Source organism: Thunnus thynnus, chromosome 3 (assembly GCF_963924715.1).
Source record: "Thunnus thynnus chromosome 3, fThuThy2.1, whole genome shotgun sequence".
NCBI classification, from domain to species: domain Eukaryota; kingdom Metazoa; phylum Chordata; class Actinopteri; order Scombriformes; family Scombridae; genus Thunnus; species Thunnus thynnus.
The window spans coordinates 20106505-20250683 of NC_089519.1; the positions used below are offsets into that span (position 1 = coordinate 20106505).

The 144179-nt window shown below is 39.4% G+C and overlaps 7 protein-coding genes and 1 long non-coding RNA gene across 12 annotated transcripts; 5 read left to right on the forward strand and 3 right to left on the reverse strand.

The window, feature by feature from the left end:
- The first annotated feature begins 272 nt into the window (after positions 1-272).
- zfp91 (ZFP91 zinc finger protein, atypical E3 ubiquitin ligase) lies at positions 273-8479 on the forward strand. Of its 2 annotated transcripts, XM_067584654.1 has the most exons (13): positions 274-505; positions 773-1203; positions 1508-1545; positions 2050-2166; positions 2842-2881; positions 3472-3582; positions 3681-3773; positions 4730-4915; positions 5178-5228; positions 5423-5501; positions 5924-6038; positions 6155-6254; positions 6374-8479. In XM_067584654.1, exons 2-13 carry the CDS (start codon positions 797-799, stop codon positions 7365-7367), a joined length of 2331 nt encoding a protein of 776 aa, XP_067440755.1. In that variant the 5' UTR covers positions 274-505; positions 773-796; the 3' UTR covers positions 7368-8479. The 2 variants fall into 2 exon arrangements, with proteins under 2 accessions (XP_067440756.1, XP_067440755.1); XM_067584655.1 differs by having other exon boundaries at positions 273-1203; positions 2845-2881.
- On the reverse strand, positions 7887-9799 carry si:ch211-113e8.11 (uncharacterized). Its single transcript, XM_067584671.1, has 2 exons — positions 9462-9799; positions 7887-9307 (listed from the first exon to the last, which is right to left on the reverse strand). Exons 1-2 carry the CDS (start codon positions 9542-9544, stop codon positions 8638-8640), a joined length of 753 nt encoding a protein of 250 aa, XP_067440772.1. The 5' UTR covers positions 9545-9799; the 3' UTR covers positions 7887-8637.
- Positions 9800-13789: 3990 nt separating this feature from the next.
- cntf (ciliary neurotrophic factor) lies at positions 13790-22274 on the forward strand. The gene is made up of 3 exons (XM_067584672.1): positions 13790-14219; positions 17130-17444; positions 17554-22274. The coding sequence occupies exons 1-3, from the start codon at positions 14100-14102 to the stop codon at positions 17725-17727; spliced, it is 609 nt and encodes a 202-aa protein (XP_067440773.1). The 5' UTR covers positions 13790-14099; the 3' UTR covers positions 17728-22274.
- A 13412-nt stretch (positions 22275-35686) lies between these two features.
- On the forward strand, positions 35687-56871 carry si:dkey-117m1.4 (uncharacterized). 3 transcript variants are annotated; one of them, XM_067584674.1, is made up of 9 exons: positions 35687-35858; positions 44052-44146; positions 44531-44612; positions 45699-46068; positions 48927-49001; positions 50010-51154; positions 51911-52740; positions 53018-53272; positions 54892-56871. In XM_067584674.1, exons 1-9 carry the CDS (start codon positions 35764-35766, stop codon positions 55143-55145), a joined length of 3201 nt encoding a protein of 1066 aa, XP_067440775.1. In that variant the 5' UTR covers positions 35687-35763; the 3' UTR covers positions 55146-56871. The 3 variants fall into 3 exon arrangements, with proteins under 3 accessions (XP_067440775.1, XP_067440777.1, XP_067440776.1); XM_067584676.1 differs by having other exon boundaries at positions 53018-53257; XM_067584675.1 differs by having other exon boundaries at positions 45702-46068.
- Positions 56872-74591: 17720 nt separating this feature from the next.
- Positions 74592-81870, reverse strand: LOC137179744 (excitatory amino acid transporter 3-like). The gene is made up of 14 exons (XM_067584677.1): positions 81563-81870; positions 81379-81489; positions 79986-80126; positions 79568-79660; positions 77996-78107; positions 77655-77697; positions 77504-77566; positions 77225-77406; positions 76699-76809; positions 76448-76570; positions 76139-76330; positions 75834-75968; positions 75590-75700; positions 74592-75280 (listed from the first exon to the last, which is right to left on the reverse strand). Exons 2-14 carry the CDS (start codon positions 81482-81484, stop codon positions 75133-75135), a joined length of 1560 nt encoding a protein of 519 aa, XP_067440778.1. The 5' UTR covers positions 81485-81489; positions 81563-81870; the 3' UTR covers positions 74592-75132.
- Positions 81871-83019: 1149 nt separating this feature from the next.
- Positions 83020-84949, forward strand: LOC137180559 (uncharacterized). Its single transcript, XR_010927998.1, has 3 exons — positions 83020-83131; positions 83557-83694; positions 84082-84949. It is a non-coding gene; the product is annotated as an uncharacterized lncRNA (long non-coding RNA).
- Positions 84950-96731: 11782 nt separating this feature from the next.
- On the reverse strand, positions 96732-106009 carry ankrd49 (ankyrin repeat domain 49). 2 transcript variants are annotated; one of them, XM_067584683.1, is made up of 3 exons: positions 105880-106009; positions 103337-103562; positions 96732-97574 (listed from the first exon to the last, which is right to left on the reverse strand). In XM_067584683.1, exons 2-3 carry the CDS (start codon positions 103553-103555, stop codon positions 97098-97100), a joined length of 696 nt encoding a protein of 231 aa, XP_067440784.1. In that variant the 5' UTR covers positions 103556-103562; positions 105880-106009; the 3' UTR covers positions 96732-97097. The 2 variants fall into 2 exon arrangements, with proteins under 2 accessions (XP_067440784.1, XP_067440783.1); XM_067584682.1 differs by having other exon boundaries at positions 105893-106007.
- A 7469-nt stretch (positions 106010-113478) lies between these two features.
- gpr83 (G protein-coupled receptor 83) lies at positions 113479-128581 on the forward strand. Its single transcript, XM_067585947.1, has 4 exons — positions 113479-114086; positions 114893-115018; positions 125587-125720; positions 126454-128581. The coding sequence occupies exons 1-4, from the start codon at positions 113649-113651 to the stop codon at positions 127169-127171; spliced, it is 1416 nt and encodes a 471-aa protein (XP_067442048.1). The 5' UTR covers positions 113479-113648; the 3' UTR covers positions 127172-128581.
- Positions 128582-144179: the final 15598 nt, after the last annotated feature.

Sequence of the window (144179 nt, forward strand, 5' to 3'; positions counted from 1 at the left end):
TTTCACCTGCTTTTATGTGTGTTCATGTGTGACGCAGGGGAAAAATTGTACATGCATGGAACATTTTCCCATAATTGCATTGATATTGTATTATTTTATGTTATTCATCATGCAATCGAGATGAATATACATAACAAATCTTACGCATGGATTATCTACCTATTTTATATTCAAAAGAGCTAAACAGACGCGACAAAAAAGAGAAACATATCATTAAAACAAAGTCAAAGTTTTACTGTTATCTCACATGCACTACAATTCCCGTAATGCACCTGCAGCCGTTCCTGTGCGTGTTGCTTTTGCGCGGCTGCTGCTGTCTTTGCAGATTTATAAACAATACACACAGACTGAGCAGGTCTGCTACAAAACACAGAGGGAAATCCAGATGATTTGTGCAGCTGCTAAAACGCGCTGCCGCTCTTGAATGTAACCTCAGTTTATATTTGGCTTAAAGGAGACGCAACAAAGCGCACAAAATGGTTGCGCTCCAGGCCCGGGCGAATAAGTAGGTTTACTATAGCTTTAAGAACGCGAAAATAGTGGCTGCTTCTTTAAAAATATATCGGTTTATTGCTGAATAGATAATTAAGAAAAGTTTTCAATTTCTAATCAATAAATTGATGCATATAATCTGCGGCGAACCCAACGCACTCACAGAAAATGCCCCACTGTTGGATAAAGGCCTCTTGCAATCAAAACGTCTTTAAACCAGATGTGGTGCGTTTCTCCTCAATTTGCAAGTGAACCTGCTTGGCTTTCTGCGGATTTACAGACGGGCTGAAGTGTCCTCAAGGTGATGGAACCGACCGGCGAGCGAACCGGGGATGTAAATAAAGGCGAAGAGCCGGTGGAGGACAAGGCCGCAGAGCAGACCCCGGCCACCAGTACGACCGTTACCCCGCGGAGGGGGCTCAGGGAGCGGGGAGCGGGCCGCCCGAGGTCTGGCGTCTCCTCCGCTTCATTAACGGACGTCAACGGGACTGCGCAGAGCTCGGGACGGGTTTTGAGAGACCGGTCAACGAGGGCAGTACCGGCTTGGCTGAAGGACACCAAAAGCGACGACGACGAAGACGAACCGAGTCCGGACACCGGCGCGACCAAGCGGAGGAAAGTTTCCAACTCCCGGCGGAAGAAACACTCAGAGTCTGCGGGTTCGGCTGAGCCTGGAGGGGGGGTCGCAGGTGACAGCCGTCAAGCCACAGAGTAAGTTTTGAACTGAGCAGTTCTAACTGTTAGACAGCTGCATTTGTTTATAATGGGCCTGTCTCAACTTCTAACGTGTGTGTGTTTATGTCGGTGGGGTCAGTTCCTGTCAAAAAGCACGCCTTCAGCCGAGCGCGTCCCCTTCCTGCAGCTCCGCATAGGGAGGGAGGAGTGAAACTTACCTGGCTTTACAATTTCTTATATTTCGACTTCATGCAGCAACTTAAGGATGATAATTGAGGGCATGTCTTTCTGTAAAGAGAGAAAGAAACAGATCTCAGTATGTATTTTTCTCCTTCTGCAGGTCAGAGGACCCCAAGAAACCTGCCACAGATGCTCAAGGTAATTAGTGAAATGCTAGATAGAGACCTTTTGGTGTGTCTGGTGCCGAATTGAAATTAAATCTCATGATGTAAATGGACTGCATGTATATAGCACCTTTCTAGTCTTCTGACCGGCTTTATACTGCATGTCAACATTCACCCATTCACACACATATTCATGCACTGATGACAGAGGCTGCCATGCAAGGTGCCAACCTGCTCATCAGGAGATCTAATCTAATACTCATTCACACACACATACATACACACACACACAGATGGCACAGCTCCGGGAGCAATTTGGGGTTCAGTATCTTGCCCAAGGACACTTCAACATGCGGACTGGAGAAGCCGGGGATTGAACCATCGATCTTTCAATTAGTAGATGATCCATTCTACCTCCTGAGCCACAGCCGTACCTAAAATGCTTTTGTATATGCGCAGTTGGATCATGTGTGTATGTGTGGTTGTGTCTCTGCTCATACAATATGTTTAATGGCATCCTCCTGCTCCCTCTCTACAGCTCTGCCCTCCAGACGCCCCCCAGCCCAGGCCGGAGCCAAGCCCCCGTCTGGCAGGGCCGTCCGCGGCTCTGCCAAGCCTGTGTGTAAGACAGAACCTGGAATGGAGATTCAATCTGGTGAGCAACCTGTTGACAATGAGCGGCTATGGTTCAACATGTTGGCCTCTGATTGATAAATCAAATCATACACAGAAGCACTAAAACACGGTGCTAACTGCTGTTCTTCAGGATATTATTCACGCTGTAGAAAACCTTCACTAACATCTTGTGTAGACCTGGTTATGGATTAGTTGTGATCATGAATTGCTTCCAATATTTTCACATACGGCAGAATGCAGTAGAGTGGTTGAGCTGTGGCAATTAGTCAATTAACTTATTAGTGGATTGACAGAAAATTAATGGGAAATCATCTTCTTGTCTCATATATGAGGATTTTATGTTTTTTCTTTCTCATTTATGATGGTGAACTGAATATCTTTGTATCTTTGAATGCACATCACTGGGTTGTGGGAAATTATAACAAGCAGTTTTCACTCTTTTCTGACATTTTATATATCAAACAATAAGATTAATTGAGGAAACGATTGCCCAGTAAATTGACACTTATAAATTGTTTGTTGCAGCCATGATTGCAGTAAAATGATTTTGTGTTATGCAGTCATGCGTTTTCACATTGCATCATTTATACAAAATCGTACATGTATCTAAAAACGGAGGTTGTGGTGACTAAGGGTTCTCTTTTGTTGCCTTTCTCATTGTCATGATGTCTTTCTTCCTCTGTTTGTTGTGCAGCAGCAGAAGGGGAGCTGAACAATAAAGAGAAGTACGAAATGTGAGTATATTTTTGGCCCTGAGGGTAAAGCATTAAATCAACGTGACAAGTGTTATGGGTTTTACCGAAGTGTATTGTTTTACAAAATGGCAAAATATATATGGTTTAAGTCTAAAATTAAGAGAGTCAGTGCATCTAAAATGCAAAACAATCCAGTTTATTCCCAGTGGTATCCAGCCATGCAAATTGTTTCAGTTTTATTAAGTAAGTAACTGGGAAAATATGTTTGTGTGTGTGTGTGTGTGTGTGTGTGTGTGTGTGTGTGTGTGTGTGTAAGTAATTTGGGTGAACTGACCCTTTAAAGATGTGATTTTTTTTTTTTTTTTTTTTTTTTAAACAGTCTATCTTTGATACGCTCACATCTTGGAGAGACTGTGTGGTTATGCAGTGTCATTTTGAAATATGGATAATAATGGAGGCTGCATAGCATATATTACAAAATATAATTTGTTTTGATATTTATGGCCCACTGAGCTCATAGCTTTTTAAGTATACTCTCTTTTTTATATATGTATTGCGCAAGTGTGTGAGAGTGAGAGATTTGTGCTGTGTTTTGATGACTGCTGTGTTTCACACTTCTGCTGTCTCAGTAAAAAGAAAGAGGAGGAAAGTGAGGATGTTGCTGAACCAGTCCTGGAAGACAAAGACCCTCCCTTTCAGGACGACCCACATGACTTCAACTATCAGCCGCAGAGTCAGAGGTAAAGGTGACTCAAGCGCATCACTTGACCCCTTGCAAGTGAAAGTGTAAAATCCTTTTTTTTTTTTTTTTTTTTTAAGTGTTTTTTTTTCTTTTCAGTGGTGCAGAGGAAGAAGAGGGCCTCAGCAGTGATGATGATGTTCCTTTTAGAGATGATTTAAACGATCAGAGCTATGACCCCAAGGCTGAAAGGTTTGTGTGTATGTGTAGGGGAGCGTGGCAGAGTCACACCTCTGGCCCTGTTTACACCTGGCATTAACATGCGTCTCCACATACGTCTTGAGTGACGACTTCTGATCGCATTTCACTTTCCTGCTCTATATGCAAATAAGCACGTACATCAATTCCCTTTGCAAAGACCAAATTCATTGTTGTTTTTAACTGACGGGAGGACCGCTGTGTTCAACTTGTTTGATAACAGGATAAACAAATATACAATGCATTGTGTGCCCCCTCACAAACATTAAATGCCTGTCCTATAGCTCCATTATGTCGAGCAGCGCAGCAAATCTAAGATCTGTAGTTCTTTTAATTCACATGAAAATCAGAAAAACAAAATAATGCCTTTCTTTATCCTGTTATTAAACAAGTTGAACAAAGGAGGCAGCAATTCAGATCCTGTGCCTAGTCTGCCGGAAAATTGAGGACGTCAGTTGAGTAGGAGGTCCTTCAGTGTGGCCCAGGACACAATGCGTTTACACTGCTAAATGAATGTGGCCACATGTGGCCCAGACCACCTCCGAATGTGGTCTTATATATATACACACATAGACGGAGCGCTCGAGCGAATCAATAGGACGGCATTTGATTTTCGTGAGGGGACACAATGCATTGTATATTTGTTTATCCTGTTATCAAACAAGTTGAACACAGCTTTGGACGGAGCAGACCCCGGTCCGGTCCTCCCACTGGTTAATAAAAAACAAATTTTGTCTTTGCAAACTGAAATGATGTCTGTGTTTATTTGCATATAGAGCAGAGAAGTGAGATCTGATCACAAGTGGTCACTCAGGATGCATGTGGAGATGCATGTTAATACCAGGTGTAAACAGGTTCTCTGCTTGCATTTGTTGCAATATTCTCCACACTGCGTTATTATACAGATCAGTTTTATTCAGTCCTATGATATCTCTCCCTTGTCCTTTCAGGGATGCCCCTAAACCAAAGCGCAGAGCTCCTCCTAGACAGAAGGAGAAGAAAGAAAAAGAGAAAGCGCCTAAAAAAGAGAAAGAGGTTGCTGAAATAAAGATAGAAGGTTCAGACAACTTGGAGAGAGTGGAAGAGGAAGTGAAGCTGGAGGAAGAAATAGTGGAGGACCCTGACGGACCCAGGAAGTAAGCACATCCCTTGTAAATATGTGACAAATGTGAAATGTTATCAGTAGGACATATTCACATTAAATGTACATCTAATGAGAAGTGCATGTGAAATACTAATTGTCCTGCCTGTGACTGTATTACATTCAGCTTCAATCTGAATGTAACGTGTGTGGTTACAAACCAAACTCTGATTTCATAGTAGCGTTGTGTTCACAGTAGTGTCTGCATTTTCCATTCCCAGTCAGTTATGTAATTTCCTTTGTTCTTTCTGTGTTAGGAGAGGCCGGCGGAAAAAAGATGACAAAACCCCACGGCTGCCAAAAAGAAGGTGAAGTTGATGTTTGTTCTGGGGCGTCATAATATTAACTTTATAATATGACTCCATGTATCATCATGTCACCATTTTATGCAGAAATAACTGATATGATGGTGACTGATGATGAATTTGGATTTGTGGGATATGAATAAAGACTTTGAGGTCTATTTAATTACACTGTATTGACATGTGCTTTGCCCACACAGGAAGAAGCCCCCGGTGCAGTATGTGCGCTGTGAGATAGAGGGATGTGGCACAGTTCTGGCTCATCCTCGCTACCTGCAGGTCTGTCTCTTTGCTGTTGACCATTTCATTTCCAATCATGTTATTTCCAAAAAGCTGCAATTAACAATTATTTTCATTATTGATTCAATTACTGACAGTCAGCTTATCATTTAATCAACAAATCATCTCAGCTCTTAACAAGGTCCAAAGGTACCTCCTGTGGTAGTGTTTCATTATATCTGTAGGTGAAGGGAGGTAAACTTTTTTTAATGAAATGTTCAACACAGAAGGACTAAATGGGGTCTACAGAACATGTTCATATAGTCCAAATAAATAAAATGTTCACTTGATTGACAGTTTAGCCACACACTATTGTCAAGGTTGATCACTTACAACAGTAGCAAATAACTTCTCTATCTTGACCTCCATCCAACTGTTTCTGATATGCTGTTGTTCCATATCTGCTCTGTTTTGCACACCAGCATCACATAAAGTACCAGCACTTGCTCAAGAAGAAGTACGTATGTCCTCATCCTTCTTGTGGAAGGCTTTTCCGATTACAGAAGCAGCTGCTTCGTCATGCGAAACACCATACAGGTACACATATGTACATAAACTATGCATTGGGTTAGATCTGTGTGTGGTCATTTCATGTTATAATCAATAAAGAAAGTATATTTTTTGTGTTGTGTGATTTTTTTTTTTTCTTTTAGACCAGAGAGACTACATCTGTGAGTTCTGTGCTCGTGCCTTCAAGAGCTCCCACAACCTGGCTGTGCACCGCATGATCCACACCGGAGAGAAGCCCCTCCAGTTAGTGCCTCCCTGTTCACACTTTTTGATTGTTTTAGCTTGTAAATGCATTAATTCTATTAAATTTCCCCAGATTACTGTGTATTTCCTCTCAATTTATTTATTTCTTGTATTAATAGGTGTGAAATCTGTGGCTTCACCTGTCGCCAGAAGGCGTCTCTCAACTGGCACATGAAGAAGCATGATGCCGATGCCACCTATCAGTTTTCCTGCTCCATTTGTGGCAAGAAGTTTGAGAAGAAGGACTGTGTGGTGGCCCATAAGGCCAAGAGTCACCCAGAGGTGCTAATTGCTGAGGCACTTGCAGCCAATGCTGGCGCCCTCATCACAACCCCTGCATCCTTGCTGGAGCTGCCAGGAAACCCCATGCAAGCAGAAGTCACCAGCCTGGAAATGAGCCAAATAGGGCAGGAGGGGCAGGTGGAACCGCTGAGCCAGGAAGGTCAAGTTGGGCAGCAAGTGGCTCAGGTGTCTCAGATGGGTCATGTGACCCAACAAGTGAGTCACCAGGTGGTTTTACTGGGACAAGACCAGAGCCTCCATACCATGCAGGTGCCGGTGACAATCGCCCTGTCCCCCATTGACCCCCCTTCGCCAGCTGACAACCAGCAGCAGACTCACCTCCAGCTACAGATGCCCGTCCAGTTCGTGCAACCACAGCAACCCCAAATCCAACAACTGACCCTCCATTCTGGCGCGGTGGTGACCCAGCACCAACCCCAGCTTCATCCCCTTCAGTCCTATTCCTCCCAGCAGCACAGTCACGGGCAGACACAAATCCTACAAATGACCTTCCAGCCGGTCAGCCAGTCCCAGACCCATATTCAGCAGATCCCCATCCTAGCGACCTCTCAGCAGCTTCAGACCCTGCAGACAGCCGCCCCGAGCCCTCCTCTCCTGTCCCCGTCCCAACCCCAGTCCCAGGATCCAGCCTGCACCAATGGGGACAGCTTTATTCTGGACAATCCGGTGCTCTCTTCCTCCTCTCCATCAGTCAACTCCCTTCAGCAGACAGAGGCGGTGGGGGAAGACAGCGTGGTCTGGGAGCAGACAGGACAAGGGGACGTTCTGTCTGACAGCACTGAGAGACATGTGCAGCAGGCCCTCATGTAAAACAAGGATGGTGCACTCAAAGCAGAAAAAATAGTGGCAAATTATGTCATCAGTGAGCTAATATACTGTATTGCAACGTTTGAGGTAAATGTAGGATCACAAATATAATATGTACTGTTCACTCATAGTCATCTTTGGTAGCTTTTTAGAATATCTGTATCAGGGAAAGATATGTATGTGTCTATATGTGTAAGTTGTTGCCTTTGTACATAAGTCCTGTAAACTTCACTAGCCTTTTATTTGAGTGTGTGTGTGTGTGTGTGTGTGTGTGTGTGTGTGTGTGTGTACTGATGCAGAAAATGACTTCTAAAAGATGTTGCAAAGCTATTGCTGTTATGCAATAATATAGCATACCTCTAAGTAATAGACAGCACTTCAAATGCCTTGTGTGTGGCATTATCAAGGTTCCTACTGGATTAAAGCAACGTTATTTATATACTGAATTAAACACAAAACACACATTAGAAAGCTACAAACCTCCTCAATATGTGTGCGTTCAACAAATTCAGTTTAAATGAATTGTCAGCCAGTTGTTCATTTATTGTCCAGAGCTACACAAAACTTTTACTCGACCAGGTTAAAAGAAAAATGTAACATAAATCTAAATAAACTCACAAAGAGAGAAATATCTTAAAACCTGGAAGGACATAGACAGAAAGGTGTTACACAGGGCTGTAAAAAGTCACAAAATATACATATTTAGAAGATTTTTGGCAGTGTCATTAAACCAGTTTAAATGACATTTGTGCAGATTTGTTAAGCTTGGCTGTGGGTAGACTGAAGGAATAATAACCCGTATAATTTATTTACTGCTCACAAACGTCCTTAGTCATTGTAGCCAGCCAGAAGATGACATTGGACACTATTAATCACATTATGAATCCTGCAAGCACAGTCACTGAATTAAACTATTAAAACTAATACTGTCACTGAATAGTGTTTGAAACATCATGTAAATTCATAACCAGAACTATGTAGAAACCTTTGAACACGTGTCGATACTAAAGTTGCACCAGTCTGATGCAAATTTAGTATGTGTGACATAGGATGTGTGGTAGAGCAGGCACAACAGCTGTTCATTTATATGATGTAAATAAATGTCTTAACATTTAGCCTAAGTGTATTCATTGACACTATTTCCAACATTTTTAACACAGAGTATGCCTGAGTTATTATTTGTACACTAACATTATAGACAAAGATACACACAGGCATCCGCTGCATACTATTGCTTGGTGACAGCAAACTGTCATTGCTAATAAAACACCCATCAGGACATATTGATCCGTTCTCTGTCCCTCTGCATGGCAAACTGCTTCATAGCCCGTTTAGGAGGAATCAAGGTGTTACTCAGTCCAACCCTCCTCTTCTTCACTTGCTGCCCCTCTGACTCTTCCTCCTCCGTCTCCTGGGAGCCGCTTGCATGGGTCTCAACCTGAGCTGATGCCGGTGCTTCGTCACTCACAGGTGGATGACAGTCAGAGGGTGTAACTGCAGTCTGAAGATCACTATCATGAGCAAACTTGCATTTGATCCCGAACCTGCATCTGCCGTCTTTCCTGTATGACACACACATCCTTTTACCTCCAATCTGGGAGGGTTTGGCCTGCATTGTGAGGGGGACATGTTTCTGCAAGGCGCTGAGCTTCTGGTCTGCCTGAGCCTTGAAGGGGTTGGCAAACACACTGCTGTCAGAGCAGGCGTTTAGAGGAGGAGGAGGCAGTTTGTTAGGGGTGAGGGAGCCCAGGGAAGGTGCAGGCAGGGTGGGCTGGCATGCAGCAGTAGGTGCCTTTGCTGGATGTTGTTGTGGTGGTGGTGATGAAGAGGGCTCTGAGTCCTCTTCCTCTTGTTCTGACTCACTGGAAGCTGAACCAGACTCCAGCAAGAAGTTGCGGGTCTTTTTAACAGCTGTCGTCTCATTTCCGACATCCTTGCCAAAACTTGATAATGAAAAATTAGCAGAGAGAAAAGAGAAGAAAAAAAGTTGCACGGTTCGCTTTATGATAACAACATTGAGACACGAATAAGCTAGCGTCATACACGTTTCTATCACTGTGAAAAATGATGCAAAATATTCAGGAGGGGTTTAATTACCGAGCTCCACCGTTGTTTACATCCTCTACATCTCCATCGCTGTCAGACTCCGAGGACACTCCGTATCCGACGAGAGAGTTCATGCCGCTAATATCAACTGAAGCTAAGCTACTTGGCTTGTTAGCTTGGTCTCAAAGGTGAAGGAGCTAAAAGGGTCCCTGGACAGCTCGTCAGCTACAGTAGATAGTTAAACATGTTAAAATAATACGGTGATAAAATCTTAAATCACTCCCATTTCTTTTTTGAATTAAACACCCAGGTGTCCACTAACGTTAGCTGCGGTCATTTAGCTGCTGCTCTGTTTATATTGCAGCTGCCTGCAGTGACACCCAGAGGAAAGGCGTGGTGCTGCACCCTTAAACCTCAACCCACAAATCACAAACACGGATCCATGTCGCATATGACCCCTTTGACCATTAAAATATTATCTTCTTTGTATAATCATGTAATATATTGTTATTAGAGTTTTTTTTTTTTAAATCATTAGAGTTATTTTCACACCATTAGAGGTAGTTAATTTAACACCGTTTACACACCACTGTATTTTCAGAATTAATTTAGGCCTATATAAACTGAAATTAGTATCATCCTCATAAGTGTAATAAAATTTTGGTAATGCATTGTGGAATAGGCCTATTTCAAACACTGTACTGTGAGATTACATTGCAGAATTTACCAGATCTGGCTGCATATATTGTAAGCATAAAAATGAATGGAATGCTATATAAATTAAAGCTGCAAGCAGCGTTGAACGGGCCCTCACGCCGCCGTGCACGTCGGGCCGCGGCGCAGTCGAAGGGCTTCTGTCACGGGCATGTAGATGACTTCAGACCCGGGCTGTTTTCAGACAGTGCAAGACGGATAAACATCACTTCCTTTGTCCGCTATTTTGCCTGCTGCGGGGGCTGCTTTGCTGCAATTTCGTGGGGGGAGCTATTCAGCCAGTTTGCATCACTGATGGAATATTGTCATGCACACTTGTTCAGGCCAGAATTCTTATCAAACATGTAAAGTTCGGTGCAGACTGGAGCATGTGCAATAAAGTTATACCAACTTCCTCTGTCATGGCGAAACATCAAATCTCAACGGTGTGAGGATGAGAATTTTCTGCAGGGTGAGACATGTCTGTCTTGCTCACACCTGTGTCATCAAAACTATGCAAGTTTTGGGCCCCTTCATTGTAATTTCAATTAATAATTTGAAAACTTTTGATGAGTTTGTGTGTAAAAGAAATTCACTTCCTAATTTTCATCAAGTCTATTTTTAGAAAAGACTTTTAACCCACATGACCTGGTCAAAGTTTGATTGACATGTGTACTGTCAGGTGTGTCGAGACAAAAAGTAACTGCAGCTGGACACAGAAAAATACTCATATATTTGAAGGGAGAGTGTGAGCGAACCGCTGGGTGCTCGGGCCTTAATAAAGGAAAAACTGCAGTACAGAGCTACAAAATTTAGTTATGATTTTATTTTTCTACTGCACTTTATCACTTAACAGTCACTCTCACTCCATTTTTTCCCTTCCCCTCATAGGTCATCCCCACTACTGATTATACATATAAGACCTACAATTATTGTAAAATAAATTATAATAACCCCAAACTTCATACAAACTTTGTATATAGGCTAATGTACTGTAAGTATATAGACCTTTCTGCTATATCCTATAAAACTGAACTATATTCAACTGTCACACCCAACCCCGCCTTTCTTCCCTCCTTCTCCCTGTCAGATTGAATTTCAGAGCAGTCTTCTAGTGGAAATATCTTCATAAGTCCCATGACTTTGGCCAAATCTTACATTAAAAACCACATTTTAGTAGGAATTTTCGTCGCGAATCCATTGATACAGGTTCGAAAGTGGTCTGACTTAAAGTTTAGACGTCAGACGCCTCAGTTCGGCACAAAGTCCATGCCCAGAGATTGCCTCCCCATTGGTGTACATTGTAAGAGTGATGTGGCACTCCAACTTTCGGGACTTATAACATCTAAACCGTTCGAGTTATTACAAAGTTTTTAATAACTTTTGTTCAGCACAGTGTGATAAGTCATGTATTAAAGTTCGAAGCCGATACCATTAACGCCCTAGGAGGAGATAGCGTTTCTTGGGGGTCCAAAATTGGTGCAAAGTCGTACTTTGATGGGCATATTGCGGACTTCCTGTTGGATTTAGGTCAGGGGTGTCAGTGTATGATTTGTAGGTCTTGATGAGACGAATAATTGAGTTTTGGTTCGATCTCTCTACAACATTCCTACGGCCCGTGGCAGCCATATTAGATACATAGGTGGCGCTCTCGAGCACATTTTGGCACTTTGGGGGTTCATTTTTACATTTTATCAAATTTTTCACTAGACCTGATGTGCGTGCCAAATTTGGTGAGTTTCTGAGCATGTTTAGGGGGTCAAATTTAGGGTGGCGCATTAATCAAGAAAGAATAAGAAAGAAACAAACACACGAAATACAATAGGGTCTTCGTCCCTTTGAGGCTCAGGCCATAAATATTAGTATATAAAAGTTTATACCAATATCATGTTGTATCTATGATTGTGGAAAAAAGAAAACAAATAGTACTGTATATTTTACCTTCGAGCTTATTTGTAAATAATAGAAACATAAGTGGTGAATAGTCATCATATTTTGTAACATATTCTCTAGAAATATATCAAACAGTCAATCAAAATATATGTATATTGGCAAGAATCTCTTTAAAAGCACATGTAAAATGTATCTTTTCACATGTCACAAATGTCAGAAAACCATATGTGACTTTGTGGCTTCATCACATATGAAATTCTTTTTCATGTGATATTATGTGTGAAACTGGTGCTTTTGCATGTGTTTTCTCATGTGAATGATCTGAAAATCACATATGTCTACATGATGGGAATTTTTCTAATACAAAATTGTGTTTTAAATATGTGAGATATGTTTCACATGTGATAAATTCACATGCGCTTGTAAATGTATTTCTATAGTTTTAAATATCCAGATTTGGCTGTTACAAGAAGGAATCCTGTGAAGTTAAAATTAAAGCACCCAAATTAATAAATAACTTGTTTGTTTGTGTTTTGTAAAATAGTGATTGTGTAAGATACAGTTGTAACATGTGAAAGTTCACACTACAGAACACTCTAAAAGATGCAACGATGTCTATATAAACTCCCTATTTTAACTCCACTGTGAATAAAAGGCTAATTAAATATATAATTCAATTATTTAATATTTTTTCTGTGTGTTTTTCCTCAAGATTCCCTCACAGATTAGTCGGCTCATTCCATTCATTTTTTCCTACTTTAAATCACAATTATCACCTTGTTGAATTCATTAACTCTGTAAGATCATAAAGTTATCATAAATTGTTTAGTATAAGTTTCAAATCCAAATGAACCTTCTCTAGGATAATATTTCAACAGGTGTAAATACTAACAGCAGCTGGGTCCCAGTATTGTGCATGCTGGCTCACTGACAGGACTTACTGGCAGTCTAAAGGGAACAAAGCCACCATTATTGTCATTAATGTCGTTAGTAATGCACCTGTGTTTTTTTCTGCAATGCCAAGTAAAAATACTGACATAAGACATGACATGATACATTTATTTATTCCAAATTATAGGCCAGATTTCAGACAGATTTCTTATCTTTGCTGAACTGCACAGTGAGACTTATTTTAATTACTTTAAATCACCATAAATACCTCCTTACTTTTACTTGCAGTTTGTTAACAACTGTGGAAGTATTCAGATCATTTTATTAAGAAAAAAGTTGCAATACAACATTATAAAACACAACATTAGAAGTGAAAGCCCTACATTTAAAATTCACAAACACACACACACAGAATGCAGAAGTATTTTTTTTTAATCAAAATGTACGTAAAGGATAAAAAGTACACATTTAGCAGAATGGCCCATGTTATATTATTATATTATTGGATCATTATCATTAAAGCCATTGACACGTGGCTTTACTTTAATGTTATAGTTAATTTGGGATTAAGCTTTGTGCTTTAACTGCTTTATGTGGGAGACTGAATCTACAACAATGCATGATATTTTTTAAACTGAAATGTCATAAAATGTCTAATTGTACAGTATTTTTGCAGCAGCTTTGTGTTTTTGTTGTTGGGATTAACATTTTTTTTCTTAAGGGGGCCACAACAGAACAGAGAAGCAAACTGAAATAGTCCAAGAAACATCCTGCTTAAATTTAGACCATTTTGCTGTTGTCATTACCAGTAAATCAGATAAGCTCCTATGAATAACTTGATGAGCTCCTCCTTCTCCTCCTCCTCTTTGGCGGCTCTCCGCCCCTGCTTGTCCCGTTAAATTCCTCCCGCCTGGCATCGGGTTCCTGGGGGAAAGGGCGGAGAGTTGGCCGCAAACTTTGTAACATAAGTAACAGTAAGCAGACAAGGTCGGACATACGGGGAAACTCGGTTTACCGAAACCTTAGAGAAGGCTGGGTCTAATTAACACGGCGCTGGCTGAGTTTCAGTAGAGGGGAACGGAAGGGCAGCCTGAAGTGAACCATGAACGGGAATCCGGTGTTGTCGGGATGAGGCAGGCGCACACGGGTGTATAATAGCGGACTTCCAAGTGCGCATTAGAGTGTCTTCCCGGCAGAGACAGCTGAGGGCCAATGGCTGACAGGCGGACTAGAGGTATGACCGGGTCGGATCAGAGCAGGAGCACGGCGGCCCGGGCTGCAGCTATAGCCGAGCAGCTGCACTATGAGTGCTCCATCTTACTGGAGCTTTATGTGAGTTGAAGAGCTTGTTTTTTCCACTGGCTGCAACTTGCCAGACAGAGATCATAGTATGATTTCAGAGCCTGGGAGAAAGGTGTGTGTGTATGTGTGTGTGTGTGTGAGAGAGAGAGTGAGGGAGACAGAGAAATAGGCCAAGGTTAAATGGAAAATTAATAGACTTTCTGTGTGTGTGAGTGCATGTGTGTCATGAGTGTCCTCTGTGCATACATGTCTGTAACTTAATGTGTGTGTGTGTGTGTGTGCGCGCGAGAGAGAGAGAGACAGAGAGAAAAAGAAAGACAGAACAAGAAAGAACGATGAAAAGGATGTGTGCAAAAGAGAGATAAGAGGGAGTGTATGTGTTTCCCTCTCTCTCTCTCTCTGTATGTGTGTGTGTGTGTGTGTGTGTGTGTGTGTGTGTGTGTGTGGAGAGAGAGAGAGAAAGACATTATGTCAAGGACAGCAGGGGGTAGGAATGCAGAGTGGAGGGTAAGGAGGGGGGGACTCAGTTGGAATGACAGAGGTGGGCGTTTTTTCTGGCACAAGCTCATCGATGCCTGGGCAAGAAGCCTTCATCTCTTCTCCACAAGCCTGCGTCTCTCTGCCTACAGGTGTGAGAGCTACCAGTTATTAAAACTTCTTGGTCTCCTGCCAGCTCACTACCTCATCCTTCCTTTCATGTGTCTCGCTAGAAGCAAGGTAGCAGCCTGGCTTATTACTTCATCCACTTCACTCCCAGAATTTTGACCGTTCCTCCCTTTATCCTTCATGTCCTCTTCAATTTTTCTTCTTCCTGACATAGTTTTGTGTCATCACTTAATTTGTGGGTATAGTTTGTTTCTTTTTAAACATTGCTGTAGCCCTAAAGCTCAAGCAGATTCCTGTGAGCACACCATGAAGTGATTAGTTATGTCTTAGCCTGTCATACAGAAATTTATGTACATTTGTGTCTCCTGTGCTTTATCTCTTTGACTGTGAGGGATTGTCTCTGAAACAGGATTTAGTTTAGTCTTTGGCTCACAAATCTCAGATAATTTCCATTGCAGACTGAATATTTTTCAGGGAGTGAGCATATTTTTTTCCAGACAGGATGTCCCTTGCCAATTAATTGGGTGGGAAAACAGTCATTTACAACATCCGTTTGATACACTTTAAATCATTTTTACAGCCTACCACGTTATCGCAGTTCTTGATGATCCATGAAAATATTGTTTCTGGCTGCACTATCGCTTCCTGAGGTATCCATAACCACCTGAATCACATTTCCTCTGCAGTCTGAACAGTAAGCATTCTTTCCGCCCCCCCGACTCTCCATAGACCATATAGGTCACATCAGTTCACTTTGTCACACTGGTACTAACTTGCACGCAGGTTTCAACATTAACGCCTCGGTATAATGTCACAAGGAGGCCTCCGGGATTCACAACTCATTTAAGTACCAAAGCTGATGCCAATTACAATCATGCTTGAGAAATGATGTCAGCACACTGCATCATCAGCCAGATCATAATGTTTGTCAAAATGGAGCTCTGAAAGTCTTTTGTTGTATGCTCTTTATTAAAATCAGATAGATGGATTGATATTAAAGGAATATTGTCAACTTTGGAGATACACATAATTCTTTCTTGCCGTAATTGAGCATATTGATACCACTTTCATGTCTGTACGGTAAATATGAATCTACCTCCAGCAGCTGGTTAGCTTAGCTTTGCACAAAGACTGGACACAGCAGGGAAACAGGTAGCCTGGGCTCTGTCCGGAGATAAAATCCACTTCTGAATTTCACTTATTATATATATTATAACTTATTTTGTTTGTTTAACCTGAACAAAAAACAAAGAGTAAAAAAACAAGGTTAGCCAGAGTTTCTGTTTCCAGTCTCTATGCCAAGCTAAGCTAACTGGCTAGCTTCATATATAGCGTCAGTATATAGACATGAGAGTATAGTGGTTCTCTAATCTAGCAAATAAAAGCAAATAAGCGTATTTCCCAAAATGCCAAACCATTTCTTTAATGTCTATATGGTGTGTTAATGATTTTGGGTTTCAGATGTTGACTCTAACAAGAAAGTTGCATCATATTAGAACAGCAAAGATTAGTTGATTGAAAGAAAATGAATCAGCAACTATTTTGATAATAATTGATTATGCAAGTAATTCTTTAAGCAAAAGTGCCAAAAATTTGATGGTCTGGGGTTCTCAAATGTGAGAATTTGTTGCTTTTCTTGGTTTTATATGATATTAAATAGAAGATGTTTGGTTTTTGGACTGTTGGTTGGACAAAACGAGACATTTAATGATGTCACCTTGTGCTCTAGCATATTGTGATGGATATTTTTCACTATTTTCTGATGACTTATAGACCTACAATCAGTCGATTAATCAAGAAAATAATAGGCAGATTAATTGATATTAAAAATAATCGTTAGTTGGAGCTCTGCATCATATCACATCATACAGTATTGTATGGTACAGTATGGTTTCATTTTGTTGTGTATTTGTAGCAAACACACAAAGTACTCCTTCCTTGTTTCTGTCATGCGTTGGCGTTATTATGTTAGCTCAGTTTACCCTTGTTCTTTTTGACTTAATAAATCCTCACTGGAGTTGGGCTGAACACAAATTCCTCCTCAGAGGGAGACCTCTGATGGAAAGTCTATTTTATTGTTAGAAGGAATGTGAATCTGTGTGAACAAATTCCTATTGTGTCAAGAGAAAATCCATCTTGCCTATAGCCAATAGTCTTCAACATGGTGCCAAATTACTGTCAAAAAGTGGCGTCATTGTGGTTAGTACTTAAAAAATAAACACTCTTCAGTCTTCCAACTCCTCCACCTCTTTCTTTTCCTCATTAATGTCTTCCCAAAATCTTGCTTCTGTTCCTAATTTTCACCCTCTTTGTTTTCTACCCTTCCTCCTCAAGAGAAAGAAGGAGACCTTTTCTCCAGATGTTACAGTGGCTGACGGCCGTCTGGTGTCCGTCCCACCTCCTTCCTCCCAGCTGGACACCAGGGACAAGCTCTGGCGTCTCCACTCGGCTCTGCTACAGTGCCGCAGCTTGTTGGAGAGAGCGATTGCCAAAGAGGAAGAGGAACTGGGGGGTCAGAAGAAGGGTGAGTACGAGACCCAGAGGAAGACGGTAAAGGACAGGCTCTCGCTTCTCATAATCAACACTGGAGAACTTCTCAAAGCTGTAGATGGCCCGGCGGTCCTGACACCCAGCTTGGATGGATTGGAGGTAGGCAATGATGTCGACAGAGGTGTTATGATGATGATGATGATGGTGGTGAAAGTGCTGGATAGAAATTGAGGCAGAGCTTGGTGATCTCTCCCCTTCTCATTGGCAGTTAGACGGCCCGACCATGTTTGAGCTGAAGCTTTGGGTATACCGGATCTTCAAAGAGGTAGACTACTGGACCAAGACGGCCATCACCACCTTGCAAGCCCTGCCCTCGGTGACAGCCAAGGAGCGAGCGAGGACCACAAGAAGCGTCAGGAGCACGAGAAGCGTCCGCAGATGAGACGTGTGTGTGTAGGTGAAGAGGAATAATGAGAGAGAGAGAAAAGAGGTTAGGGGCAGAGAGGGAGGAGGGTAAAGGGACGAAAACAATGAGAAGAGTGGAGCGAGGTGTTCGAGGTGGGAAACTGACTGATATGGAGAGGAAAAAGAAAGAGATGTGTGATAATAGCCAGCCGAGAGAGATACACAGATCCCTAGAGACACAGGGAGATGAGTGGGTTGGGCTATTTTTAGGGCATGAAGCCCCATATACATGAACGGAGGCCTCAGACAGAGAGGAATGGGGGACAATAACCATAACCAATATAGCTAATATAGCTAATAACAGCATTTGTTGGAACTAGTTAATTTTATGGCAGACTCTAATACAAACTTAATATTTATTTATATTGTAAGATGAAATCTAACAAAGTATCTATATTCAGAGGTGAGACAGAGTTTCTTTCTTTTTTTCTTTCTTTCACATTTTGATATCAAGGCAACTAAACGTGGTTGACGCCTGTAAACACAACACACAACTCACTGTTGTGGTTTCCCTCGTGCATGCATCACTCCTTGGATACAGCTGAAGTTATTATTTTAGATATACTGCCGGGATCCACTGCAGCTGACAAAGGCAGTAGTCAGCAAGGGGCACATTCTGAGTAAAATGAGACCATTTGAATTCATGCCATCAGCACAATGTAGCTTTGATATGTGTAGTTTTGAACACTGTGGCTATAAATCATTCCATATAGATTATTATCTGGAGGAGGTTCAGTGCATGAAGGAAAAAAATGTAACATCCCCCTCTAGTGTTTATATGTTGTTATTACATAGATTTATTCCTTCTTTCTTTATTTCTTTCTTGATTTTCCTCAATAATGGGAAGAGAGATTATACTATTTTCCAATCATTTCGTTATCTTTTGTGGCACTTTAGTAGCAATGAAATCATGTGCAACCATGACGTAAGACTTGGGAAGCAGGAAGCAACAAGTGTGTTGCAACCATAACATCAGTAGTCCAAACTCATGGGTGTACAGATGAGCACGTACATGACAGCCTGATTTTGTTTTTTGTGATTCTGATTTTGATTATTGTTTAAAATAGCAGAACATTTTTAATGATTTTAACAACAGGTCATGATTTATAGCCCAAAAAGTGAGGCCCCAAAATTATGCTCTTCATCAAAATGGTTAATATGTACAAAAGTATCAAGACACATATCTGATCCCACTTTGACTGGAAAAGAATCAATAATCAACATATAGCTAAACTACAATGGGCTAACAGAGAAATTAATCAAAAATGACCCTGGACACGCTCCACTCTGTCAGTCCAACCTGGGCTGCGTTGCCAATTAAATTAGCATCAGCTGTAGACTCAGATTGTCTTAAATGATGCATGAAGCTTCAGGCAAGAAAAAGAAAAGATACTGTAAATGGGATCGGATCGTACGTGAAGAATCATGATAATGTGGAGCGCACGGCAGACATGGGAGTGTTTGAAGTTAATATTAAGTATATTTAGAGGCTTTTGCAGTAACCTTTGCAGTGTTGCCATCTTTAGGTTTAGGGGACCATTTGATCATTTTACAGTTTAAATTTTGTTTAATTCAAAGGTTGCAGATTGTGTGTAGTTAATGTTTGCCTTGTCACATGCTGTATTTAGTATTTGTGGGCCATTAAACTGTTGGTAGGTGCACTGGGAGTATAATCAAACCTGTGTGATATGTGAATGATACAGGTTACTCCAAAATGTCTTTCAGGCCTCTGAAAACTGAATGTTACTGGAAGGCAACACAGATGTATTTTGTCATTTGATCTAAGTCGGTATGATGCATTTGAAAAAAAGAAATGTGATCCCTATGAAAAGAAGAGCTACTGTACATGGGAAAAGTTATGCCATCTGTCTGGAGGATGAAAATACGAAATACAGCACAATGCATCCTAAATATCCAATAATACTTTGGAGTGCAGTACTTTTTAATGCGATGCACTGCAAATGCAATAATACACATATTGCATTTGCAGTCCTTTTCAATGGATTGGGGATGTATAATCTTTCCTCGTGCTTTACTCTGATGATAAACTATCTGCTGCACTACACAGGACATAAATCTTCTTTGTTTTTTTCCAAAAGGATTTTCTGGCTCAGTTCTGTTTTTAACTGATTGATATGTTGGTCTGGTTGGTCCCAGATCAGGAATCAGGAATGGGCAAAGACTAGAGAAATAAGACTAGACTTGAGATTTTTTTTTGGCCACAGGATTAAAAAATATGCAAGTATGTTGCTACAGGTGCTGCAGCAGAATATTAAATATGAGCTGAGATGTCCAGTCTGAATAACACATCCATGAGTTTAAAGGCGACTGGGTAGCTACAAGTTCAGCCCATCCTCACGTTATAAACGACAGTGCAGGTCTAAAATTCAGGCCGGAAAAAACAACCTATAGTTACGTTTATGCCATCTAGCGTAGTAACTATGACCCGGGGAAGTGACGCAGTTCAGATGACGTCAATATAAGGTGGCATGATAAGATGATTTTGACTTGATTAGGAGGAGGCGGGTTGGGTGAATGGCTAGAAGAATGGCAAAAAGTGGACTTTGCTGCAGGACGCTTCATGCTTCCAACCTTAAGTTGGGACATTTTTTAAAAGCCATAATGTTGTGGTGTTTACTGTTGCCATGATGACGAATGTAACATAACTTTAAGGAAGTATAAACCACATTTCAAGTGATCATTTTAACCCAAACCGCGGTCTTTCCCTCACCCTAACCAAGTGTGTTTTGTGCTTAAACCTAACCAGACCCAGACCTTAACCACAGCGTTGTCACACCATAAAACATAATTATTTCCTTAATAGTGACTTGAAACGGTTTTGGAAAGCTGCATATTATGGTCCTGTGGGTTGTTCTGGAGTGCATTACTATGGCCGCTAGATGGCGTTATCGTAACTATAGGTTGTTTTTTGCCAGCTGAATTTTAGACCTATACTGTCGTTTAATTATGAGGATGTGTTGAAAGGTTCCAATGACTTTATATTGTAGCCTCTCGCTCTTCTGTTTGCGTCACACATATCATCTGGCAGTCATGGACCGACTTATACAACCATTTTTAGTCTGTCCAAGCTCTTCCTACAGACCACAAGAAGTAAAGCACTGTGGTTACATTCCTGCCAAACAAAACTGTTTGTTTGTTTGTGCTAGATTGATTCATTGTCTATATTTCTTGTTACACCATTATTGTGTGTGGTTTTTTTTTTTATGAATGTAACACCACCGAGTGCCCTCTCTTTTGACCGCTGGTGTGGAGGGAGCTAGCTGTAGACAAATGGCTCAAAGCACAAAGAGAGGATTAGGTTACCATCGCATCTGTCTATAAGCAGAAATCATAGGAAACCGGCACATTTATTAGAGTTGTCACGACAGTTGTGGGATTTTCACATTACAAAGACTATGATTAATAGCCTTATCATAAATAATGTTTGATTATGAATTGTTTCAGTGTTATTGCCGTTAATCTTTTTGAGTTTACGTTCATGCAGCAGTAATCCCTGTCCTGCAAATGTGGCTTTATCTGTGCATTGACTGTCTTGCTAGCTGCACTTTTGGCCTCGATAAAATGTTAACACAAGAGAGACCAGACACCAAAGCTAGATTTAATCTTTGGGCTGACAAATTTGTTTTGTATTCCGCTACATCACTGTAGTCCAGAGGTCTCCTCGGTGTCTAAAATTAAATCTATATTTTAAATGAACACAATTTCCTCTGAACTGTTCATGTGAAGGCCCTTTAAGACATAAAATCTGTGACATTGCTGGGTTCAAGTGTCCGTTAAAGTCGTGGGTTTTGGGCTTTTAAACACACATGAACCATTCTTATGGAAAAGTTTTAGGTTGAGTCTGTTCACAGGCGACAGGATAGTTATGTATATAGATATTTGACATCTGGGATGCAATACTAATCAATATAGTAGCACTGCAACTCATTTATTTTTGTTTTTTTTTAATTATTGATTTTCTACCAATTATTGGTCTATAAAATAGTGATACATGCCAACTACATTTTCCAAGAGCCCAAGTTTACATATTTAAATTTGTTTAAATGTAATTTAAATTTGCTTGTTTTGTCCAAATAACAGTTCAAAACCAAAGATTTGCAGTTTATTATCACAGGAGACTAAAAAAACAATAATTATTTACAATTTAGACTTGAACCTGGTTCCTTTAAAGCAACTCAGGTCCTTTTCAAACATGATGCCAACATGTAAAACTGGCGAATTTACACCTAATCTTTTAAAAAATGTTAAAAATATAAAATTATTCTATGTTTTTTTCATTTTTTATTTTTTCATTCAAAAGGACTACTTTACAAAAATGACACAAAATATAAAATGTATCTTAGATCACAGCGAGAGCATTGTTTGCTGCATTGTGAATATAAAATGAAAGTAATGTACAGACTTTTATGTTTGTCTGAAACTTTGGTGTAAAAAACGTATTTATTATTGACTGGATTATTGAGGGTGTATGAACGGGTTGAAATAAATTGATCTTGGCTATAATTTGAGTTGTTTCTCGTATCTGACTTAAAAACAGATTGCAGATGTCGTCGATGCACATGTTGAGTTGTGTGTGTGGAACGATTGGAGGAAGATTTTAGGTGGAAAAAAAACATCTGTTATCTTACATTTAGAGTTTGAATATTAGCAGCGAGATGTGTCTGTGTGTTTATGTTTAACTGTAAGAAAAGACAGGACAGGATGTGTGTTTGAGTGTAAGGGGTGGGGTGTGTGCTTAAAAGGGTGTGTGTGTGTCTGTGTGTGCATGCGTGTTTGTTTATATGTCTTTACACATATGTGTATGTGTGTGTGCATCTTTTCGTTTTGTGTGTGTGGTTGTTAGGGAAGGAGTGGCAGCCAGGATGCCTGTGGAAGAGGGGGGAGGTGTGTGTGTGTGTGTGTGTGTGTGTGTGTGTGTGTGTGTGTGTGTGTGTGTGTGTGTACATATATGTGTGTTTGTGTGAGAGAGAGTGAGAGATAGAGAGAGAGAGTGTGTGTGTGTGCAGCCAGCAAGAGAGAAAATATGTGTGTGTGTTACAGAGGCTGGGAGAAAATGGGTGTGTGTCTCTGTGTGTTTGTGTGTCTCTGTGTGCGCTTGTGCGCATGTGTCAGTGTGTGCTTGCGCATTCGTGTGCATGTGGGTGTATGTGTGTCTGAGAGAGACAGAGATGAAAAAAGAGAAGGGGAGAGAGGGCAGGAAAGAGAGAGAGAGAGTGAGTGTGTGTGTGTGTATGTGTGTGTGAGCGAGAGACAGACAGACAGAGAGAGACAGAGAGAGGGAGGGGAGAAAGAGCAAGCAGGAGACAGAGTGTGTGTGTGTGTGTGTGTGTGTGTGTGTGTGTGCGCCTATGAATGTTTGTGCAGGCGTGTGTGTTTCTGTGTGTGTGTGCGTGTGTGTGTGTGTGTGTGTGCCTATGAATGTTTGTGCAGGCGTGTGTGTTCCTATGTGTGTGAGTGAGTGAGTGAGTGAGTGAGTGAGTGAGAGAGAGAGAGGCAGAGCAAGAGAGGGAATGTGTGTGTATTTATATGTGCGTATGTGTGTGAGTGAACGAGTGAATGAGCAAGCAAAGAAAAGTGAGAGAGAGGACATGTACGTGTGTGTGTGTGTGTGTGTGTGTGTGTGTGTGAGAAAGAGTGGGGGAGGGGTGTACGAGGGAGATGTGTGTGTGTGAAAGGAAAGAGAGGGAATGTGTGTGTGCGTGCGTGCTTCTGTGTGTGAGCGCGCCTGCGTAGGAGGGAATGTGCATGTACTTGTGTGTGTTTGTGTGACTGTGTGTGTGTGTGTGTGTGTGTGTGTATACTTGTGTGTGATGTGTGTGTGTCTGACAGAGATAGAGGGGGAGGGGTGTGTGTGTGGAGAGAGCTAGGAGCAAGCTCTGCAAATGGTGTGTGTGTGTGTGTGTGTGACTGTGTGTGAGTTTGTGTGTGTGTGTGTGTGTGTGTGTGTGTGTGTGTGTGTTACAGCAGCACAATATGTGCCTGTGCTGAATGAAAGGGAAATGAATGCGGTGTGTGTGTGTGTCTGTGTGTGTGTGTGAGTGTGTGTGCTGTGTAAGAGGGTGTGTGTCTTTTATTGGAACTGTGTGTTTGTGTGTGTGTGTGTCTGTGTGTGTGTGTCTGTGTGTGTCTGTGTGTGTGTGTGTGTGTGTGTAGTTTGTGAAGACTGTATAATTGTGTGTTGCTGTATGTGTGCACTGCTTGCACGTGCATGTGAGTGTCTTCAGTAAGAATCGTGTGGCTGTGCGTGAATGTGTGTGCGTGTGTATATTTGCGTGTTTGTGTGTACGTGAATACAGTACAGACACACACACACACATTGGGGGTATTGGTGCGGGTGATGAAGTGTTCATGATACTGTGCACACGTAAACAGAGCAGAATTACAATTAAACCAAACTCATTCAGCAGCTCCCAGATCTCCATACATTTTCTCTCACATCCTTCTTCTTCTGTCTTATCTCAGCCAAGCATCATTTTCAAGCCTCTTGATGACTGTTACATCCTCACGTGTGCATCAGGACCTGTACTTTACTGTTCGTCAAGTGGTTCCATATTCCACCAGTTCAGGACCTTCATTATTATCTGTAAATGAGGAGTTTCAAGAACTTTTAGAGTAGGTCTGGTGAACAACATGCAGCGAGCCAACAGCAGGGGTTGGTAATTAGAATTCAGCCAAAGGGCCCGTTTTTTTTTTTGTTTGTTTTTTTTTGGAGTGTTCACTGGGTTGATCAATGCAGGTTAACAGGTGCATTTGAGACACAGCTGGCCTGCCCTGTATCTTTTAAATTTTCTTATTATTTTTAAAATTTGTTCAAAATACAATAACTATTTGGCCTATGTTAGCTTCGGTGCAAGTGATGGCCTGAGCAGTAGCCCAAGATAGGCCTGTTTCCACTGTGATATAATTGACAGATAGGGACAGGATATCATGTGTTTAAGGGGCACCAACTACTACAGATTAAAGATATCACATCTTTCAAAAAATGGTTAATGAAAACAAGAGTTTTAAAAAATGGCCATGAAGTACACATTTATCTTATCCTTAAAAGAGCACCCCACCCATTCAGCATTTCGCTCCATAGTCAGATTCTCGACAGATGGAAAGGATCAAAATTGATGCAGCAGAACCAAAGATACTGTCTGTTTTATTCTATGTATTCTTCTCCCTCCTCAAAACCTGTTGCCTGCATTACCCACAATGCAATTTGCCATACAGAAGTAGAAGATTCAGGCACCAGTCCTCCCATTCATATGAATGGGGGTAGTGTGTTTAGACTGCAGGCGCTTGGGCTGCAGTGGTGCGGCAGTGGCCTGCGAGGAGACAGTAGAGTCAACTTTTGGAGAAACATAACCTGACATCATGCTGCGGTGGCGAATCACATCCGGCAATCAGACTGATCAGAGCTGTAAAATGCTGCCATGAGGGAGGACAATGATGTTACTAGGAGGAGAGGAGGACATTTGTCTTTATTTGATAACATTAAAAGTAAAGTTAGACTTTGCTGTGGGCTTCCTAACTCATTGTTAAAAAGACGAGAAAGAGAGAGAGAGAGAGAGAGAGCAGCTGTGGTCAAGCTAGCTAGAGAGTGAATGAAGAGAGGGAGTGGTGGTAGCGAGAAAGCCAGTGAATCAGATCAATAAAACGTTATTTTCTGATTGTTTCACAGCGGTTATGTTCTAGATCACAAGCATGCCCTCACCCCCACACACCTCCTCTCAACCCTTCAGCGGTGTGCTGCAATGCCTGATTTGGTGTGAATACGGCTTCATGCTAGTAGCGGCTAATGAAGCCTTGATCTGCTAACTTCCAGCAGAAATTGGGAGCAGACTACAGAGGTCTGGTAACCTAATTTCTTTCTAAGTTCACACCCCAAGAAGAAGATTTTCAAACTTATAGTCTTCAGCCCCAACCAACATGTATTACTTGAGGCAATATATCAGATTTCATGCAGCTCCCTCTGGAGCCACAACAGGCTTAAAGGACCAGTGTGTAGGATTTAGTGGCATCTAGTGGTGAGGTTGAAGATTGCAACCAACTGATAACCGCTCCCCCCACCCTCCTGTTCCAAGAGTGTAGGAGATCCTACAGTGGTGGCAAAAACCTTGCGAAAAACGTGAAAGGCCCTCTCTAGAGCCAGTGTTTGGTTTGTCCATTCTTGGCTACTGTAGAAACACGGTGGAGCAACATGGCGGGCTCCGTGGAAGAGGAACCGCTCCCTATGCAGATAAGAAGGGCTCATCCTAAGGTAACGAAAAGACGATTCTTAGTTTCATGGGATTACACACTAATTAAAACATACATATAAATATTATATTCCATTTCTAAATTCTACACACTGCACCTTTAAGTCCTCAGTGGGCACCACTGTATTTGTAGGTTTTCACCCTCTTCAGTTGGTGTTTTCTAGTTGAAGACTCTGTAAGTCCCAGATGAACCAGCTTGGAGAACAGCCTGGGAATGACAATAGGTTAATTGAAAAGTTAAATTTAATCAATAAACAATAATCTCATGTATGCAGTACGTGTCTCTCATGGATTTGTTGTGGAGACAGCTGACCTGTAATGGGTCAGCCCAAAGCGCACATACAGTTTAATTTGCCAGAGAGGCATCAGCACTTACTGTATTTTCGGTTTTCTATCTATTTAGACACTCTACAACACAGCCTGCCAAAGTCAACCCACAATTATCTCTTTGTTGGCAATGCCATGGATGAATTAGCTTGAGACATGTAATCTCAATTAGCCTGTACTATAGATTATTGACAGTTCTCTCATTTATTTACACATCAACGTACATTTGCTTGACAGGTCATGTGTCTTTGATTTATAATGTGGAAAAATATGGCATGTGTCAAAATTCAAATAAATTCTGTATATATTTGGGGTGAGAAATAGGCAATGAGTTTTCACAATTACTCATCATTCTGTATCTACAGTACCAAGTTTTAATAGATGTTGATGCCATTTGGGAGTTTGGTGGAATAGCATGTCGCGTTATTTATTGAGCTACTGAGCTGAATCAATTCTCAAGTGGTTGTTTCCAGACTTAACTCCCCTATTGTCTTAAAATGACCCATTCATGAGTTTACCAGCAGAGAAAAAGAAATCTGCAAGAAATTTGATGACTTTCCTTGATTGACCTTTCCATAAGGAAAAGTAAATCACTGTTCTTTTTTTTTTTTTTTTTTTTTTTTTTTTACAAAATCTGTATACCATCAGGGCTTTTTGATTCAGTGTTTAAGCAATAATTTACAAATGAACTGAGGTAATTCATAAATGATTTATAGCAACCACAGAATACACACACACACACATACACACACACACACACACACACAAACAAACACAAACATAGACACCCCTAAAGAGAGAATGTATGCATATGCCTGACTAATCAAAAACATCCTTGTGCAAGTGGGGCAGCACCCTTCCCCCACCCCACACCTGACCCTGTTTCCCACAAAATATGAAACAAAATAAAATAATTTATTGCAGTAAAACACTGTTTTTTCGCAGACAAATCAGGGGTGGGGTCATAATATTATAAGGGAACTGCACATCAGTACCTCTCTCTCGGTGCAGTTGAGTGCCCAACAGGTCCTTGACCAGATTTCCTCTGAAGATGTCCAGGAGAACAATGAAATAGAAGAGGTGGAAAAATCCGAAGAAAAGGATGATGAAGAGTACAACCCGGAGCATTATGAGTCATTCTTCAGAGGATGAAGACCATCAAGAGAGACATTTTTGTCTAAACATAACAAGCAATGGTACTCATCACTGAATAGCCATCAGGGCAGAATGGCAGCACAGAATGTGATAAGGACGACCCCGGGGCCGACTAGATTAGCAGTCTGCAACAGCCAGCACATTGCTTCAATCTTCCACCTCTTCATTACGTCAGCCATTGAAAAAATCATCCTGGACACGACCAACATGGAGAGGACTGGCAGAGGATGGATGACATAAACCTACATGCCTACATGGGATTGACTGGTGTATATTGTTCTGCCGAGGCTACATCTATTTTTTTAGACTTTGCTTAAGGTGGAAGGGTAATTTTACATGCAGCAATGACTCTGAAGGTGTTTCACAGTTCCTGAAGGATGATCAGATGTGACAAGAGACCTGCATGATGTCCCACAGAAGTCTGGAATAAGTGGGTGGAGCTTCCCCCTTAATTTTATAACCCTTGTACTGAAGTGGAGGAGCAACTGGTTCCATTCCATAAATACTGTCCATGCTCTTCATTGTTAGTTTTATTATTCAGTACTGTAATATCAATTTATGAGATTATTTACTGTGACTGATAATAAAAAAAAAAAAATCAGTTTTTATTTTTGTCTACCAGAAGGGAGCTGTCCTTTCTGGCAGTATTTGCCCAGTATATTGGCAAAGTATTGAATCAATATCTGGGTGGTGTGTGATGTACAGTCAGCTTTGCTTGGAACATGCAAGAGCAAGAGCAAGAGCCCCAGGGAAGAATCAAGGGATGCGTGTTGTGTTTGACATGACTGAAGGCCTGAGGGGGCGCAATGTTATATGTGACAATTTTTTTCACCTCGTACGAACTCGGCCAGCAGCTCCCAAAGAGGAGGATAGTCATGGTGAACGCAGCAATGAAGAATTATCCTGAGCTCCCCACTGCACTCCTCACAACAAAGGGAGGACAGGTCTTCTAATGAAAGTTTACCTTCACCCCCCACCACCACTGTTGTGTCTTACTGTCCGAAAAAAGAACAAGAATGTGGTCCTCATGAGCACATTGCTGGAGGATGCTGAGATCAGTGATCGTGAGGACAGAGAGCCAGCCATCATCTGAAAGGTGATTGGAACATACTGCTATAAGAGGATGATCATCAACGTGTCTTCATATAACACTGATGTCATGTAGAAAGAGATCAACTCTACCTGGATGCTGGATGAGCAGAACAGAAGGAGGGTGTTTCTGGATCAGCTGGGAAAGGCACTGATAACCCCATCATTAAAGACAGGAGCGCCCTCACCTTACATCAGCCTGAAAATGCAAAAAATAAAATCTGTGAAGCTCATACATGCAGACTTGCATACTGTCTTGCATGTGCCAAGTAAAGATATACAAATCTTCCAACAATAAGAGTTCAACAAAGTTATGTGTGTCTGTGTTTCTCAAAATGTTCAAGAACGCTATGAATTTATTACCTTTCAGTACAATTCAGTATTGAAATCTTCATGGTTGTTGTGCTAATTTCTGCTTCTTCATGTGCAATCAATTTTTAAACTTCTGCAGTAACTTCAGTCATAACAAACAACAATATTGCTACTGCTAAGAATAATATTTATTGTATACATATTCATAATAATGGTACAAAAAATCAATGATAAGTATTTTGTAGTAAAAAAAGAATAAATACAGTCTTTATGCTGTACTGTGAAAAAGGAAAATAGTTATTTTCCAACTTGTTGAGTGGCAGGGTTGTGTCATTATTCAAAATGATTTCAGAGTTAAAATTAAATCAAGCCTAACCAGAGGTTTGTGATGATGGTGGGTCATTTTTGACCCATGTGGAACAGCGGAGTATCAGAATATAAAGACACCGGGAGGGTTAGCTCTATTATCAAAAACTGAGTCTGCGTGAGTCAACTTACACCATGCATCAAGTGTCAAACAGGGATGGGTGTTGGACCTCAATGCCGAACAAAATGTGTCTCTGAAGTTGTGAGAACTATTAAATATCAAAACTTGGCTCTGGTCAGATTCTCAGTCTTGCTTCCTTATTCAGTGATCAAATATTTCCTGATCTAAATCACAACTTTGCCCATCTCTGTATTTAAACAGCTTTTCTATAACTACTCGCCTTTGAAGAACATTAAACACTGATGCTTTGAGAAGTTTGAGATATTTTGTTAAAAAAAAAAAAAAGTTTTTTTTAATTTTATCATTTATACTCCTCAAACTAAGGAATTGAAAATTGAATAATTTAGTTATTTAATTCTGATAAAAGATGGGTATATTTTTAGAGTGGAACATAAGGATAGTTTCACTCTCTAATAGCTAGATTGCAGTAAAATTTGGAATATTTAAGGTGATGATGATTCGTATTGACCCTGTGACCTTTGTCTAGTGCCACTGAATGACTGTGTATCTCTCAAAACGAATGGTCAAATTACTTTTCAGTGCTATCTTTGTGGGAGTTTGTGTCAGTGACTAAACCCAGCAGCTAATTTAGATAAATAAGCCAAATGCAATAACTCTAGTGTTGGTTGGGAGTTAATGAAAAAGGTAACTGTGTAATGAGGATTACCCCAAAATTTCAGATTTCTCTATGATAGAAACAAGTGCACATAGTGATGAAATGGACAACCAAAAATATAGCAAACATGGTATGCAAGAGAAAGGAAAAATGCTAATATGATCAAATATATATAGAATATCAAAATATAGAATCACAAATGTCAAACCCACAAAATAGATGGGGAAAAACTAAAAAACAAATAAATGTTTCCTTGTTGACAGAAAGCACCATTAGAGTATCAGTAAATACCTAAAATAAAGAAAATAACAGGTGCATGAAATAAATCATTAGGATCTTTCAGAGCATTGATGGAAAAATGCATGCATGAACCTTTATTGATCCCTACAGGGGAAATTCGCTTGTTATAGCAGCTAAAAATTAGAAGAAAAAGTAACATAATAAGATAAAAGATAAATAAAAAACTAAAAACTAAAGACTATATATACATACAGTATATATATAAACTATATACACCTGTTACATATACAGATATGACCTGCAGTGGTAATGCACAAATGGTGTGTAGCATTGTACTGAAATATTGCACTGGAAATTGGATAATTGCACAAAAGAAAAAAAAAACTCATTGCACAAGGGTGAAACATAAGATAAATATGATGTTAATGATAAATGAACAAAGCTGTGATGTTATAAGTGGTGGGTGATGGTCACCCACCTCCTCTATGGAATCTAGAGGACAGTCCAGGACAGAGCTAGCCCTCTTAACCAGAAGAGTTTGACCAGTGTACAGTGCAATTGTATCTGGCTGCCACTGAGAAATATGGTAGGTTATTCTGTCTACATTATGGCTTTGCTGCCATTGAGACCACGGTAGTAGTTTATATGAATGTCCCTGAAAATTCACCGTTGTTGTATCTTAAAATAGAGCCATCAGTGTGGTGTTAAGTACACTAGTATTCCTTTTAGAAGGAGGGAAGTGATGCAATTCTCAAATCTGTAAGGGAATCAGTCTAAAATACCTGTAGAAAAGATAAATGGGATTCAAGAAACTCAGCAAAGTATATCCGTCATATTTTTGTCCCATGAAATAAAACACATAAAAGAAAATCACCTTTCTCTAAATTGATTCTAATTTTTTTTTTATTGATTGCGTTTAGTGGTATACTGTATGGTTGGGGAATACATTTTTAGTTATGTGACAGTTTGATACAATAATCTAATAATACTAACAACTATAATTACTGTTCAATGGAACGTGAAAACATTGGTAATTGGGATACAGCCAAGGGCCTGGGACAAATAATATACTTTCTTGAAATATTTTACTGGTACCTAGTTTTGATGTTTACTATCTGGACTGTGGATTTTATGTAGTAATTTGCTATTTGCTGAAGCAGTTTTTAAATACAAATGAATAGATCTGAGTTACCAAGAAGCAGACATTCAGACATTATAACTCTGATCATCTTTTGCTTTCTGAAGACTTTTGCCACTTTATGATTTTACATTTGAATGATGGAACATGTGTACAAGTTGCTGTGTGAATCTGTGAAAAGAAGGCTGTGCACTTGTTACACGTCGTACACTCTCAAATTTCTATAAAATTCCATGAAATTAGAAATACTTAATAAAACAGTGAAACAATATTCATAGCATCATGATTGATTCCTGTTTTTGTCAGAAGAATTTATTGTGAAAATCAAGAAAAAAGAAATGATTTTCTCTCCCACTTCAGTCATTAAGATATCAATCACATGATCAACTTGCAGAATTATTTGACAGAGAATTGCCTTCACTATCCTTATTGTCGGCAGTGTGTTGCAACACTGTCCCTTTGTGAATTACCCTCTGATTTTCATCCCTACAACTTAAGTCCAGAAACCAAGGTCTTGCAACATAAAATGTGTATATATTAGAGCTAAAGGAAGTGTCTAATCAGTGTTACTGTGGATTGCTTTCCCCGGTGATTAGCATTTCATTAGTAATCCCTGCAGTGGGGAGTGTATGTCATGTGTGTCTGTCCAGCACAAACCTCATTTTTTCAGTGTTTTGAAAATCCAATCAATGTTATATATATTATCAATCAAGCTCTATTTGTCACATGTAATCATATAAGTACAATCACTGTGAAATGTCATACTGTTAGTTCCTTCAATTTGTGCATTAACAAGAGTTTAAATAGAATAGGAATAGTAATAAATATATGTGTATGATTGGAGGGAAAACAACAAAAACAAGACTTTTCTTCTTCAAGCCATCTTTCATCTCATACTTGATGTACCATTTACCTCAGGGGCCAGAGGTTACTAGCACATGGCCCCCAGAGGAGGACAGTCTTTACCACTGCCACATTCGGCTTCCTGGAAGAGACAGACCCTGGTGATGGACCTATCTAATGTGCTCATCTTCGTCTTGACCTTGACCTAGTGTACAAGCCCGTTTTTGTCTGGGAGTGCCTGAACAACCTTCTCCATGACCCAGGAGTGCCCTGAGGGTGGAAGCTCTTCCTGAGCTTCTCAGTGCCTGGGGTAACTTCTTCCTGACCACAGCAGGGAGAAAAGGCTGTTATTCGGGTGGTTGGGATCCTTAATGATTCTCCTAGCCTTATTCCTGCAGTGCCTGGTGTAAATATCCTTTAGGCAGAGTAGAGCACCGCCTATTGTGTGTTCAGCTGAACGAACCACTCTTTGCAGGGCATTGCGGTCCTGTTCGGTTTCCGTACCACACATTGATGTTCCCTGTTAGGATGCTCTCGGTGGTACAGAAGTAGAAATTCCTCAGTGTTTGAGGGGATACCTGGAAATTCCTCAAGCATATGAGGTGAAACAGTCTCTGTCTTGCCTTTCTCACCACTGAGTATGCATCGCCCAGGTCAGGCCCTCTGTGATGTGGACACCAAGGTACTTGAAGCTGTCCACCCACTCCACCGAGGACCCGTTGCTATTAAGGAGGGAGTAGTCCTTCCCTGCTTCTTCCCAAAGTCCACTATCAGCTCCTTAGTCTTGCTGACTTTCAGGCATAGGTTATTGTCCTGACACCAGTGGGTCAGGTCCTCTACTTGCTTCAGGTAGGCCTTTTCATTGTTATTTGTGATCAGGCCCACCACAGCTGTGTCGTCAGCAATGTTGATGATGGTGTTGGAGTCGAAAGTGGCTACACAGTCGTGTGTGTACAGGGAGTACAACAGGGGGCTCAAAACCTAGCCCTGGGGTGCTCTGGTTTTAAGGATGAGGGCAGAAGAGGTGTGTCCGCCAACCCTCACCACCTGGGGTCTGCCCGTCAGGAAGTCAAGGATCTACATGCGCATTGAGGTGTTTAATCTCAGGTCTTAGAGCTTTGTAACAAGCCTGGAGGGAACTATGGTGTTAAACACTGAACTGTAGTCAATGATCAGTAATCTCACATAGCTCCCTTTCTTGTCCAGGTGAGATAGGGTGGTGTGGAGGATGTGTGCTATAGGCTTCTTCAGTTGATCGGTCGGGACGGTAGGCAAATTGTAGTGGGTCCAGTGTGCTGGGCAGTGAGAAGCAGATGTAATCATTGACCAGCCATTCAAAGCACTTCATCACTGTAGAGGTGAGTGCCACTGGGCAGTAGTCATTCAGGCAGGCTGGTCTTATTTTCTTGGGGGAATGATGGTGATTCTTGAAGCACATGGGTGTGACAGACTGAGCCAGGGACAGGTTGAATATCATTGTGAACACTGGCGCTAGTTGGTCAGCACATACTTTGAGGATCCACCCACTGATACCGTCTGGTCCTGTTGCTTTCTTGGTGTTCAATGCTTGAAAGCCCTCTGGATGTCATGCTCAGGGTGACAGGTGTGAAAGGTGCGCCCACTCATCCATTAACCTCTGCTTCAGCTGTTTTTTGCTGGCTGGCTGCCGATGGCCACAAAGGGAGCATAAAAGTTGTTTACTGTAGTTCACTTACTAGAGACGCAACAGCACTTGACAAGGGGGGATGGGGGGTGGAGGGGGCTTGTAATCTGTCAGTTCTTAGTCCTTGCCACATGCTTCTGCAGTTGCCCTGCTGGAATTGCAGTTCCACTTTCTTCCTGTAGTCACTTTTTGCCTCCTTTACTATTCTTCTTACATTGTAGGCTGCTGCTTTTTAATTATCCATGTGGTGTGAAGCAGTGATCCAGAATGTTTATTCCCTTGTGGTGCAGTCAATATGTTGATGGAAGTCAGGCATAACCTTCTTAAGGTTAGCTTGATTTAAGTCTCGAGCTAGAATGAGCGCAGCATCAGGATTACCAATCTGTGAGCAGTTCAAGTCTTTGCAAAGATCTGACAGGGCAGCCTCTGTACTCGCCTGTGGTGGGATGTAGACCACTGTGATAATAAATTCCCTTTGGAGAAAGTGCGGTCTGCATTTGATTGATAATAACTACCACTGTCACACCAGTCCTTATTCGCCATAAAGCACATGCTTGCTCCTCTTTTCTTGCCAGAGTCCTCTGTTCTGTCACTAGAGTCACCTGGTTGAATGGCGCTGTCCAGTATTCCAGGATTTAGCCAGGTTTAGGTGAAACAAAGGACATTACAGTTCCTGATATACTGTTGGAAACTGATATGGGCACGGAGGTCATCCAGTTTATTATGCAACACTCCATGTGGCCAGGATTGCAGCTGGTTATTAATCCCTCCACATTTACCTCGGTGTTTCCTCTGATGTTGAGATGGACGAAGAGATGGTCTTCCTTGTCTGTGTGGTCGGGATCGTAGCTGGTGTTTATCCTGTCCACCTTTTCCTCGATGTTTACTCTGATGTTTACTTTTGAAAACCTTGACTGGCCAGGTAGCAGAGTTGGCAGGAGGAGAGTTTACAAAGTGGTGAGTTGACCATTTCCCTGTCTGGATGAGTGACTTGTAGTCAAATGTTATCATTGTCATATATTATTAATTATTATTTAGGGTAATACTATTCAGGTTATATTGATCACATTATTGATTCTGGCAAAAATGGGAGTTTAATGCATCCTAATGTTAATTAGGAGAAATATGCAAGAGCAGTTTGTCTAAATTTGCCAATAGTACCAATATATACAACTTGAATGTTGAAAACTGGTATACTTCATTTGCATTTTCGTCCAATCAATTAGGACATTTATTAAGTATAGGGCTTAGAAGAAACAACATAAGAAACAGTCTACACTCTGTAACAAACCATGATTTGGTACCCAAATCACCCGATTTGTTGATAGGGGAGTAAATGTGTTAACCTGTTGATAAAATGACAACGCACAGTGCGTGTGGGTTTGTAAACGGAACTAGAAAATGTTTCCCAGTTTACCTTAGTGTTTTTCTGCTTGGAACACAAACTTCACCTCAATGTTTAGGTCCTCACTTTTTTATTTTCATAATTTCTTCTTTCAGTGAGCGAGCTAATCACTCTTCTTAGGAACGGTCTACTTTTTTCATCTGCTTGGTGAGCGCGTCCATTCCTCCGCAGGGGTGTCCGTCACCATCCTATTTATTAAAAGTGACACACAGCTTGATATTTATCCCCCACAATTAGCCCGTTTAAACTCGGTGTTTTAAAATCATACTTTCGCTCAGTCTTTGGCACACTGAGAATGACGCGATAGCCTACATTATAGACTATTTTGTGGCCTGCCGCGCGCCGCGCACCCCTCCGCTCCGCCGCGTTGGGAGCGGCTGGAATAACCTTGGTGTGAGCCAGTTGAGCGGCTGGAGAGGGGAGAGAGAGGCTGAACTGTGCGGCGGTGGAAGATCAGCGATCGCTGGCGTGAACATGGCGGAGACCGTACGCTCGCTCTTCGACTACCGGGAGACACACAGCCTGGACAGCGACGGAGAAGGCGTCAAACCGGCACCACCACTGCGGGGGTGAGGGAGTCAATTAACCATGACTTAATATAGAATAGTGAAAAACTGTTTCATGATAGTGTTTTCCTCCCCGATGACAGCGAGACTCGGGTGGGTGTGTGCGCGCATGTTATGTGTGAGGCTGTTTTTGATGGAGCTAAAGTTGTAAACAAACGTTACTCGTCAATTTTGTCAGTGAGTAAAAGACCAAATGAAAGAAATTGTGTGAGAAAGTCACTTGTTTGTCTCATGCTAGCTTGATTTTTTTTAAAAAAACCCTTAAATCCACCTTACAAAGCAGCTCCAAAGAGGTGTGTGCGCGCGTGCGCTAGTTTGCGTTTGTGTACATGTGCGCACGCGTGCGTGTGTCTGACACTGTATTCACCTATTGAATGTGACTGACAGGGTAAAGTAAATTCAGCATAGACACACTATTTCAACTACAAAAACATGCCATGCACCTTGAATGTGTTACTTTTTTCAGGTGAAAACGAAAACCTGGGGTTTAATAATAATATGTCGTGTCTTAAACTGTAAATAACAAAAGTTTTCAGGAGCATGTCTCACAATACAATTGTTCAATTTCACAAAGTTATAAAAATGTTGGCATAAATATACTGTCAGAGCTTTCCTGTGTGTTTGTCTCCCTCTCTCTCTCTGTAAGTGCGTGCTCGCGCCTGTGTGTAGTGTGCCCGCGCATGTGTGTGTGGTTGTGTGAGAGTGGGAGAGAAAGGCACACACACACACACACACACATACACACACATATACACATAGGGAGGGGGAGAGAGCATGAGAGAGAAAGGAGCAGCTCTGTGTGTGTGTGTGTGTGTATGTGTGTGTGTGTGTGAGGGAGAGAGGGGAGGGTGGTGTGTGTGAGGGGGGAGGGGAGGTGTGTGTGTGTGTGTGTGTGTGTGTGTGTGTGTGCTAGAGCAGAGGAAGGAGGAGGGAGGGTGTGTGTGAGGGATGGAAGGGGAGGGAGTGTGTGTGTGTGTGTGTGTGTGTGTATGTGTGTGTGTGTGTGTGTGTGTGAGAGAGGGATGGGAGGGGGAGAGAGTGTGTGCGTGACCGAGACAGACACTATGAGTGTGTGTGTGTGAGAGAGAGATGGGGAATGGGAGGGGGAGCACAGTGTGTAAGGAGTGTGTGACAAAGAGAACAGGAGTGTGTGTGTCTGTGTGTGTGTGTGTGTGTGTGTGTAGTATTGAGTGAGTGAGTGAGTGAGTGAATGAGTGAGTGAGTGTGAGTTTGTGTGTGGTTGGGAGAATAAGTAAGTGTATGTGTGTGTTGGGAAGACAGGAGTGTGTTTGAGAAAAAGGGAAATGTGTTTTTAAATGTGTTTTTCAGAGTGTGTGTGTGTGTTTGCATGCATGCATTCCTGTTATTGTGTTTGTGTGTGTGTGCGTGAGAGAGACAGATAGAGAGAGAGAGACACACAGTGAAAGAGAAGAAGAGAAACTAGAGTGTGTGTGTGTGTGTGTGTGTGTGTGTGTGTGTGTGTGTGTGTGTGTGGAAAAAGAGAGTGGGGAATAAAGGTGTGTTTACTGTGTGGCAGAAGAGAGAGACAGAGAGAGAAAGGATTGCGAGAGACTGTGAAGGACATGTGTGTGTGTGTACGTGAGAAGGAGCATATAAAAAGTGTATGTGTGTGTTGTGTGTTGTGTATGTGTGTGTGAGAGACAGAGATAGAGGGGAAGTGTGTTAGAGGCACAGGGAAGGGGAGGGGAGAGTGTGTTTGCGCATACGTGTGTGTTAGGAGAGTGGGGGAGGGAATGTGAGTGTTTGTTTGTGTGTGTGTGAGTGTGAGAGACAGCGAGAGAGAGAGAGAGAGAGAGAGAGAGAGTGAGAGAGAGGGATGGGAGGTGTGTGTTTGTGTGACCATGAAGGACTGTGTTTATGTGTAACCAAGGAGTGTGTTGGTTTCGGTGTGTTTTTGAGAAGGGATAATAATCAAATGTATGATTGGTAGAGAGAGAGAGAGATTTTGAAAAATTTCAAATGTGTGTGTGTGTGTTGTGTAAAAACTAAAGAAATATTTTTTGATGCTGCTATAGAAACAATGCAGAAAGTGGTGAAGGAAAGAGTGTGTGTCTGTCTTTAAGAAACTGAGAGATATGTGTGTGTGTGTGTGTGTTTGTGAGGAGCAGAGAAGAGGAGGTTGTGTGTGTGTGTGTGTGTTTGTGTGTGTGTGTGTGTGTAACAGTGTGTGTGTGTCTCAAAGAGGAGAGAGCAGCAGAAGATGGAGGGTGTGTGTTGCAGAGAGAGAGAGAAGGAGCACAGAGTGAGAGTGTGTATGTGTTTAAGAGAGTGAGAGAGAGGAAAAGAGTAGGGAGGGTGTGTGACAGGGTGTGTGTGTGTGTGTTTGTGTGTGTGTGTGTATGTGCGCATACACTTGCGTGTGTGCAAGCTTTTGAAACAGAAGGGGAGGGTGAGTGTGTGTGTGTGTGTGTGTGTGTGTGTGTGTGTGTGTGTGTGTGTGTGTCTTGGAAACTGAAAAAGAAGGTTTGGTAGCTAGTGCATATGCTGTGTGTGTGTGTGTGTGTCTTTTCTGTGTTTGTGTATTTGTTCTGGAAGGAGAGGTGTGTGTATGTCTGTCTGTGCATGTGTGTATGTGTGTGTGTGTTCTGCAGTCAGTAAGAAAGGGAGGGGTGTGTGTCAAGGGGGAGACAGACACAAGGTTTGTGTGTGTGTGTGTGTATGTGTTTGTGTGTGTGTGTGGCTCCTAGACAAGGGCAGTGTGTTTGTGTGTGTGTCATACAGAGGGAAGGAGAGAGTGTTTATGCATCTACTTTGTTTATGAAAGAGGAAAGGACAGTGTGTGTGTGTGTGTGTGTGTGTGTGTGTCGGTGTGTGTGTGTGTGTGTGTGCATGCTCAAAGGAAAAATATGTTTGTGTGTATGTGCACACTGTGTGTGGGTGGTATGGTATATGTGTGTGTGTGTGTATGTGTGTGTGTGTGGGGGGGGGGGGTTGTGTTTGTATCTGTTTTATTATTGAGGATTCTGTGTGTGTGTGAGAGAGAGAGAGAGAGAGAGAGAGAGAGAGAGAGCGTTCTGCATGAAGGACGGAGTGTACGTGAGGCTTATTGAGTGAGTTTGTGCAAGTGTGCCGTGTGTATGTGTGAGTGATTGTGTTTGTGTGTAATCCAAACGTATGTGGAGTGAGCACAGTAGAAACAGTTGCGTGACAAGAGGTTGCGTGTGTGTGTTTCACTCCGCAAGTACACGTAATATTTGTTTGTCTGTGGCTGAGGAAGAGTAATGTGTGTGTGATGGAACATGTGTGTGTGTGTGTGAGAGATACAGAGGAGGAGAGAATATATTGTAGCAGATATGCATGAGTCTGAAAATCTGTAATGTGCAGATTGTATGTGTGCGTGCTTGCCTTTTGTGTGTGTGAGAGAGGAAAAAAGTGTGTGTGTGTCAGAGATGGAACATGAGACTGTGGGTTTGGTTATTTGAGAGAGAGAGAGAGAGAGAAACTGAGTGCTGGAGAGAGAGAGAGAGAGAGAGAGAGAGAGAGAGAGAGAGAGAGAGAGAGAGAGAGAGTGTGTGTGTGTTTGAGTGAGCTTTCCTATGTGTGTGTGCGCATGTGAGCTTTAGAGAGGGGTGGGGGGGGTGGGGTGTGTGTGTGCGTGCATGTGAGCTTGGCTAGAGAGAGGATATTTGTGTGTACTTTGTGTGTGTACTTTGTGTGTGTGTGTGTGTGAGTGTGTTTGCGTGCCTGTAAGCCTGAGAGGGAGGGGTGTGCGTGTGTGAGCGCCTGTTTGCGTGCCTATGTGTACGAGTGTGTGGGTGTGTGTGTTTGTGCATGCATGTGGGCCAGAGAGGGGGAGGGGTGTGTGTGTGTGTGTGTGTGTGTGTGTGTGTGTGTGTGTGTGTGTGTGTGTGTGTTTGTGTGTGTTTGTGTGTGCACATGTGGACTCTATGAGCTGTGTGTGTCTGTATGTGTGCTCACGCATATGTGGGTCTTGAGTATGGACTTGTTTGTGTATTTGTGCATGCATGTGGGTTGGAGGGGGGGGTTGTCTGTGTGTGTGTGTGTGTGTGTGTGTGTGTTTGTGTGTGTGTGTGTGTGTGTGTGTTTTAGTTGGAGTGAAGAAGGGAGAGAAATGTGCAGGGAAAGAAGAATGAGAGAATCGATCGAGAGGGTGAGACAGAATGAGACAGGAATGGAGGGAGAGATTCAGGGGGTCAGCTCACTGATGGAGGGGAGGTGAGACAGATTTGGTAGGCAAGAAAGTTCCCAGAAACTCATTGAACCAGAACTGAATACAGAGACGCACACTCAGAAGACCCAAAATAATCCAGCAAAATATAAACTCTGAAGGAAACGGGGGTTTTTCTGGGAAAAGCCGGTGACCTGTCAGGATCAAGTGTAGCTCAGGACTGTTAGCTAAGCCTGTCTGTGTGAGCGTGTATGTTAGCGTGAACAACTGGTGCAGCGTTTGTGGTACAAGTCTGACTTTGTAATATTGTTTTTCTACAGGCTTTTTGGAGTAGAGCTGCGCAAAAAAATCAATAATTTTTGGCGTGTCACTGGAATTGTATTGTGATGATGTGACCACGTAATATTAACACATCTGTGTTGTTGTTTTGTGCTTTTAACCAGAGGTAAACACAGTTTGGTTCTGCTGAGCACTTCTCACATGTATGGTCTGGAAATGACAGTAAAGTTTACATTATGGTTTTTGTTTTTACAAAATAATTGTAGTTCAAGGTCCACTTACTAGCTTTTTTCTGGAGCTTTCAACTTCATCTCATGGTTGTTATTAGCAGATAAAGTTTGCTCACTTGTCAAGTTTTCATGATGCATTTACCGTCAAAAGTTTGGACACATTTTCTCATTGAAGTGAATGGGAAGGTTTGTCCAAACTTTTGACTGGTACTGTATGTAGGGTGTGGTTGAAAGCTCCAGAAAAAAGCTGTCAAGTGGACCTTGAGTTTAGATTTTTTTTTATCAAGCTGTTTCCAAGGTCAAGAATGAACTTTTCAACCAGTGTGATTATCTTATATGTAAAGTTGCAAAAATCAGAAAAAAATATTCTGCTGTAATATTTAGAGCCTGACTGATTTATCAGTCGACCAATAAAATTGGCCGATATTGGCCATATATCACAGATATATCGGTATTGATGTACATGTTGTCCAATACATGCTGATATGAAAACTTTTTTTTACACAACATAAAGTAGAAAACGATCTCTGTGGTCATTTAGATATTGTTCTTTGCATTATTTTTCTATTTATAGTTATTTATAATTATTAAATTCCCAGTGAAGTTTACAGTTTCAGTGCACTGATGTCATTTTGGACAATAAAGACTATTGGTAAACTGTAAAATATCCTGCCTCCATTACATATCCTTGTCACAAGTGTTTGATAACCACATTTGAGGGATCATTGCAAAAAAATGTGTTCATATATACTATATATAAAGAATATCGTCCAATATATTGATATCTGAATTTTTTTACTCCCTAATATCAGTATCGGTCGGGCTCTGGTATTATTTATTTTAAGCATAGCCTTACTTTTGAGTGTACACATGTTAAACGGAGCTCATTTTGCAACATAAACAAGCATCATATACGTCAGAGACACAGCAGTGTGTTGTGACATCACCAGTGCATGTTGCTGAGGGATGCTGGTGACCACAGATGATCTTATCGGTGTGTTATCGTGACGGATACCATTATGTGGTCATGTGTGATTTTCTGTTTCTGTGTTATGATAAGTTAAATACCACAAGACAGTGTAGTGGTGTGAAGGAAACTCTGCAATTGATTGAGGAAGCTGTTGCAACATCTATTACAAATACAGTATATGTTACAGCACTGATTCTGAGGTGAAGGGAAAGATTTTTCAGATTTTGAAGGAAACCGTTTTTGTCTTTGTCATATTTATACTTCCTCAATCCTGTCATATTATATAAGTAGATCTTTTCTCATGCTTCATTTAAAATGCTTTCTCATGATTTCTTGGTAATTATCTTGTTTGATTTTTGATTCAATTTTCCAAGCTGAGATTTGTGTGGTCGGTTGTTGCAAAGGAAAGCTTCTCAAGAGGAAAAAAAAAAAAAAAATCTGTACATTTGTGAGCACAAATGCAGACGCACACTCCTCTTGCACACTCTCTTAAACACACACACAGAAACACAGACGCACACAGACACACACAGACACAGACATGCGCGCACAGTATCACGAGTCCAGATGGGAATGGAGTGGATCAATACAAAGACAGTGGGTCTGGTTGATATCTCTGCTGAATGAGTATCTCTCTCTGTGTTCTGTCTCTGTCTGTCTTTTCTCTCTTTTGCTCCCTTTTTCTATTTTTCTCCCTCTGTCTGTTTTCAGCTGCTTCAGTTTTTTTCTGTCCTTTCCCTTTTTTTTTCTTCTTTCCTTTCTTCCTCTCCTCTGTGTTTTTCCCTTTCTCCTCTCTCGTATGCACGCACACACACACACACACACACTAACACAGACAGTAATGAACACTTCAAAATCCAAAGCACGATCTTCCTATGGCCTAGTTTTAAAAGCCTCCAATGTCATGCAAGTAAAAAATAGAGTGACAGAGAGAGGCACACACTCACAGGAAAACAATATATTGAGATCTGTGTTAACTGAACTAGTCGAGAAATCGGCAGAGGAAAGAATCAGTCTGGCTTTTCAAAGCACGGAGGTTTTGGCATGGATTTAGTCTGAAGAAGATAATCTCGCTTGGCCATTCTGGGCTCACACAGGTGGCTCCGTTTGAGCTCTCTGGGGTAAAGGCACACTCCTTAGTGGTGATCCAGGGGTCAGAGCACTCAAGTGTAAACACTAACTAGATCGCAGAATCTTACTGTGGTTAGTGTGGTCATTATTATATAAGACTACTGCTTATATAATCATTCACTTTGTTGATTTGTCTCAAAACTGTAAAAAAAAAAAAACATTTGGAGTTTGTTAATTTGTTAAAAACTGATGAGTCGCAGGGTGTTTGTTGCTTTTTGTCCTTTTCATGGGATGTTTATATCCAATAATGAAACATTACATACTGGCAAATTATAAGTCAGTTTGTGTGGCATTTGTTTTCATTAAACTCTTTCTTTAAGTTTAATATACTTTACATCCCATAATCATTTCATAATGTGATTTAAAGAAACAGGCTGACAAGTTTCCCTGTTCATTGGTTCTTAATTTAAATATGTAGAGCTACTTAAATACTTTTTTGGACACCGCCTGAAATGTGTCTGTGACATCAATTATTGAAAACAATCAAATACCAAAAGTTGACACCAAATGTCTGGTGTGTAATATATATTCATTACTTATTCTTTAAATCATAACTATGCCAAGTTTAGATTCTGTTTCATGTTGGCAGAGTTCATGCACGCTTGCTTGTGTTTAGAAAACGTTTAAGAATGAGAGAAGTTTTGTTTCTTTTCTTAAATGTTAAAAAAGGTTTTGTAGAAAAACATGAGTATTGTCCACTTGGTTCGTTTTGCTATCAGTAGCAAAACTCAGGTAGTGAACTGGTAATATAGAAAAAATTCAAATGATACTCAACTATAGTTGTAGGTTGTTTTGTTTTTGTTGACGATTTTACTTGTTTTGGGTTTTTTTTCTACCACTTTAGGCTGCGTACACAGGTGCTCTGAGATTGAAAAAATGAAATAGTTGCTTCATTTTTTTAGGGTTAAGGGTCAGGAATGCACAAGAAAGATTTAAAGGCTACCATGAATCATCTATGGTGGTCCAGAGGGGACAGTAGTCACATTCTCATATGAATATTTGACTTTTGTTTTTTTTTTTTTAAAAATTAGAGGTTACTCTTAATTACTGGAGGAAACTCTTGTTACTAAATTAATATTTCTCAGGAATTACTTTACATGAATATTCAATTGTGCTTTTGCCCTGAGCTCAGTGTAATTTCTGAACTTGCTGTGTGGTGAAGAAGTCTCAATATCAGGATGTGTTTCATGCTCCAGTCTCACACATTTAAGAGTAGCAGTTAAAATAATCATTGTCTATTTGCTGTGTCTGTCTCACTGTGTTTTTTTTTTTGGTATTTTGTGTGCTTGTATGGAAGGGCAAAACGTAGTTTGTATTGATCCATTAGGTGGCCATCAGCTTATTGATTACTCTTTGACCTGATTGATGTGAAGTTTGGCCAGTAGGCCGATTGATTAAATGATAATTGCGTGTGTGTCTGTGTGTATTCTCTCCAGGCGCGGCTGTGGAAGGAAAAGGAAAGGGACACCCGTGAAAGTCTTTGTTACACACACTGAGGAGGAGAACGTGCCTGAACACAGCTTCAACCCAGGTGTGTATGTGTGTGTGTGTGTGTGTGTTTTATCTGCATGCCATATTCTTAGTGCCATCAACTGTGTGTGTGCGCTGTGTGTGGTGTGTGCATGTGCATCTGTCTGTGTGTCTGTGTGATCGGTGTGGGGGTGGAGCGTGTGCAAGTGAGTGTGACCTACTTTTGTGCATGTGTGCATGTATATATATATTTATATATTTATATATATATATATATGTGTGTGTGTGTGTGTGTGCTTGCCCATGTATGTGCTGCGATGTGCACCTGTGTATGTGCTCTAGGAGAAAGGGGCGATGACCTTCGTGTGTGTGTGTGTGTGCATATGTATGTGTGTCTGCATACTTGCATGTAATCCTTTTATACTGACTGTTGTTGTGCTCTCAGGTGATCGTAAGGAAGCAGCAGAGAATAAACGGCCCACACTGGACGGGCCTTTCTACAACACAGAGCCTGCTCCTCACAACTGGTAAGTGTAAATTTGTGTCGTTAAATTAATTGATGTTAGTAGGTTTTTTTTTTGCTGTTATCTTAATATAATAAATATGTCTTCTACATGTGTACATGAATAAAAATGGTTAAACAGTCCCCGCAGGCTGGTACTTTTGCTCAGCCTTTAGATTTAGAAAATAATGAATGGTTGCTGATCTTAACTCTGCACTTGAGGACAGCTTTGTGTGAGAGCAGCTTCTCTGAATCCTTGTCCTCAGGACTCACACAGCCCTGTTGTTTTTCATTTGAGCCATATAATCAGGCTGATTTATACCTGAAATGTCAGAAGAATGCAGTTGACTAACCGGTAGGATAGAAAATCACCAGCACACATAGGACGATGATTGAGAATCACTGCCCTGAAGCGCTGGCATGAGCTTGTATGTGTGGATTTTTAGTGTTTGCTTCGTACTCATTCAGCTGCTGTGGATCCCCACAGCAAAACACAGGACCCTGTGGCTAGAAGAATGTAAATACAATGAGAAAACATTATTATTACAATTCTATCACAACTGTTCATGTATGATTGAAAAATACCAGTTAGAGCACACACGGCTAAATCATGGACTGGATGCAGGATCAAAGCTGGATTTTAGAACATGTGACCCTTCTACAGATGTTCTCACAGAGAAATGGATTCATTAGAACAGGAAAATACTGCAATTAATGATTGTTGTCATCATTGTTTAATTTGGCAATGATTTTTCTTGATAACTGATAAATAGTTTTACTTGATAAAATGACAAAAGAATTGAAAAAATCTGTCACAATTTTCCCAGAGCCCAAGATGAAGCACCACCAACAGTACAAAACCCTCAAATTAATATATGTTTGGCATTTTTGCTTGATAAATGACAATCAATTATAGAAAGTACTGTTGATTTAATTGACTGTTTCAATATTGAAAAATACACAATAGAGCGACAGCATATCTTTTCAGTCCAACCAAGAAAAAAAAATTAATGGCATGGGAACAGAACAGAAATATACCTACAGCACATGTTTTCTGATGAAGGTAGTGAATTGTACTTCCATTCCCCCCCCCTCCCCCCTCACCTCCCAGCAGTCTATCGGAGCAGGCTCACGACAAAGTCTCCAATGCATCCAAGACCAGCTCCTGCTCAGCCTCCACACCAGCTCCAGCTCCAGCTGCCTCCTCTGCCCCAACCCCAACACCAGTCCCGGCTCCTGCCCCGGCCACAGCGACTTCAGCTCAGGCCCCGTCTCTGACCCCTGCGTCCACAGCTCCGGCTGCCCCAACAGCCTCTGCTCCAGCCCCGACAGCCAGCTCCTTCCCTCCTTCCCCTAACTGTCGCATCAGAGAGGTCCACTGTGGCAGCCAGGTGCGACTGGTTGTAATCGCCATCCGAGACATCACCAAGGGAGAGGAGATCACTGTGGACTACAGCCTGACAGAGTGGGGAGAGAACCTGGTCAGTGCCTGCAAGAGCATGCAAAGACACATGTGTACACCACACAGTTTCTGTTAAGATAGTTATGATTACAATGACATTCATTCCCTCACCACTAACCCCCAAATCCCGTTAAACCAGCTATTTGATGATGTGCATTTAGTTTTTGATACTGCCAGTACAGCTACAGTGTAATTCAGTTGGAGAGAAGATGTTCAGCAAGAAACATTGAAATTTGGTGCTGAATTAAACAGCAAGGGCTTCATGCTGGACTCACCATTTCGCATTCATGCTCAGCTGTCATTCAGGGAGAAATTAGTTGTAACAGAGGAAAAGACATGAGTCTTTCCACCAACAGAAGCCTCAATAGACCAGGGGCCTCATTTATAAAACAGTGCATAGGATCCAAACCAAAAGTGTACGTGTGCACAAAAGCCGAAAATGGCGTGCACCAAAAAAAAAAAATCTGATTTATAAAACTGTGTGCACGCACAAATGCACATATATTATCCTTTTATACATCACAATCAACTTGAAAATGTGTGCACGTGGACGAACTTCATATCCCAACCCTTACACTCCCACAATTAACCTTAAATAGTCAATGCAGAAGCCCTCATGAATACTGATGTATATGTTGTTTGTGTGGAGAACGGCAACAGTAAAAGAAGAAAGTTTGAGAGGCTGACGGCTGCAGCAGCTGTTAATGCAGTCGGTGCAACAAACAAAACAATTCCTGAAATTAAACAAAGTGGTCAGACATGGAGGTGCCAAGAGGCACATTGCTGCACATTGTCAGTGTGTGGACTAGTGGAGGCTCAGGGACGCCGAACCTCACCGCTTGGTATTTTGTTAAGCATCTGCTGCATATAGACACATGGCCGATGAGACCACACACTCAATATCTAAAACACAATAAACACTATTCATTTATAATTAGTCCAAAATCCAGCATACAGGTGTTTCTCTAATTTACACAGTCCATATATGAGTGCAGGTGGTGAAAATGTGCTGGGTGAGGTGACAGGAGAAGGCAGAGTGTGCCACCGTGGTGTCTTCAGCAACAGCCTTGTGTTCACTGCAGCGATTTTACAAACAAAAAATATATGAAAACTAAAATCAAACTTGGTGATATATGCACAGCATTAGAAGATATTATTTTAAATCTGTTAGCACTCTGTTCTGTAATGCTTTAAAGCTATTTGATATAATCTTGGATTTCTACTACCGATGATGATATTTTCATCAGTTAGTTAACATGGTTGAGGTGAAAAGGAATCAGTATATTCACACTTAATATTGGGGAAAAGTATGCCAGACTTTCCAGAATCCCTCCACATCCTGGCATCATCCTGGCATTACAGCAGCTGCGGTGCTGCTCCACAACTGACCACAAGTGTAAGTAGCATACGGTCCAACTCTCTCCTCTGCCCTCCGGGGGTGAGGATGGTGAAATGCGCTGATGAAATATTAAGCAGAATTTGATGTGATATTTGAGTTGGCTTATATCTTTTTAAAGTTGAAAGGTGCTTATGGAAAAGTTATGGCTCATTAGCACATGTAGAAGTAACACTACTGGCTTGAAAGTTTATAATAAAGTGGATCTATAATTAACATTTGATATGAAATGAAATTAAATGTGTGAGAGAGGAATCATTATACAATCTGGCTTCAATTCACCACCTCACCATCTGTGTCGCTAATATCCCCTGTCTCGAAAATGTTTGTACGCGTGGATCAGTGTTTCCATACAGGTGTGCACATTCTCCCGTCAAGTTTGCTTTTATAAATCCCAACGTTTTCATGGGAAGTGGCGTACGCCTCTTTCAGGCCCCATTTTGTGCAAATACAACAAGTAAAAATGAGGCCCCAGAACACTATGCAGCCACAGGACATAATGTTTTGATTGGGTGGAGCCACTCATACTTGTTCCTCTTAGTAGTTTTTATTTTCAACTGCCTAACCATAATCTCCAAACTTAATTTCTAATCCAAAACCAACCATTTCACTAGATTAAGGCACAGAATTTTACTTGTACACTTGGTCCTCACAAGTATATATATATACACTCATACATTGTGCATATCTCTGTTGACTTCAGAGAGGCAACCATATGTGTATTTACACACTGTTGAGCAGCTTCTCACACACACACACACACACACACACACACACACACACATACATACATACATACATACAGTCTGTCACGCACACACACGCACACAGATGTAGAGATTCACACATGTACACATTCTTTCTACATACACACACACACAAAGCTAAGCAAGGCATGGGGTTACCATGGTGATGGCTGAGCTCCAGTTTTCTCTCTACCTATAGTGCTTTAGCAACAGTAACCATGGTTATTACATGACATCTGTTCCTTTAATGGATCTCATTAGATTGGATCAATTTACTCAACAAAATGATGATACCAGGATCCATTTAGGGAAATTAAATTGATGAAAACTGAGAAATTGACATCAGTGGTTCAACTGGGACCACGGATGCTCGCGGTTCTTTCAGAGCCAAATTTTAATGTCTTAAAATTTTCCAAGATAAAGTCTGAAGTACATCTTTCTTGGCTCCAAGAAAAGCAGTTTTTATTACTGGTTGATTTGTGCTGTACATAGTGATCCATTTGATTAACCTTGTTTATTGCTCACAAGAAGTTAACAGTGTTTGAAGGCATATTTCTGCTCACTCCCTTTGTTTGGCTTGTTAGTGAGGATTTGGAGTCTTAATCAACCTCAGTGCCAGCGACCAACTGTGGAGGGGTGTCCTCCTTTCTGAATGACAGCTGAGGCTGATTGTGATGGCAAACGTTAATGAGCAGTGTGCCGGCTGTTTTAATGTGACTGCTCTGTGTTTTACAGGGTTTCCGTGGTACTGTATCTCCAGCGCAACACGAGTGTAACTCTGACACTGAGAATAACAGCAGTATCAAAAAGGTAAAAGACAAATGCCACCTGTTTCCTAAAAGCACACAGTTACACCGACAAAACATCAATTTAAAGTGTGCAGTTCTGTTGTTACTACACATTGTCCACCAATTGCCAAATTTAACACCCAGGTTACTTTTTACTGTAACTTATGTTCCTTAATGACATCTTCTAAGTAGCAACTAGTTACTTTAGTAATTTAACCTTTATAAATAATTGTCTTTAATAAGCATAAAAAACTAAGCACGTCTTTTGATCAATTCTTTAATTAAATGCGATATTGAGTTGTACATATATTGTGTTAATATTTAAGAAAAAAAAATTCTTACACCTTGTAATACTGGCAAAAAATCCACTGTAAGAGGGCCTTTAATTTCAAATCACAATACGTACAGTATTTTGCATAAATATTTACTAGGGGGTGCTTTTCCTAAAAATGTTGCTGCCTAACATCTCTGTACATTAGAAACAGAACATGATGAACAAATGTTGATGTGGCACTGCTGTGCCTGCAAGATGCCACCTGTCTGGATGTGGGTGGACATCACTTATGTTGGAAGCAACATCATTATCATCAGGTCCTCTTCTCCCTGCTCTAGATAATTGTTTTATTATGTGTTGTAATGTCATAAGACCAGTGGTTTACAGTGAATAAGCAGTGTGCTAGTGACCACTGTTTTAAGAAAAGCACATCTTGGCAGCTAGAAGGTTTTTCTCTCCAGATTCTGAGCCTCAGGGTCATTTTTGCAGAATTATCACAAACTTAGCTGCAACAAACCATATACAGGAAAGCAAAGTAATGAAGTGCAACTTTGAGAAAGGAACAGAAAAGCCAATATATATAAAAAAGTAATTTATTAAGTTTTTGTGCCAAAGTTAAGTGCCAAACCTTCAACACAACTTAAACCTACACACTATTGTTTTGTAATCATTGTGATAAGACTGCAAAAAAATGTCTTTGGGACAGCAGGTGACATGATCTCTTTTCCCCTCTCTGTCACTGTCTCTATCTTCCAGGAGGACGAGCCCCTCTCTCTCACAACCCAGCAGCAGCGGCAACAACAGCAGCAACAGCATCAGGAGTACGTCACCCCCTCATGGTCTCTCTCCCCCTCCTCCTCCCCCATCTCCCACTCTGATGCCAGTGACTCAGACGCAGGGGATGAGGACAACTCCAGCCCCCGGGGACGCGCACCACGTCGGCGCAAGAAACGGCGCGGCACTCCTTCAAAGAAAAAGACCCCCCATCGGACCCCACCCGGGCGTCAGCCACCACTCTCCTCCGGCAGTGTTCCTCATCACAACCGTCCACTTCCCTCATCCCACCCTTCACCACAGTCGTCTCCTCCCTGCTCGCCTTCCTCCTCTTCTTCAGCTAAGCCTGTGTTCAAAACTCCAGCTCCGCTGGGCCCCAACAGCACAAGCAACGTCAACACAAATGTCCCCAGAGGAGGAGTGTCCATAGACTCCATGCGCCAAACCTGCGAGTACTGTGGACGTCACTTCCGCTCCTTGGGCCGCCATTTAGACAAACATCATGCCCACCAACCAGACGTGTGCTCCGCCCTAGTGGAGCGCTACACACAGATGCCCCGCCTGCATGCACAGAGCACAAACTCCGCTGCAGTTCACACTCAGCAGCATTCAAAGTCGTCACAGGCTGCGACACAGAGCCGCAGCTCAGAACTTCCACAGAGTGGTGTCCAGGACCTCTCCATGTCTCCACCTACTCTCACAGCGGCCAACCAATCCCCTGCCTCCTCTGGAAGAAACTCCACCCCACCTGTGCTGACTCCTCCGCGAGGACAGAACGCAGTGCCAGTGTCTGTCTTAAAGAGGAGCCCACCCCCTGTGGCTGTGCCCCCGTCCAGGAAGGGGGGAGTGAGGAGGCTAAAGAAAGACAGACAGGAGGAAGAGGATGAGGAGGATGAAGATGAAGAAGATGTAGAGGTAGTGGAGGTAAAGAGGCCCAAAGAAGAGGAGGATGTAGAGGTGGTGTGCCCTCAGTCCTTCAGCAGCAAGTCGGCCAAAGAGATGGACCCACCAAAAGAAGAGGAAGATGAGGAGGATGAAGAGGAAGAGGAGGAGGAGGAGGAGGAGAATGGAGTGATGGAGGTGGAAGATGAAAGTGGGACAGAGGATAAGGAAAAGGACCTGCTGAGGTAAATTGATGTTGTCTTATCTTGCTCTGTGAGCAAATTTGTAAGATTGTGTCTGAACCTCTGCAGGTATTCTTGGCACAAATTTGTTCCCTCCAATTACTCAGTTTGTTCTCTTGATTGCAATTAACAGTTACTCCATAAAATGTTTAAGGATTCCAAAGATAACAGAACATTGTGCTCACAGTCAAAAGCAAAAGCACTGTATATTCATGTTTGTCAGGCCAGATTCTTTACTACCTTACAACTTTATTTTTCAAAGTTGACCGACACACTGCTGAAAAACACCCAGCAAGTAGCATCAAATGTTGATGGGACGATGACAAACGGAATGTATACATAACTTAACACTTTTTATTTAAAGAGAAGAAACTCTGTAGTTTATCTCTCTGTCAAAATACAGGTACTAGCCAGATAACAATCTCTCCCTCCCTAACTGACTGTACCAGCCACAACAACCTGTAATTTCAGTTTTGCTGACATAATGAGCATTATTAGCTTTTAGAAATGAATTAATACAAGGACACAATAAAAAAAAAGATAACCTGTGCTCACACTATATGAATTCAGAGATTAGTTACTAACTCAAAGGACCAGATTACTAATTTGTGCACACAAATCACATAATAGCTGGTATATTAAAAATGTGGTGCTTTTAGACTAAAGGGTATTGCAACAAACTACCCAAAAACTGAATCAGAAACTAATACTATTTAAATGAGTATTTGAACTAATATCTCACTTTCTCTCTTCTTCCAGTGGTTCAGGGCGTCACCACATGCTGCCCCTCCTCTCGTCCTTGTCCTCTCTGGTTCTGTACCTCCGTCGGCTGCAGCACTCAGCCTTCTTGTCCCTATCTCGGCAGCTACAGTCAGCTGAAGCCTGGCGCCTTCTCTGTCACTCCAGCCTGGCGCTCCTCATCCTGTACAATCGACGACGTGAGTGTGAGGTCTCCAAGCTGTCCATCGCTGAATACCGAGCTCGCATTACTCCCCAGTGCCCTGTGCCCGTCCCGCCTGGTGCCCCTCCGGCTCTCACCCCACTGGAGGCTTCCCTGTCCCCCTTTGAGCGCCTGGTGCTTCCCCACCTCCCTCGAGTAGGGGTCCAGGGTAAACGTGGACGCATCCAGCCCCTCATTCTCCCCCCACACTGCGAGCCCTGCCTGGAGCTCCTCCTGCAGACACGGCAAGATGTGGGAGTTGACCCCACAAACCCGTATGTCTTCGCCAGGCCCTACCACTCCCCTGCCACACCACTGCGAGGCACCGACCTCCTCCGCAGCTTGGCCCGCTCCAGCGGTACCCGCAACCCTCGAGCCCTGACACAGACCAGGGTTCGGCGCCAGGTAGCAATTCTGACCCAGTTGCTGCTTCTTGGAGAGGGAGAGGAGCCCGGGCAGCTGGGAGGCAGCGCTGTTGAGAGGCTGGAGCACTTCCTGGAGAGAGAATACCATGTGACGCAGAACTGTGCCGGAATTGGCCAAGACCCAGGCCTGATGGGCAGAGTGGGCCGGGTTGTGCTGTGTGGAGAGAGAGACGGAGTGCTGTTCAGAGGAATGAGCCTGAACCACATCTGCTTGGAACTGGATGGTGAGATGGATGGATGGCTGAACTAATGAGTGCGACTGGTGACTTGTTCTGTTGTCCAAGTCAAGCTGTTTCATCCCTCCCTTTATGGTGCCGGACATACCCTGGCTGGAAAAGGATTACCAGCATCCTTCCAGTTTATGTGGATGTCTGTGTGTGAATGGGAAGTGTTGGAAATGGGAACATATAGACTAGTGAGACATTAGACTAATAAAGTTCTTCTTTTTTCTTTCCTCCCTCCTGTCTTCCTGCAACCTTTCCTTTCCCTCCTCCTCTCCAGTTATGTCAGGAAACTCTGCAGACTCGTACTCAGAGGGAGAGTCCGAAGGTGAACAGATGAAGGAGAAGCCCGAGACGCCCACCCCCGCTCCCGCCCCGACACCGACACCAACACCCACCCTGCTGTATGTCAGGAAGGGCAAGAACAACGGGCGTGTGGGACGACCCAAGAAGCTCAAGAACACCCAGCCACCCCCTCCGCCGCCCCCACCTCCACTTGTCAACCGCAAGAGAGGCTCAGGTCAGCCCAAATCAGGTTTGTTTGGGTTTCAAGTGAAAGTGAACGTAAACAGTTAAATTAAAAGCAGAGAAGTAAAAAAAAAAAGAGGAAAATTGTGCAGGAAAGAATAAAAAACTGTTGCAATAAAACCTAACAAACAAAAGTCAAGATAATGAAGCAACTAAATAACAAATAATAGAGTAATAAAAAAATCAATGAATACAAGAGCAAATCACAAATTATTATGTGAAATGTGAAAAAAAAACAAGAAAACCAGAAGAGAAAAAACATTATAGCATAGACTGTTCAAGCTGTTTGGATCACCAGACAGGCTCTGAGTCAGTATTTGAAGATGAAGCTCAAGGTGTATCAGTGGGTTTTTATTTCAGCAGGAACGTTTCAAAGGTCAAATGAAAGAAAACACTGTTAAGAACACATTCAACAGAAATAAAATAATATTTGCAAGTACAGGATTCCCCATTGGAAAGTAACAAGTGATGTCTTGCAAGGTGCAAATGGTCAATATCTTACGTTAAAGTTGTGTAGAATCAGAGTCAGAGTGGAGGAATGCTTTATGTGGGGATCAGACTGATTTTAAATTATATAGTAAATGACATTTTTGATGAACTGATTTCAATGTCAAATTAATTGTAAATGTAAGTGAGGGACGTGTAATTGATTTTTTTCCTCAATGTTTGAGTTTTTAAATTTGTATGTGATTCACAATTTGTAGCATTTTTAGATTTAGAGACAATTTCCTTTACGTGTTTTACGTGTTTTGTCCTTAAGGGCCACCGTACATTTGAAAGCACCATTTGTGGCAAAACAATGTCAGTCTGTAATAAACTGGAATCTGAAACAGGGCTGCAACCAATTGTTGCTTTCATCATCCATTTAACTGCCAGTTAATTTCTCACTAAATCTATTAATCATTACAGCTATAAATGATGAATAAATGACATTATCCCAACGCCCAAGGTGATGTCTTTGAGTAACAGTCCAAACCTCAGAGGTATTCAATTTACTATCATAGAAGACTATTAAAACTCTGACATATTCACATTTAAACAGCGGAGGCCAGTGAGTTTTTTGCATTCTCACTTTGAAAATTACTTAACTGAATAAATTGTTGCCGATTAAACTAATTGTTTCAGCTCTAATCAGAAAAGCACAAAAACAAGTAGCTTTGAGTACTGTGGTTTACATTATCAAAAGTCATCCAGACTGTGTAGCAGACACACAGTATTGTCAAAGCAACAAAATAAAACAATTCTAATTATTATGGGAACAAAAAACAATGTGCAGAGTCTGTGTGTGGACTTTTTTGCCTTCATCCCCCTGATTGGTCAAACACCTGGTATCAAAAGGTTTTGACTGCCAGTGAAGACGTTTCTTTACATTAGTTACATTTTTACTGTTACTTTCACAGTTTTAAAGATGCAGATGATATTTATTTGAAAGGATAAAATGTCTGAGATGGTATGATGGAGCTTAAATTTGTGTTTTCCTAAAGGCTGGATTATAGTTCAGTGAGCATTCTTAAAATACAGATTTTTTGTTTCTTGTGAAAACAATGACGTTTGTGCAACTATGGTTGGTGAATTTGTTAATAAGCAGGAAAAAACTGACACCATTCCCTCCTCCTGTCTTCTCAGGAAAGCGTGGCGTCCTGAAGCGTCCCTGGTCAGAGGCGGAGCGCGCGGCAGTCGAGGAGCACCTGACCCAAAACATCACCGAGCTCCGTGTCCCCGCAAAGGCTGACTGTGAGCGCTGCCTGCAGCAGTGCCCCTTACTAGTCAGCAACCACCGTGACTGGCGAGCCATCAAGTTCTACTGCCACAACCGCATTCAGCTGCTGAAGAAAAACCAGCGGCGTGAAAGCGAGCCACAGCCCCTCACTGTCTGCTGAGAGGAGAAGCAGTCGGGGGGGCAGGGGGAAAGGAGGGTAGAGCCTAGTAGATGTCTGGTGTGGTGCAGCTGATCAGAGCAGATTCTCAAATGGTACCCTGCTGCCCAGGAAATGCACTAATTTTGAGAGGACGGTCCTAAATTTCACTCCACCATTCTGGTAGCGTGGTTTGTTTTCAACATCTAATTTGATGAGTGATGGCATTTTTATTTTTAGCCACACAAGAACATAAATTCAAGTCACTTTTTTTGCTGCTTTACTTTAAGGTCTTAAAATTACACTAGAGTCTTTATGGTGCTCCTGGTTTGAGGGTTACAGTGCGAGTCTTGTCGAAAGCAGTGCGCTTGGACGGGTGCCGTTTGAGACATGCCTTTGGGGACTTCAGAGACCACGACGCTGGCTGCAGCCTGTGTCGTGTTGTATATGGACTTTTTTTTTTTTTCTCCTTCCAAAACGGATACACTAGACTGAAATGTAAACAAGGGAGGCGAACGAGCCCTACAGTGTTGTTATATGAACGTCGTGAAGTAGCATTAGTGTTTTATGCACTTGGAGACGTTAATAGGACAAGTGGCCTGTGCTTGGGCCACACTTTTCTTAATAGTGGCTTTATAATTAGAGTAGGCCTATCTAACAGCTAACCTAGAAGAATAGCCAGATCTCTGTTGTAACAAGCTACTTCCTTCATGCAGCTGTGCAATTCTTACCTTGGTTTCATTATATGTAGATCCTTAATTTACAGGTAAGGTACTAGGTAATGAATCAGTTACTACTTTTGCGGTTAGTATTAAGTTTTTCTGTACTGAAATGGAACACATTACGATGAAGATGATTTTTTTCGACAAACTCCGCAGCGGGAGTTGTGGGTTTCATGTGAGAGACAATTAAATGGCGTCAGAATGTTGAGATGTTACTTTTGTATACCTAAGATGTTTAGTCAAACTACAAAGCCCAGAAACATTAGAACTGTTCTGAAACCTGTTGGACTTGTGTCCTCTTTCCCAAAAACAGGTACAGAAAATATGTCAGCAGCTACCATTTCCCCCCCCGAGGAACAGTATATTTATGTTTCTTATTGTTTGTTGTTGTTTTTTTTTTTTTTTGCCTGTTGCACATTTGTTATTCAAAGCAGTAAAAAGGTGCTATAGGCCAATAAGCTGGATATCACTTTATATGTGGAAAAGAGATTCCCGTCGGTGGTGTTAGAAGTCTCTTAAAAAGTGGGCATTTATCAGAGAAGTGATTGTTCTGTGTCGCCATGTTTGTTGCATTGTCTGTGTTGTCTTTTCCAACGGCTAGAGCTCCTCCTGTCCTTTCTGTCCTTTCTGTCCTTTCCCAGCCACACTACACAGTTTGCAGCTCAACCAGATTTTTGGTTTCTTTTCAGCGATGCTGGAAATCTGTGTCCATAGGACTAAAACCTCCATGAAACCTCAAGACAGATACTTGAAGTTAATTTAAACCTTTTGCAGAATCCTTATGTTCTTTCTTGCTCTAGCCTTGCCAGTTACACTGTACATAACAAATATATTATCATTATGCTAACTGGTCGTTTGTGCTAGACTATATGTAGCTTTTTTCCATTTCTGAGTTATTGCTATCTGTACATAAGCCTGTTTGTAAATACTCCTCAGAGAAACAAAGAAAAAACACAATGTATGACATGCCTTGGTTATTGTGTTATGTTTTTTCTTTTTTATAAGTCTTATAAAAATTTAAAGCTCTATGTTTGGTGTTGTGGTTATTTATTTCAATGCAACATTTTGCCAAAAAGTGAAATGATTCCTTCTGGTGAAAACATTGCAGCAATTTGTAAATTATTAGTTAAATATTTAGAATTTATGTTATCAGAAAATGTGTTGGAGATAATGGCCAGAGGCTCAGTTTTTACAACTGTGTCCACTGCATGTAATTCACTGTTAAACACACTAGATGGAAGTGTTGGTTCATTAACCATAAACTGTTCTCAGAAATAAGTAGAAGGACAAGTTCCGAGAAAACGATGTAGTTAATGAAGATGCCTGTCTCTCTCCTGGCTATAAAACTGTTAAGCAGGTGCATGTACTGACAGTATGACTCAACTATAGATATCTGAGAAAGCAGCACGAGGTAATTTCTTCATCCTTTTGTCTCTACTGTCTTCTGCTCATGCAACTCCTCGTCTCCAAAGTCAGTCAGGGACTCCTTGATTAACAGCAAGATCCTCTGTCGTCTGCAGCAATTAACAATCTCCATGTTGCTGTAGCAGTTTGTAATTCATTATTTAAATATTCAGAATTTATGTTATCAGAAAATGTGTTTGTGTTAAAGGTGACTGTCGCTGAGTGTGTTAATGATCAAACTGTAGTAACTGTCAGTACTGTGATGGGATATTTTCACCAGTTAAAGGTAAAAGCTTTGTAGGTGGCAAAATAATTAGATCTGAAGGACTTTGGCATTCAAGAGATTTCAGTCTTTCTCTTGATTAAATGTTAGAGCTTTGCGTTGAAAAGAGTTTGAGGGGGAGTTGTTTATACATAGAAACACTGAGTGAATATTGTCAAATAATACTCAGTCATAGGAATATCTATATTGCAGTGATATGTTTGCATTCTTAAGAAGTATGTTAATATTTTAGAAAATGCGAGACATGTTGCGATGTTTCTTTTTGTCCAGAAGATGGTGATAAAGTGACTAAATGAACCATCATTTCATCACAATCAAACTGTTAGAAATTTATAAAAGTGAAGAAAGTGTAGTTTGACATTTAACTACTAAGAGCTGGACTCTGTGGCTGCACAGAACCTTAATACAATACTTTTCATGCAGCACACTGAAAGGTAAAAGCCATTATTCCTATTTGATTCTCCTCATGAAGTCTAAACCAATCACAGGAGGGCATGTAGATGGGATGAATATTGTGCAGAGCAGTGTGAGTTATGTCCAAGATTTGAGATGACTGAGATGTGGATTGTGTAAAAGGGTTTCAACTCATCTGATATTTTCTGCAATAATCTCAGGTTTGGTGGTTTGATTCATCTCCCAACTGTCCGAAGAGCAAGAAACCTCCAAATAAGCATGTCAGTGTGTGGTGAGTGTTCGTTGGTGTGTGAATATATGTGTGAGCAGTGGTGGAAAGTAATTAAGTACATTTACTCAAGTACTGTACTTTTGAGGTACTTGTACTTTCTTTGAGTATTTCCATTTGATACTTCTTTATACTTCCTCTCTCTACATTTCAGAGGGAAATATTGTACTTTCTACTCCACTACATTTATTTAACAGCTTTAGTTACTTTTCAGATAAAGATTTGACACAATTGATAATATAACAAGCTTTTAAAATACAACACATTATTAAAGAAGAAACCAACCATTTTGGCTTTTGACGTCTTACAAAAAGCAGTGTGTAGTCGGGGTCACATTTCAGATGTCTATGAGTTGTTAACAGCTCCACCAAATAGTGATTTTTCCCTCTAAACTTCTCACATGGTTTCATTTCAATAAATGTTCAAATGATCCAATATTTCAGCAAAAACAAAAGATTAGAGAAAAAGTCCAAAAACTGAAAACAGATTTGTGTATCAGAACTTTTTCTTCTTCTCTCTCCCATTAATCATCTCACGACCCCTCAGGTTTATCTGGTGACCCTTCGGAGGGGCCCAACCCCTTGGTTGGGAACCACTGGACTAAACTAGCTAACTGTATATAAAAGTAGTTCAGACTAGCTCCACATCCAGCAGCTAAAACGGTAACATGCTGCTTACACACTGATGCTTCAGTATTAATAATCTAATGATGTCATATATGACGTCGGTGTTTGCCCGCCAGAAGTTGTGTCCCGCCAGAAGCTGTGTCAGAAATCGCCTTTTAGCCAGTTTTTAACCAGTTTTATGCCATATCTATTCAATACTCTTTTAGATATTGGTCGTTTTAATCCTACATTCTAACTGGATAAGGTTTTTCAATCAATGGATGCAGATCTTAAGCGGTTTTAAAGACCTGATTTCTACAGTAAATTCAGCCATAATGGCTGTGTGTGTGGGCTGCAATCATCAGTACTCACAGTTGAAAGAAAATATCTACCACCTAAAGACAGAACTTCAAAAAAGGATCAGCTGATTGACAGCTTTATCTCCATTGCCGCCGCCCAGACAAAGCACATCTCCCATATGCAATCCTCCAGCCTTATCGCCCCGGCGGCCCGGTTGCTCTCCTCTCCCATGTCACAGCTGATCTCGGCCTCTGCTGCCACCCTTCCTTGGCTGCCTTCGGTGCACACCGGCACAGCCCGCCCGGAGAGCCCTGCAGTCGAAGCGGGTGGCCATTCCTCCGAACAAGCGGGAATAGGCGCTGTAGGATGCTGCAGGAGGCCGTCATCAGATGCTAGGGAAATCTTCCTCGGGCTGAGTCTCCTCGCTCCTGCCCACCTGCACAGACTCTCCCATCTGAACAGCTGTCATCGTAGGAGGAGTGCCCGCTGCCCAGTCCAGGTAGATCGCACACTTCACCTCTTCGTCCTCTCATTCCCCCCACTACATTAATCATCGGTGACTCCATAACCAGAGACATCCGTTTCATCAACGCTATTACTCACTGTTTCCCTGGTGCCACAGTTCCCGTGATTCTGGACAAATTACTGTACTTGCTGCCCTCACTCCCAACTTCCATTACACGAATAGTTCTGCATGTAGGGACGAACGACACTTCCTGTCGGGAGTCTGAGCGCACTAAAAACGACTTTAATCTCCTTTTTAACGTTTTAAAGGACACTGGAAAGTCTGTTTTTATCAGCGGGCCTATTCCCTCTTTCGGGCGCAGAGCTGAGCGCTTTAGCCACATTCTCAGCCTGAACACCTGGCTACACTCAGCATGTAGTGCTCAAAACTTGGCTTTTATTGACAATTTTAACCTGTTCTAGGATCGTGAGTCGCTCTTCAAAAGAGATAGGATTCATCCCAACAGGCAGGGTACTCAAATGCTGTTGGCAAACCTACAGCATGCTATCCAGTCTGCTCCACGTGCATGACTATGTACACAGCACACACCCACTCCGAACCCCTCTTCCTCTCCTGTCTCATCCCATCCCACCGCCTCCTGCGCCACCACCCCCTGCTGTCCTCCGCCAACAGTAACTCTTTCACCCATTCCTCTCTCCACTTCAGGTCCTGGCCCACTAATTCTGGGTATAACAATGTTTTTTGTGATAAGGCTGCTAATGGAGTGCCTACTGTCACAGGTGCCGTGCCTGTTACCCCAGTCTGTAATCATGCCTTTAATATTGAAACTGTTGTCTCTGTTAGATAGAGCTGTAGTCTCCTGGTCGATTAGTTGGTCGATATGCTCTCGTCTGACTAAATTCTCATTGGTCGAATAATCTCTGTGTTACTTTCATAAGGAGAGAAGTGCTACATCAATAACTTTCCAGGATTAATCCATTATTTCCTGCGGTGGGAGGGACAGACCAACAAATAACCTGTGAAAACAACGGGGGTGTATTCAAAACACCCCCGTTGTTTTCACAACTTTTAACTCGCCCAACCTAATGGAGACTGCTGGGACTAACTGTCCTTAACGTTTACTGAGTGTTTACTGGATAAGCGTTTCTCCTGTAATATTATCAATGAACTCCCGCCAGGCCAAAACATATTTTTTTAATGCCAAAAATAACGCTAAATATCGGTAGCGTAATTCCATTTAGGAATAGGGCAGTGGTTAGTATGTTTGCATAGCGAGTGGGAAAGAGTGGCAGGAAAGTGACGGTGGATGTGAGCAGAGCAGAGGAAAAGGTTAGCGGTAAGTTGTCAGTCTGGCAATAAATGTACAGTACAGACTAAAGTGTAACAGTTAATAAATGCTAAAAAGTCAGGTCTGTTGTTTCCCCAAGTGCTGCAAAAGTGAAGGGGGTTAGCTCCAAAGTTAGCAACAATAGGTTAGCTTAACCTGAAGAGGCAAAACAGAGAAATGTGAGTTCACTGTGCACTCTGTCCCGTTACCCCCCGTTATTATTGAAGGGCAACTCTGGAATATCATCTCTCAACTGAAATCCTCCACCTGCTCACTCGATGCCACTCGATGTCTTGATGTTCTAGATATTGTAAACTGTTCCTTAGAGTCAGTTATCTTCCCGGATCCACTAAAGACTGCTCTAGTTAGGCCTCTGCTCAAAAAACACACTCTGAATTCCTCTGTTCTGAGTAACTACAGGCCCATATCCAACCTGCCCTTTCTAGGTAAGTTCCTGGAAAGGGCAGTGTTGATACAGTCAGAGGCTTTCTTACATAACAATGATATTTATGAAAAATTTCAGGCTGGTTTCAGAGGTAAACATAGTACCGAGACTACTCTCACTAAAGTCATAAATGATCTTAGAATGAGCGCAGATGAAAAGAACGTTTCTGTCCTTGTTCTCCTCGATTTGACCGCTGCATTCGACACCATTGATCATGAGATACTTCTGAACAGACTCGAAAGCTGGATTGGTCTCTCAGGAACCACACTGATCTGGTTTAATACCTACCTCACAGACAGAAACTACTTTGTTAGTGTTGGTGACTATGCTTCTGAGAAGTGAAGCATTCTCTATGGTGTTCCTCAGGGCTCGATCCTTGGTCCGTTGTTATTTTTTCTTTACATGATTCCACTTGGTGAAATTATTCGTAACCGCAGGATTCATTTTCACTGCTATGCTGATAACACCCAGCTGTATTTATCTGTAGCACCTGACAATAAGGATGCCCTACACCCTCTACTAAACTGCTTCTCCAGTATTGTGCAGTGGATGAATGGCAACTTTCTCAAATTAAATGAAGACAAAACTGAAGTCCTTATCATTGGCATGGACGCTCAAAGAGATGACCTAATAAATAGACTTGGAAATCTGGCCCTACAGGTAAAACCAATAGTGAAAAACCTGGGTGTCATTCTTGATCCTGACCTCAATTTTGACAATCATATCAGCAATGTTACTAAAACAGCCTTTTATCACCTTAGAAACATCGCAAGAGTCAGACCATACCTCTCCCTCGAGGATGCAAAAAAACTGACTCATGCCTTTGTACTCTCACGGTTAGATTATTGCAACGCACTGAGTACTGGTTTGCCAAAAAAAAACTATTGCCACTAAAAAACTCTGCAGCAAGAATTCTAACAAAAACCAGTAAAAGAGTTCACATTACTCCTGTGTTAGCAACTTTGCACTGGCTCCCAGTAACATTGAGGATAGATTTTAAAATTCTTTTACTTGTTTTTAAAGCTCTGAATGGGCTAGCACCCTCTTACCTGTCAGATTGCCTGTCAGAGTATGTTCCAAATTGCTCCCTCAGATCGCATGGTGCTGGTCTGCTAAAGGTGCCACTGACGAACAGCAAGAGGTATGGCAACGCTGCCTTCAATTGTTATGCACCGAGGATTTGGAACATGCTCCCTCCTCATATCAGACAGGCCACCTCTGTTGACAGTTTTAAGAAGCAACTCAAAACCTACATCTATGACCTTACCATTATTTGATTTTGTTTTACCCCTATGATTTTATCCCTTCTCTAGAATTTGTCTTTTACTCCTTTACTATGTCTTAACTGATATTTATCCTGTTTAATATGTATGTGTGTGTGTATATGTATGTATATGTTTATGTATGTATGCATATATATACGCATGCATATGTATATGTTTATATATATGTACGTGTGTGTGTGTATCTATGTGCTTGTGCATATATATATCTGTATCTATGTTTTACATTTCTTTTGTAAAGCACTTTAAGCTGCATTTTATGTCATGAAAGGTGCTCTATAAATAAAGCTTATTATATGTAATAATATATCAGTCAGAAGGATGAATCAAGCACTTTTACTAAGCACATTTTATCGCTAATACTTATGTAGTAGTTTTACTTTTTACTTAACTATAATTTTTCATGCAGGGCTTTTACTTGTAATGGAGTATTTGTACATTGTTGTAAGGATCTGAGCACTTCTTCCACCACTGTGTGTGAGTGTGGGTGAATGTGAGGCATTTTAAAGGGCTTCACAACACTCTCAGGACAAATCTGCAATATAAATACACACATATTTACCATTACATATGTACCATAATATCATGTCATAGTATCCAGGGTGCAGCAGCTACTGGGGATCCAAATAAAATAAAGGTTAACTCTCTATTTAGGGTCAAGGAACCAGCGGCTCTGGCTTTCATTTAAGTCCTCACAGAATGAAAGTGCTTATTTGCCTGATGGTCAGCAGGCAGACATATACGTGTATACACATGGGAAAAATACTCAGACAGTTCATTTGTGAGGTCATATATGTGGTCTAGATATTGTCTGTTCTTAACTCCCAAAGGTGATCTTGCTGCATATGGTAAATGGACTGTACTTGTATAGCGCCTTTCTAGTCTTCCGACCACTCAAAGCGCTTTTACACTACGAATCACATTCACCCATTCACACACATTCATACGCTGAATGGTACAGGGGCTACCATGCAAGGTCCCAACCTGCCCATCAGTGGAAATCTAATCATTCATACACATCCACACACTGATGGCACAGCCATCAGGAGCAATTCGGGGTTAAGTGTCTTGCCCAAGGACACATTGACATGTGGACTGGACGAGCCAGGAATCAAACCGCCGATCCTCCGATTAGTGGACGCCCGCTCTACCTCCTGAGCCACAGCCACCCAATACGCATATACTATCAATTTAATGTTCCAGTCATGTTATACGTGAACCTCATACAGTGTTTTACAGCAAATTGGAGAGAAATGTACCAGTATGCACTCTCAGTCAGACATTTCTTTGAAGTTGAAATAGAACAAGTGTGGCTGTGTTTTGAGCTAATTGTCCTGTGTCAGTATGACATCAAGAGCATATTGACCATGTCAAAGGATAAGGTCACAATTTTGCTAGCAATAGTCTGGTGCCCGTATTAACATTGACACGTTTTGCTTGTTCTAATAATTTCTCCTGCTAATGCTGGCCATTAAAGATCCTTTCCATATGTGCTTACAATGTAAGTGACGGGGGACAAAATCCACAAACCTTGTTTTGGGCAAAAATGTATTTAGAAATTTATCTGAAGCTTATATGAGGCTTCAGCCATCAGACTTAATCAAATAAAGTGGATATCTTCCACAGTTACAGTCCTTTTAGTAAAGAAATTCCCTCTTGGCATCTTGACAAAGTGTTTTCCTGTTCAGCTGCAGTTGAAGGATTGTAACAGAAAGAGAGAATTTGGCACTAATTATGCACATTGAGTGCATAATTCCCTTCTCCTCCGTGTAGCTTGGCATTTTTATTATAAATTTACTTTCTTTGTAGACTTTTAGAGTGGGAATGTGTTTGTTTGTGTGATATGGATTTGGTTTGGCCTTGTGATAGACTTGACGATCGGTTCAAGGTATCCCTCTGTTTCTCACCTGATGCATGCTGGGACTGGCTCCAGGACCCGTGATCCTGAGCAGAGTAGGCTGGTAAAGAAAAACCGATTAATGGACTGAAAGTGCATGATAAAGCACATTATTTGGCTGTTAGAGTGTTTGGAATAAAATATATATGAAGCCATGAAAAATAATAGATTCAGAGTTATACACAAAGGGAGGGAAAGGATATTCATGAAAACAAAATGTTTTGCAGATGCTTTTAGGAAGAACAAAGAGAAAATCGATAAAAGCTTTTATTTAATTGGGCATATTAGTGGTTTAAAACTCCTGTTTTACAGTTAGTTTTTTCATCAGGCTTGAGTATCACAACCTCTTGATTCTGTATTACACTGTACATTCTAAATTTACTAATTTAAAGTTTAGTATAAAGTCAAGAGGTTGTGATATGTAGCTCTCTAAACGCATGCACAGTGGGGTCTGCTGTACACAGAACTACTCTCTGGAGACTGAAAATGTGGCTGCTGTTATCAGTCTTTGCAGCAGTTTCTAAACAAACTACTGTGACCATAGTCTTTGGGGTGAAGTAACATGTCACCCAGTGCAACAGTGTGACTTACTGATGTGTTTTTGATATTTTTTGGACAAAAACAGAGGTTTACAGCACGGAGGAATAAGATATATCAGTCTGTGGATACATGCACAATACTTGTAAGTAGAAAAATTAATTGTTGGTTTTGGTTCTGCACATGAGATTTATTGACAATAAGAAAAATATAGAAAATCGCCGCCATATCCTTTAAAAACTAATGGATTACACCTTGTTCATTATATAGACAATCCACTGGACATCAACATAATTAAGATAGGATGAAATGGCCAGAGATTCAAAGAAACACATTACCACATTGATATAAAATATTAAAAATATATACATATTACATCATGCTCTGTAGTGGCCCCCTCAACAGTTTAGGTCATAAACAATATTTATACAATATTTTTCAAACAGATCAAAAAAGTTTTGTTTCACAGACCATTTTTCTTCATCTTCATATCAAATGATTTGTATGTTTACACTGTAGGGTTTATCTTGTTATCTGAACCTTAGTAGTTGATTAACTAGACATTTTCATCATCTTCTCTCCAGACTTAATTACTGTCTATTACTGCCAGCTTGTTCCCACAGGACAATCAGACTCACTTCAATGATTTTACTTCAAGCTGGAAAACAAAACATTAATTGTGTACTGTGTCATGTCAAAATCTACAACGTTTTTTTTTTTTTTTAAAAGAAATCTACCACAATGTTTTGAACTAATTGGTGACACTGATTATAAGCTTATCTGTTACAATAGATATGACTTTAATGTTTGACCAGTCCCAAAAGGTATGCTGTGTATGCTTTAGTGGTGTAATTTAATTTAATTGGTTTAGGTCTTTAATTTAACCACCAGGGCTGTCCTTGCCAGCAAGGCTTTTCATGTTTTCACGTCTTTCATGTCTCTGGTGTAGGGAGCCTCAGAGCAGCTTTGCTTCACTGACTGACAATCCTGCAGCCTCTGAATACATTCTCATCACCTCCAGCAAACATTCAAGCTGAACACCAGAAGTGGGCTTATTAATAAACTCTATATATCACCTTTCACAGACATCAGTCACAAGGACTTCACAGGCACAAAAAAACAGTAAATAAATGAATCAAAGATAAACACCAAAGAAAACAGAAAAACAGCCATAAAACACAATTTAAAACACACATGCTACCACATGCTACCTAAATGCCTGTCTGAACAAATGTTTTTAACTGCTTTTCAAAAGAGTCTGCAGAGTCCAGAGACCTCAGACTTTTAGGGAGACGATTCCAAAGCTTAGGTTCTGCCAACTGGAATGCACAATCTTGGGTCTCAAAGTGTCCGAGGAACACTTAGAAATGGTTAAAGCACCTACGAGCTCGGTGTGAGGGTGCAGAAGGTCCACAATACAATGTGGAGACTGGCCATGTAGGGCTCTATAAGTGAGCACCAAGATTTTAAAATGTATTCTAAAATTAACAGGAAGCTAATGTAGAGAGGTTAAGAAAGGTGTAATGGTGACCATCTATTTGATCATGTCAAAAGCCTAGCAGCAGCATTTTGGACAGTTTATAAGCAGTCCAAGGAAGATTTATTACGGCAGGTAAAAAAAGAGAATTACAGTAGTCTGGACGTGAAGAGATAAAAGCATGTATATGTATCTCTAAATCAACTCTTGACACAACAAACCTGAGTTTGGCTGTTTCTTAAATGAAAGAGACATAATCTAGTCAGAGTCCTAATATAGGCATCAAAACTCATGGATTGGTCATAAATCACACCAAGATTACGCAGACTAGACCAAGAAGATGGGGACAGGACACCAAGGTTCTGCCTGATCACTGGCTGAAGGTTATCAGGAGCAATAATCAAGGCTTCAGTTTTATCTGCATTTAACTGCAGGAAATGATTTGCCTAATTACTTTTAAACAGTTGTTCAATACAGACAGTCTATCAAGCTCATCACGTTTAAAGGAAAAGTACAACTGGATGTCATCAGCGTACAAATGATAGGAGATGCTTAAACTACCGATAACCTGTCCTAGTGGAAGCATGTATATGGAGAATAAAACAGGCCCCAGGAATGATCCCTGGGATGCCACATGACAAAGCAGCAGTATCCAACACAAGTTCACCTACAAAGACTGAAAGTCCTATCAGTAAGATGGGAGGAAAACCACTCCAATGCAGTCCCAGAAATGCCCACCAGGTGTAGCCTCGTTAGCCTGTGGATTAATATGTGGTGGACAACAGTATCGAATGATGCGCTAAGGTCCAATAAAACCACAATCAATGCATCTGCAGCCATTAGGATATTATTTGAAACCTTAAAGAGAGCCATTTCAGTGGAGTGTAATTTACGAAAACCAGATTGAAATTTGTCAAACACACTATAGAAATCCAGTGTTTAAACAAGTTGCTTTTCAACAACAACATTTTGGAGAAGAAATGGAGTTTAGAAATAGGCCTGTAGTTGTCTGGGAGGGAGGGGTCCAGGTTTGGTTTCTTCAACAAAGGTTGGACAATAGTCTGCTTAAAATAGCAGAGGATACATCCTGATTAGAGAGTGATTTATAATATTAACTAAACATTAATTTAAAAACCTTTAAGAACAAAGAGGTTGGTAGCACATCTAGTGGGTTTGAAGAGTTTCATTTTTCCTAACAAGGCTGTAACATCATCTATAGAGTCAAGACAAAAGGTTAGAGGAACCACTAATAAGTGGGCTGGACGAGGGTGAGATGTTTGCCTTAACATTTACAACCTTATCTATAAAATATTTAAGAAAGTTATTGCAGTCACTGTTGGAAAAAAATGGCAAATTTGGAGTGCCCAAAGAGAGAAAACTGTTTATTGTGTCAAACAGGACTTTAGGGTTTCTCTCGCTATAAATAAGAAGATAGATTACATGACAGGCAAAATATGTACACCACAGAACAAGTGTTTGCTTTCCTCCATCCTTCCCTCTATGAGATATCATTATATTGCTGCATTCCTTGGTTATGGTGTAGTCATGTGTTTTAACAATCAGCTTGTGCATTTGTTCTACCTCCTTTCCAACACATCCAGCTGGAACAAAAACACAATGAATGTATGCGATAAGGGCTTCTGAGATGATTACTGCATATCAGTTAGAACAGACAGGCCCCTAGACGCAAACACACATACACGGTCATACACTATTAAATAGCCCCAAAGCAGCGTTAATTAGCCATTCTGTTTACTGTAATTTCTTTTTCAGCATCACCCTGCTTCCCTTGAGAGAGATTGTGGTCAACCAAAATTAACATAATCTGCTGGTTGCATTTGTAATGCATGCAATTAAAGTAAATTGTGAAAAATATATTTCTATATTTTATAAATCCTGACATGGATTCTGTAAAAAGTTAGGTTTAGGAGGCTGTTTGGACAAAAATTTCATACCCCTAAATAAAGAGATGCAATAAAAGGGTTAGGTTTGCAGTGCAAACTGTACACAGAGAACAGTGTTTTTAGGTAAACCCAGCTATTACTGGAAACAGCACTCCCTTCACTTTGTAGCTGTGTAACGTTTTAAAACCTTTCATCAGGTTCATGAAAATGTTCCACATTATCAAGAACGCTTATTGAACATGCGATCATCACATGCACTCTTGATAACACTTTCTCACACTGATATCAAAGTCACTGAAAAAGCACTACTTGCTGTCTTATGCCATGTGAGGCAGTATCTGAACCTGTCTGCAGTCTTCATATTGGCTGACTGAGTCACAGCTCTGTGACTCACAGTCTGGAGGAGTGAGCCGTCTGTGTAAACAGGGACTGAGGTGCATCAATGCTCTTAGACTAACATTGTGTCTTGTTTTTTTTTTAAAAATAACACCACCAATAACACCGTAATAACACCATTTCTGAGGATATTCATTTGCCCATTTAGAAAGACCAGATATCATTTCATGAAATGAAATCAGGCTGAAGCCTATAATCTTTTATCAAAAATATTCATTACAGTAAAGCCAAATTTTTATTTATCATCCCTCAAACATACATCAGTATATGTTTTTTTAAGTTAATGAACTGTCATGACTCAGTGTGCACTGAGTTAATCTTCACTTCTTTTTAAACTTACAGACACTAGATGTGTTCATCATGCAGCCTCTGCTTAATGCACAAGCATCATCATCATAAAACATTATCACAACAATAAACTACACTTTGCATTTGATCATGTGAGTTTAGTGGTACATAAAGTCTATAGTTTGTGTACAGGTGTAAATGAAGAGATTTTATTCGATCCAAAATCAATAGGTGACCACAGTCCAATGATCGCTCATGACATTCCCAATAACCAGGTCTGTTGTTATAAATGTGCACATTGACTGGCATGCCAGTCAATGAAAACCAACAGCAGAGGCTGTACCTTAAATAGGGCTTAGACTCTATAGACAAGAGACATGTGGTTTTGTTTTATTATTCAGTTTTAGAGAGTTTAATCAGGTATGGTATTCAAGCATGATATGGTAACCTGTCAGTTCGACAAAACTCTAAGCCTATTTGTCTTGTGCAGAATGCTAAAAAGGTCAAGGGATGAAAGAAAACTATTCTCTGTGGTTTATATACGAGAAGTCTGTGCAAAATAACGATCCATCTCACATCCTTCACTCTGAATACCTTCTGTTTACCTTCTGGCCGACAGTTTAGAGTTCCGAAATGCAGACTGAACTGTTATAAAAACTAATTTGTTCCATCTCCCATTAAGAATTTAAATAGCAGCAGCTTAAATGCTGTGTTGGTTGGTGGAACATCACAGAACACTTTATACTTTACAGTAGGGTCTACACTGGCATGTGCAATACTCTAGTTGTATGTGAATTTTGAATGATTGTAAGGATGTTTACCAAGGATGTTCAGTGTGTCTGGAGATAAATGCTTTGTGATGCAGTGAGCCCATTAAAATTTTCCCTAAGGGGATGATAAAGTACACCTTATCTTCTCTTAGGAACACAGTCCCTCGCTGTGTTAGTTATGATGTTGAAATGCAAACCAGAACATGGAGTTGCCTACTTATCAAAGAACTGTAGACGTTTAAATTTTCATTTTTGTTGGCATTTCATGTTTGCTTAAAGGGTTTAAATTGAAAATACAATTCTTTGTACAAGTTCTTTTACTTTTTGCAAACATGGTATCCCCAAAGAATGAAGTTTCACCACAGAAGAAATTGTTACAAAACCTCAGTAAGCAATGCAATAGGGACAGTGAAGAGACAGGATATGAGGGGAGACATGCAACAAAGGTCTGTAGCCGGATTCGAACTGTGGACGTCTTGGCCAGCAGGTGAATAGGACGCACCCATTTTGATATCTTTATTTATGTTCACATCTTCAAACACACAGAATATAGATGTTAATCTATAGAGAGTGTTCTGTTCCTCAAGTAAGAAAACCTCATTAAAAATCCCATCAGCATTTGTAGTAATAACTAAAAATCCAGCCCTGCAACAGAGCGGTATTTTTTCAAAAAACAATCTAATCTTTGATAGTGTTTCCAGAGCTTTAAACAATCTTATGATCTTTATCAGAGTATGGAATTTGCTCATTTGGCATGCAGGTGAGATAAGATGCAGTTGAAAGCCCCACAACAGGCTAATAAATGTATCTTCAGTTATTTTTTTCTATTATATACAAGGTCAAGAATGATCTTTCAAGCTACATCTGGACAAATATTTTGCAGGGTGCAGGGAGCAGAACCTCCACAACATCTGTGTATATTCAAATCACTGCATTTTTACAGTTTTGTTATGCTGATCTGGTTCATGGCGCAGATGTTGACATTTTGCATTCAAATTTTTTACCTCAGAGGACCTCATCTAAAGAAAAAGAGCCTCATGGCACAACAACAAAGCCTTTACTCCAAAGACATGACTTCTCTTTCCACTAGCATTGTTCTAGTGATAGCCGAATGAACCCACAATGCAGCCACATCACTGCTCTCTTTTCCTCCTGAGGTCCGTCTTTGTCCTCTTCTTACTGTTAAAACAGGGTTTAATTTGCATGCAAACCACAGATTTCATTCTCTCTCTTGCTTAATCATCTGCCAGCCAATTATGTTACCTGCAGTATTCACATAATTACTAAATTAAAAATATTCCTAGCTGTGACTCCAACTGAAAAAAATCAAAGGCCCAGCTCTGGCACATTGTTTTTGTGTCACTGAGCACACTTTTATTCAGGGAAATGTATCTGCTATGTCATTATCACAAACACATTATACGCGACTAGTCTAACTAATGTTCAGTATTGTATTGCTTTTCTTGAACTAGGTCCATGCTTCCCGTCCCCCCAGATGTGGCCCCCACATTTGAGTAGAAGGTGTGGGATGTTGTGATAAGATGAAATAAACCAGTGTATGAAGTGAAAAGCAGATTAATTCTAGGACAGAATCCAGTGCTTTCTTCCAGATATCTTGTCACACAGGTCGAGCACAAAACATCAGACCCAAGGGCATCAATTTACTGAACTCCAACACGGCACAAATTTGAAAAATAAGTCACACAATATGACAAATACTTGGACCTTAATGCAAATATTACATTATTAATATTACAGGATCATGCATGAGTAGGAATACTGTAAAATCTAAAACTCAAACAAAAAAGCACTGATCAAGACAAGCATGCAAGTACACACACATACACACACAGAAGGTAACAGGTGTAATATGTTACAGTCATCAAAGCTTTTGAAAAAGAGCTTTTGCCGTGCAGCTAGTCGTCCTCCTGTGCTCTTGCATCATCACCCTAACATTTTTTTTTATTTATTTGTGACTGCATCTGCATCCAAATGTGACCTTTATGCAACACATGTGCTAGAGTTTTCCTCTTATGGGAGGACGGGAGCATACATTTTTGCAGAAGTCTACAAGGAAGTGTGAATGCATTAATGCTGTTCTCTTAAAACAGAAACTGAAAACTCAAATATTTTTGTATCCCCAGTTGAAAGAAGCATTTCTCTTTGGAAATGCGCTTTGCCTTTATCTTGAATTAGTGATCCCACAAAATGAAACCCCCAAATCTGCATCAGATGAGATTTATAGTCATTCCATAAATTTCAGTGTAGCTGATTGCATTTCCTGGTGTTCAGGAGGTGTTCCACTCACTGTTCCTCTTTACTGCTACATCATGAAGCCAGGAGCCTGCGTCTGTTTCAACAGTCAATCAAGCATTTCTTAAGAACCATTTCAGTCAAACATTTGAGCTAGTGACTCAGTTTAACTGTAGTCACTACAGCTCTGTATGTGATGGTTGGTGAAAAGGCTGATACATGTGCAAACACACAATTTCCCTTCTGTCTGAGTGACACTATGGACCGAGACAATAATCCAGAATATGTCCAGAACATGAACTTATGCTTGCATGGCACATGAAAGATAAGATGGTATAGAAACTGATGGATGGATATTATGAGGTCATTGCATATGATGTGTCACATAAACCATTAAATGGCAATGAATGACTGAAATTGAAACTGTGGGTCATGATTGGGTTGAAGCCTTACAGTATAAAGCCAGATCATGGTGCTGAAGTGACAAATAAAGGATTGGTGATGGAAAATGTTAAGGCACTTTTAGTCTTTTAGTCTGCATCAGAATGACATCGCCTCCTGTGAATGGCATTCCTTGTGACTCGGGAGTTAAGTGTTTTATATGTCGAAGTCAATGGCAGGATTAATCTCAGCACCTGGGCCCTACTATTCCTCCCCCTCTGTGTGTGTTGTGTACAGTATTTCTGAAATATTATATGGCCCCAACTTTTCTGTGTGGTAAATTTAATTATAGTGTACGTATAAACAATATGTGTCCAATATAAGCACAGTATCAATTGAAGTAATGGTGCAAAACCCATGTTGTTATATTGTCATTTAGCAAAGCCTTATTGGTGTATTTTGTTAGTTTTGTATATTGTGTTATTTTTGTGAAATGTAATTTAAAATCTTCCCAGTTTACATCCTCCATTTTAAAACAGTGTTTTATCAAGTGACGGGTCACATAAATGGGTCATTCATTAGCAAGCTAACTCTGCCTGGTACAGTTACCTGCTTTATATTCCAGCCTGGTGGAAATTAGGCAAAGTGCACATATTTAACAGTGAAATATTCCTTTTACTGTGACTGTGACCAAAATCAGAGGCACATTTCACACAAACACTCACACCAATATAAAGTTACACTCTTGATCCCTGATATGACACTTGTTGGCCTTCAAATCCAAAGTGTGTGATGAAGCATCGTGCTGCTTAAAACTAAGTGGCACTTCATCTTCTTTAAGAACAGAGCAATGAGGGTTGACTCTACTCATCATTGTCAGCTATTTTCCTTCATCTGTGCCTCAAGAAGGGGGAAATCATAAATGAGACTACAGTGTTGATGCAGAGAACAACAGCATGGTATGAAACAGAGTAAGATGTGTATGTGAACAGCATGTCTAACATCATGATCCCCACCTGCACAGGACATGATTACATTTGTTTAATAGGCATTTAATGAAACAGTCACTGTTGTTAAATCAAGTCTTTATGAATTATTATTAAACTATTTTAAGAGTATAGTAATACATATGTGTATCATGTATACTGTAAAATATAGTATAAGTCTGCTTTATGTTCCTGCCAACTGTGCAGCTCTGTGCTCTGAAGGAGAAATATTTCACTGAAGCAAAACACTGTTCAATTTCATGAATCAGCTCTTCTCTCATCGGTTTAAAATGCATTTGTCATTAAAAGCAGATGATGTAATGTTTAGATTGAAATACTGTTGAAAATTTACCATTACATATTCAAAACTGTTTAGCCATACCTCACATCTTCTCTTCTTTAAAAAAACAAAACAAAACAAAAACTTGTTAATGTCCAGCTATCCAGTTTAGGAATCACACAGTAACTTGGAGAACAGTAGTTATAATACATTCATGCAAGCGTGTTTTTAAACTCACATGGGTGGGGAGTTTTCAATTCTCAGGGGACCCAGACGAATGAAAACTAAATAAATCTAAGACACAGACACTTTTAAACAAATCTTTTTAAATAAATTTCCACAGCCCGAGTTTATATTGATGATCTTCAAATGTCTTGTTTTTTTCCCAAAAAAACCCTAAAGAAATGAACTTTACCATAACAAGACAAAGAAAACCCATAAAATCATCACATTTGAGAAGCTGGATCCAACAAATATTTGGCATTTTGCTTTAAAAATTACTAAAACCATTTTTCAATTATCAAAATAGTTGCTGATTAATTTTCTGTCAATTGATTAATTGTTGCAGCTCTAGAAGATTCATTTCAATCTCTAACTGACAGACTGTGTCACAGCATTATGGAACAAATAATATCACACATACTGCTAACATACGGAAACATGCAGGGCAGTTAAAGGACAGTTATATGCTTTTTTGTTCAGATATTTATTTGGAAACAAACTACAGTATAACCAGGACAATAAAATTATATCTACATAAAATAGTCAATGAAATAACATGTCAAAGAAAAAGCAATAACTACATTTTTTCAGAGAATTATTTTTCAGCCAGCAGTTCAGATCCTGTTAATGCTGAGCTGAGGCCACTCGTACTTGAGCTGCTGTCTCTATCTTACTTACAATTATATTTACATAAAACACATTTGAATCCTAATGAATCAAATTAAGAAACCAACGCTAAAAGCTTATTTAAAAGTACACTGACAAAATCAAAATACAAATGAATGAAATGAAAATTAAATGAAGCAAAGTCAAATAACACATTTTTTTTCTAACTGTGCACAATTACTTTATATCTACATAAAATACAAAACAGGATAAATTTGATTCCCAATAAAGCAAATTAACAAATACTTGCCAATTGACTTATTTTACAACACACTGACAACATCAAAAAGCAAAAAATGTGATAAATGCAACGGCAAATGAATGAAATTATAACAAATCAAATAGAGACAGTGCAATTCTTGGTGGGTGAGAATTATTTTCAATGTCAACCCTGTTCACGTTGTTGATGCTCAGACCTGGTTCACGCTGAGCTGAGGCTACACATGTTTGGGCTTCGGCTGCTGTCTTGGAGCTGTGGCCTTTCCGTGTTGACCTGGGACTTGAGTAGGGACCTGGCTGCTGGCATGAACCTCCACCTGGACCTGAAGCTCCTCACTGTCAGTGTAAGGCTCCATTACCATGGTGCTGAATAACACATAGATACATTTTTTTCATCTCCATGTTAATGAATGTGGGTAACTGTGAGCAACAGGAGAACCTTCTACTGGTTTGCTCTGCTCACATACTCTCATTATCTGCTAATAGAAACAATGTGTCCTTGTTCCCCAAAGTGGAAATAAACACTATTGTCAGCCATCAGGAACTGGATCTAGACAAATCTTGTCCTGAAAAATTGCTTCATTAAGACTGAAAAATGAATCCAATATTTACTGATGTTGTTTTTAATGCTGTTAAAAAATAAACAAAAAACACCAAAATCAACTAAAATTGCACCTTGTCACATTCTGCTCCTCCATTTCGTCCAGTTCTTTTCTCGACAGATGCTCAACGATGGCCACGCCAAGGCAGTCTCCCAGGACGTTGACGGCAGTGTTGCCGCGGTCTCTGGAAGAAAACAAACCACAGTAATCTATGAAAGCAGAGGATATCTGCTTCTTTACACTCTGTGGTTTAATATCAGGAGCAAAACAAGCAGGTGTAGTAATCTCTGCCTGCCAAAACCACAGGTTAAACTTACAGCAGCCATTCTAAAGCCAGCAAAAGGGAAGCGTCCCTTGCAGGTATCCCAATGACTGTCAAAATGAAGAGGGTGGTGACTGTTCCTGTGGCTGGGATCCCTGCTTCACCAACACTGGACACTGCGACTGTCATACTGCAGAGGAAAAGCAGATGAACATGAACAACCACATACTAGGGTGATTGTGCCACTCTGATGATTGAACTGTAACACAAATGCTTTTTAAGCACAAAGTTGACACTTAGACATATTTTTCAATTACCAAGTAGAACAGGAAGCAATAAAAAAATATGACAGTGACTTACGCAATGGTAAATAACTGGCTCCATCTCAGATTGATGTTGTTGAGTTGGCCGATGAAAACTACTGCAGCCATTTCATAAAGGGCCGTTCCGTCCATGTTGATATTTATCCCAATAGGCAGCATGAAGCGAGTGATTCTTTTGTCAATCTTGTTTACGTCCTCACAACATCGGAAAGTCAGTGAGAACGCATAGCTTCGAGACACAGTGTATCCTCCATTAGATTAAATATCTATTTATCCATCTAGCCGTCTCTCTGTGATACGATAATGCTGAAGACCGAAATAAAGATCAAAGTTGTGATTTGCTTACCTGCGTGAGATGAGTATGGCCCTAATTAAGGCGGGGGAAACCCCCTTAATGACAGAAAAGGGGTTACGCCTCACACACAGGATATAGATCAGTGGTAGAACTAGTCCTCCGTGGATAATGAGCCTGAAAAAGAGCAAAAACTACAAGCTCAACACTGATTATACAAACAAAACTACTGACAGCAATAAATAGAGTTTGCACTCACAATGCTGTAAACTGTAACAGTGCAAATAGAGCAAAGGGGAACACACCCACAGACAACCACCGCCGTGAACTTTCCCATTTTGAAGACAGTCTCCCAGTCGTCGCCAACCTCAACAACATAACTCGCAGTCATGAACAGCACTCCTATCGGCAAGAAGCTGGAAGATGAAGGGAATACTGCTATTACTTTGTTAATGGAAAACAACTTTACAAGAAAACATAACAAAACTTTTAGACAGATGAAACAATTGAACAGATGATTGTTACAAAAAAAAGAACCTGAATAACAATATGTAATAATAATTCAACAGGAAACCCATTAGGAAGATGAGAAATGTGAACCAAGGGCAGAAGAAGAGCGAAAGATGCAATATGTTGTCCCCAATTTTACTATTTTTGGTAACAACAGTCACACACAGAAAATAACCCATTTTAACAGTTCATTCAGTGCACATTGCAAGACATTTACTGTTTTTCTGTAAATAAATAAAACATGGATGTACATGTTTTAATATCATATTGACTGTGCAGAAGTTAGGATTTTCTTCCATCATATGTGCCATTTAACCTCACCCTATTATCAATCTGACCACGTGTATGGTGGCTTCGTTGATGGCAGTTAGAATATCCACAAACAGTTTCCCTCTGTTGCCCATCTTCCTGAGGGCCAGTCCAAAGATAAAAGACCAGACAATCACTCCCAAAGTATTGAATCCATCAATTTGATTGCCCACCAGGCGCACTTCGGTGGTTTTCTGAAACAAGATGACCGACTCGGTGAGAACAACGGTCTGATTGTGACTCCCTGTAGCATCTGCACACAATGATGGTGAAAAAGGAAAAACTGTTTACCGTTTCCAGGCTTGAATTTTGATCGACTACTTCAACTTCAATCTCCACCTTCTGAGTCTTGTACTAAGAAACAAAAAATCAGAAATATCACATTGTCTCCATCACATGAGCAAATGACCTGCATATCACATACCCGAGCAATAAAACATACCTGTTGAAAGCTGGCCAGAACCAGATTTTGTGGCACCATGTTCCTATAGAGAGTGAGAGAAATTTAAACACGTCTACCGCTGTGGAACTGATGAGTAAAAATGCAATTATAATGCAGAATATAATGTAATGTTTGCCTAATTTCACCTCACATACATTATTTCTGTGTAATAAAACACTGATGGATGCAGCTCTAAAGGAAAAGCAGTGATTTGAATTCTCTGATTAAGCGTTTCAGCATTTTCTGAAATGTTACTGGCTGAACTGGAAACTGACACATACAGTGAAATCAGTAGTGTTGGGATTTATGACGAGCTATGGGAAGACATACTTTCTTCTCACCTGATTAGATCCAACAAGGCGTTGACTGTGGAGAAGGTTTCATCATCGTCATCATCTATCTCAATGGGAGTATGACCAACCCCGGGCTTGATCAACAGCACCAATATTAATCCTACAACGCATCATCCAGGATTGAACAACATAAGAAACAAAAACAGCATCTGTCTATAGCTGTTTCATATCGGCTAAGCACTGATGCTACACTGTGGCCTGGTTAATATGTCATGATGTAAGTGATGTATCAGCTCTTTGTTTTAAGTGAAACTGAACAGATTCTGTGGAAAACCAAAAGGTTTTAAAAAAGTAGACAAATGTGAGTTTTTAAAAAACAGTTCCAATATTTCTTCTGTTTCTTCTGTATTTCTAGCTGTGGCTGAAATGACAACATATGTCTGAGGGATCAAAGTGAGTTGTATCATCTGTCACACTTCATCTGTTGTTGTTAAAAGTTGGGCTGTAATAATGTAACAAGAGTTTTCATTGCTGATTGCTCTCTCCATTGATCGATTAGCTCTAAAGGAAACAGAAAAAAAATAATTGGGAAGTAATATGAAGTTCACATTGCAGTTCCCTGAGCTTGAGTTGACATTTTTGCATCTTTATTGCAGGGCAGGAGCTCTGAGATGCACTACAGAGTGACTATGACATGTTAGTTAATTCTTATTTGGGATCTTGACGTTTAGATTGGGACGGGGATTCTACAATGGTGGGTTAGGCCGATTATGTGCCAGTTTTATGTTTTGTTTGAAAGTGTTCTGGGTGGGAAGGCGGTTCCTTCACAGGGAAAAAGAAATGAGAGAGAAGAGGGGAAACATTTTTCTTTGTGGAATTGCTCTTAATACATTTAACTCAATAAAAACACAAATAAAAAATGTCATGCTAGATTGATAAAGAAATAACTTAACTACAACTAATGATACCAGTTAGTTCATAGAGCTGTTTCAGTAGCACTTCATAAAAGTTAACCAAGTGCTTTGAGGAACAAAAACATGCATAATTATAGAGTCTGGCATTTGAATTTCTACCAGTTAATTGTTGAAATATTTTGAAACCCCACGGAATAAATCTGAAAATATTTCAAAGAAAAGAAGAAGAAAAGAAAGACATGTCACTTTCATCATCATGGATACATACCACTAGGGGCAAGTGGGAAAATGTTTGTCTTTGATTCCGACTTAAAGCATAAAAAAATGCTTCAGGTCATACCTGTTATGGTATGACCTGATTAAGTGGTTGTATGAAGAAATGTGCATGAAACAAGTGATTGTACTAATTGCCTGGAAATTTTAATTAATTTTAAGTAATTTGCAGGTATTTAGTGATTCATTTTTTGAATATTTTACAGAGAGGGTGATGCAAGTTTTACAAATTATAAGAAGAAAAAAGTGTTAAGATGGTTTAATTGTTAAGTACCTACTCATTATATTTGCATTCAAACATAGTTGTTAATTTGCAAAAAAATAACTGACAGAAAATACTTAGTTTTCAGTGGGAAGTTTTGTATGTTAAGCTACATACTAGCATATTAGGTTGTCTCTTAAAAACCATGTTTTGATGCACAGCGTTTCTCACCTGTAGTCACAGACAGAAGAGTGGTTGTGATAAAGTACACAACTGCACGGATAGTGATTATTCTGGAGGTGCCAAGACTTAGGCTAGAAACTCCTGTGAAAAAAAACAACACATGCTGAAGTCTGCAGACTAAAGACAGAGGATCAATATATTCCTGTGTGAGTGTTACATCATTGTAAAGTAGTGGAGCGTAGTGTAATAACTACAGCAACACAGTTACTGTACACTTAAAGAATGATCAATGAGTTTAGTTTCTTCACAGCCTCACTGAGGATTATTTTCAAACATATATAATTGTGAAATTGTTGTCAACTATGCAAATGATTATCCAGATACAGCATGGTTCTTTTAAATGCTATGTGTATAACATGCATAACCTGTAAGAGTTAAGAAAATGAGAAATATAAATGTGGCTCACCCGTTATCACACTTGTTACAATGAGAGGAACGGTCACCAACTGAAGCATACGCATAAGTACTTCTCCCGGAAAGCCGATGTAGATCTTGTCGAGGTTTGACAGATGGACGAAGGTCTTCAGGACCATGCCGAGAACAACTCCTGTGAGGCAAAAACATACAAATATTACAACTTCAACACAGCTGAGTAAATATGAATGCAACAGTCAAGTTAATCTCCTTTCCTTCCTTAGCATAAACATAAAATAACAACATAACAAACATATATCAAAGTAATGGGGTTACTGAACACTGTCAAGCCAAACCAACAACTGAGCCATTAAAATTAAATGTCATATTAAGGCTAAAATATGGCCCTTAAATCAATATGTAACGTCAAATAAACCATAATTCATTATTGTTTTGTTGTCATGACTGCAGATATGTTATAGGCCTATGTTATTGTACTGAATTTGTGTACTGTGAATCCTGATATGTAGGATTACAGTACAGTACGTGTTGCTATCATATAAGACAAAAGAGAAAAGCAAAATGAAACTTACAGTTAAAGAGTTGGTACAATGTAATGATTGGTATTTTAATGACTTAAATGATTAATCAATTATAAAAATAGTTGTGCTAACTTTTCCGTTTATAAACTAATCATTTCGGCTCTACTGGATATACAGCAACGGTTTCAGCTGAATCTGTAACTGATAAATAGTCACAAAAAGTTCTACTTACAAATGCTGTGCTAACAAAAAAGTTAAAATTTAGAAAAATGGCAAAATGGCAAGTTTCATGTCTGAGAGAGCAACATTTGAATTGCGTTGATTGAGGGAAACACACAGTCCAGTCTTCTGACACTGACTAATTAACTAAATGACTGATTAAAGTTTATAATGAAACCCATTTTGTTTTGGGTCATTTAACGTCTCCCCGTGAGCGCAAGTGCGATGATTTAAACTGTCCGCTGGATGGTGCTGTTTAGCCTGGTGTGATATCAGATAGTTTGTAACTGCACGGTTGTCCTAGCAACAGATGTGGTATTTTCATTTAATTTCTGTAACATGGCCTCAAAAGTGCATTTCTCTATGCTGTGAATATGTGGACGTTACCTTTACCGTACAGTAGTAAAATGTCAGATGGTGTTAGCCGTTTATTTAAGAAGTATCTGTAGTGTAGCAAAAGCAGTTAGGGCAGTTTAGTTAGGACTAAGACATCAATTGGCAGGGTAAACTAATAAAACCTATCAGCTAGTTCATTTTTGTCCTGGTAAAATACACAAACATAAACATGGTTTTCAAAACAGAAAAATTAGTTGTATTAGTTAGCTCACTTTTTCCAAGTTTCAGACCGTTACAGAGCAAGAAGCTAGCCTTAGCTAGCAGTAGCGTTATGGAGTCGTGACTTACCAAAAGCAACACCAACCAGACTCGAAATTGTTAACATCTTACTGGTCCGGGCAATGAACGTCAAGCATCTGCCGCAATAGCCTGCGCCTTTACCTTCCATTTTCATGCAGTCTAAAAGAAAACAGACTCACGTTAGCTGTCTAGCTAATTATCACTGTATGGATTATTTTAAGTCATTACTCACTAAAATAGATGAATTATGGATGAAAATCAGTCTTAAGTTTGTCCTGTTGTGGTGAGTTTAGCGTTCAGCTTCAGTCTCTGTTGTGGTTCGAAAGTAGATCGGCATAGAAATTTATGTCATCTTCGAAAGTAAACAGACTGTCAGATTCCCGCTGTGTCACAAACCATAAAAAGGGACACGTTACAACTGTGACAAGTGAAGAAACAGGTGGTTGCTTGAGAAAGACCACTAAGGCTGATTTATGGCAGGTCGTTCGACACTTTTGATAAGAATGACATGACATATTTTCAACAGAAAAAAGTGTCACTTGACACTTTCTCCATGTCGCGCACCTGGAGTATTTTGATATGTCGCGGACACCGTCGTATTTTGTCGCGCAATGTGATTAGGTAGTGTTACTAACGTTGCCATGGAGATTGTAGTTTCCCTGAACGTCCTTATTGATATTTTGGTCTGTAACTTTAGATAACTTGTAACCATGGATGTATAACGTCCTTGTTTAATTAGTCCCGGTCGGGATGATATAATGTAACTAAACAAGCCGACTGGAGGATAGTGTCTGGTTACCATGGAGACGACTGAAACCTTTCGCCAAGCATAAATTGAAGTGTCAGAAGTGTCGAGCGACCAACCATAAATTAAGGAACCTACATTTTATAGGTTCCTTGCTATAAATCAGGAAGTGGAACACACATTGTATTTAAAACCAAGTGTAGTAAATGATAAAGTTTTTCTAGCGAGGGCAAACTATTGGTGTGATTCAGGTAGGACACTTCCAGGATCTGCACTCTGCAGCGCTGCTAACGGGGGAAGGTCTCCTTTCATCATCACTGGAGAGAGTCAATGATGTATAAACTATCCCACCTAAAGTTACTAATAAGGTCTGTGAAAATATAAAATTCTGTTGGCTGTCATGTAGTCTATGAACTCTACTGTTTCCTGTTTAAAGCCACGGCGCAGACACTCACTGATATTAATACATGATCCTTTGACTTGTCTCATAAGTAGACATTTGGGTGGTTTGGTGTGAATTTTTTTTGTCCACATTTACATATGATGACAAACATTTATATACTTTACTTTGATCAATCACGTCTGGCGACTGGCACACAGCTTTGTTCATATACCTTCAATTAATTCTTTCCCACAATTTGATAGTTTGAGTTTCTGTAAAGTGAAAAAGAGACAAACGAAGGATTTTAGCAGTGTAAGTAAATATCAGTGAGGTCAGAAGACATGCAGCATTGCAGCTCAAGTAATAATAATAACTTTAAAAAACAATTAAAACAACAATTTTAACAATTAAAACAATTAAAAGTGATGATAAAATAATGGATAAAAATAACACATAAAAGTAACAGATAAAATAATTAAGCAACAGCCATACAGTAGAAGTAAGTTTTGAGTGACAATTTAAAAGAAGGCAATGAATTTTCTAATCTATGTTCCTCAGATAAGCTATTCCAAAAGGTTGGAGCCCTGACAGTAAAAACCCTGTCATGCTTGATCTTCAGCCTTGAAGGGGAATAGCTAACAGGGTCTTATCAGAGGATCTCAAGCTACGGGCTGGTGAGTAATGATTTAGAAACTCAGCCAGGTAGCTCAGTGCCATACCATGCAGGGCCTTAAAAGTCAAGAGTAAAATTTTAAAATCAATTCTAAAGCGGACAGGCAGCCAGTGAAGGGAAGCTAAAAGATATGATCATGCTGATATAATCATGCTTTCGTGATTTTGGTTAAAAGTCTGCTGGCTGCATATTGGACCCCCTGAAGCCATGCAATCATGTTTTGGCCAAGGCATGTAAACACTGCAATACAATAATCCAGATGAGAAGTGATAAAAACATGAATCACTCTTTGAAGATAATTAAAAGAAATTAAGAAAGAAATTAATTATAGATATATTTCTCAAGTGGAAAAAACTTTAGTGAGCTAGCCTTTTACATGGGACTCAAGACTGAGGTTCTGGTCTAAAATAACAATGTTTTTAACAGTGGGTACCAAATGCTGAGCTAGAGAGCCAAGAGCAGGCAGAACTTGGCCATGAGTGTGCTCAGGACCTATAATAAGGATTTCCATTGTGGAAGAGTTAAGCTGAAGAAAATTTACTGCAATCCAATCCTTAACCACAGGTAGGCAATTACTGTATGCAGGTAAGATAACTTAGCTGATTCAGATGATTTGCAGGACAAGTACAGCTGCATCTTTGTAGCAATGAAATTAAATATTATGCTGTTTGATAATGTGGCCCAAAGGGAGTAAATAAAGAGAAAATAAAATTGGTCCTAGAATAGAGCCCTGTGGCACCCCATACATAGACAATGTTTGAGAGGAGGTAAAGCCATCATGGTAAATGGACTGTACTTGTGTAGCACCTTTCTAGTCTTCTGACCACTCAAACTGCTTTTTACACTATGAGTCACATTTGCACACTAATGGCAGGGGCTACCATGCAAGGTCCCAATCTGCCCATCAGGGGGAATCTAATCTAATCATCTAATCATTCACATCCTCATCAGGAGTAATTTGGGGTTCAGCATCTTGCCCAAGGATACTTCAACATGCGGACTGGAGGAGCCAGGAATCGACCTGCCCATCTCCCGATTAGTGGACAACCCACTCTACCTCCTGAGCCACAGCCGCCCCAATCAACAGGCATGACAAATTTTCTGTTACAAAAGTATAAGTGGAACTACTGGTGGGCAGTCCTGGAGATAGTAACCCATGTCCTCAACCTTTTAATAATAATGCTATGATCCACCATGACAAACATGGTGCTAAAATCAAGAGAGAGCAGGCATCTCACATGGAAGACACTGCAGGTGCATGGCTGAACTTTCCACAACACACTTTAGTTTATGCAGTCTCTATAAGGCCTATGTTAAGGTGCCATCTTGACATAATATACTAAATGTAATAAATAGTGATGAATCACATTAGAAGCCTGCCCTGTAAATTGTATCGGGATGGTTACTGAAACTGACTGAATATGGCACAGCCGTCACTGCTGTCAATACACCTGCACTAGTTTGACCTTAAATCTCTGGAATATATCTATTCAGTTCATATGTTGATTAGGAAAATGCCCTGAAGTTACCAATGAAATAATCAGTATTCCTACCTGCCTTTTCCTTCTACAAACATCATCTTAGTGCCAGAATAACTTCATCAAATCACCTCTGAAGCTATTTGCTGTTTTCTCGTAATCAAAGTAAAGACAACTACAAAGCTTGCTGCTCATTCTTATGCTGTAATGAAACAATGAATATACAATCGAGTACTGCGCATAAAATAGCAATAACAATTAGCCCTCTATCTACATCTGTCTACATGTAATTGAATGACACTTTGAATGACACTATATTGCATTTAATAGCAATATTGAACAAGAAAATCTTAGCAAAAAGACTTTAAACTCAGGGCTAGCCAGCACTGTTGATTATTTAATGTTAAGTAAAGAAAGCTCACAAACATGTAGCTACTGTTTTACTTACACTATTTAGTTCTGGACCCCTTATAAAAATCTTCTCTTCATACCTCACACTGCAGTTTACACAAGCACAATTTCCAACATGATATGACTTCGACAGCCGCACGGCTAAGCTGCTCCACTAGCTCTGCTGCAACTACAGAGAACCAGGTAGCTGAAACAGAGAGGACAGGACTTAATTAAATATGAATGAAAACATAACATAGAAGCAACTTTTGTTTTTATTGTCAGGACAAATTAAAAACTATTATTGTGAAAATAGGATTTAAAATTTTCCAAAGCCATCCAATCTCAAATATTTGAAGTTGAATGAACACAAATGACTCTGCCTTTTATTCTGCTAATTATTCACTGTTACATATCAGGAACTGCTGTTTGAACCAGCTCAGTTTAAGTTTTCTAATTATCTACAAACCTCATGAAGAAACTGAAACACAAAGTGTTCGTCTGTTTCTCAAAACCTTCCACTTTCCCTTTCATTCCTTCTGAAGATGCAAATCTTTAAAAACAGTTCACTAATCTAACATTTAATTAAGGCTTTGTAATTTTTTGTAACAGCTGGGCTCTGTAGTTTTGAGTAAATCACTTCCTCAGTGGTAAATAGAGGTTTTGTTGGGGACTATTTTCAACTGCGGATTAATATACATTTGGTGCTCTACAGAGTATTTATGGCACCAGGACGGTGTATGAAAGATTGACTCAGAATAAATTGCAGTGCCCACATTCATGGTAATGAAGGAACATGTCACTCAGTGCAACAGTGTGGCTCACTGAAGTCTTTTTTTAGTTTCTGGACCACAGTGAGGTCTACAGCACAGTGGAATGAGCTCTGCCAGGCTTTGTTACACAAATAATACTTGTTGTTGGAACCACTCTGCTGTTTTTTTTTCTTTTCATGTGATTTGTTGACAATAAGAAAAAAAAGAGAAACTTTTCAGGCCTATTAATTAAATTTTAGGTTTTTAGCCCTATAACATCTTAAAGAGAGAGCTTCTTTCTGTCTGTAGCCGGCCTCATCAATAAGATCCGGGACCCCCACTGACACAGACTCTATCCTACCCGCAGACATTACACATTACATTAATTTAAAATCCCATATTCTCATTCTCGCACATCTGTGATCTTTGATCTAACATGATGTGTTACATTAACATAAACTTGCATTAATGTTATTATTAATTGCACCCTGCATATACTGTTTACTTGTGGGCAATATTTTATATATTTCATCTCATTCTCTTCATTTTAAAATCTAAACCTGTAGCAGCTCTTCTCACATTATTTAGGATTACTTAATTTTGTGTATATTTTTGACTGTGATGCACCACAACACCAAGGAAAATTCCTCGTATGTGAAAACCTACTTGGCAAAAAATTTGGTTCTGATTCTGATTGTTAGCGTGATGTGAAATCAGCCAGTGTTCATGTTTAATCCCTGTTTCAGCCAAACTATTTGGGAAACTGGGATTCACAATTATACTGGACAACTGTAGTTCACAAAGGTTTTGGCTAAAATCCAGTTTGTTTTATAGAATCTACCAGTTTACATCCTGTTATACTATGAGATGGAATATTTTGTTGACCACAGATTACTATAAAATAGGCAAAAAAGCCATGATAGTATGCATTAGAAACAACTGCCTGTTAACATAAATATGCAAAACTGGCAACTATTTTTGCTTTACATTCTCTATGCATATACTTACTTACTTATCAGGGAGTTTCTGAGTTTTAAAGCTCTTCTTGGAGTCTCGCAGCATTCACAACTCTGATTATCAGGTTAAAATCTGTACCACCTAAAACAGAGAGAACATTGTAATTTTGGATATCAGTTTTTGTGGAGGGCAGTGAATTGTATATAAGAGATACAAAAAGATGAAGACTATTTTCCTTATCTTGTAAACAAAAAGTTTGTTGTTTGCTTAATCATATACAGTTTGACACCAGCATTTGACATCACCTAAAGTCATTTATCAAGAAAGGAAAGCAGTGAACAAATCCAGCCACATGAAAAAGGAAAAATAAAACCTCAGTGACTTCCATCGTTGCCAGCTGGAAGCTGAAGTGATCAATGTCAGGTATTTCCTACCAGTGTTTATACAGTTACCTCAAAGATTGAGACTGAAAACTATATGTGACATACTTTAAGCCTGTCCCTCAAAACATGTGAAAATTCATCAGGATTAAACAACAACTCTGTTTCAGTGTGAGAAAGTGGGACCCTTTCACATATTAATTCTAAAAGATGACAGAATTATATATTTTATTCTTATCTGGCTTCAGTGAGGATTGTAATACAATGTAGACACAATGTCATTTACGTAAACAGGGTGATGACGTCTGTGCTGTGTGTACTGTACCCCATGATGGAGTTACATTGTGATTATTGTTTTGATTTTTTTTAATCAGCTGAAAAACAAGAGAGACCACTTAAGAATGAGAACATGTATGCTTTCATTCTTCTGCACTCATTGACCTGAGCAGAATTGCAGCCCACGGAGATTAAAAATTAAATTTAAAAAAAAATCCTTGTCTCAGATAATTGTATGTGCATTGAGTGACACAAAATAAGCTGAAGAGTGACTAAGGCTCATATGAGTATGCGTGGGGGTAATGAATAAAATAAAGTCGCTGCTTCTCTCTGCTTTTAATGCAAATATCTGAAATCTCCATGCAAGTCTGTGTGATGCGGTGTCCTTTAAGTGCCTGGACCTGCAGGTGACAAAATGAAGGATGTGATAAAGTTCATATTAAATTGAGACTTAATTTGTTATGGTTTGGGGGGTTTGGATGGTGTGTTCTGGCACAGAATCACCAGCTGCCGCACTGATTAAATGTTAAGCATGTCATCAACAGAGTAAATAATTACATAAATAGACCTCATCATTGCCTCATCAAATACACATGAAGCAGCTGTGCTGGCTGTCCCTACATGGAGGAGGGTTACATGGGGTCATTGGAGTCATTCATAGTCCTGAAGCTTTGGAAAAGCTTGCATGAGGATCTCAGTTTAGCTTTAGCAGTTTAACTTTTGAACATCTTTTAGGCTAATTCACTTTTTAAGATCACCTGTAGATTATTTTTTCTAATGTACTTTTATGTATTTTGGTATTTAATTTGTGTTTTCTGTACTTTCATGCTTACTATGCTTTTACTGGATCGATGTTTTACATGTTTGCGATTTGTGTAGCTCTTCATAACCTTGTTTAAGCTGAACTAATCAGTATTTTTGTATTAACAATGGAAATTATTACTATGTGTAATAGGAAGGGGGTTGCTTAGAGAATTATCACCCGACTCTGCAGTTCCCTCCAGCTCTACGGAGCATTTTAGCATGTGTCAACTCATTTTGGTTTTATGGTCAGAACTTTGCTGTTTTGGTTCACTCTCACTGCTCTCATCAGTGTTGTTTCCAAATGCTGCAGGCAGCCGTTTTCTGCAAAAAAGTCACTGTACCCTACCTACCCAGCACCAAATGGCAGACAAAGTTAGCGAATAGCTGGTGAACATAGTGGAGAATTTAGCAGCTAAAGAGTAAGATGTATCCCTCAGTAGTTGGTGGAGACCAAAAACAGAGCTAAAAGAAGAGTGAATATTGGACTTGTGTGTGTCAGGTCACCAGAAACATGATTCTTAATGAATAATAATGTTGCCCTGTATCTGCTGTGCTGCCCCCAAGTGGTCAAACATTCACCTAATATAGGTTTAAGCAAAGATTATTATTACTCTTATCATGTTTGTACTTGTACTTCAATACTTAAGGACCCTCATTATACATTCTCTAGCCCCTGACCCGAATCTCATCCATCACAACTACATGCCTGATCCCAACCCTTGAGCTTAACCTAAACCCAATGCTAAGCATAACCCTAAAACCAAGTCCTAACCTTAAAACAGCCCTTTGAAGATCCCTCTAGAGGTCCAAGACACAAAGTGTATACTTAAAAAGATAGAAAACAAGAGCAGTCATTTGAGGACACTTACTTTTTTCTCTCTTTACAGAAAGAGGGGGGTAGATCGACTCATGTAAACGACCACCTAATGATCTGGGGAAGAACATTGAGGCCTCTTAATGGCTGCGTTCACAGCATCAATGCACATTCAGTAAATCATGGACTGGAAGAAGAACTCAGACTGTTACCCACTGTAATCCAGCACCAGCAGAGCAGACATCAAACTGTTTCAAAACACACAGTTCAAACATACAGCTTGTACCAAGACTCCTACAGACATGTTGTCACACCTATTAGTCATGCTAATTTGAATAGCATTTTTTTTCTGCATGAGCTTAAGAAGAAAGACAGAGTTCCCCAAGTTTGAAGAAGCATTTAAAGCACTTTCATCAATCTCTGACTTCTACTCTGTGTGCCTCTGGCACACATTGAACCAAGCGTGAAACAATATTGTCATTTCATTTGGGCCCTTTCATTGGCTTGAGAACAAGGGTTACAGTTAATTACCAGTATTTACAACAAACAGGAAATACTGCTTACAAATCCTTTGGAGGTTGCATATGCTGATCAGAGAATGATTGTCTTTGTTCTTCTGTCAGTGCATCTGGATTGCAGACCAAGGTGAACTCTATAAATTTAACTACTTTTTACAGTTATCACATTCAAATAAGAGTGTATCTGAGTGCTGATGGCTAAAAGGGGTTAAGACTTGCAGTTACCTCTGTCTTCATTGCCTTTAGCCTCTGACTCTTCTGATGCTGCTATCTTTGAATCTATATCTCATCTAATTTAAACTCTCTGCAACCATTTCTCTAGATGTTAAAAAAATGACATGGAAAGGGGGAATAAACTGTTAAGTCAAAACTTTGTAATTAAAATGAGTTTCCTTCCAAAAACCAATTATCTACTCTGTATGACTCAGGGTCATCTGCCTGCAGGCTGGATCTCTCCTTCCAGTTCTGAGGGAATTGGAAAGCCAGAGGCACAAATCAAACCAACCAGATGATATCTCTCTTTGACTTACTAAAACTTTCTTCACCAGTTGCTTGTTCTCTTTGGTGGCTCCACAGGCTCTATTTAAATTGCAAAGACACTGCAAGCCTTCAAAATAACACACAATCTAAATTGCTAAAAAACTGTGAAGCTTTATTTTGCAGGTCCAGTAATTTATTAATGATGTCCTAGGAGGTTTCCTGGAATGGCCAGTATAATTTAGTACTAATTATAGGGAAATAGAGGCAGTTTTCTGATGCAGTACACACAGTAAATACTCCCTATTTCACATACATTTTAAAGAAGTTACATATTTGTTTAGAGTTTATAAGTGGTTGTTGTTTTCCAGAGGAAGTTTCTTGAAAGAATGGCTACAATTTTAATGAGTGTGAAAATTTTACTCTCAGTATTTGTTGTATTGCATGTAATTAAAACTATACAGAAATGATTATTATTTACATGTGTGCATGTTTAGGGTGATATCAATCAGGAACTAACTAACTCTCCATTTCCTAAAATGGAGAGTTTGCATAAAACCTTCATACCATAACATTAAACTTGTATTTATATTGTTTATCCCACACAGCCTTTTAACTCAGTGTTGTTTAATGTTCTGATGTTCTTACGTACAATGAAAATAAAATTTCATAAATGTAGCTTGTGCTACACAGCAGGTATTTCCTCCAAATTTGTGTTTGGCATTAACTTTGAGAGAGGGTGTGTAAAACTACCCCACAGCGTAGAGACTCCCTGCAGGTAGATTTGTCTCTATTGTGTTTCTACATCATTGCGTAAATAAGGATTGATTTTTCAGCCTGACATTTGTTTTCCCCCCCTGTATTAAAAAGCTTTTTGTTTTCAGATGTTGTTGTTATACATGTATAGTTGCACGATGAGTATTTGGGATTTATTTAATTTTACAGCAGTCACAATAAATATTTTTTTCATGTGGGCACAGGCTGCAATGCCTTTTGACTATGTATAAATATAGTATGTATAAGTGTTGGTACAAAAAAATGCTTGCATTGTTTACTTTAAGTGTTTTCCTCGTACAAGTGAATGTCCTTGAACAGCAATAGCCTTGCTGTGAGTGAAGGGCTAATACTCAACTGTTCAGACTGTACTTGCTAATAGGAAGGGACAGCAAACTGTTGGGTTGTCATTTAAATGTAAATGCTGCCCTGAGTGATAAAAATGTTATTCAAGTTAATAGGTTTACAGACACCTCTTAGTGAGTGGCCTTGCCATGAATACACCAATTAACTGATGTTTCTGTCTGCTGGTATGAAAAATAAAAGCCCAAACTAAGCAGAACGCTGTAGGTGCTTTCCAACAACAGAGGGAAGACATGATGATCCCAAACGCTGGGGGTCATGATGTCATGACAGTCATGTTACATTTAGTGACCCTAGATTAAAACTGAAATGATTAGTTGATCGACAGAAAACTAATCTGCCCCATAAGTACTTTTGGTCTGGAGTTGCACATGTGCTATATGATGTAACCGGAACTTGTATTCCTAGTTTACCTGTGTTTAAATGAAGACTCATTAATTTATGTTACCAAATCTTAAAGAAGACTTTAGGTCCAACAGCCGCTAAAAAGATTTTTAGTATTAAGGTGGAAGCCCCCTCATAAACTCCAGATTTCCCAATGGATTCTCTCTTTATTAGACATCATCTCTTTGTAACACTTGAACCAAAGGTGCGAAGTGTGAGGAGCCCTAAAAATCCCAATCAAATTGCACACCATCTATCCAGTTTCCAGAAACCACCTATCCAGTTGTCCTGGGCTGCCACCCAGCGGACATAGCGCACGACCCAGTCGACAGCGTGGAGCAGCCCTATTGGACATCACATGCCACCCAGCCCGGTTAGGGTTAAGGTTAACTAGGGTTAATTAGGGTTGGACAGAAATTCAATCGCCCTCACTTAAAATGGAAGTAGAGCGGGAAAGGCCAAAACAAACTATGCTAAAATCTAAGGCGCAGGAGATTGGTATTATTAATATTAATATTAATGTGTGCCCTCCAGTCTGTTTTTCAGTTGTACCATCACGGCTAATTTCAGAACCTGGAGTTGATGTATACATACTGAATAATAACAAAAGAAAGAAATCAGGAGATATAGTCAAGGAAGTTAAGTCTCATCTGCAACAAGAAAGGAGTTCATATTTACAGATTTATAAAGATGGATCCAGAGAGTGGGAAAGTGGCATTTGGAATAACCATTCCTGAATTCAGAAGTAAAAGGGGGACACAGAGTTTCAGATCAGATTTCAGTATTCACAGCAGAGATTCTGGCAATATTATTGGCACTTTGGTGGGTGGAGGACAATAAACCAGACAACTCAGTCATAAGCAGTGATTCAGCAGCAGCTTTAAGTGCAATAAGAAAAATCAAATCCAAGTCCAGACCTGATATATTGACAGAGATTTATCATACATTATATAGAATTCACAAGCCAGGGTGTGAGGTGGGTTTTATTTGGGTTACAGCGCACATGGGTGTGGAGGGAAACGAGGAAGCAGATGACTTGGCAGAACGCTGCTCATGAGGATAGAGTAGATATTGCCCTACAATATGAACTGTCAGAATACACTTCAATCATAAACAAGTCAGTCAAAGAAATGTGGCAGAGGTCTTACTTTACAATACAGGAAACAGTGGAAAAAGCAATTTTGCCTGCAAAAGAAAAGATTAAATTGTCATAACCAGGTTGAGGCTCTGGGGTTGTGGGCTTAGAGGAGTGGGCTGGCTCTGACTGGGTAACACCCGGATGGCAAATGTGACTATAGAGACTCATCTTCATCAATCTATGTACAGTCAGTGTATCCTCTGTCCAAAGCTGTGTTCAACTCGTTTGATAACAGGATAAAAAAATATACGATGCAATAAAAAAAAATGGAAATCAATGTGCTTTTCTTGTTTTCGTCTTCAAATCGGCAATTGGGTTAGAAATTAAACCAAAACCAGAGAACAACTTGTTTTTTGTTTTTGTTATATCTATATTATCTGCCCCTACTGCATCTCTACAAAAACATTGTTATTGGCTATGCTTGCTATAGCCTGCATAGATAGATAGATAGATAGATAGATAGATAGATAGATAGATAGCAAAGAAGAGCCATTCTTGCCCAGTTGATGAACGGAATAATGTACATGGAGAGACAAGAATATCAGGTTTGTATGTTAGAATAATCTGTGTTCAGTATTACAGATGTGTACGGGGCTGATGATTTGCTGTTATATTCAATCTAACCTCCAGTATTATAAAATGAAAACTTGATCACAAAAAAGAAAAAAAATGTATCTGCAACTCTTGATTGATAATCAACTAATGGTTTAAAGTTGTTAACCAAACATACCCAAATTTGGTATTCTCAGATTTGCAAACTTGAAACTTGTTATGATTTTCTCTGCTTGATAGCACTGCAAAGTTAATATCTTTGGATTTGGACTGTTGGTTGGACCAAACAAGACATTGGAAGACGTCACTATGTGAAATTGTGATGGGCATTTTTTACTATTTTCTGTCCAAATGATTAGTCAAGATTAAGTTTTTCTACCATAAATAGAAAATTAATTCAAAACATGATCAAGTTATTGTCTTAAAATAATAATTGTGTCAGAATAATTTCATTGTGAAGCAGGAAAACCAAGAGATTACTTTTTGTTTGATCAAGAAAAAAAAAAACAAACAACAAGCTGACATTTAAATCAGCATTAGTACATCACAGTGACAGTCTATTATAAAGCTATTAGAAGCCCTCAGCTACACCACTATAATTAAGAAAAACATGTATGAAATTGACAGCTGATGTGACATGATTTGAGAAATTCTTCATTTAGCTTCTTTCATGGACAGATTCTCAAAGTGATGCTTTTCTAAACTCATCCTGAATGTGAGCTTCATGTAACAGAGACAACTTTCAGTGAGTATCCGTGACTGATTTTGTTTTTGCAAAGCAGCTATTTTATTTAACACTGCTGCCTTCACACAAAGCTTGCTCACAATTACTTGTATACAATGAAACGCAGTACAGATAAAAACACTTTTGAAACTGTGTGCATATGGCATCATGTCAGTATAGACAGTAGACTACACTGTGGGTTCCTTTAATGTTTAAAATGAGGGGTCAACTTGCAAAACAAAGCTGTACTTTGCAGTGACATTTTCCTCTTGGCATCTCTACGTCAAGGTACATACAGGGCTTCTATTTCAAAGCAGTCAGATCCTATTTTAGGCAGCCACTTACTGTGGATTATGACCTTCAATGGTTCAATCACAGAGAAAGAAAACACAATGTTTTTTGTTTTGAAAGAAAGTGTGTTATTTTTGAACTCTTAAAAACCTTGTGCTGTTCATCTGAGGACATTCACTTTATGAAAATCTTTTTTTGTAACTGCCACAGGGTCAAGGAGTAACTGACAAAAAGAAAAAAATAAAATAAAATAAAATCACCTTTACTTTATCTCAATGAGCCCTTCGGTTCTGTAGAAGATTGCCTGAAGTTTCTAGCTGCTGCATACAATATATAAGTGCCTCAATGACCTAAATTGGATCATTTTACAGTCAATTGTGAAAGGTTACAAATGAGATGCCATATACAGTAAATCATAGTGAAACTTGCGTAGGCACATGCTGCAGTGTAGGAACATTCAAAGAAAACCTCAGTTGAGTGCAGCACAGAGACAGCACTGGTGAAAGTCACAAATGACCTCCTTACTGCATCGGACAAAGGATTTGTCTCTATACTTGTCCTGTTAGATCTTAGTGCCGCATTCGACACAATTGACCATCAAATCCTTTTGCAGAGACTGGAACATTTAATTGGCATTAAAGGAACTGCGTTAAGCTGGTTTAAGTCCTATTTATCAGACCGATTTCATTTTGTACATGTTAATGATGAATCCTCCGTGAAGGCAAAAGTTAGACACAGAGTTCCACAAGGTTCTGTTCAATTCTATTCACCTTGTATATGCTTCCTTTAGGTAATATTATTAGGAAACACTCCATAAATTTTCATTGTTATACAGATGATACCCAATTATACTTATCAATGAAGGCTGATGAAACCAATCAGTTAAACAAACTCCAAGCATGCCTTAAGGACATAAAGACCTGGATGACCTGCAATTTTCTACTAATAAACTCAGATAAAACTGAAGTTATTGTGCCCCTAAACACCTTAGAAACACATTATCTAATGATATAGCTACTCTGGATGGCATTACCCTGGCCTCCAGCACCACTGTAAGGAATCTGGGAGTTATCTTTGATCAGGATATGTCATTTAACTCCGACATAAATCAAATCTCAAGGACTGCCTTTTTTCACTTACGTAATATTACAAAAATCAGGCACATCCTGTCCCTAAAAGATGCAGAAATACTAGTCCACGCATTTGTTACTTCTAGGCTGGATTATTGCAATTCCTTATTATCAGGCTGCCCTAACAAGTCTCTAAAGACTCTCCAGCTGGTCCAGAATGCAGCTGCACGTGTACTGACTAAAACTAGAAAAAGAGATCACATTTCTCCCATTTTAGCTTCGCTACATCGGCTTCCTGTAAAATCTAGAATAGAATTTAAAATCCTTCTCCTAACTTACAAAGCCCTTAATGGTCAGGCAACATCATATCTTGAAGAGCTAATAGTACCGTATTATCCCACTAGAACACTGCACTCCCAGAATGCAGGCTTACTGGTGGTCCCTACAGTCTTTAAAAGTAGAATGGGAGGCAGAGCCTTCAGCTATCAGGCTCCTCTCCTGTGGAACCATCTTCCAGATTCAGTCCGGGGTGCAGACACCCTCTCTATGTTTAAGAGTAGGCTTAAAACTTTCCTTTTTGATAAAGCTTATAGTTAGGGCCGACCAGGCTCACCTTGGATCAGCCCTTAGTTATGCTGCTATAGGCCTAGACTGCTGGGGGACTTCCCATGATGCACTGAGCTCCTCTCTCCTCCTCCTCCTCCTCTCCATCTGTATGCATTCATGTAACATCAATGCATGTCACTAACTTTGCTTCTTCCCCGGAGTTTTTTTTGTGCTTTCTCATCTCGCAGGAAACCCTGGGTTCTGGGCCGAGCCTTCACGGTCCTTCACAGTCCTGTTGGCACCCTTCCCTGGCTGCTGCTGTGTCGTTGTTGTTGTTTACCGCTGTTGCTAAGTGCTTGCTCATGTTGTTGGGTCTCTGTAAAGAGTATGGTCTTGACCTGCTCTATGTGAAAAGTGCCTTGAGATGACTTTTGTTGTGATTTGGCGCTATATAAATAAAAATTGATTGATTGATTGATTGATTGAGTGGAAAATCAGTGAAAAAAAACACAGGCAGGTTTAGTTTAAGAAAGATCCCACACAATGACAGCAGAACGTTTAGGCTGAATATGAATCAAAAGACTGAACTACTTAACCATGAAAGCAAAAGCTCTCAAATAATTATCCCCTTTTAATTCTTTGGAGTTCTGCATTGAGAGAGCCTTTTAAAAACTGAGTTGTGGACACTAATTGCCTGAAAACATTACAGCATGTTAATATTTTCAGTTTTCTTCAGTCCTCCATGACAGAAAGCTGAATATCTTTGGGTTGTGAACTGTTTGTTGAAACAAAACAAGTCATTTGAGGAAGTCATCTTGTGCTGTGGGAAACAGTGATCGGCATTTTTTAGTCCAAGCGACTAATTGATCAAATCGAGAAAACAATTGACAGATTAATTGATAATGAAAATAACTGTGAGTTGCAGCCCTATTTTAATTTCAAAAAGGGTCAGTGATGCAAAGAGAACATTATTACAAAGATATGGTATTTATTTAGTACGATGCTTCAGTAGAAAATATGCTTTTCCTGGAGGCCACGAACATGAACATCACACAATGACAGTCGAGGAGATGCAGACATGAAGTTGTTCATGTGCGACTGTGGAAACAGATTCACATATAAATACTAATTCCAGTAATAAATGGAAAATTATATCACGTTCAAGGTCATGTCCTCTTTTCGTACGACATACTCTCACTAAATTTTCTTGTATACGTGCTTTCAGTAGTATAAGAGGAGCTGTACCTACAAGGATTTCAAGAAAATGGTGAGTTTTCATTCATGAGACGGGCAGCACATTGACACAGTCTTCTACCATCTCAAACAGGAAGTAATGTGGGCCACTACGCCGGGCCAACTCACTGGCCGTCTCCCCGCTGCTGCTGCGGAGCCCCGCCTTCAGATGCCGCTGAGAGAGGAGGAGCTCTAATGTGTGGGCAGAGTCTATTTTTGAGGCGCTAGTGTGGGAAGCAGCCAGGTGTAGTGGTGTGAGCCCTCCGTTGGTCTGAGCGTTGAGTTCAGCTCCATGCTGCAGGAGAAAACTCACCACAGTGACGCGGCTCCAGCGGCAAGCGCTGTGAAGCGGCGTCCAGCCGTCAATGGTGCGGGGGTTAACCTTAGAGCCGGCGGCAAGCAACACAGAAACTGCGTCGACGTGGCCGCTGTATGCTGCGCGGTGCAGCGGAGTGTAACCATCCTCATCACAGCAGTGCACCAGCAGAGGATCAGCAGTTAATAACCTGTGGATCGTTGACAGCTGAAAGAAAACAACAGAAATGCTGGAGTCAGAAAATAAAACTGTATTCTCATGGAAAACATTTTACACAGGAAAGTGCTGCTATTAAAATTATGACCAAGACTGTCATTCTGATGATTCTGATCCCGTTACAGTTAAGTGTTTATTGTTTGCCTCTCTAGAGAGAAAATTAGACTGAACTCTCTTCTGTTTGGGGACCTCTGTGGTTGTCCATTAACTGTTATCATGTGTAAATACATAGAGAGATATTCTAATTATTCTAATAATCAACAACCGACAATAGCTGTTAGCAATTACATTTTAACATACAACTGCTGCGGGATCGGATGTTTTCTGTGATGTTTTCTAACAACAGTAGAACCAAAAGTAAAGTAATTTCACCTCATTTGAGGACGTTTCCTTTCCTCTCTGTCGCGGCTTTGTGTCAAAGTCTGTTACTATTCAAATAGCGTTTCCCTCCCTTTAGAATAGTGCAGCACCCTCACCCTCGGATATCAAGAGTTAGATGCACCAGCGTCCTGTAATTACCACTTGTGGCAGCAGAGGCTGCTGTTGCTGTTGTCTCTGGTCACTTTGACCCGAATAGTACCATGGGTCAAAAAAGTAAACGTAATACAAGGGTTAAGGATCTTAACAGGGTCATTAAACTTTTTTTTGCGAAAAATGAAATGCAAACCAGACACTAACACTATATATCTTAAAGCATATCTGGAGGGGTCTTTAAAGATAAACAAAATGCATTTTGGTTACAGATGTTGAATGTAAACTCATCCCCACAGGGTACCTTTAAGTTATGTTGTGTGTCAGCATCAGTGAAAGAGATTCTTACTGTATCAAAAGTTGTACTAGAAGACAGAGTATATAAAAACTGCAATTACATGATGTCCATGAGTTCAAGTTATCCTGCTTGAATCTTACCAAAGAGGGAAAATACCTGTAATCATGGGTTTTAATAGTGCAAAGTAAAGGCCGCAGAATTAATCACAAAGCACAAATTGACACAGAACATAAACACATGCACACACACAGTTCACACACAGACAACTGTAGTAGTCACATTACAAACTAAACACTTAATAGCATAGAGATAAATAACTGAGTTACATTTGAACCATTTAAAATTTGCTCCCATGCAATTAATTCTTTTAATTAACTTTCTGTGTGCTGTGGAAAACTGTGACATAGTACCACAGTTATTATGTACATTATGCATCATGATCGAATTAGATTGAGGCAGGTTTTCTTTCATTGTTTAATTATCCAGAGGGTGAATGGTTTTTTATGCCATTAATGCCTTGGATAGGTTTCAGGGTGCATTAAATAAGTTCGCTCTTTGTCAGCTGTTCTCCTTCAGTGAAATGTATTGCCTCAATCCATTCTTCAGATCATTTCCGCATGTATTTACAAGTAAATGTTGGCTTTTGCTGCCGGGGACAGCTGACTACATTGTTTTATTTCTGGCTTGATCTACTTTAAAAACGTCCAAATTGTATTTAGATTTAGTTGCATTACATGACCTTCTTTTTGAGCTTTTTGTTGGCTGTTTACAAAATCAACACTCCTATTGTGAAAAGACAATAGATGTAATACAGGATGTTTGTGCTGTGTGACTTCAATTTAAAGCCAAAGGTTTTTGATATAAATGTGAAAAAAACAAAACAAAAAGCACTGCAGAAGGGTCCAGTAAGTTTTTTGACCATGTCAAAGGGCAGTAAGAAACATTTATAAAATAGACCAAACAGCACCTCAAAAATATTTCTCAGTGCTGTAATTTCCTTGTTTTTATGGATGAATGCGTTGAACTCTTAAAGCCTTTTCTAAATAATAGCTTTGAGAGCTGTCATTTTGACATTTGAAAACATGAAACCAATTTTCAAAGGGATATCCAAACATCTGCTGAAAGAAGACTAAAGATTGAATCAGGTTTAGTCATGCTCCATTTTAACCACTTTTGAAAAATGAAAATCCACAAACAGCTGTAGTCAAGACCACTAAAAGGAAATCTATCTTTCAGAACTTTCTCTAGTATTGACCATATTTTCTATCTGCTAAAGATAATCATTGTTACCACTTTGTTAACCTGCACTAGGTTGAATGTGCACTAATTGCAAGATAGAAAGAAAATGTGTGCTTTTGACATGTGACTGACTGCTTTTTTTTCCGCCATAAATCTACAATTTTTCCATTCAGCAACATCTGATAAATAGTGTCCTGACATAAATACTTCAATATAAAGCCCACTTAATGGAGCAACACTGTGTACTTTATCGCTAATCAGCATTCAAAGCAGCCAGTCTTTCACAGACACCTTTATTAGGGTCTAACAGCTATTCATCAAATGTGGTAAACTGATAACACAAAAACCCCCCCAAAACAGGCACACAGTAGCATCCATGTTTCTGATCATAATAACTGATAAGTGCATGCAGTTTACTCGAGTGAATGAAGGCTGAGGTGAGAGTTACATCCTTGTGATTGGGGATGATAACTCCTTCTCCTCCTATACTACCACGTCTTTAACGTGCTGCGTCAGTCAAGATACAACTTACGATAATACGGGTGTCACTTCCACTGCTGGTAGAACCAAAAGGCGGTGTAGTTGTTTTTTTGACTGAGAAAGATACATATTTTTTGAATGTATAGGCAACAAAACTGTAAATATACTGTATATGCCCCAAGTTTCTACATTTTTTGGTCAAAACTTTGCTTATTTTGTAGCAGTCATGAGTGTTTTCACAGGCAGAGAAAAGCAGATTTAGTAGGAAAATCCTGCCGCAGAGGATGACATTGCTTAGAGGACCTACAATGACACCTGACATAATAGGTAGAAGCCTTTCTTAAAATACAGTACGTGCTCTGACATCACTATGTGGGGAACAGACTGATCTGCAATTTCAAACACAATGACACCAGCAGAATGCTGTTTCCTGTATATTATGGTTTCAAAACTGTTAAATCAAGGGCACGTATATTATTATTTTTTTATATAAAGGACAAAACATAAAAACAACTATAATCTAGTTGCTCTTAATGTAGCATCTCAATTTCTCTTTTGGTTGCACTGTGCATGAGAAAGTGTGTAAATCATGCAAATTACACATGGAGGGAGAGCTTATGGGCTCCGTGTGCTGCATACTTAAAATATTCACGTTTGACCTCTCATGCCCAAATAGTCACTGCGATTGTTTTTAAATGACCTGTTAAATTCTCTTGACATTTTGACAATTAAAAGCTGCCATGGCACTTAACGGTGAAAGGCCTAATTGCTGTAATCATTTCGGCTGCTCAAGTGGTGACTAATTGCATTCCTCTAATCTCGACCTCCTAACAAATATTCCCTCTTAGTAAAAAAAAACCAGCCTCCTCCACTGGAGGATCTGACACTATAATTAGACTTTTTTTTTTTTAAACAAATGATTAGATCAAAAGTTTTCCTGGCACAGTGGTTCAGTTGTTCGCATTGGTATAAGGTCCTGGATTTGTATGAATGAACAAGTGATGCCTCTGCATGTTTACCCAATGTTTGTGTCTTTCCTCCCAGTCCAAAAGAAACTAATGTTAGGCATTTGCCCCCAGGGGAAATGAAAAATCAATAAACCACTGCTCATGACTGACCTCTTCATTATGAAATAATCACATTTGTCACAGAAATGAGTAGATGTGCAAATTTAACTTTTAAGTTTAAAGTCCAGATGAAACAGCATTTTGAGAGTATCTAATGTCCGTATTAAGACATTTTTCTGAGTGAAACAGGACAGACAGGCGGAACATAATGTTGGGAGGATTTTGATTTGAACGTTGAAAAGTGGGCGTGTCATCATGAATCTTAGCTCTGTGCCGCTAAAAGTTGAAGATTGATTGATGGGTGGTTCAAGTCTATATAAGCACACGTCATATATTGTTTTGCAGGAAGAAAACATGATTGGATTTTGATATAAGAATACAAAGAAACTGATTTTTTTTTGGGTTTTTTGGCATATATTCTTAAATAGGTGCACAATATGAAAAACGATGTGATCTAAAAGGGTTAAAAAGGCATTTTTCACTTTAATAAATGCCTAGTCAGGGGCAGACACTGCAGCTGACAGCTTAAAGCTTCAACAAGAAAAGCAATGGTAAGGATGGAGAGAAAAGACAGAACCACTGAAAAGTAGTGGTTAATCAATCTATCAAGTTTATTAATCACATGTAATCATATAAGGTACAATCACAGTGAAATATAATCCTGCCAGTTCCTTCAATATGCTGCTGCTGAGGAGGAGCAGCAGTAGGAGAGAATTGTTAGTGCTGTCATTAAAATGACAGCAGAAAAAAATAATATATAATTATATGTCTTAAATGTCATATGAAGCCACCAGCCAACGCAATTTTAGCACCAGTGCACCCACTGGAAAAGTGTAGCCCTGGAGATGCTGCATGACCAGGACTGGATATTTTACCTCAATAAGTTTTTGGGTTTGTGGAAACAGACACCCCAAAAAAACGGTCACATACTGAAAGCTGGCATCTAATGTCAAGTCAGATTTGCAGTTCTGATAATTGAATTCTTGATCAGATTATTCCTAAATTTAATTAAGAATTTTGCCAAATTAAAGCTGTATTTTATTCAGGCAATAATTTGGCCGCTTGTGTTTAGACAATATTTAACATTTGAGAAGTTTAGATTCTTTTGTTAAATGAAAAAAAGGGCTGTGTAGATAAACTTAATTACTCAAAGTAAGATATCGAAAAAAGTATTGCTTTGCACTGATATCAAATAATTTCTTATGATAACTGGCTATATGAGCAGTGTATATACAAAAACAAAAACTAGAAGTCTACAGTGCTGCTAGTGAGGCTGCTCATTGCAAACCAGCAAAAATACAACTGTTGAACTGATGAAAAATAAAGAGACAATCTTGCTTCTCTGGTTCTTTACCACCAGAGTAAATTGGGATTTTTGGGGAGAGGTGGTCGGTTACTAATAACGATATTCTTTCATATTGCATACTTGATATGACTTCCTTTCTAATTACATTAGAAACATACAGTATATGGCACAGCTTAGTATCTACAGTGCTGCTTTTTCAGTTCATAATATTCCAAACATGAGGACTTCTGGGCAGCATCATGTCATTATCGCTGAAAGGAAAATATTAGCATGGAGAATTACTTGACTCATGAGAGCTGAAGCAATTCCTCAATTAATTGATCAACAGAAAATTTAGCGGCAATAATATTGATAATTCATTGTTAAACTATTTTTTAAGCAAAAAATACCAAATTTGTTTTTTTATGTCTTGTGATAGTAAATAAGAAATGTTTTGTTTATGATTGTTGATCAGAATAAACAAGCTATTTGAACACAACAACATCGGCTTTATGAGGCATTTTTCACTATTTTCTGTCATAGTGCAGTTCAAGCAATTATGCGATTCATCAAGAAAATAATCACAACAATGAAAACAGTTGTTAGTTGCTGCTTTAGCTTGTAGATTATTATTTTTATGCATTAATTAATATTAAAGATCCCCTCCAGACATTTTCAAAATATGGACTTAACATATAGTTTATTTATTATATTTTGTAGCGAGAGAGAGAGCGAGCAAGGACAAAAGCTAAGATCGTAACGATGTGGCCAAAGAGACTGGAAAAGAGTTACTACTTAAAAATAATGAGCTGCATGGTCTGTGTAGCAACCATCTCAAGCTCCTCAAGACCAATGCTGATCACTAATGAGGCAAATCAGGTAAACGTTGGTGCCAGAACAAAAAAATACTCACGCGATTGTTTTCCGCTGCCCATAGTATGAGCTCCGCTGGATTGTCTTTGAGAGTTTCTTCTTTTTCTAGATACCACTCCTCACTGTGGTCCCCCTCCTCTTCCTCCATGTCTTCCTCCTCATCCCTGCTTCCGGTCCATAGACTGCTGGCTCCTCGGGGGATCAGGTGTCCATGTGTGTTCAGAAGCTCGAGCTGGTTGAAATCCTCTGGAAACTCCATGACGCCTCTATGGAGAAATCAGGCAAACATGATGGCTTAACTGACTAAAAAGAAACTAAGAGAAGAAGAGATGGAGGAGAGGTTGTGATAGAAAACTGAACAATTTATAGAAAGATTAATATTTAACACTATTCAGGTCACAGGGGGAGGTTTTGCCTGAGGTGCTGCAAGATTGAATTTTATACAATTCCCCCCTGGTCATCCAATTAATATTTTCAATAACATCTTGTTTAAAGTAGCTCATCAAGGGCATTTTAATAATCATACTGTCCCTGAAAAGCTGAACTGCCTCAGGATGTCTCTGTTACCTTGTCATCTGAGTGGAGGACACACCAGTGGTCTTTTAAAATCTAGTTTTAAAACCCTCATTATTTCACCTCCTCTTTATGTTGCATTTTTCAAATGTATGTGTGTTATCAATCACACAGCTAGTTGTCCACCTGAGGCTTCTCAACAGGTCAATCTGGCCATGACTGTATGTCTAAGTATGCAGGAACTTATTCAAACATTGTCCTTGCAATTAACTTGTGCTGCACCAAAAAAACATGAAAATAAAATATTTAAGCAAGCTTCCCTCCAAATAACAAAAAGTTAGTTTTCAAGTGAAGAACTTTGAGTGCCCAGTGTAGAGTTAATCCCTGAGATCTTCTGATCTAAAATTCAATCCTAATTTAGCAAACATTTCCTAAAAGCTTTTTCTTTGCAATTATTTTACCCCATTTCAGACTTTGGACAGTTGAACCAATTCGTCACTTAATCGTTCGACTGAAAATGAATTTGCAACTACTTTGATAATTGATTTATCCTTAATACTATTTTTGAAAGACCCCGTCCACACATAAATCTATTTTACTTCTTGTTCCTACAGTTGGATGTTTGAGCTTCAGTGTGCACAATGATGTATGTGCAGAGTTTGATACTATAAGAATGTTTTCACAGTTATCTGCTGAAAGTAGAAAGTTTCTTTGTGCTCACTGAAAATCTGAGTGTAAGGGACGGGCCTACGAGCATAATTTGTGACATCATCACTAGTTGGGAGCAAATCGTGGTCCAGTATGCAACTTATACAAGTGTAATGTGGAAACTTGAAGCCTCCAGTGCACATCAAACCCCCAGGAACAGCACTGGTCTTTGAAGCCAATTCGACAAAGTGGCCAAACTGTGAAATGACAACTTCCGGGCCTGATAGGGGCCCAAAAAGCATTATATGGATATTTTTTGAGTCACAATCCCTGCGAAATGACTCCGCACAATTGAATTGTTTTATCCCCATTCAAGTTAGCCAGAGGGTTAAACTGGAAGTTAGCTGTCTCAGCTAGCAGAAATCTGTAGTGAGCATGCTCTATGGGTGAATGGGGCCCCACCACCAACACTGTATCCAGTTCTCTTTATACATGCATGGTGCACATACACTGAAAATTGACTTTACTTCTGATGAAAGATATTTGCATATGTTTAGTTTCTGGAATTTTTAAGGATTAGATGGCATTTTTAGGATTTTAACATGGTCATTATACTTTCCTAGATGTGCTATTGTGGAAAAAGCATATGAGACACATTATTATTGTTCCAAGCAGAGTATTTTTACGTCTTAATACATGCCTGGAGGGGATCTTTAAGCAAAAATGTCAGTGCCAACATTTTCCCTTTCCTGCTTCTTATATGTAAAGATTCCCTGCTTTACTCTGTTTTATCTGATTGTAAACATTTTCACTAGTTTCTGATGTATTACAAACCAAATGATTAATTAAGAAAATAATTTATCTGTAAAGCACATTAACTAATTACGAACATAATGTTAGTTGCAGCCTTGCTGTTTTTTTCTTTTACATTTTACTATATATTCTGTTATACAAATAAAATAAACAAAAACTTGTTGTTCAGTGGAATGACAACACATGCTTATTCTAATATTGTATTGTACAGAAACACCTCTCAGTCTAATTGCAATACAGTTCAACAGCACCACAAACTGCAGCTTTCCAAAATGACCATACAGTTGAATTAATCTTTCTCCAAAACGTGTCAACAAAAATTGAACGTTATAACAATGAGGGTAACTGTCAGGTAGGTAGTTTTGGCTGTAACGTCAGCTAGATGCCACATATTGCGTTCAAATTCAGATTTACAGTATGTTGCAAGCGGCTAATGTAAACAGGCCATCGTTACACTGACACAACAGTTGAACGTATGAAAATTACGTTGAAGTTACATGTTGGCTAACGGCTGAAAACAACATTTGAGCGACGTTTGTCATGTCAACATAACTATTATTCCCACTCAATCGGGAGATTTAACTACTAAAATGAATAAAAAGCAAATACATTTCATCGTTACCTTCCCGTTTTGCGGATTCAAAACAAACCACGGTCAACTACAGGAAATGCACATATGGATGTGTAGTTGTTTTCCTGGTTAGCTTCAGAGAGGAACACAGTTAAAAGACACTACTACCCATAACCACTTGCAGCTGCCTTTTTCTTCTTCGTTGTTTAAATTTCCGGCAGTCTATACGCTGCATCGCGCAGCAGCATTCGCCGGTTTTTGTCATCTACCGACAAAGTGCACTTTCATGAGAAGTGATGCCTCACTTACGGTACAGAAGATACTATTTATTGAGAGGACGGTGAAAACACAGCCCAATATGATTTTAATATGTATTGTTTGTTTATTTCTTTTAATTCATTCAAGAATAAAACTGATTTATAAAACAGTTTTAGGGTTGTATTTGTGTAGGGCAGATGTCAAAATTCCCATTAGTAAGTGAGGGCAAACAGAGTAACTGCAGCTAATTTGGCAAAAAAATGACTCATAAATATGAAATTAGACTAGAAATGTAATTAAAAGCTGATCCGCATAATAAGCAGTGGTCTACTTCATTTATGGCTGAAGCAAAGTAGCCTACTGTCATTGACACAGATCTGTTCTTGTCAATTCGGACAAATTATGCACCTGTGGTATTCATCCTGTAAATTTATAAGAGATTAACAGGTCATATTCATTGGGATTTACATGAGCCTTGTGTTTACATTGTTATCTACTGTAGATTTATGAGGAGTCACGTAAAAGATTCGATGTAATCTATAAAAGGGAAAACTTCAGCTTTTGGCCGGATTCGGCCCACAGGCCGCTATTTGCCTACTGCTAAAGTAGACTTTATCAAGCATCTGGTGATGTCTTTGGACCCTAGACTCCCAAATCTAGACTTTATCCATTTATCCATTAAAACACTCTTTTCACTTCTGTCAAGAGGATAAGCTTTTGACAAGACTGTAGATGAAGACTGCCATTAACCTGCATGATCCTTGATCATTTATAACACAATCAATATTCAATATTTCTTCAACAGAAAAACACAGATATTTTTGCCCCCATAAAACGAGTTCTCTGGGGATTTGTATGGACAGTGAATCCATCAGATGGCTCCTCAACAAGAAAAAACAGAAAAGGAAGACATGGGCTCCAGCTCTATTTAGACAACATTAGACTACATTAGCAACAAGTGCACTTAGTTTGATGGAAACAGATGAGCATTTTTAATCAGAAAATTGACAGCAGTTTCACAACGACAGGTGCAATACGTGCAATTTGGAACGCTGTACTCTGCAGGTGGGTTTAGTTTTTGTGCCATAGTTGCCTCTGTGTTTCCATGAAAACCCCGATGTCCATGATTTCAACCTACTGTATGTTTTTTTCAACGCTGTATGTACATCATATCAGAAAAGCCACAGATGTCTTCAAAACCTATTTTTATAAGCTATTTTGTATGATTTTGTTGTTTTAGCAGAAGCCACTACAACCACTTAGATGCACTACTCGTTCTGGTATGATTATTAGCACTGGTGGTAGTTGTTCAGTTGCTAAGCACCCTTGGCTGTGTTTACTGCAGATGCAGGACTAAAATCCTTGGTGAGGCAGCTTTTAGCTTTTAGGCTCTGAGCCACTGGAACAGTAAAATCTTTAAATGTAAACTTAAAACCTTCCTCTTCAGCCTGGCTTTTGATTAAGAATGGTTTATTGATGTTATTTACTTATTTTATTGTATTTATGTTGTAAAATTTTATTCTATTTTATTTTAACTGTTATGTTATTATTATTAATATCATTATATATTTTTTTATTCCTCTTATTGATTTATTTTGTCTTTGTTTTGTTTTGTCTTTTTAATCTAATTTATCTACTTTTTTAGTCAAGCTTTTATTTAACTCTATTTTACTATATTTTATCATCATCATTATTATTATTATAGCTTTTAAAATATTTTATTGTATTTCATTGTCATCATTTTTATTTTTGTTTTGTCTTTTTAATCTTTTATCTAGTTTTTAATCTATTTTTTTCCCACTCTATTTCACTACTATTACTCTTAATAAGTCTTTTAAATCTATTTTATTTCATTTTCATCATTTTTATTTTCTCACATGTGTTGGTCTCAATATGTATATATTTGTCTTTTTTGGTTGTTTTTACGCTCTACGCTTGTTCTGTCATATTATCGGCTTGTCAGTCATCTGTGAAGCATTTTGAACTGCACTAACCTGTATGAAAGCTGCTATACAAATAAAGTTTGATTGATTGATCGATTGATTCAGTGGCACAACAGCAACATACAAAATCACTGACCGAAAATTAAACCTTTAGCAGAGTGTATAAAAGCTTTTTGAAGGCTTGCAAGGAAAAGAAGGACAAAGGAGAACATCACAAATTAGTCACTGCATGAGCCACATCTCCTGTCTCTGTTTGGTACAGACTCATTGTAATAAAATAAGCATAACATCTCTGTGCCTTATAATAATCTCTGTAACCACGAGTCTCTCCATAGATCCATTTTCCTTGTTACAAAACCAAATAGCATATCATGAAGTGGTGCATTTATTTGTTAATTTTGAGTCCAAATGTAAAGATCTTGCAGGACTGTAATGAACTATGGAACCTTATCAATGATGCAAAGTTGAAGTGGAAAGTAGAAAATGTGTTATTTTATGTTTCTTCATGCTGTAGGAAAGAGAAATCCATTTATTGGCTTTCAAGACAGATGCTTTGCTTGACATTGTGATGACCCTTTAGGCCAATCTGTGCTGTCAGAATGGAAAAACTAATTATTCTGAGAATAATAATCATAATCTTTAATTATGGAGCTTCACACAGAAAAAATAATTAAAAAATGATTTGACATTTATGGAAATACATGTATTTGTGACGAGAACTAGATGAGAAGATTGATACCATTTTCAGAATTTGTCTAGTAAATATGAAGCAACAGCCAACAGGCACGTAGCTTAGCATAAGGCTGAAAACAGGGAGACAGCTAGTCTGACTCTGCACAAAGATATATCACATTTGTTTAAATAAAAAAAAGAAGAGTAAAAATGGCAGGGGGTGCTTTAATGGGAGGGGTTATGTGCTGACTATGTCTTGGCCAGGAGCAGTGACTTATTTAAGTCTCCTCTAGTTGCCAGGCAACCTCATGGTGATGATAATATTTCAAGAGGTCACTGCGCTCGGCTAAGAAATAGTCAACACATAACCCCCACTACAAGCACCCCCTGTCATTTTTACACTTCATTAAAAAAAGAGATATATCTTTGTACAGAGCCACACTAGCTGTTTCCCCCTGTTTCTAGTCTTTATGCTAAGCTAACCGACTGCAGCTCCATATTTACTGTACAGACAAGAGAGTGGTATTGAGGAAAGAAAACGAATTTCCCACAATGTCAATAGCGCCAAAGGTGGACCAGGATAAAATAAATAAAGCTAATTCCAGTAATGAAACATAATAAACAAATAATAAAATGAAAGATAATAGAGACAACTGAGGCAAAATCAATTTAAAAAAACAAAACAAAACAAACTCGTTTAAAATCTGGATAAGCTCTTTGATGAAAGTAAGTTTTAAAAACGGATTTAGAAATTGATAGTGACTCAGCAAACCTCACTTTTTTGTTCCTTGGGTCGCTGATTGCAAAGGCTCACTGGAGCACTGGAGCAAACAAGATCAATCTCTGCGTGAGGATCTCAAGCTACTGCGTTTACAGGCTCAAATGGGACTTTTGAGATATTGTCCATGATGGATAGACTTGCAAACTGGGGCTGCATGGTCCCATACTGTTTTGATTTCACTATGGGGACAACCAGGGCTCACTTTACAGGTTTTGTTGATGACCGCCATCGATCACTATGGTCGTTGCCAACATGATTCCATGTACCTTAGATAGGTTAAAAAAAGTATTTGCTATTTTACATAAATGTAAAATAAAGTACTGAATTACTGATATGCTTAAAGAAACAGCTGGCTCCCATATCCTCACACTTTCCATCCTTCCTTTTCATCACTTATGATCCTGCAAGATAACTGATATTTGTGTGAATAAATAAATGTGTGAATAACAGTTTATTATAGTCATTGCTTTTGTATGCGTATTTCACACAAACTGTTTCACTCAGCACGGTTCAAAATTGTGACTCGAGATTGTGATAAGTGATGAAAATCAGTGATAAATCTGGAGCTCTCACTATGAGTATTTCTAAATCATACATTTGATCATTCACGTCATATTCAGAGCACAAACAATTGTCATATCCTGTTACAGCACAGGATGCTCGCCATAAAGAATTTCACACACTTAGTAGGAGACAGCCATGTCTTTGACTTGGATAATCATCCCTGATTGATTGTTATAACACATCTGGTAGAGTAGAAGTCTAGAGTCGTTCCGCATGGGATTCATTTTTATTACTTCTCATGTTTCCACTGTTACAGCACTGTACAAATGAAGTTTTGATCACACTTCATCAATTTATCAATACATAAATGCTACACTCAATTAAAGTCACTCTAACAATCATTTCATGGTCATTCAGTAAAATAAGTCATTATCATAAAGGATTTGGTGACTGCAGGGCTAAGTTCAACAGAGAAACAAACAAACATCTGGTTTTCATTTTCTGCTACAGAGACAGAACCATCGGGCTTCATGCTGCTGCGTCTGGTTGCAGGTTCATATTTGTCTCTTCACCCAGTTGCTGCCATCTGTTCTTGAACTAATGCAGGTGAAAATCAACACCTTGTATTGCATAACAAAAAGTTATTTTTTGATTAATGTGCTGATTTCTTAATAGTCTATTGAGTTGAAATACTAAAACTTGAGCTTGTATGGAGGCTACTGGTTACCCCCTACTGATGTGGACTTGAATTAACACTGTAAGTCAATTAATCAAAGATTGTGCAATTAGTATATAAATCAAACCTACATGTAAGCACAGGTGCTCTCCATCCGGACTGGATTTGCCCTCTTGGGGGCCCTGGGATAAAAATGAGTTGGGGGCCTCTACTGGCCCAGGGTTTGCATTCTGAGTCCTGTGTGTGGTTGGCAACAAAACAACTTTGGTTAAGATTAGTAAAAGATTGTGGTGTGGCTTAAATGTTAATAAATATGTTGTGCTTTAAGTCACTGCTGATCTTTCTCTTAATTTAACCAAGTGCTGCCAGAACCTTAACATAACCATAAAAAGTTTAATACTGATATAGTTTCTACTAGCGGATACTGTACTGCAGGATCAGATATTTTGGTGAAAAGAAAAAAGAACCATGTTGTCACTGAACATTTCACTCATATGTTCAGTATCAACATTTTTGCAGCTTGCCAAATTTGTAAATTAACAACATTTTCTTATTATGTTGAGAATAAACATAATTCAGCCAGCATTACGTTTCTAGCAAAGCATAAACCTAAGCGACGGGGTTGCTGAATGTGCTTTAAGTGTGACGGGGGACCGAATCCACAATCCTCCGTCTGTGCCAACCTGTCTACCAAAGTTTATCTGAAGTTAACATGAAGCTTTGAGTCTGTTAGTCAAACCAGGTCATTGTCTTTCAATATAAGTCTGTCTTTGTGTTACTACAAATCAATTACAGATTAGCATGGAAACACACTTTCTATGGAGACAGAAAGCCTCATATTAACTTCAAATACCTTGGTATACATATTTCCACAGAACTTTTACATCACTTACATTGAAATCGCTTTAGGAGGAAACCTTTTAATGCCCAATATGAACAAGAGAAATGATCAGAGCAAGCAAATCCTGTTTCAACATTAATACGGACCACTAGAACACTGCGCTCCCAGAATGCAGGCCTACTGGTGGTTCCTACAGTCTTTAAAAGTAGAATGGGAGGCAGAGCCTTCAGTTATCAGGCTCCTCTCCTGTGGAACCATCTTCCAGATTCGGTCCGGGGTGCAGACACCCTCTCTATGTTTAAGAGTAGGCTTAAAACTTTCCTTTTTGATAAAGCTTATAGTTAGGGCCGACCAGGCTCGCCTTGGATCAGCCCTTAGTTATGCTGCTATAGGCCTAGACTGCTGGGGGACTTCCCATGATGCACTGAGCTCCTCTCTCCTCCTCCTCCTCTCCATCTGTATGCATTCATGTAACATCAATGCATGTCACTAACTTTGCTTCTTCCAAGGAGTTTTTTGTGCTTTCTCATCTCACAGGAAACCCTGGGTTCTGGGCCGAGCCTTCGTGGTCCTTCACAGTCCTGTTGGCATCCTTCCCTGGCTGCTGCTCTGTCATTGTCATTATTGTTATGATTGTTGTTATGATTGTTGTTATTCTGCCCCCCCCCCTTTCCCTCTTTCTTTCTCTCTCTTAACCCAACCGGTCAAAGCAGATGGCCGCCCACCAAGAGCCGGGTTCTACTTGAGGTTTCTACCCGTTAAAGGGGAGTTTTTCCTTACTGCTGTCACCAAGTGCTTGCTCATGGGGGAATTGTTGGGTCTCTGTAAATTAAAGAGTACGGTCTTGACCTGCTCTATGTGAAAAGTGCCTTGAGATGACTTGATGACTTTTGTTATGATATGGTGCTATATAAATAAAAATTGATTAATTGATTGATTGATTGATCTGAATATTGTTTTTTGGACTCACTTGAAAAATTGTGAACCTATCCTTTAAAGTCCCTATAATTTCAGTTTATGTTGAAGTGATGCATGTGGATTACCAAACAAATCTGCAAACTAATAATCACATGATGAACCTGAAAACCTTGAAGCCCCCAGCACTCACTTTGCCCTGCAGGTATATTAAGCCACATGGACCCTTGATATAAAAAAATCAAGCTACATTTACATAACTTATTGAAATGCTTGTGTGAGCCTGAGGGAGAATGAATCCATAGGCTGCATTCGCCTTGGGCATCTGTCTCAATTACAGAGACAGGAACGAAGACAAGGTGTGGAGTGCACACGCACATACACTGACAAGTACACACACACACACACACACACACACACACACACACACACACACACACACACACATTTTTGTTCCAAACAAATAGGTCTCGGCTATACCAGTGGGGGAACTCATTTAGTTGTTTGTGGCCAAAACACATCCACAACACCCTAGTGGTTAAATGTGCCATTTGAACCGAGTCAATACTTTCTCCTGGCATTATGTCTGAAAGAAAGGAGATGTTCTTGGGATGAAGCAGTCAAACACCACACCGCTCTGCTCATATACCATGACCGATATAATGAGCTAAATTAAGTTTTAGGAGTGTAGATCAATAAGAGTGGACACCAAGAGGGATGGATGGTACTTTATTGGAGATCACACAGGCTCCAGTTTCAATTCTGTCCTCACCTCAAGTCACTGAACATCCTTATCTTTCTCCTTAAGTATTGCAAAAAGGACTGTCTCTTACAAAGGAAAGGGATGATAAAGACACGTGTGTGTGTGTGTGTGTGCGCGCGCGCGCGTGTGAGTGATTAAGCGCCTGTGAGAGGAGAGATAAAGGATTTTTTGATGCCTCAACACAATATTCTCCCTCTCTCTCTCTCTCTCTCTCTCTCTCTCTCTCTCACACACACACACACACACACACACTCATGCACGCGCGCGGACGCATATGCACACATAAAGGTTTAAAAACAGCAACCACGCAGCCGGTTCGCATCACTCAACTTGTTGCTCCTGCTTCAGCATCCCCACATCACTTCACTGACTACAGAGGCAGAGCAGGTGAACAGCTGACAGCTGCGCACATTAAAGCCTACAAGTGGAACAAAGAAAAGGACAATACTGAAACATGAGGGCTGTGTGTGTTTGGTTATCTGTTCTACTTTGGATGGACAGCTGTTACAAAGCAGTGGCGGGACAGAAACTCAACGACACCTCACTTTTGGGAGATGGGCTGTTTTCTTACACGGGGCATTTGCTGAACGTTTCGGGGAAGGTGGATAACCGGACTTCTGGTTTTTTCCTCCTGGACTTTGATGAAGGGATGCTGGAGGACTGGCGCTCTCTGGCCAGTAAGAAGCGCCGCGGCGGGGAGTCGCAGGACGGGAGCATCAAAGCGCTGCTGGTGGCGTACTCTCTGATCATCGTGATCTCCCTGTTCGGAAACACCTTGGTGTGTCATGTGGTGGTGAAGAACAAGCGCACCCAGTCCGCCACCAGCTTGTTTATAATGAACCTCGCTGTGGCTGATATCTTCATCACGGTCCTCAATACACCCTTCACTCTGGTAAGACCACCTTTAATCTTGGAGAAGGTTCAAAGTGTATGTGTGTGTGTGTTGTCCACTCACAAACCGTCCATTAGGCCCCTCTTGTTTTTACACTTTCAAGAAACAATCCCCAAAGACTTTTTCATGTCTTTGGGTAGGGTGGTAACATTTAACTACAACATTTAAATAGCCTATAAATATGTCTCTTAAAAGCAAGTTTTATTTATAATAAACATTTCTATGGGTGGAAATGTTGTCCTGTTTTGTTTTATCATAGTTTGTCCCTCCTTTTTTCTCCTCCACCCCTCCCCCCCTCTAGAAATGTTTGCACATACCTGCACTGGTCAAAATATCAAGTGCAGACTGTTGACACCAAAAGATGGCGCCATTTGTGTCATCACCAGATTTGACACATCTGCGTATGTGTGTGTGTGTGTGTGTGTGTGTGTGTGTGTGTGTGTGTGTGTGTGTGTGTGTGTGTGTGTGTGCGTGTGTGTGTGTGTGTGTGTGAGGGAGAGAGAGAGAGAGAGAGAGAGAGAGAGAGAGAGAGAGAGAGAGAGAGAGGGTACTGAATTAATTAATTTATCTTGGTCCTATTAATTCCCTTGCTTCGTGACTTACTGTGAAGCAAAACTTTGAAAGCTTATTCGCATAGCCAGTTAAATATTAATTTAGAGACACATGGCTCGATGAGTGTTTGATTATTTATTTTGCCTTGACAGTGTTCAAAAAAAGTCTCTCAATGTCTCATCTTGATGGATGGATGAAGTTGGAAAATTGACAGGTATATGTCTCCTAAAGTGTGTGTATATGTGTTCCCTCAGGTCCGATTTGTGAACAGCACCTGGGTGTTTGGGAGGACAATGTGTCATGTCAGTCGCTTTGTGCAGTACTGCTCCCTGCACGTCTCCACCCTGACACTCACCGCCATCGCACTCGACCGACGACAGGTTTGTCTCCATCAGTGGATTCATAGTTTGATATGTGAAGTGCCCGCCTCAGTTTTGATGTGAATGTGTGAATACTAAATTTAGTAGTGCATTTTAGTCACCTGGCCAGTGGCGGACTCAGGCTGTCTCAGGGGCAGGAGCGAAAAAATATAAAGGGCACCTGATGCATTCAATGGGCCCCCACTTCACAATGTTTTTCTCCCATACAGTGCACCCTATAGGGCACCTTTTTTCATTGAAAGGGCACCATAATTCTGTACTTCAGTATGAACCCTAAATTGCACTTTTTCCATTTTTTTTCACCCATACAGAACCTCCAGGTCACCCCATCACAACAGCATCATAGATCACTGCATTACATCCTCTTCATTTAAAGGGCACATCATATTTTCTTGTTTTGGGGGGTTCTTTACAGGGCACTGTCACATTTTCTTCCACTGAAAGGACACCATGAGGACACTTCATTCCAGATAGTCACATATAGAGGAACTATACAGGGCATTTAATCCTGATTTAGCCATAACTAGACAGTCATTACAGAACTCTGGTATGTTTTCTCCTTTGTGGGGGCACCGTAGAGAACATTTTATCATATTGTGGGGGCACCTTAGAGGACACTTTCATGGTATTTTTTTGTCTTCGGGGGCACCAGGTGGGTGGTTGCCCACCCTGCACCCCCCTGAGTCCACTAGTGCACCTGGCAAACAAATCTTCCCCTTTATTTGGAGATTTTCTGATAGGGGGTCCAGACTGACTTGGCAAGATAAAATGCAATAAATATCATCAGCATCAAGAATATATTATTGTATAGTTCAAACTAGAGCTGCAACTAATGATTATTCTCATTATCAATTAATTGTTTTGTTTATAAAATGTCAGAAAATAGTGAAAAATGTTACATTTTCTTAGAGTCCATGTGCTGACTTCAAATGTCTTGTGTTGTCTGATCAGTCAAAAACCCAAAGATATTCAGTTTACTATCATGTATGACACAGAAAAGCTTCAAATTCTCACATTTGAGAGGCTGTAACCAGCAAATGTTTGGCATTTTTGCTTAATAAATGACTAAAACCATTATTTGACAATCAAAATAGTTGCAGATTAATTTTCTGATGATCGATTCAATGATTAATCGACTAATCATTGCAGCTCTAGTTCAAACAGTCTCTATATTATTGTACTGAAACCTTATGAGAAAATTATCACATTACCAATATTATTATCTCCTCTTTCTTTAATTGTCTTCTGTTTTTTGTAAAGTGCATTGAGGCACTTTATGAATTTACACTGAAAATAAACTTTTTAACTGTAAAGTCATCAAATGGCACCACGCAGATACTTAATGCCCTTTCAAGTATGTGGGAATTTTATACGAAGCTGATGATAAATGCCCATGACAATGACAAACTGAATATAGCTCTACAGATAATGACAAAACTTGATTAATGTTTGCCTCTAATGTTAAACAAGCAAACTTAAAAGTTTACTTAATTTGTCATTACTGTATGAAATAAATCCTACAGTCTTTAAAATGAAGACTCAGCTACCATGTCTACAAGGTGCCAATGGTGGGTAAAACTGCATTTTTAATGCAGGCAAAATGAATAATAGAAAACATTCTGCTGTATCCACACTGCCTTCATATCCCAGAATAATCTCAAACAGATTTCATGCTTAAATAAAGTAAGAAACTGAATGTGTCTGACAAGCCACTTCAAGAAACAAAACACAAAAAATGAGCATTTGAATGTTTACTTATTTATTTTTAAGCTCACATGAAGTGTTTCGCCTCAGATCACTGAGGAGCTGAGGTAAAGGTGACATGTTTTGCGTGGAGGATGCTGGATCTCATCAAGGCTGCTAGACAACAACAATGTTATTTTCAATAACATCATTTAATAAATACATTCATGGAAGAAAAAGAGAGCAGATAGATGTGAAATCCTAAGAAAAAATCCACAGACATCTGTAGTAGGCGTCCACATCTCTCCGTCTACTAGATTGATGAATCAGTTGAACAGCAACAAAAGACAGAGTTTCACACAGATTTCACATCCTGTCTTCTCTTGCACTAACATATTCAATAACACATTTTCTGACAAGCCACACATTGCAGTCTGCAAAGACAGCAAATCAAATAAATGACATTAGCTGAACTAAAAGAAAATTGTACATTTAGAGACATTCTTACAAGCAGCACAGCAGTGACACAAAGAAAAGTATCATCCCATTAAGATGAGTTTCTTCCTCGAAACTGAAACTGTCTCCCTAGTTAATAATTCTCTTACATTTGCAGTCCAAACATGAGAGAAGAGAAGAGGGTCAGAGAAAAATATTTGATACAGCATGTAGACCGACTCTAAGTGAGAACATGCCATATTCTTGTTGCTCTTTTAGCAATACTGAAAAATTATTCATGCTTTTATATCTTCATGCCTAGACTATTGTAACACCTTGTTTACCTGTGTCAGTGCCTGAGCTGTAGCCCAACTTCAGACTGTTCAGAACTCTGCAACCAGACTTCTTACATCCCCCCAGTTTTAGCCTCTTTGCACTGGTTACCATTAGAGGCCTCTTAGATCTGCTGGATCAGGCCTGCTAGCTGTTCCAGGGTCCAAGTTAAAGTCAAAGGGGGATCGAACTTCTGTTGTACTGGCACCTCAGCTCTGGAACAGTCTTCTAGTTACTATTTGGTCTGCTGAATGACCTGACTGATTTTTGTTCTCTTCAGGTCCTCTCTTTTTTGTCCAACAAACTGAAATTATTTAAGCAGAAGGGCAGCATAAGAACAATAAAACACTATAGAAGATGTATAAAATACCATAATTAGTCCATATGATAAAAAACTACAAGAAATAAGAGTAAGATAAAGTGCTTGTCTTATTGCATGTGGAATAAATTTAAATTTGAGCCTGTCACACCTAATTTTCATAACCTGGTTTCTCTGGCCAGAGAGGAGGATAATTGAATAACTAAGCCATTAGTGGTCTCTCACTTCTGTGCAGTGGACCAGTTAAATAAGACATAGACCAATTAGCTGTCTGCATTTGAACATGTCCTGAAAAGATATAGAGATATGGAAACTTTACAAAAAAAGTTTTGTCCTAGTGTGCTTTTCTTTGCAAAAGAAAATGAATGTAGAATTTTTCATCTTGAGCTGGAGTTGAATCTGAAGGTAACAAAGAAATCGTGAGCCGACAGACTCACACCCTTGACTCTTTTCACTAAAGCTGTGGTGACTGGAAAGACAAGGAACTATAGTGCTGCTATAGATATAACCGAGGACACTGACAAGCTGCGTCTGTAATTGCTCCCTCATTCACTGACATTTCTCTGCATTTATCAGAACAACAGAGAGTTTGCACAGTGAAAGCTCCAAAAGAAAAAAATCTATTATCACCACCAAATGCTCCCTACATGATTAGTCCTTGCAGCGAACTTTGCAGTGAGCAGTAAACAGAGATTTCAGTCTCTCATTAATCAATATTTTGTCCCACTGCTGCCGGTATAGTGTTGCATAACTATGATTTATGACTGTTACCTTAGGAGCAAAGGCAAACAGTGGTGTTCATGCTGCAAACACATTTGTGGAGTTAAAAAGTTCAATTCTGACCCCACCTCAAGGTCCATTTAGTAGCTGTTCTGGAGCTTTTGATCACATAATTTGCATCTTGTAGAGATTCAAATTTCTTCCTTCTTAGAGGAAGTTTCGTACTCGGTAGCTACATGTTTTGTTTCTCTAGCACCCAATAATGTGATAATTTGACTGATACTGTAATTTAATTTTTACTGATAGGGGAAGTTACTGTAGCCTAAATGGCTGTTTCAATTAGATTGATTTGCCCTTTCATGTCATGTTGAGTTCAACACTCTGTTCTGTGAGCTATTGTAATGAAATAAACATATCAAACAAGTATGGTCAAGTTTGGCTTCTTTACTCAACATAGCATATTCCTAGAATTAAATCTGTTTGTGTTTCCACCACACGATATTAAAAAAATAATAATTTAGGAATATGCTAGCATAATTGAACGAATTGCAATAGCCTCTTCCACAATTATTCAGCCTTATTGTCATGACAGGTGCTCAGCGTTGTGTTATTTTCTTGTGCTTGCCAAAACAATTAGGCTGTGTGCTCACACAAATATAATAGTTCTCAATGCAAAGTGATGCTAACTTTTCCTTATCAGGAAATAAATCAGCATGGGTATGGGCGGGTTCATTTCCCATTGATAGGGATTTTAGTTTAATGCATCTTTGTCTGATAACAGCATACCACTTACCATCTGTTGTAAATTTCAAAGTCTACATAAAGCCGAGAATTTACATTTCCAAACATGAAATGATCATCAAATGTTAGATGACACTAACAGTGTTATAAATGTTGTATACTTGCACACTTTACATTTCCATGAAAAAAAGCATACTTTTTTACATTATTGCATTATCCGTCAAAATTATTACATCATCAGTTTTGGAAAAAAAATGACCCACCTGAAAAGTATTACATTATCGGTAAAAATGTGATTAAAGTCAGTCAGGACATTTGTGCAAATTTTATTACACTTTCAGGCATTATTATATTTTCAGGAAATATATACATTATTGGGTGTTCCATTTTGGGAATTTCTGAGGGCACTTGTGATGTCCTTTCCACCAAGGGTGTAGGTTTGGTTTTAACTTTTGGACATTTTTTGTTGTTTTGCTAAAACAGTTGAGCACTTGTTCTCTGTCTCTCTTTTCTCTTTCATATGCACAGGTGTGCACATATAAAGAGCCTGACTCACCTTAAACCGGAGTTGTATCATGAAGTTTTCTCTGAAAAGAGTAAAATTAAGACTAAAATTAATATTTAAAATTGACATATGACACAATAATCACAATAAATTTAAAGAAACCTGTGAGTGATGTGCTGCTTTGTTTAACTTGTTATCTGCTGTAAACCATTTTCAAATCTCACCTGAGATTCTACAGCTCTGCACTTCTTTCAGTTTGTTTATTTGGGTGACACAACTCGATGGTTTCATGACAGAGTCACAACAATGTGCAAACACTATTCATTCACGACTACTACTACTGCTGCCAGGCTGCAGCTAGTCAACGATGCATGATACACTGGGTGTTCTGGTGCCCTTATGGTTAAGGCACATACCATCTAACTGCCACGTCTATGGTTGAATCCCTAGCTGGGGGACCCTTGTCTTGCATGTCATATCCCTCTCTCTCCTTATGTTTTCTGTCTCTCTACACTGTCTGTCAAATAAAGACAAAAAAGCCTGAAAAAAGAATGCATACAGTAATACAGTTTGAAGTTGAGGGTTGCCATATCATAAGGTCAAGTATAATATCACGTTTTTTCGCTCTTCATCATTGTAACCCATATTTTGCAGAAAACACGCAAACCTGGCAACTCTGCATAGATCTTAATGTGTGGAGTTAGAATTGCAAGATGGTTTGAGATTGGTAAAATAGAGTCATTTCAGCAACACCTTAACATCGATCAGGGAAATGTCCTTACCATCCATACCTGTGACCATGCCTTCCACTATATGCTATATATATATACATATATATGTACTACGTCTAGTGGGTTGATCTGTTAAAGCTCAGGAGACAATAGGAGACTTGCAGACCAAATCAGCTTAATAGCATTCAGCCATCATTTTGTTATCTACACCGGTCTCCAGTTTCCTGCTGTGTCAAAATGTCTGCTGTGAAAAAGGTCTATTGGCTGAGATGAGAGAACTGAGTCATCAGTTGATCTAATGTACTCTCATCTGGGCTCCTAAGCTATAAAAGCTGGCCCATTATCTGTCTGTCTTCCTTCAGCTGGCAACCCTGCATCAACTTCTTTTCATTGTATCATAGTACACATCCTCAAACATCCATATGTTGCTTTCATTGCTTGTGTTGATGATTTTCAAGTGTATCATTTAGACATTCAAATAGAAAGTGAAAATAGAGAACTAGCAAATAGGGAGTGATTGCAGAAAGTGAGAAAAAGTACTATTCATAAAACATGCTGTGTCCTGATTCCATATGACATACTATATATATTTGCACTATATACTCATCTTTATAACATACTGTTTTTGCAGTTAATATGAAAGAAAAAGTTATTCTTTGTTTCTGGGGCGCTCCTGAAGCTGTTACACCGTCATAAACAGTGAACTTGATTTGTCTCCAGCTTAATTGAGCAGCTTCTCCATTTCCTTTGTTCACAGCACTGTGAGAGACAAGAATCAAGGGCTTTTTAAGAAGCACCAACTGTTTTTGAGTGTACTTATTTTTATGTGCAATACAGTTTGGAACACTGTCTGCATACTGACTGTTTTTAGTGTATTTTATTTAGTAATTTTCCAGTGTGAATGAACAACATTTGAAACTTGCTTTAGTATGTACAGTAGAGTGCTCCTGCTAGAGCTGTCCATGGTGCTGAATTTGAAGGGAGTACGGGTTGATATGTAGAATAATGATTTGGTGTCAATGTTATTTTTTTCAGGCATCCTGTGATATCAGAGATGTGGGTGCACTTGTCCTATGAATGTCAATGCGGTCAACACGGAGCAGTCTAGTTTAGATACAGTACTGTGTAAAAGTTAAAGGTACTAAAAGTAAAGTGAGGATGCTTTCAAACATAATGCCATGAATAGGTTTTATTTATCAATTAACTTCGTACAAAGTGCAGTAAACAGAAGAAACAAAAATGAAATCAATATTTGGTGTGAGCATGCTTTGCCTTTAGAACAGTTCTGCACACAGTTTTTCAAAGTACTTTGGTATAGGCAGGTTGTTCCTGCATCTTGGAGAACTTGCCACAGTTCTGCTGTGGATTCAGGTTGTCTCAGTTGATTCTGTCTCTTCATGTAATCCCAGACTGACTGGATGATGTGGGGGTCCATACTATCTGCTGCAGGACTCCTTGTTCTGCTTGTCACTTCAGATAGTTTTTTGACTCTAGTTGTATGTTTGAGATCATTTTCATGCTGCACAATAAATTTGGGACCAATCAGACACGTTTCTAATGGTATTGCATAATGGATAGTAATGTCCAATCTTAAAAGCTTAAAGTGTTTTGCCTTACATTAACTAGCAGGTAAAGGTATGCCAGGAATGAGGTTATGAAGAACAGAAGTGTGTTTGAGTTGAGTTTTAGCTCCTCTCTTTGGATGCCATTGTGGCCACAACAACTAGAGAAAATTCCAGCAGCAATGACATGAGTGCAGATGTATGGCCTTGAACAGATAATGCAGCATATGTCTGCTCATATCTGCTTGGCATACCTATGACAAGCAGATATGAGTTGAAATAGTGTGAAATCCTGTCAGAAGGCATAGACACTGTATAGTTGTCCCATTTAGCTTTATGAACCATGCTACATAATGTATACACAGTCATCCACCATAGCATGCAAATAAGTAAGAAGAATTATAGTTAATACTACTACTACTACTACTACTAATAATAATAATAATAATAACCGGCAAATGAGAGGATTCATTTGAAAAGAAGAGCTGTCTTAATTTAGGCTGCTAATGCACCAAAGTCCAAAAAATATCTAAGTAACAAATTGACACGCTCCTCATAATGGGGACTTTTACATGTTTTGTTGCACAGGTATCTAAGGAAACATGTGCTCTGATGTGTCTGTCTAAAATTAACATCTGGTTAGGCTAAATGGATGTAAATCACATTACTTGTTTTTTTCTTAGTAGCTTTTCATATAAGGTCAGTTTGGTTTGCTTATTATTAATTGATTTTAGCTGTGTATTATAAAAGGTTTGACTGTGACGGTGTCATCATGTACCTGTACATTTTACCTGATGTCACAGATGTACTCGCAACTCTTGTCTCTGCAGCGTAAATGTACAGATGCAGTGACTCATGAACCTCAGGTCAAATTGTTAATGACAATTCTGATGACTATTGTGACCTATGCCACTGGTGGAAATGACTTTGAACACATTTTATTCTCAGATGATTCGTGACTCTATATGCTTCATCACCAATGACACTAGGGAGAGTCCCGAATATTAGGGACTTACAACCACAATAGAATTTCATTTAATGCATCTGCATGAATTAATAATTTATAATTCTCAGTTTTCTCCCTCAAGCTTCTCCCTTAGCACTGATTACAGTGTTTGATTTGCTAATTTATATTTCTTTCTTCTTCATTACTCTTAATAACCTGTTTTGGGTTAGGAGCTGAAAATTGTGCTCTTTCTTCTTTTTTTCCCACTATTTGCTAATCTAAAAACATAAAACAAGATAAAAAGATATTTTGTTTGAATTTAAATACGTTTTGTTGGTGTGATCCTGTTTGAGGCGAGATACTAATCTCCTCTTTATAGCAGAGTCCCACAGTGGCTTGAATTCTGGGCTCTCTAATCAAATCATAATATACAGTCATCCTGAGCTTAATTCTCAAGATAGTTGGATTTGGTGCATGTTTGAAGGTTTAGAACTGTTTCAGTCTGAAATATGTCCACTTTATACAGACAGATAAAGTCAGATTTTGGAGACAATTATCCACCTCTCCTCCAATTCTCCATTACGTGCCTCTACAATTCAAAGGACAATTAGCTTGGGCTTCATATAGACCTAAATGACATCAGCAGGCCTAGCAGGTTAAAGAGCTAATTAGCTGCTCAGCTGCAGCAAATTAAACAGCACTAACGTACCTGCAAATGTAACTTTGGTTTGGTTAGATGCTGGTTTGGTCATTGCTGTCCAAATCCATTAGCAACACACTTACTTTGTCTCCAAGCCATACGGTATAACTCCATTAGCCGGCCTCCCACCCACCACAGCCAGCTGAGACAAAAAGGAGCATTTCTGATATTTCCCCTGAGACTTTTCCCTTCATTCTACTAATAAAAACTATTAGCATTGGGTTAATATGTGATTAAAAATGATTTTGGTTGGACTTTAAAGAATTGTTCCATCAAGATATTCCCAAATATCCCAAGGTTGCCCATAAAGGTGTAATTCCAGAGGGCAAAAATCTATTTGTTACAAACCCTAACTAGTGTATGACAATTAGGCTGATTATCTGCCAAACAATATATGGATTCAAATGGAAACTTTATGAAATATAGCAAATGACATATGCATTAAGGCTCCAAAAGCCCAGATTTATGAAGAAGTGTCATCATTTAATGGCCCTTTTAATGCAATAAGGTGATTAAATCCATTTTATATGTTTTCTAAAAATTGCCCATCGTCACAGAGAACTAGAGAAGGATGCATTTTTTCTTCCCCTTAGTTGGTTGCCTGGGTGTTGTTCAATTCCTGACCTGTCCTCTGAGTCCAGTCAGCATTGACACTCAGATCATCATTAAATTAAAGTGTCACAGCACAGTCACAGTAAACATATAAAGACCATTTCCTTTTAAGGAAATAGCTGTTGATATTTTTCAGGTTGATAAACACTAGTATGAAAAATGCTTTCTTGTCAGTCACTGCTTTGACTGTAAAAATACTTTCAGTAAATAACATGACCTGATCTTTACACCCTGCTTTACAAATGAATAATCATGTAGCACCTTTCAAACACAAGTTACAAAGTACATTACGTTAAAAATAAAAAGTGAATTGCAAATAAGAATAAGAAATAAAAAAAAGACAAAAATGAATTCCAAAATTAAAATTCCAAATCTACAAATTCCAAATCTCACTGGTGATCAGTGGAAGGCAGTACGGATGGTGTGATGTTGACACTTCTCTCAGAATGTGTTAAAAGCCTGGCAGCAGTGCTTGTTACAGTCTTTGGATGTTTCGCACGCTTAGACCAGAATAAAGTATGTAGCAGTTAGCAAGTCTGCAGGTGATAAAAGCACGGGTGACCTTCTTTAGATCTGAAAATGAGAGGAATGTCCCAATCTTGATTAAATGTCTCAGATGGATGTCTCTGCAGGAATGTGTCACTTAACCCAGCATCAAAAGACAACTGTTAGTCAAAAATGACACCAGGGCTTCAACTAATTATTATTTTCATTATCGATTCACCTGCAGATTATTTTCTTGATCAATAGATTAGTTGTTTGGTCTATAAAATGCTAGAAAATGGGGGAAAATGTTCATCACTGTTTCTCAAAGCCCATGGTGACGTCCTCAAATGTTTTGTCCAGACCAACAGTCCACAACCCAAAGATATTCAGTTTACTGTCATAAAGGACTAAAGAAACCAGAAAATATTCACATATGAGAAGCTGGAATCAGAGAATTTGGAAATCTTCTTAAAGAATGACTCAAAATGATTAATTGATTATCAAAATAGTTGGTGGTTAATCTAATAGTTGGCAACTAATTGGTTAACTAATCTCTGGAGCTCTAAATGACACTAAGGTTATGTGCCTCTTTTTTAAAAATATTATTAGATAAGGCACACAGACTAAATTGGCCTTAACACCAGCAATATTATTTCAGAGTGGGTACTGGTCCACTCATGAACAGAAACTGGAGCTGATGTTAGAATCAACCCCCAAAATAAAAACACAGATGTATATGGATTAAGTGTTTTTTGCTCTGACCAAGTGATATGTGTGTGTGGTGGTTTCTCCTAGGTGATTTTACATCCTCTGAGACCTCGCATGTCCCCGGCACAAGGCGGTGTTTGGGTAGCTGTTATCTGGATAATGGCTAGCTGCTTCTCCCTCCCGCATGCAATCTACCAAAAACTGCTGACGCTTACATACAGGTAAGATGACACACACTCATACAGATCAATAAGGACAGATCAATTGGAAATGTATGATAATATTTTCAGTTGAATCTCTGTGGACATCCGTCATACTGGTGATGGGGAGGTGGTGGGTGGCAATGATATTTAAAGAACCACATCCAAGGACTGGGAGAAAGATCATTTTTCAGATATGGTGACATCATAATATTTACTTTCCCACACTTTTACAGCGTGGGAATGTAGATACTGGTATGATGGACAAGATTAAAATGAGAAGGTATACTGTAGCAGAAATTCACCCACTGACAAAGAAAAAAAATCTTCCTGTTTGAACATTTTTTAATTATACAATTTCATCTATTTTTGCCTGCCAATGTCGCTGCACTCAGCGAGAACTTTATTAGGAACACATCACCACCCACTATGCCCTCAATAATAAACATAAAGTAGAATTATCACCTTTCTGACAATATCATCAAAAACTGAAAATGTATAAGCTTTGTGAAAGTAGAATTTATGACAGAAGTGTTGTATTTGATTGCACTAGATTGCACAGGTGGTCCTAATAAAGTACTCAGTTAGCGTATATTATTCCTTATTCCTCCTTTTCTTAATATTTTGTGTCTATATCTGAGTTATTTCTCACCTCTCATGTCCTTTGAATGCACTCACCACTGTCCTCATTCTCACCTTCTTTACTATTTTTTTAATCTGCCTGTCTTGCTTCCTCTGTAATTCGCCTCACCAGTAAGGAGAAGGAGCGCAGCCTGTGTGTCCCAGACTTCCCAGAGCCATCAGATGTCTACTGGCAGTACATTGACCTCCTGACCTTCATACTTCTTTACATGCTGCCACTTCTCATCATCACAGCTTCTTACATCACAGTGGCCCGCCGGCTGTGGCGCAACAATGCCATCGGTGACACCACAACAGCTCAACACGCTGCCCAGAGACGAAAGCGGCGGCGAACCTTGGCTATGTTGCTCCTGGTGGTCGGGGTGTTTGCTGTCTGCTGGTTCCCCCTCAACTGCTACGTGGTGCTGCTGTCCAGCCAAGCCATCCACTCCTCTAACGCTCTTTACTTCTGCTTTCACTGGCTGGCTATGAGCTCCACCTGCTACAACCCTTTCATCTACTGCTGTCTGAATCCCACCTTTCGCCAGGAACTCCGCCTCCTTTTGGACATGTGCAGGAGGAGACGAAGGGCAGTGGTCGGGTTAGAGCCAGAGCTTCGCCCTGCAGCTGCCGGCGCTCCCTGTCACAGAACTGCTTGGCCCGACAACCACGAGTCCTCGAGGCCAAGGCATGCTTTGTCACACTCAGGCCACGCCTCTTCACAGCAGAGTCACGCTTCTTCCAGTCAGTCCCACGATCTTAAAGATACACATGTGCTCTTCACTGCCAGGCAGGTCCTCTCAGGAAGAACTGACATCCTCTCAGTGGAGCCCATTGTGGCTGTGAGCTGACTGGAACACTACAACTGTTGGCACCAGTATTTGTGATTCTTAAAGGGACCTATTATACTTTTCCTTATTTTCAATCATATATATAATGTTACAGTGTCGGATGTTCATATTAAACATGGGCAAAGTGTCGAATAATGAGGTAAACATATGTAGAAGTAATTCCTGTGGGCAAAAATCACCAGCTTCAGACTGCTCTGAACCCTCAGTTTCCAAGGGATTTTTCTACTTTCAGCCTGAGCTGATGTCGGCATGTGATGGATTGTGCAGCATGTGAGTTCACTGCTCCGCTCCACTGACATTATGGTGTTTTTCCATTGTTTTGGGGTTAGTCATGCTGAGCCATGACTCGAGTCATGCTGTGAGTGTTTTTCCATTACACAGCACAACAAAATTAAATACGTAGTTTAACTGTTGGAGGTGTACTGGTAATCTGCAGCTCTTCATCAAACATCATCATCACTGTGACTGTTTCTGCTTGTACTATTCCCCCTGTATTATTTCTAACTGATGCTGAAAAAAGAGCTCCAAATATGTCCATATGTTGATGTTTCAACCTGTTTTTAGCACTGCTAACAAATCTCCACTAATTCAGTGAGGTACATATTTCATTTCCTGTAAATTCTTCACAATAAAAGTCCTGTTAGGCCTGTTATTTAGTCATTAAAAAGCTTTTAATTTGAAGCAGTAAAGCAGGAAATGTTGGGTTTGCATCGGCTGTAAGTTAACACGACTCTGATACTGCTGCCCATTGGCAGGCTTCCAGAAAGCTGACCAATCAGAACAGTGGACTCAACAGGATAGGGGCCTTAAAGAGACTTAAGAGACAGAGCTGGAACTGAGGGGCTGTATAAAGGGCCAATATAAGATAAAAAAGGAGTTTTTTGAACTGTGAATCATGTAAATCTCCACTTGTGAAGTCAAAAAATAAATATATAGAGCTGGAAATGAGCATAATAGGTCCCCTTTAATCCTATTTTAGGATTTCTTCTTCTTCTTAGGAAGACAGGGAATCTGAAAATCTCAGTGTATGGCTGGACCCACACAGGATTGTAATAGCAGCAAAATCAGAGATGTGTTTGTGAAGGCTTTAAATTGAGGAAACTGTCATTTTGTTTTCCATTAGAAACTGCGAAGGAAAAATTTTTTCCTTATCCAACTTTTTCTCTTTTCATGCTGCTTTTCCTTGTTCCTCTCGTTGTATGCTCCGTTGTGTGACAAGAACTGAGTCCTCCACCAAAAAACAGACAGCACAATCTCACCACAAGCCAGCCAAACTTGTTATCTGAGATAGTGCTACTGTACATTTGTAAAACACATTGGTAAGTCCTCACCCTACACTCTTGTAACGTTAAAAGTGAAGTGATGTCTTTAAATACAAACAATAAAGCACAAAGGTGCATATTGTCTGTCTTGGTTGTCCAACTATGTTGCTTAATCTAAGCATCCAAACAAGGTTGTGATAGAATAAAATAAGAGTCTTACTTTACATTTTTCTAACCCTAACCCTGTGATACTTATAATGCTAGAACTAACACGCTTAACACTGCAATACAAAAACGATGCTGAGTCTTCTACATAGATAATTGGGTAGTGAGGGTGCTGACGTTTTGCCTTTAACATGCCGTTTTAGCTTCAAGTACAGATTTAATATCCCTTTTACAGGCTTCTTATTTTTAAAAATGAGTCAGCCAAACACAGTGTTTTCAACCACCTCATGGAGTTAGCTTAAAGGGGACATATGCTTTTTGTGATTTTATTATATTTTATGTTATTTATATACTGTTATGATGTTTGATATCTATGTTAAACATGGTCAAATTTCCAAAATTTGAGGTTAATGTATGTAGAAATGCTCCCTGCAAGTCAAAAGCCCAGGCTTCTACCTGCTCTGAACACTTCGTTTTTTGTTTTTTTTTTGACCTTACCGACAAATGCCCATGAATGGCCGTCCATTACATAACCTTTGTTGGTAAGGTCTCTCCATGTATTGTTTGTGTTGTTCACTCTCATATTTTGGATCAGATTCTGGCTCAAGCATGTACAGATGTATTTGAGAAGACATTTCGAGTAAAGAACGAGAAAAAGTTGTGAAATCCTACTACTATACACTATACACCTTCCAAAAGTTAACCAATCAGAACAGATTGGGCTCAACGGGAGGGGAGCCTTAAAGAGAGAGGAGCTAATTCGGCTTGTTTCAGACAGAGGCTGAACTGAATGGCTGTGTAAAGGGTCATTGTAGTATCATTGCTTGACAGGCACATAGCAACAGTAACTAAGTGGGAAGGGGTTTAGCGAACAGTCATTTTCATCAATTTCACATTTTATTTATGCTTTCAGGCATGTGAAACAATATTTGTTGCACTGGATTGACAGCTACAACAGTACATGCAGATCAAATATGACCACCACCACCATTTAGATTTGGTTCACTCTGATAAAACCCTCAAAAAACAAAACAAAACAAAACAAAACAAAACAAAACAAAACAAAACAAAACAAAACAAAACAAAACAAAACAAAACAAAACAAAACAAAACAAAACAAAACAAAACAAAACAAAACAAAACAAAAAACAAGGCTTGAATAAACCAAAAAAAACACAATTTCCAAATAATCATATCCCTGGAATACATAATCTTTAAATTATTCTTTACTCTAACCATTTGATAATCTGCAAAATTTAGGTTAACTTTGATGATACAGTGTAGGGAGGAAACAGACATGGCAGAATATTTTATACCTCAGGTATATATCAACAAGATCAACAGTCTCTGCAGTACTGTGTTTCATGAAGGACATCATAAAACACAATGAATATGTCTATAGTTAGAGAAATCCAGATATGGCATCAACCTCTAAAATATCCATTCAAAGACAAAATGGAACCAAAAAATGAAAATGCATTGGCCAGAAAGAATGACTGACCTCCGATTTTGTTACTGGTGTGACCAGTTTCTAGCCATTACATACCTTTTCAAGCTTTTTCATGTATTCACAGGCCTGATTCACATTGGAACTTTATTTCTGATGAATGAAAGGAAGTAAAACTGTGTGTGTGCATGCAATCAGTGCACATGACAATGCCTCATCTCATCTTGTAAGTGAGTGGATAAATTGAAATGGAAAAATATATTTCCTCTTGAAAGATGAACAAAGACAGTTCAGGGTCCTTCTCTATTCACGGGCCTGAGAAACATGAAGTGCAATGAAATGTGAAAGTTATTCTCTTAGGGCAGCTGCAATGCTGAATACACAGCCATAAATATACAGGAGATGGTTTTCAGAACATATCACTCAGAACATCTTGAGTGACAGGAAACTATAAGGAAGATGATTACATTGTTTCCACACGATCATAATTTCTTTTCTAGAAAGTGAAGGCAACTCCTATCAGTTGCTAGTTACAAACTTTTGTTTCTGTGTTTTTATGCACATTAGAATGAATCTTGTGGTTCAAAAAATATATGTTCAGCATTGATGAATATGGCAGCATTGTGAAATGAAAAGGACCGTTGGACTCTCTCAGGCTGCTCTAAAACATGCATTAAAAACATGAATGAAACTGAAATGTACTGAGAATATATTGCTGTCAATGTTGAGTGTTAAGGCTCAGAAAGTGAAACTAGTAAAATGGGTGTACATGTGCATGTGGTTGTGCATGTATGTAAACAAAAAAGCTTCTTTCTTATTGTATCTAATGAGTTTGATGCTTTTATTTTTGGGTTTGTTTGTTGCTTCATGGGAGCTATGTAATATCAACAGAGGAAATACAATGTTAAAATAATATCTTTGCAACTTAATGGTTCCTCTAGGTGCATCAGGGCCATGGTTGAGGATTGTCAGCAACATTGTAAGTGTGTTTTATAAGTTTTTCTGCGTCTGTCTTTGTCTTCAATTGTCTGTGTTACCGCCGCCCAGTCTAGGGGGAACCCTGGCACAATATGAAAGATGAGACTGTCCTCTTTCCAGCTCCCAAGAACCACCAGCAACAGAGGATTTGCAGCCCTTTAAAGGTTTATCTTAAAATCTTTTAGCTTCAGGTTGGGTTAACAGCAAAACAAACACGAGGGAACTAAAGCTGAGTAACCTAAAGTTACTTACTCAAACAAAAGGAACAAAAAGACAAATCCCTAACCTAACTGCTAGCATAACAGAAATAGGAGAAAATAGAATTAAACAAAAATGCTACCCACCTCTACCAAACCTGAGCTGGTATATCACATTAACAAATCTAGACACAACATTTCACACCAAAACATGTTGGCTGGCATTCTTAAAATATGGTGCTTGAAAAAAAAGATAATTCTGTGGTTCAGCATTTCAACAACTACAAACCTTCAAAAAGAATGAAGAGTGGGCATATAATATAATTAATACATGTGATTTCATGATGCATACTGCTGTTGTGCACATCTCCCAATAAGAGCAATAGAGCTGGAAATATTGGTGGGATCTACATGTGTCTGCTTTTGTCCCTTCATTCACCCGGCCCAACCCCCCACTTACAATATTTAGTATAATTGTTGAGGGTGAGCATTTATCCATACGCTAATGACACAAGATGTACTCTCCTGTTTAAGCGATTCAGTTTTGTCCAGGGGCTGTAAACATGACTGACAGTTCCAAGAAAAACAGGTTCACCAACAGTTAGCAGACAGGTATTTGTCTGGCTGGTGGGAGAGAGCGCTCTGATCTGATGGGTCCTCAAATTGTGCTAGAAGCAGGTGCACAATTACGAAGAGAGACCATACCTACAGTAAATGACAAAATAGATTTGTTTGACTGTGCCTTCCAAAATGATCCATGTGACTACTCCAAATGAATATTGGCCTTATGTTTGTCAGGTGGCCAGAAATGCAATTACAAATAAATACTAATGTTGTTCCATATCTGATGGATGTGTAAATGGGTAACTGCTAAGTTAACTGATAAGTTCAACTTAAAGATACAATGTGAAGAACTGAATGGCATCTAGCAGAGCGGACTTGGCAGAAATGGAATATAAAATATGTTTTAATTGGTGTATAATCACTTGAAAAATAAGAATTGCTGTGTTTCCATTTTCTTAGTGCCCTTTATATCTACATAGGGAGTGGGTCCTCTTCAGCGGAGCCCACCACATTGCACTGCCATGTTTCTACAGAAGCCCAAAATGGACAAACCAAAAACTGGCTCTAGAGAGGGCCTTTTTCATTTTTTGTGAGTTTCGCGGCCACCGTACCGGAGGGGTATTCAGTTGATTGCAATCTGCAACCTCACTGCTAGATGCCATTAAGTCCTTCACACTGGTCCTTTAAAAGGTGATAATATGTCAGTGTTTACTGCTTGTTTCAGCTGCCCCCAGGTGGCCAGAAAAAACAAAAGTTCTTGCAGATTTAAAAAGTGAAACAATGTCAGGAAAGTGTAAATATGGGTTGTTTTAAAGAATGTGGCCAGCATTTTCTATATATATTTTTTTAATGTCAACAAATCTCATGTGCAGAGCCAAACCAAATATGAATTGATGTACTTACAAGTATTCTGTGTGTATCCCAAATCTGATATGTTTTATTCCTCTGTGCTGTAGACCTCTGTTGTTGTCCAAAAACTATTAAAAAGAAGTAGCACTGTTGCATCGAGTGACATGTTCCTTCATTGAGTACAGTAATTTGTTTAGAAATGGCTCCAAAGACTAATAACAACGGTCATGTTTTCAGTCTCTGGAGAGTAGTTCTGTGTATGGCAGACGCTACTCTGCATGGGCAGGAATATGACTCTGTTTACAAAGCTTCACTAGCTTGTTGTACTCAATATCACAACCTCTTGACTTTGTACTGAAGTTCTTTGAGAAATTACAATATCTGGGTCAGAGTCTGATCAATCATGTGACTACTCTCTGCAGACTGAAAATGTGATTGCTGTTATTAGTGTTGTGTCCGTTACTCCCACTCACGTTAGCTTTGGGCCAATAGAAACTCTGCTATGATTGTGACACATCACATCAATCTGTCACAAATCACTCACTTCACTCAGGGTGCAATGAACCATTTCTTCTGCTGCTTAGCTTGGCTTATTAGCCAGCTAGCTGGCTGGCAAGCATGGAGAAATATTTGAGTCAGTCCATGTTGTCAAGTGATGCTAAGCCCAAACTATTGAGTTTGGTTTCATTGAGAGCACCGACAGGAGACCAAAAAGTGTTATGCATCCTCAGGTGCTAGTGAACAAATCCATGAATCCAGCCAAGCTAAAGTGACATCTGATTACAATGCACCTGGAATATGAGGGCAAAACAAAATAATTTTTCTATTGAAAGAGTGAGGAAAACACCCACCAGAAAACACAGGATGGTGAACCTGGCCATAACTAACTTCAGAGAAAGCACAGAAGGCTTCTTATTTGGTGGCTCAATGGATTGTTAAAGGTAAAAAGCCATACACAATTGGAGAGGAACTCTTCCAGTGGCGGTTGAAATGTGTGAAGTTGTTCTTGGGACAGAGGCAGCTAATAAAGATGTACCTCTCTAAAAGGACACCGTGGGGAGGAGAATGGAAGAACTCTTGGCTGACTTTCAGTCACAGCTACTGGATAGTAGGGATGTGCAGAGAGCCCAGTATTTGTATCTATATTTGTTGAGGCAGCAAAATTATTTATGTTTGTGTTTGTAATCGAATAAAAGTGGAAATAGTTGTAAAAATACAGTTTTTGTTTTTTATTATGCTTTTAATTTTATGATATTTAAGTGTTAAAATAAGTTCTTATGAATAAACTATCTTACAAAGGAGGTCCCCACACTGAGTCATGAACTCAAGTCTCCCAGATCATAGACAACTACACTGACTACTGAGCTAAAACCCAGTACATTGCATAAGTGCAGACAGACCTCTACTTATTTATACACCCATAACACAGAGATAGCACAGTGTGTAATGTGTAGAGAAGAACTTCAAAGGTGATTCTTGCTTTGCACTTTTCATTTATTGCCTATTTTTTACAACCTAACTTTGTGAAAAGGAGAAGGGGAACAACAGGTTATGAAGAGTCCCTTGAAAGAACTTCACTTGTGTCAGTAGCTCAGCTTTATCTCTGGGAACACACAAATGTGTGTCATATAGCAGGTGGATGTGACTCCTCTCACTGAGACCTGCTGATATGCGTAACAGCAGAGCAGAGGAGAGAATAGTGATGAGATAGTGATGTTACTGACCTGCACGCTGGTATTTGACATGGTTTTTTTTCAGCCAAAAACAAACAATTTAAAAAATATTTGTATGAAATAAGTCTTCATAAAAAACCCACTATTTGTGTTTTGCCAAATAATGTATTTGTATTTGGGCACACCCCTACTGGATAGATTGCGTTCCTGTGAGCAATTTTCTATTCAGTTGGACAAATCAACAGAAATTGCTTTGTTGTTTTTGTTCGCTATCCATAGGAAGGGAACATTTTGAAGGACTTTCTGTTCTTCAAGGAGGTGCCTGGGAGGACAACAGGTGAGTATAAATGCTGTCAAGTTGAGTCCAAATGCAATTTGAATAAAATGACCCGCTGTTTAACAGTATATACGTGGCTTTAACATCATGAAAATTGAAACATGTTTCTGTTTACGTTTCACTATGAAACAGGTCTGAAGTGTTCAGGTTGATCAGTTTTAGAATATCAATAGTTCCAATGGCATCTAAGAGTACAAATGATAGTAAGCATGTTTAATCAGTGTTACGATTATGATTTCCTCGGAAAAATTTCTCTCCTGTAAGGGGTCCCTGGCCCCAGAAAGTTGGAGAACCCCTTTTCTAAACAAACACATCACCTTTGTGGTGAAGGAACATGTCACCCAGTGCAAAGGTGTTACTTATTTTTAATAGTTTCTGGACAACAACAGAGGTCCACAGCACAGAGGAATAAGATGTATCGGGCTTTGGATACACACAGAATGCTTGTAAGTAGATCAATTCATTGTTGGTTTCACTCTGCATATGAGATTTGTTGACAGGAAGAAAAATATAGAGAATCACCAGCCTTTCCTTTAAACATTTGAACAACCAGTGCTATTGTTTTTAGGTGAGAACAGAATATATTAACATTATTGTCACTGGAATAAAAGGTAATTCAGTTACACATGTTCACAGGCCTTCCCTCAAGTAAAAAAACAGCTGCATTAAAGATAATAAATGTGCTAGGTGATGCAAATGTTATTGCTATTTGATAAAGCTGTATCAAAAGGTTTCACAAAAGTATAACAAAATCACAAAACAGTAATGGTCTGCAGATAGTTCGTTCCACAGCAGTTTTCTCTCTCTGAAGATTAACAGACATGAACAAAGAGGCCTTTGATATCTGTGGATGAAAAACCTTTTTTGGATGCTGGGACAAAAGAATCCACCAGGTTCAATAAAACCAATCGCAGCACAGATGAAATACCGACAGGCTCAGAGGATTTGGATTGCTGTGCTGAAGCTAAAGCTTAAGTTCAGTTTGTGTGATAGGAGCAGAAAGCAGGAAAAAAAATGTTTGTGGGAGTCATAAACAGACCAACAATATTACTTACAGGTGCAGGGATTACCAGAGCCAATGTCCGGGTGCCACACCCATACCTTAAAAACAAGACAGAAAAACAAGAATACACTTATATCTTTGAATTACATAATACAGCACTGTGCAAAAGTTTTAGGCACTTTAGATGTTTAGATTCTTATCCATTATGCAATACCATCAGGGAGGCATCTGATCTGCCCCACATTTATTCTGCGGCATGACAATGATCCCCCAAAGTACAGCCAGAGTCATAAAGAACTATTTTCAGCGACAAGAAGAACAAGGAGTCCTGCAACAGATGGTTTGGCCCCCACAGAGCCCTGATCTCAACATCATGGAGTCAGTCTGGGATTACATGAAGAGACAGAAGCAACTGATATGCATAAATCCACAGAAGAATTGTGGCAACTTCTCCAAGATTGTTGGAGCAGCCTTCCTGCCAAGTACCTTGAAAAACTGTGCACAAGTGTAGGTAGGTTTCTTCTGTTCACTAAACTTTGAAGGAAGTTTATCGATAAATAAAAACAATTCATAGCAATATTTTTGTTAGCATCTGGACTTTACTTACTTATGGTTGCTGCAGAACATACACCTTCTGTGCTTGATATCATGTAATTCAAAGCCCCTGTATCTATTATCCAATAGGGTTGAATCCGTGTTCCTCCTTCTACCCAATAACAGACGTGCACCTGTCCTAGGTTGACTATAAGTGTTTGCCTTATGCCTTTGTCCTCCTTTGACTCTGATGAAGATACAGTAGAGTCAAAACATTGGTCTGTTTGCACTATCAAATGCTCCAAGTCAGTCGGTGTGCTCCAGTCTTTTTTCATTTGAAATTTGCTGTCAATGACCCGAGAAGCACCTGATTCAGCTGCAGATTGCTGGAAGATGAGAACCCCTTTCTACATGATGTTCCCTCTCTGGAGAGGAATACAGTTAAAATTGTAATCTGTTTTGGATTACTTGAGCTGGAAAGGTGCACAGACTTACCTTGAATGTTAAAAGTCTTAAAATCAGCAGCCTCCATATCAGGAGCATGGTGGGCCTTTCAGTGATTTTGAAATATTTTTGTGTGTGGTATGATTCAAAATGCTGGTAGTATTAGTCAATAGTGGAGCAGTTTTATTAATGGTCTCTAACTGAGACTTTTTGAAAAAAGTATTTGGTCTTGTGTATTCGGGTAAGCAAACAATAGGTGGTTTGTTCTGCTTATAGTCTAAAGTGACTATTATGTATTATTGATTGTAGACAAACTATAGTATTATAATATTATTATTATCTGCTGTCGTACCACCAGAATACAGAGCAGCTTCTTTCCTCAGGCTGTGAGGCTCCTCAATTCATCCTCCGTACTCCAATATAAAAAATAGTTCTATTTTTTTGACTTATTATTTATTAATCCATTTATATAGTTTCTGTTTTTGTGAGTAGCATAAAGGGACTACAAACTACATTTTGTTATACAACCTTTGTTGTAAAATGATAATTAATGAATCTTGAATCTTGAAAAAAATAAACTAAACTCTAATAGCTGTTTTATAACACACAAAGAAACCAAAGCGAAAGCTTTTTCTGACATATTTTTAAAGATTATTTTCAGCCATCAATTTTCTATACCCACTTCATTGTGGGATGCCGCACCTTGAGGCAAATTTGCTTTTTGGTCATTACATAAATAAAACTGACTTGTGTTTCCAAGACTTCAGCGCCAGTGGAAACTGTTGATAATGAAGACAACATCAAGCATGCTGAAGAAAGGTAAAATAATCTTCTCCTTTCACACATCTAGCAAAGTCTTTTCCATTGCAAACCTTCTGCTTGTTACATTGTCACTGTCTATCACAGCAAATGAAGGAATAAACACAATTTCTTTTGTTATTAATGATTCCATCATAATTGTCTCCTATTCAGTGGTGAGACAAGGCAAACCTTCCATTGTTACTCTATCAGAAAATAAACAAAAGAATGTAAACACCATTGCTGTTGGGTACATATGCATAAAGAAGCTTGATAATGTATGACATGTCTGTCTGGCGTTACAGTGGAGGTATCAACAGTTGAAATAAATATGCTGAACTATAAATCAATATTTATGCCTGAGGCACCTATTGAACACAAAATGCACAAGTATAATTCCACCTCTAGAGAGAGGGAAATTGTGTGCTACAAGGTCTTTGGTGAACCTTATAAAGGCATGACGGTTATTTTGTCTCATAGCAGCATCAGGATCTTATTTATGACTTGAGGAGCCACAGCAGCAGCAAACTCCAACTAGAGCATCTGCCTAATCTGCAGTAGGAAACATCCATCTTGTGTTTAAGCATACGCTCATCCTGCAAACACTAATACTGCAACTGAGTGGTTGTTGTTTTTTGATACTGTCCTCCCAAGAAAAACGACGCAATACATCATAATGTTAGTTGCTCAGCATGACTTATAGTTACATTTGAGTGACAGATGTCATCTTGTGGCCATTGTGATTATGACCCGGAGCAGTGTTGCGCTTCAGATGACATGTATATACTATATGTAGACAATTTCCTGCATTCTGAGGAGGTGGGGTGGAAAGAGGCATTAAACCAAGTGTTTTTTGTGCCTAAACCTATCCAGACCTTAACCACAGTGTTGTCACATCATAAAACATAATTATTTTTCAACAGTGATTTGTAACAGCTTTGGAAAGCACAGACAAATTGTGTTGTCCTGCTGATTACTGCCAATAGGGGCGCCAGATTAGAAAAAGCTCCTATTTGTCAAACTTTTCCAGGAGCTCTGTTACATGATGCAATCCTCTGGAGTCCTGGCAGCATATTTGATCAGGATTAAATCTCTGAAGCGCAGAACTGCAAAGTCACCCAACTAAGCAAACTCATCCAACTTTTTGTAAACAATTTGCCTATGTGTCAAACAAATCTGTGAGTCAATACACAGCCAGAAGAAAACTATGAAACTATGTTTCTGGGTGTTGTGTTGTTTCTTGTACAGAGACATCTGCTGTGACCTTACTGGTGGCTTTTAAACAGGTTTGACTCAAAGTCTTAACTTTTGAGGCTGAATCTTCCTCTCTACATCAGTGAAAGAGACATAAGGAGGGAGAGGATGTTAGGGAGGGAGAAAAGAAGTGTCAAAAGGTTTGTTTTATGTTTACAATACCTTCAAAACCCATGGATATGTTGGAAATGAAATAAAGAAGAGTAGTAGCATCCTCATGTTAAGAATAATGGAAAGGGGCAATAGTACAGAAAGGGATGATTTTTGTCTGTTTTTCAAGAGTAGAAGTGGCATGCCCCTCCACCTCTCCTCAAACACTTAAAGCAACACTTAAATGTTCCCATTTCCTCAGAAGACTCAAAAGCTCCACTGAACAACCCCTACAAAAGAGCTGCAGGTGACTCAAAATCTGCTCAAATTATTGCACTATTTGGTGACTTTGAGTAGCAGTAGACATGTGGATAATGTAGGGAAGCCTGGCTAAAGTGACTAGTAAGATGGTAAAAGGCAGACTCAAAGACATGTCAAAATGAAAAAAAATAAACACTTTTCTCTCGACTGACAAAGTAAAAATCCCTTGAATAGGCCTTCCAATCTACTGAGTAATCATCTTAAGTAGAGCCATATTTCACTGAGGGGTGTCGCAGTCTGTCACACCTAAAACACCTAAATCAGTATAAATAAACCTTTAATATTCTTTGCCATCTTGCAAAGAAAATTCCATAATTGAGCAGCCAAATCATAAATACCACTGATACTGGCACTTTTTGCTACTGCTGTATTCAATAAGGATTCTTATGTCTCTTTAAGACTTTTAAACTGTAGGCCTAGTTATTATCATTGGGCATTACTGCTAGATTTGTTGTTGTTGGCTTCATAGCAGACACTTTAACAGAAAGAAAGAGAGTGAAGATTATTTAGATTATAGTATTTTGAGTGACTATGTTGTAGGTTAGGTGTAAGATTGAAATAAAGAGGGGCTCATTTGGTGCTAATGCGGCTGGGGAATGACAGTGCTTGTATAGGTGTGAGTGGGGAGAGAAGGAAAGGAAAGCTTTTAATGATTTTTAATTAGAAACAGAAATTCCTCACTGTGTTTGGGCTGAGATGATTTTTGTGATATTACCTCCCCCGCCTTGGAGAGGAGTCTCTCACAAGAGACAAAGGAAGCTGGTTTACATAAAAACTGTAGTGCCACCTGATAGCGATGAGGGTAAATGTGTTTGTTCCAGTATTCAAAATGCTCTCAAACAGGAGCAGATTTCCTCTTTCTGGCTGGCTGCACATTTGCAAGAGGAAATATCATAAGTTGAAGCTGCCAATGCAGAGGGCTCCGTCAGAACAACGCAGGGGGGTCCGGCAAAAAAGTTGAACCTGGCTCAACTTTTGACACAACACAATGCCATCCAGCAAAGTGTAGCATCTGAATTCTTTTTTTTTATTTTGTTGGTTTATTTATACAGGGACAGTGCACATTAATAAACATTGCTGTAAATGTGCCAGAGTTAGCCAAGAGGCTATTTTTCACCTGTACAGATGTTATAGAGTCACTCTAAAAACAGAATAAGAGATTGAAAATACAAAGTTGTTGGCAAATATTGGCATTTATAAGCATGCAAAACAAATAATAAAATGAAGAAAACAGAATATATTAATGTTAATAAAAAACATCACTCAGGACACCCTTATACTACATTGCCAGGTAGTATTTAAAACATGCGACACAGAGGCTCATAATACAAGATATGCAAGACAATAAATACATTAAGATATTAAAGATATCAAAGTCACAGATTGGTTACTAAACTGGACTTTCTGGATCTCCTCTTGGTACTGTATCTGAAGCAACACACCTCCACTAACTAAACTAAGAGCTTGTGAGTCAATAAAGGTCGTCCTGACCAGATGGGTAAACACGGCCATTTACAGAGCATCACTGTTGCATATTAAAGGAGGGGTGATGGGACAGAAACACACTATGCTCACAACATGAGTCACCCTTCATTTGATTGTGCAAGCACTTACCTGCAGCACACTTGATCATTATGAAAATGCCACAACTAAGGTTTATGACTTTGTAATAATGGCAAAATTGCACAAAAAGTACTCTGGAAGTCTTGCAGTATCATACTAATTTTGACAATTTCTCTGAATTTTACCCTTTTACATAGAATGGCATTTTCCCCGGTACTGGAGCCCTAACTCCCACTGCCATATGCCTCCTCTGATACCCACAAAGATACCAATGAGCCACTTCACAAGCACAGCTATGAGGACATGAGCTTTCACTAATGCATTTCCATCCACCTGCTTTTATGAGCTTCTTCAATTTGTGCATTAAAAAACCTGACTGGAAAAAGTTTTTACATTTGGCTGAAGTGGAAAAGGTGGTGAATCGACAAAAAGAAACGTGTCAAAGTGTGATGGAAACAAAAACTTCAGGTGAATAAATCGTGTGACTTCAGCATTACTGAAGCGTTCAGTCCACTGAAGCGATTAAACATGGGGGCAGACGAGATATGTGTGGACCGATGGGGAGACTGTAATGTTCATAAAATTAATACGTAAAAGAAATATAAATACCATATTTCTATCACGCTTTTCACATTATTTGAAGTTTACTAACACTCTTTTAATTACATTATCTTGTTGCATGTTGTTTTTCTGCAGTGGTTTAATGGCAGTGGATGGGGGTGATGGGTCCAATGATGAATGAATAGAAAATGTTGGGGTTTTTCGTTACGATTTTCTGGAAATTTGGTTAAAATGTGTGCTACATTTGGATGGAAACTTGGAAACTGAATCCTCCAAATCAAGTTTGATGGGGCAGTCAAAGCATACGCACAGTTGCTAGTATTTCTGATATTATTATCATCTCCATGTGTTCATATTCATTGGTATTTTTCCAAAGGTTATTCTTTGAATGAAGATATGAGTGTCACAAACTGAAGAAAATTGCCTCTTTCAGTGAATAACAAAAATGTCAGTGTACCAAGAGCTTCACTGACTCGATATCTTTAACCCAGTCAGTGGGTCGTGGTATTGTCTCTTGTTGACATTAAACTTTGAATTTGTTGCCAAATTGTGATCATTGGGTTAAAATTGTGAATATATTTCAGTATTTTCTCCATGATGCTGGGTTGCTATGGATCAACTATTGCAAGTGGACAGTATGCAACTGATTGAATGAAAGTTTTATTAACAGCTGTGTTAACCTTGTGTTTCTGTGCCATCTCATAATGCTGTGACTGTTTCACAAAAGAAGGTCACTTTTTCATTCCTTTAAGAAGAAACTAAAGGAGAGTTTGTGTGTTGGTGTGTTGGAACTTGCTGTGAGCAGGAGAAAGTGCAGTCAGTTCATTTATAGAGCCCATTTAAAAACAACAAATGTTGACCAAAGTGCTTTACAGAGAATGAGAATTACAAACAAATAAAAACAGAGACATAATTATGAGGCTCAAAAGAAGAATAAAAATGTAGCGCTGAATAAATAAAATTTAGATAAAGTCATAAAACCACAGCAGCATATAATAGAATGTGACCAGTCATGTCTACATGATGAGCCTTAAGATGAGTTTTAAAAATATCAGTGGAGGGAGATGTACTAATAACGAGTGGCAAACTATCCCACAGTTTAGCACCAACAATTGAAAATGCCTGATCATCCCTGGAGTTACGTTTTCAGAAATATTAAATAAATTTCTTTAATTATACAGTAGCTGTGCAACATAGCCATCACACTGCTGTTAAAAGAACCCAAAAGTTTTGCTTCAAATTTTAACTATTTGTATATGACAGTAAATATTCATTACTACTCATTATTACATAATCATTACCACTCATTACTATAGCAGCAATCACAGTTAAAGTGAGTTATTGCTATTGTTAAAGATCCCCTCCAGACATGTTTTAAGATATATGAAAATAGTCTGTTTGGAATAATAAAATACAGCTACTCTGTCTCCCTCATTGAATAACCCAGAAATATGCAAATCTTGTCTCCTTAACTTCACTGGCAAGTTCATTCTCAGTTTGTGCACACCGGAGACTTCAAGTTTCCACATCATACTTGTGTACATTGCATACTGGACCAATCTAGTGGCTCCAAACTAATTGTGATGTCACAAGTCATTCTTGTAGGTACACGCCTTAAACTCAGATTTAAGGTGAGCACAGAGAAACTTTCCCATCTCAGCACATTCATGTAAAAATGGCCTTCTAGTTTCAATCTCTGCACATTCTGTACAACATTCTGCACAGTGAGGCTCAAACATCCAATTAAATGAAAAAGAATGAAAACACATTTTTGAGTGAAAGGGGGACTTTAAGACTCCCAAACCTGACAACACAAACAAACAACTGACATCAGCTTGTGATTCAAATGATGTTACATCCTGGTTGGTGCATATGAATTAGTGACATCATATCTTTTTTACTGAGCCCTGCCCAGAAAAACACAAATGCAGAAAATATCTTGTGTAAAATAATCAAAACTGTCCTAACTTTGCCAGACAATGTTATTTTAATGTAGCTCCCCATCGCTTATTGTTAGAAGATGATTGAGAAAATAGATGTTCAGGGTTTTAAAACAAGGTTTGAACAAGGCCAGCCTTTCATTACCTCATCTGTGCTTTTCAGCTCAACTCGTTTACACCCTGATATTCCACTGTAATCCTGCTAGGTGGTGGAAATGGCCACAGTACGTGGTGTGAGAATAGTGAAATTGTATACGAGACATTATAGAGGAAGTTGCCAATTGAAACCCAGTTCTGATGAGTGATAAAAATTGGCTTTGAATTTCAAGAGAGAAGTTGTTTTTTTCCCCCATTCACTGCACAGTTGGAGTTCTTCTTGCAGCCAATAAAGAAAGTGAAGCCTATGGTGGTTTCACATCATGCTTCCAATGTTTCACATCATCTTCGACAATCAGCAATGTTGGTTCCCACCTGGTTCCATCTGCTCTCTGGCTGCTCCTTCCTGCTTTTTCAGTTATCATGGCAAACTAATCAGAAATACCTTGCTGACAGACACACTGTACAAACATTTCTTAGATGACTGTAGCCCTTTTGCCATGTTCCAAGTTCCTAGGGTCAATTAATCTGCAAAAGTATCTTAGTTTTGACTCATGTTCCACTGAATTAAAGCCACTATTCTTGTTAAACCCAATGTACTCACAAGTCCACAGGAGGCAGGGGAGTCACATACAGCCTGGTCCATTACCAACCTGATGTTGTTCCTGATGTTCCTGATGTTCCAAAACTGCAACGCACACATTAATACCTGCTATCTGGATGTACACATTAAATATTTTATACACATTACACACTGTATACGTTCAAGAACTTGCTTCAGTTCGAGCTTATTTGCATATTGCTCAATGTTTTGTTAGGGCATTATTACACATGTCCAATCAAACTACCTTACGGCACAATCCACTGTTGCAAACAACAAATATATGTTACTGGATTCTAGCATCCAAGAACATAAAAATAGCAGGTATTTA

Coding starts and splice junctions, on each gene's coding strand:
- zfp91 (XM_067584654.1), top strand. CDS start 797: ATGGAACCGACCGGCGAGCGAACCGGGGATGTAAATAAAGGCGAAGAG. Junction 4,916..5,177: donor GACCCTGACGGACCCAGGAA/GTAAGCACATCC, acceptor TTTCTGTGTTAG/GAGAGGCCGGCGGAAAAAAG. Junction 5,502..5,923: donor CTCATCCTCGCTACCTGCAG/GTCTGTCTCTTT, acceptor TTTGCACACCAG/CATCACATAAAGTACCAGCA.
- si:ch211-113e8.11 (XM_067584671.1), bottom strand. CDS start 9,544: ATGAACTCTCTCGTCGGATACGGAGTGTCCTCGGAGTCTGACAGCGAT. Junction 9,308..9,461: donor GTAAACAACGGTGGAGCTCG/GTAATTAAACCC, acceptor TTCATTATCAAG/TTTTGGCAAGGATGTCGGAA.
- cntf (XM_067584672.1), top strand. CDS start 14,100: ATGGCTGACAGGCGGACTAGAGGTATGACCGGGTCGGATCAGAGCAGG. Junction 14,220..17,129: donor CCATCTTACTGGAGCTTTAT/GTGAGTTGAAGA, acceptor TTCCTCCTCAAG/AGAAAGAAGGAGACCTTTTC. Junction 17,445..17,553: donor CCAGCTTGGATGGATTGGAG/GTAGGCAATGAT, acceptor TCTCATTGGCAG/TTAGACGGCCCGACCATGTT.
- si:dkey-117m1.4 (XM_067584674.1), top strand. CDS start 35,764: ATGGCGGAGACCGTACGCTCGCTCTTCGACTACCGGGAGACACACAGC. Junction 35,859..44,051: donor CCGGCACCACCACTGCGGGG/GTGAGGGAGTCA, acceptor TATTCTCTCCAG/GCGCGGCTGTGGAAGGAAAA. Junction 44,613..45,698: donor GAGCCTGCTCCTCACAACTG/GTAAGTGTAAAT, acceptor CTCACCTCCCAG/CAGTCTATCGGAGCAGGCTC.
- LOC137179744 (XM_067584677.1), bottom strand. CDS start 81,484: ATGAAAATGGAAGGTAAAGGCGCAGGCTATTGCGGCAGATGCTTGACG. Junction 77,407..77,503: donor AAAATTCAAGCCTGGAAACG/GTAAACAGTTTT, acceptor ATCTTGTTTCAG/AAAACCACCGAAGTGCGCCT. Junction 75,969..76,138: donor AGCCAGTTATTTACCATTGC/GTAAGTCACTGT, acceptor TTTCCTCTGCAG/TATGACAGTCGCAGTGTCCA.
- ankrd49 (XM_067584683.1), bottom strand. CDS start 103,555: ATGGAGTTTCCAGAGGATTTCAACCAGCTCGAGCTTCTGAACACACAT. Junction 97,575..103,336: donor GGGCAGCGGAAAACAATCGC/GTGAGTATTTTT, acceptor GTTTTCTTTCAG/CTGTCAACGATCCACAGGTT.
- gpr83 (XM_067585947.1), top strand. CDS start 113,649: ATGAGGGCTGTGTGTGTTTGGTTATCTGTTCTACTTTGGATGGACAGC. Junction 114,087..114,892: donor TCAATACACCCTTCACTCTG/GTAAGACCACCT, acceptor GTGTTCCCTCAG/GTCCGATTTGTGAACAGCAC. Junction 115,019..125,586: donor TCGCACTCGACCGACGACAG/GTTTGTCTCCAT, acceptor GGTTTCTCCTAG/GTGATTTTACATCCTCTGAG.